The sequence below is a fragment of the Pararge aegeria genome, chromosome 9 (assembly GCF_905163445.1).
Source record: "Pararge aegeria chromosome 9, ilParAegt1.1, whole genome shotgun sequence".
Lineage (NCBI taxonomy): Eukaryota > Metazoa > Arthropoda > Insecta > Lepidoptera > Nymphalidae > Pararge > Pararge aegeria.
Window position 1 is genome coordinate 17180724 of NC_053188.1, and position 144179 is coordinate 17324902.

General features: G+C 36.9%; 1 protein-coding gene across 2 annotated transcripts; it reads right to left on the reverse strand.

The window, feature by feature from the left end:
• Nucleotides 1-431: 431 nt before the first annotated feature.
• Nucleotides 432-108272, reverse strand: LOC120626395 (centaurin-gamma-1A). 2 transcript variants are annotated; one of them, XM_039893915.1, is made up of 15 exons: nt 108026-108272; nt 60297-60443; nt 59009-59094; nt 23670-23811; nt 22468-22602; nt 20506-20633; nt 12521-13048; nt 11039-11204; nt 10071-10274; nt 9071-9234; nt 7002-7113; nt 6280-6397; nt 4463-4582; nt 3045-3267; nt 432-1070 (listed from the first exon to the last, which is right to left on the reverse strand). In XM_039893915.1, exons 1-15 carry the CDS (start codon nt 108180-108182, stop codon nt 672-674), a joined length of 2829 nt encoding a protein of 942 aa, XP_039749849.1. In that variant the 5' UTR covers nt 108183-108272; the 3' UTR covers nt 432-671. The 2 variants fall into 2 exon arrangements, with proteins under 2 accessions (XP_039749849.1, XP_039749850.1); XM_039893916.1 differs by lacking the exons at nt 22468-22602; nt 23670-23811; nt 59009-59094; nt 60297-60443; nt 108026-108272 and adding an exon at nt 21697-21994.
• Nucleotides 108273-144179: the final 35907 nt, after the last annotated feature.

Sequence of the window (144179 nt, forward strand, 5' to 3'; positions counted from 1 at the left end):
AAAATTATATGTATTATTTTATGATGTTGGTAACTATGTATGTGTGATGAAACGTTTATAACACCAGTTGATTAACGTTATAGAAAACGTTTATAAATTGTTCAGTTATTTATATTACAAAATTAATTAATTATATATCTTTTGTTCTGATGATTTGTTAGAAACGAATGACTTTTTTTTTCTAATTTATATTTTAGGTTGCTTGAGTTTCTGAGAATTTGTAAACATTTAAAGTGAAATAATTTTGTGCGTTTATTTCATGTAAATACAAGCTAAAATAAGCTGGAATTGGTTTAACTTCATCAAATATGCAATTGCCGTTTTAGACAAAATATAAGCCCCGTACCCACGATAAAAACAGCAAAAATTTATTAAATTTACTCCTTCGATATTGCTTCTTATTTTTAAACTCAATTTTTAGCTATCGCCGTTTAAAAAAAAAAAAATGCAAAACATTTAAACATTTACTCTCCGAAAGACACTACTTTTTGTGGAGGCCTCAAAACAATCTGTTTGGTAATTACCGACAGAGTCTTTATGGACTGACATTGATTTAAACATAGTGATGAGACAAAATACAAATATACAATACACCAGATACTAACAAATCACCAGAAAATTCATAATTATTAATTAAAATAAAAGTTGTACGTTATCGTACGCTTAATATATTACACAATGCTCCCGCATTTGCCATTTGTCAAAGAGAGATTGGGTGCAAAAGATGGCCGACCCAAAGTTTGGTTGTAATCGAAACCATTGTTCATATATTGGTTATTTTGTAACCCGATGAGGATTTCCACCAGCGCGTTGGATGCGCTCTGAGCGTTCAGCAATTCGAAAATTATGCAATTGCATTCCGGGTCCGGGTTCTTGGCGCTCTTTGTGCTTGAACTCGAGCTGGTTGAGTTTGTTCCCGAGCTGGTGGGGGGGTTCGGGTGGAGGGGGCACGTTATTTGAAGGTTTTTGGGGTACTGGGTGGGGATGCCCGAGAGGTGGTTGGCGGCCGCTCGCGCGTAGAACACGCACGTGTGACCGTCCGCGTCTGGGAAGTTAGGGTTGCCGTTGTGCTGTGGACAAAAGTGGTATATTTATAATTTCGCGATATTTCAAATAGACCAAACGGATCATCATCCGTGCTATTTTTAGGAGGAGATGAGGGTCAAAATCTAATCCAAAGGAGTCGCTTACAAACATACAGGTGAAAATAATATAAAGCGCGTAATTAATGAAAAGATTGTCAGCACGATAAGAAAAGTTGGAAAAAATAGACTTTACGAGTATCGTGATCTATAGTGAGAGTTTGCATAAATGATGCAAAGTCTCAGGGTTCAAATACCTCAATGGGTGTCCCACAAGGCTCGATTTTGGGTCCTTTTCTATTTTTAGTGTATATAAATGATCTACCGTACCATGTCAGTGGAACATGCGACATTGTATTGTTTGCAGATGATACATCTCTAATTTTTAAGACTGATAGGAGAAAAGATAACTCTGACGAAGTAAACCGTGTTATGTCGCATGTGTCGCACTGGTTTACAGTTAACAACTTACTTTTAAATGCAAAAAAAACAAAGTGTGTCGAATTTATCTTACCAAATGTAAAGAAAATTGATAAAAATATAATGATTAATGGTGAATCACTAAGAATAGAGACTTCCACAGTTTTTCTGGGCGTGACCTTGGATAATAAGCTACAGTGGGGTGCCCATATAGATTCACTAGCGGGTAAACTAAGCTCGGCTGCCTACGCAGTCAGAAAAATTAGACAGATTACTGACGTTGAAATAGCTAGGCTAGTTTATTTTGCGTACTTTCATAGTGTTATGTCCTATGGAATCTTGTTATGGGGTAAAGCAGCTGATATCGAAACTATATTTATATTGCAGAAAAGAGCTGTACGGTCAATATATAAACTTAAATCACGCGAATCCCTCCGTGAGAAGTTTAAAGAAATAGGCTTACTTACTGTAGCTTCACAATATATTTATAACAATATAGTATTTGTAAGACAACATATTAGTATTTATAAACAAAAAGTGGACATAAACAGTCGACTTACAAGAAATGGTCATAAATTAGTGTCATCTGCATATCGTCTGCGTAAGGTACAGGGATCATTTGTGGGATTGAGTATACGCTTTTATAATATGATTCCTAAGGTGATTTTGGACCTGCCAATGCACAAGTTTAAAGAATTTGTTAAAACACACTTATTACAGCGAGGTTACTATACAATTGATGATTTTTTTAATGACAAGGTTGCTTGGAAGCTTCCGGCTCCGCTATCAGCTCTCACAAGATAGAAAAATGAATGTTAAAATGCAAAATGTAAATTGTTGATGTTGGAAAAGAGCAACTGCTGAGTTTCTTGCCGGCTTCTTCTCGGTAGAATCTGCCTTCTGAACCGGTGGTAGAATCACTACAAACAGACAGACTTGACGTTTCAAAAGTGCTTATATTAGGCCTACTTGAAATAAATGAATTTTGAATTTTGAATTTTAAAAACAAAAAATAACTTGTCTTATTGTGTAAACAATCTTTTCAATCAAAAAAAAAAAATATTTCTACTAATATTATAAATATGAATGTAAGTTTGTTTGTTACGCTTTCACGCGAAAACTACTGAACCAATCCTCATGAAACTTTGTACACATATTCTTGGAAGTGTTAGAAGTAAAACAGGATACTTTTTATCCCGACATTAAGCTCGGTTCCCTTGGGAGAGGGGATGATGGGAGTGTTTGACGATTTTACACCATAACTCCGACAAATTATAACCGATTAAAATAATTATTTTTGTACCAAAGAGGTTATATATGTTTAATTTTGCCCAAACTTTGTGTAGATCTGATGAATGTGGTTGGAGATAGAGGACAGAACTCCTCAGCGGACAGCAGCAAACCCCTCATTTAAGGCTTAGCGATACTGAAAACTTAATTTTTTTTTAGATCTACAACTAAATTGAATGCCACATCAAAAAACAAAATCAAACGCGGACGAAGTCGCGGGCAACAGCTAGTATTATATATACCCATACTGACCCATATCAGCAGCTGTGCGGCCGCCAAATGCCCCGCTGCAGCTGCAGCCCGCAACGCCAGTGCGCGCTCCACGGGTGCGGGCGCGCGCGGTGCGGGCGCGGCCAGCGAGCGCGCCAGCACGCCCACGGCGCCCCGCGCGCCCGCCGCCCGCAACGCCTCCCCGCCCGTGATGGTGGGCTCGCTCGACAAGAACGCCCGTCGCTCGTATTTCAGGCGGATCCACCTGGAACACAAATAGCCAAAATACATGATTTAAATATATAAAAGAGCAAACCACGGACTCACTCACTCACTAACTCACTCAATCACTGACTAATCGCGAAATCACAGAAATTATACTAATAGAAGCCTGCCAACTTGGAATTTGAAATGAAGGTCTTTTCTAGGGTCAACTAAGTAACGGTTTAGAAAAATGACCCCCCTAAGGGGTTTAATACAGGGGTTGGAGTTATTATGAAAGTCCTGTTTTTGAAGAAATATGTTATGTTATATGTTATATACGTGGAAATATGTTATGTATGTTATCCAATTTAAATAATACAAAAACATATAAAATTATTGTGGAAAATTTATGGGTGGTAAAATAGTGGATGAAAGTTTTTGCTGAGTTTTTTTATTATTTATTCTACAAACTTGAAGTTTGCGAAAAAAAGGTTTTTCTTTATCCAAATCTACACAGTGGTTTGAAATTTGTATAAAAACCCTATGCTTTTGAAGTGAGACACCAAAATTTGCATTAAATAATAGTTAATATTATGATTATTAATATTGATTCAAAGTGATTGAATATTGATTCTCTCAATAAATTCAATGTTTATATAAAACGTAAGCTTATAGAAAGATCCTATTATAATATTAAGGATTACATGTATGATAAAAAAAGCTTAGGTATGAATTGCTCTAACTTCATAGCTCAACATTAACTAGAATGTGAGATGGTGATAACAAAAAAAAACCCTACCTTTTTAGACCAGGACGCGTTTGGAATCCTCCTAGCTTTAGTTTTAAGTTATTTATTTTAAGTTTTAAGTTATCACCATCACTAACATTAGTAACATGTTTAATGTATGAACGCTTCATAAGTGCCTGTAATAAGGTCTACATGGATAAAACATTTTTGAATTTTAATTTGAATCTGATTATTAATTATCGGCCTGCAAATGGGCCACTAGCGTGGTCCGTCAATTTTAACTATACAGGGTTAAATAAAAAGTGCCAAAAAGTTGTTAGTTTAAATCATAGCAACTACAAAGCCGAGAGCATTTATTGGTATTCTTTATTTCATCCTGTATAAGAAAAAAACCTGTCTAACAAACATAATAGAAACACATATAATAAAAGTAAGGACTTCATTTACACTAAACACTCTCAACTTTACATTCACGACCTCGAAATATTATCTTGGGAGTTAAGCTTACCTCTCCTTCTCTTCCCTGGTGGAAGTGGCGATCGGTTTGATGTGTCCCCGCAAGTCGGCCTCCCATATCGAGTTGCCGAGAGCGTTGCCCATCGTCACCATAACGCTCACGTGACCCAATCTGGAATCATGTGGAATCTCTATACGTCTGTATATAACATAACGCCTGAAAAAAGTAGCCATCCTTCGTGGGGATTGTTATACGCTTGAATAACATGACGCCGAAGGTAATGTTTTATCTGACTTACTATTTTAATAACAAAAGGTTCCTAAGCGATGGATGAATATTTTAAGAAGACTGCTTGGAAGCAGGCGGCCACTCTCATCTCTTACAAGATAGAGGAATTCTAAAGACTGTAGGATAGAACTAGGCGGAATTCCATGATATATTATGAAATGAAAGCTTAATTTGCTATACTCCGCGAAAAGTAGGAGAATGATTCTGTATGGTGTAATTTATAATTTCTTCAATCTTAATACAACAACAAGATCTTCGACAATGTACCCTCTACGCAGATTTCATTCCGAAACCGGAGCATCCTTGGGAGGTGTTGACTTCACAAAGAATAATTGTTAAAGACCTTAACAATTTCAAATTAAGCTTAATTTTCATAATTCTAAAGACTGTTAAACTGTAAAATTATATTGAAAAAGAACAATCTGCTGAGTTTCTTGCTGGCTTTTTCTCGGTAGAATATGCCTTCCGAACCGGTGGTAGAGTCACTACAAACAGACTGACTTCACGTTTTCAAAGTGCTTATAAACAAGGACTACGGGAAAATAATAAATATTGAAATCTAATATCATTGATTCCCAACGTTGTCACAAAGACTCCCAGGCATCCACGAGAGATTAGAGGGTGACTACATTGGCCATAATAGAATATCGGCGTTCATAAGTTGTTAGTGGCGATCCACCAAAATTCATTTGGGTATCAACCCAAATGAAAAAAATGTTTGTTTGGCTTAACCTTACCCGCGTTTTTTTAACATTTCGTTTTTCCGTTGACAAATCGTCGTAAAGAGACTTTAATAAAAGCATTTTGAAGCTATAAAATTGTAGTGTTCAGTTTTTCGGCATTTTTTGGAGTTTTTTATCATCGCGGTTTTGACAGTGTACCTACTGTGTGATACAGGATATTTATGTTTTACTTAACGATACAGAAATTAACGGTTACAAAAGATTAGTCCCCGGAAAAGATAATTATGGGACCCTACAATAGCTCTCAGCTATTAACTTGCGATCAACGATTCAAAATTATCCTGTATACATTATACAATCAGACCCCGCAAATTGTCCATCAATCCGCACTGGGCCAGCGTGGTGGACGGCCTTAACCCCTTTTTATGACGGCCGATTGGCGCAGTGGGCAGCGACCCTGCTTTCTGAGCCAAGACCGTGGGTACGATTCCGACAACTGGACAATGTTTGTGTGATGAACATGAATGTTTTTCAGTGTCTGGATGTTTATCTATGTATAATAAGTATTTATGTATATTATTCATATTATAATTATTCATCAGTCATCTAGTTAGTACCCATAACACAAGCCATGCTTACTTTGGGGCTAGATAGCGATGTGTGTATTGTCGTAGTATATTTATTTATTATTTTATTAATCTATTTATTGTGAGCGGAGACCAATACCCTGTAGTGGGCCGGTAATGGGTTGATATGATGATGACATACAATCTACCTATTTTATCACACTTGCTCGTAACGTGGATCTTAATGCATCGCTTTAAAGCTCATAATCTTAAATAATAAACACGAGCTTAGCCGAAAGACTGAGAATAGCTTAAAGATTAATATACTCACGGCCACTCATCCAAGTCCAGAGACCGCACCCTGGATATATGCGAGCCGAGGTTCCTATGTATCCCGGAGCATTCGATGCATATCAACACGCCCAGATTCAAACTCGCCCAGTCTGGGTCTGGAATAAAAATTACATTTGTATAAAATGACATCGTCCACCACCGCCATTTTCATTTCTGTCCCTTGTAAAGGACGTGGTTGTCGGTGACATTACACACGAGTTTTAACAACTGCGTCTCAGGTTTATGGACACAGGGCGGCATGTCGCAGGACGTATTTTTCCATGCCCTCCGGAATGTTAACATCACGTGGGCTTGGTGCTTTATCATTCAATTATTCAGTTTTAAACTATCATTTATTTGAAAACCAAAAAACCACGATCAAAAACTTATAAAAAAAACGTGTGTGCTTATGTAAATGCGTCAGAAGTTATACTTCTTTTGCGTAACAGGAAAAAATCTTTTCAAAAAAGATGAAAAACGAACGAAAGAGATGGTGGTAACAAAAATGGGCTTCTTCTTAGACCAGGACGCGTTTGGAACCCTCGTAGCTTTAGTTTTAAGTTTACGAATATGGTTATCGCCATCATCTCACTACCGTGTAATTCTCATGTAATGTACGCATCAAAAGTGCCACCTATGGGCCTATACTTGAATAAAGATATTTTTGACTTTGACTTTGACTTTAATAGCAATGGGTTCAAGATGATGATGATATCTCACCCTGCGCCCCGCAGTCGCAGCACTTGTCGTTGCCCTTGACGCGTCGTATGTAGTAAGTGGCGCGCACGTCGCCCGTAGAGTTAGCGCCCGTTGGCGCCGGCTGCCGGGACGTCTGCTAACAACCAATTTGTTCATTAACCCACTCTAACTGCCCAAACTAGAACATGTAAGTAAGTGAGTAATAAACTTCATTCAGCTTCCACACATCAGTAAACTAATGAAAACTAATTACTAATCACCTTAAACCTAATTAATTATTTATTTATTTATACTCTTTATTTGTACACCACTCAGAAAAACGAGAAAAAAAAAACAACAAACACACGAAGAATGAAGCAGGATACAAAAGGCGGCCTTATCGCTAAGTAGCGATCTCTGCCAGGCAACCTTATCAGGATTAGGAAAACTAAAAAGAAAAACTGTGGGCTGTGGGTGGGCTACACTTTTTAGTGCATACATACAAATATCTACATACTTATATATAAACCAGACTACACAAATACAACAATACTATTGATAAATATAAAAAATAAATATACTAATACATATTTTAACATACTATAAATACTTAAATATGAGTTCGTGTAGATAATATGCACTATATTACAAACTAAATGCCTTATCGAAAGGTGTGCCAAATTAAATTTGGGTCCTGCGTTTATGAATCCAAGGCCGTAAATTCTCACAACTGGAAAACTTCGGTGTGATGAACATTAATGTTTTCAGCGTCCGGGTGTTTACCTATACAACGTGTAAGGAAATTACGAAATAATACTGAAGGATGGATAAGTATATTTCATAAGGAATCACCCTGTAAAAATGGTGATTTACCAAAGAAGCATATTTATTTGTCTATAAAAACGAATTGAAAACATTCTATGTGTTTACTTATGACAACCCTACTGAAGATAAAAGACCGACACGCGCATAGTACCCACGCTACGCGACGCTGACCTAATAAAGTGACAGGAGTCAACTGATGTGGTATTAGTGGTATCTTATTTCCTTCAGTAAAAACTATGGCAGTGGTTTACTAGCCTATGAAGTATTATTTCGGTTTTCATTTACACGTTGTATATTATAAGTATTTATTTATACAAGTAATCCAGCAGTGGTCCAAATTCGACCATAATTAATTGAATTAAGTAATAAATTTGAACATAATTAAATAAGGCTCCATGGTCAAAGTCTATTCTTCTATTATCACAGATTATGCCAAGGACACTGACACTGAAACTGCCTTATTTTTCACAATAAAGCTGATATACAATTTTTCTTAGTTTAGCTTTAGAAGCCTGTAGTAAAATAATTCTTTAAGATTTCATGGATGTCCCATCCTATTGAATAAGAAAACCTTTTACTATATTGTTTCTTCTTCTTGCAGTGCCGACTACTATCGGAGGTTGGCAACAATTAAGGCTATCTGGACTTTGGACGCAGCTGCACGGAACAAAGATTGGGTACTTTTACCGAAGCATTGGCGTAAATTTTTTAGCCACGATGTTCTTCGTCGGCCGGGTGGTCTAATTAATGAGCTGAAGGAGTTCATATTTATTTATTGTTCATAATACGACCAAAAAAAAAGAAAAAAAATATAGTTTTTTTTTTTTTTTTTTTTATAGACGAGCGTTTGACTGCAATGCACCTGATGATAAGCGATGATGCAGCCTAAGGTGGAGCGCGCTTGCCTAGAAGATGCCTATTCACTCTTGATTTGTAGGCGCTGGGGAAAATTGAAGCTGGATGGGCATTCCAGATCCTAGAGGTGCGGATCAGAAACGAAAACGAAAAGAAAGGATTGTTTAACATTTCTTAAGCATAGATCAACCAACGGGTACGTACCACGATAATATTTTGAATTTGTCCACGACATGATGTGATATCCCGTCGTGACCACGATCCATGCAACTGGGTGGAAATATCGACAAATTCAAAATATTATCGTGGTATGTACCCGTTGATCTATGCTCAAGAACTGTTGATTAACCACGATAATCTTAGTTTAAAATCTTTAAGGATTGTTTAAACTTAAGATTCACTTGGAAATTAACATTGTTATCATTACTCACCCGGCCCTGCAGTGAAGCCAGTATCTGCGCCTCGACGGCGGCCACCCACGCGTCCCGCTCGGCGGCACACGCGGCCGGCGTGCCCCCCGCGCCGACCTCCCACCGCCACCGCTTACCGTCCAGGCTGACTATCGTGAACTCGGAGGATGTAGCGCTTTCCGCATCTGACCGGGAACATTTTTGACGTAAATTTTTGACGTAAATTTGTGACGTAAATTTTTGACGTAAATTTGTGACGTAAATTTTTGACGTAAATTTGTGACGTAAATTTTTGACGTAAATTTTTGCCTTATTTTGATTATGGAACCTGCTAGTAGCTAGACTCGCTCTCTTTTTGTGCATGTCCACTACCGGAGGTTGGCCGTCAGCTCAGCGAACTTCTCGCGACACAATGTTTCCACTCGTACGATATTGGTTCCATTCACGGATGTTGCGCAACTAAGACTTCTTTCTCATTCAAACACGTCGTTTGCCCTCTACGTTGCCCATCATTATGAGCAGTTGGTATAGCTCATGTCTGGCTGTTTGTTATCTCGGAAATAATGTACATTTCTCGTGAAATATATATTTATATATATATATATATATATATATATATATATAAATACTTTTAAGGTAGGTAGTGTGGTAACCAGCCACGGTCAAAGCCTCCCACCAGACCAGACCAGAGAAAATTTAGAAATTATAAATATTACATATATTTTTTTTTATATATAAATCTTATGTAATAAACACAATACTAATAACAAACTAACATTAATATTAACAAAAAATATAAGCCGCTTAACGGTTCAGTTATGGGCATGGTACCCAAAATGCTAACCCAAAAATAATAATAATAAAAATAGATGTGTCTTCGTTTTTAACAGATCGAGAGGATCGTCATTCTTTCTTGTATAGAAACATCCACGCCAAAATAGCTACGCGAACGAAAAAAACTAGTACATTATAGTCGCGGGAAAAAACTAGTATATTATATTACGGAATGGGATAAATATACCTTCATCCCCATCTTTCTTGACACCGCTACTCTTCATCCTCCGATGCCGTTTCTTCTCATGCAGCGTGTCTTTATCCGTGCCGTTCGTAGAACAGATTTCCACTTCCGAAGCCAATGACTGCCGACTTGACGCCGGCTCCTTCATCGTATCAAACGCCGATAGCAGGGCTTTGTCGGTCACTCGTGTTGGCTTTTCTTTGTAACCTAGAAGAGAACGAAAAGGAATCGTTTCTTTATTACATATATATAATAATAAAGGATTTTTTTCTTCATCACATATATCTTTTCTTTATGTATACAGGATGGCCGGTCAATTGACGTCACAAAAAAAAATTATGTCCGGTATGTTGTGGTATATCACCCCCATGTATAGTTTTGGAATTATGATATTTTATTCGATTTTTTGAGGAATTTCCACATGACCATCTTAAAAAAATTCTAAAAAAAAAGCTAAATACTTTTTAGTTTTTTTTTTTTGCAACATTTTTTATGACGTCAACTGACCAGCCAGCCTGTATATTAGAACTTGTTCTATTTCTAAGAAACAATGAGAATTTATTTGAAATTACTGCAACCGTGTGAACCGACGCGGGTGGGCGGGTATGTCACCATAGCATTCAACAAAAAATACAAAAGTGCCGTTTGACAACAAATAATGCAAGATTTACGCATGTCGCAAGCCTGTCGTGAGATACGTTATCACCCAGCCGGTCTCCAGAGTGAGAAGGATTTAGACCACATTCCACCTCGCTCGCCTAGTTTGGATTGGTAGACTTTACACGACCTTGAGAACGGTATGGAGAACTCTCTGGACGCACGCCTTCACCTTTAAAGCAAGTGTTATTTAAATCGCTTAAATTTAAAAAAACACATAACTGCGTGCGCCGTGTATCGATCCCGGTCCCCCGAAAGTGAAACCGAAGACTTACCCACTGGGCTACCACAGCTTCTTTAACCAACCTACTAACCTAAAGATAAGCCTCCGATGCTGTCGTGTATATCCATATTAGTGTATCCGTTGTACCCGGGCACGGTTGTGATGATGGACTTTGAGCCTCGCGGCTTCTGTCCCGGCACCTTCACCGTTACGTACTGCAACGATATCTCTTTGCCGTTCACGTCTTCCATATAATCCTGCAATGAAAACACGAAAAAACTAAAAATGAGCAGTAAATACCAACTAAGCTATAATTAAAATGTAGACGACTTATATCCGTATTAACTAACGACGAACAAGACATTTTTTTAGTAAGTAACGCCTTAATCTAAGTATATTACTAGGCTTCCATCAACCGCAGTGAAACGCGCCTTTATCATTAGGCATTCGAATAAGGCGATTCCTAGGATTATTGAAAACGGGCATAAATCTCTAATTTTGAATACCCTACTGTGATATGTTTACATTTAGCGTTTGGCACATTTTATTCATATTTGTCGGCCGATTAGCGCAGTGGTTAGCGACCCTGCTTTCCGAGTCGAACGCTGTGGGTCCGATTCCCACAACTGGAAATTATTTGTGTGCTGAACATGAATGTTTTCCAGTGTCTGGCTCTTTATTTGTATACTATAAGTATTTGTGTATATTATTCATAAAATATACATCAGTTTTAACACAAGCTACGCTTACTTTGGGGCTAGATGGCGATGTGTGTATTGACGTAGTATATTTATTTATTTGTGATATTGATCAAGGCGTGTTTTTAACATTTTGTTAAGACTGAATTTCAGATTGCAAATGTAGCTCTATCTACGTATCTTCATTCGTTTATTTTTTCGGGAACCGGATACGGAAAGACGTGACTATACGAAGTAGCAAGTGATTCGATTGGAAACTAATTTTATTATAGGAACTTTTTTAACGATAAACTAATAATTGATTAACATAATGAGACGTTTTAGATTTTATTTTGTTACATAAGATTATTTTATTTTAATCATTACAGTCAGTTTTAATCAAAAAAGTTAATAAAAAAATACAGGTTTAATTTATGAAAATCACTTTAAAAAACTTATTTTTATATACGCCAATTCATAATGCTAAAAAGATGCGCGGTTGTTTGCTCAGTTTGATACTGGAGCAGACTGAAATTAGCGCTGAGCATAGTTACCAATGCACAGCAAAAGAAGTTTGCGGCCATTTGCCATAATATAGTTAATAATAAATTGGTAATAATTTAGTCCAAGTTCTTGTATTAACAATGGAGTATGGCAATATTACTATTATCAAAACTAAATTATTGAAATTAATTTAAATATTCAGCATCCTGTGGCTGAAATCATCGAATTTGTTTTGGTATGTGCTAAGAGAACCTCGCTGGAACATAAAACCGTCCAACAATTTCTATTAGTGTCGTTTATTCAATAATTTCGTGCTGAAAATTGTTGGCGTTTTACTTCGTTGCGTCGAAAACAGCAAATGGGTTTTGAGTAAAGACAAAAGTTGAACTCACATGTAAACTAGGATGATAAGTCAACCTGCCGTCATCGCACAGCGTGACGTACTTCTTCTTCCACTCTTTATTCAACGCTTTACTGCTCTTCTTATAAAGATAGCCCTGCTTTAATGGAATAGCCCTTCCTGAGCCTAACTCTCCATTCTTAAGCCTATCATCTCCTTTCTTCGAGGGCGTGAATAGGTTTGATCTTCTTCTCGACTTCCTAGAGGTTGTGGGGGTGGATGAGGGTGTGGGGAGATCCTTGACGTCCTTCGAAGATTGTAGGTTGTCCATACAATGTGGGGCGGTGAACTTGACGTTGTTGTTCTCCGTTGCTATGGAGACCAGGCCGGACGAGGAGCCGTGGCTGCACAGGGAGTTCCCCCATCGTGAAGACGTGTCGGAGCCGTTGGTGCTGTGTATCTCTACGACGTGTGTGGAGGATATGCCGCTGCTGTTTGAGGAGGCGTCGAACGACGACGCCCCCCGGTGGAGGTGGTGCGATGAAGCTGACAACGTGTGGTGGCCGCGTGGGAGGGTGTCCTTAAAGTAATAAAAATATATATATATATGTATTTAAAAATTGAGTAATATTAAAAGCTGGGTGATAGGTAGGGTGGCCATAACTTCTAGAACCGTTACGGGACTTTTTCTCCTCAAACAAAACCCGACATGCGGCTTTTCAGCTACATCACATATACATAGCATGCATGTGTAAGTGATTTCAACCGTATCAACTTTTGATAAAATAAAAAAATTTAAATTATTGAATCATTTTTTTTTTCAATTTATTTATCGTCATTATTTATCGTCGTTATATAGTAATACGGGACAGGATGATCAAATATTTATTTAATTACAATTCTATGTTTATGTGGTGTACAATAAAAGTGTATTCATTCATTCATTCCATTACAATGTCATAGATAAAGTAATTATTATATTTTCAAGAGAATGTCAATCTAATGTACACATTTGAAATGGAACCCTGTGAGGGAGCTGTAACCAGATTGAGGGACAAACTTATTATTGTAATTATTAAATATTCTCATTTAGAAAGACGTTTATTTTATAATAAGCTTTCTCCAGCAAGTAATGTTTTAAATACGGCGACAGTCCCGTATATACGGGACGTATGGCAACTCTAGTGATAGGTAATTATTGGTTAATTCCTCTTTGCCCTAGCAGTCAGTATGGCGAGTTTTTCGATTCCCAAGGAGAGTTCATCATCATCAACATCTTAACCATTATAACCGATTACCTGCCCTCTAAAACGCGCGGGTCACTTCTCAGAATACGAAAGGTTAAACGATACTCCACCACCCTCTGGCCTTTTGCGGATTATACACGTGAAACTTAATTGCTCGAAACGCACGTAACTCCAAAAAGTTAAAGGTGCAACGAGTAGTTAAGTAATTATTCTCGTTACCAGTTACTCAGTCACCACTTAACATGTCATAATAATCCAAACAAAACATATATTTATTTATTTACAAAACTTAAGTTATCATTTACACATACGTATGAATCTAAAAGATTCGCAAGTACAAGTGTTTTGTATTGATGGACTAACTTTTATAAATAAAAAAATAAAAAATATTCTAAAAGCACACCAACCGTCATCGGAGCAGCAAGCAAATTCAAAACTCTTAAATTTTTCTCTCTTTAGAGAGACGTGATGTTAAAGGGTAATTCATTTTATTTTTAATTTGATTGTATGATGTACAAACTAGATAATCATTTATTATTAATGTTTTGATGTTCCTAATACTATCGCAAGGTCAGGTTTATCAAGCCAACTTAGATAAGAATTAAGCTGTGATACAATTTGATAAGAGTGGAATAAGTTAATCTATATCTTAATCTCAAACAGTGCTTGCAATCAGAGAAACCTAACTTTTTTATTAGTAGAAAACGGCATTGGTTGTTTCATACCGCGGTAACAAAAACAATTAAAGTACATTCATTAAAAACCGCGTTAATATACACTATTACAGAAGGGCCAGAAAAAGTAATTTTCTGAGAGACTAAACAGCCGAATTCTTTAAAAACTGGTTTTAGGACAGCTATGTTACTTTAGCTTATGCAATAATTTACTGATAAACTTATAAAGGACATGTTTACCAAAAATGAGTTATATACATAAGTATTTTTTTTAAAACAAATATCATAACTAAAGATTTGAATGTCTCTAACTTGGAAAAATATATGACAAATATTAGATTAGATTATTTTATGGTGCTTCCCATTTGGAGGTTGATCTCTGAAAATAAAAGCAACACATTATTGCAGAGCCCTTTCGTTCCATTTCCTGTGTCATTACAATGTTAAAAACTCCCGTCAAAATCGTTCCAATAATCTAGATAACACACTTAAACACACACAAGCACACTGCCACGCACACTCACACATAAACAAGTACTACATCTTACTCCAAATGCAAATTCTAACCATCCCATCTAATATCAAACATTTTCTAAACAACAATTCTTTTTGCCCACTGACCCAACCGCTTGGTCATATCAAAACATATTTATTTGCTAAACCACCACTGTGTTATAGATAACCAAAACAAATCAGATTGCTGTCATGATATAAATTTTATAGTTGAGACATATAGACAGCTTTCAGATAACTGAATAGAGTTTTATTTTTATATTTAGAAGTGACACACATATAAGCTGTTATCAAGTTATCAGATGTGAATCATTCCATTTTGATTTTAAACCTTTAACTGGTAATAAATAATCTGTTTTACAATTAATTCATTAGTGTGATACCATAACAATAAAAATATATAAAAGACCTAATATTCTTCTTAGTCATTACATATCTTGACAGACTGGTTGTGTTCGTCTGGATGTTGTGGCTCACTTTACTATCCGTCGCCACTGTTCCCTAACCTAATATTAAAGCCAATAAAACAATCTATCATTCGTAGCCTATTCTGGACTCTTGAGTTGTAAAACATATTTTCATTATCATCATTTGAAAACAATTTCCATATTTCCTTATCTGAGACAAATTTTAATGCCACACCCATTTGTAAAATTTTATATAATATTAATATCAATACTAAATAAAAAATCTTTCCTCTTCAAAGGAAAGAAAGATTTTTTGTTTGTATGTTTTTTTTGTACGAGACCTATTTTAACCATTTCTTCACCAAATAAAAGCTTAGTTATCACAAAGTAACGTAATTTATAATTTATTAAAAAAAAGGGGAGATCTTTGATAAAATTGCAATAAAGTAAAAAAAAAGTAGCAAAATTTTGTCTATACAAATTTCATTATTTCACGTGCTCTGAGAAAAATATAGTAATAAGATTTAATTATCATAATGGGAAATAGAGGGAATGTTAACAAACCTGAGCTGATTAAACTTATTGATTCTTTAAATACATTAAATGTAAATAGTATTGTATTATACACATTTCCTTATTTTCATAACTTGCCACACCAAGAAAATACTATTAGGTATAATTTTTATGACTTTGTACAATTTATGTACATATAATAAGAAATTTCATGTTATAGACTTTAGCAAATGTGCTAATCCTACTTATAATTTGTACCGAGATAGATATTACCTATCACACTATTTTAAACAACAGATAGCTGTTTTGCTATCGTATTTTTTTACCATAACAGCCAAGAACTTGGCTAAACCAGCTGCTTTTATTGAGCAGTGTAATAGTTTTGACATGAAAACCTTGGAAATTATTCCAAGTCATTTTAGTTTAAACTAGTTAAGGAGACAACAGAGGCTTTCTCTTGCTTAGAAAAGCAGACAACTGAGTCTCCCTCAGGCATATATGAAAAAAATTATAGTAAGGGGTCGCACAATGTACTATTAAACCAAAAATATAATAAAAAATCTAATTCTAATTATATCAACTTGGTTCACCAAAATATTCAATGTATTAGAGGAAAAGACTTAGAGATTGAATTATTTTTAAATGATTTTAACATTAGCATTTTATGTATAACTGAGCACTGGTTGAAAACCCATGAATATTTGTTTAATTTTGGTAACCACCAGGTTGGTAGTTCGTTCACCAGGGTTACAGCGATTCATGGAGGCTCTTTAATTTTATTAAATAAAAATTTAAAATTTAAAAACAGAAACGATATTGTTAGCCTTTCTGTTGAACGGACAATAGAGCTAGCCTCGGTTGAACTAGAGCAATTTATAATTGTTACTGTTTATAGGCCACCCTTGTCAAACTTTGAACTTTTTGAAAAGGTAATGGATGAAGTGTTATTTAAAATATCAAAGTGTAATAAAAAGTTAATAATATGCGGAGATTTTAATGTAAACATTTTAGAAAATAACTCTTTAAGTATCAAGTTATTGAATTTATTTAAAACTTACAATCTATCAAATATGTTCATGGAGCCCACAAGAATAACTGCTACTAGCGCCACCTGTTTGGATAACATCTTTACAAATATAATTCCTATAAGCAAAAATATTATTAGTAAATTAGACTCTGATCATTGTGGTCAAATTATTCAATTTGAAAATGTGAAGAAAAATGTTTCTAAACGTAAAATAACATTTGTTCCTGTAACATCCAACCGCATAGAGAAAATGAGATATAGCCTAGTAAATGACCTCCCATTCCTACCCTCAGGGGCGACTCCAAATGCAATGTACAGCTCCTTTTTCAATACCTTTAATAGACTATTTCATTCTATATTTACTAGTAAGTCGGTTGTGATTACTGATACATTAAATTTTAGTGAGTGGGCGACAGTTGAACTTCATAAAAATAGCCAAAAGCTGTACGAATTGTATGCTGAACGTCAATTTAACACTGGTGATAAGTTTGGGGATTATGTTAAATTGTTTTCCAAGAATTTTAAACGCGCTTGCCACTTAGAAAAGACGCGATACATCAAAAATAAAATTAAAAATAGCAGCAATGCAATCAAAACTACTTGGAACATAATTAATGAGGAGACGGGAAGAGTAACACCACGAAATATTAATTTTAAACTTAATGTAGATAATAAAGCCTTAACAACAGATTTCGAGGTGGCTACTGCTTTTGAAACCTTCTTTACCAACATTCCCGTCTCCACAACAGAATCATTAAACTCTTCACCAGATATGGCTCTCTCTCTATTAAAGGAAAATGTGCCTGAGTGTAACCATTCTTTTAAATTCACGCATGTTAGTGGCTCTGACGTTATTAAAGCCTTTAAATTATTAATTAATAAAAAAACAAATGATCTGTGGGGCATTTCCGTAAACGTTGTCAAATCATTAATTGATATTGTTGCACCCGATTTAGCCTTAATATTTAATAATTGTATAGATTGTGGTGTGTTTCCTGACTTAATGAAACTTAGTAAAATAGTTCCATTGTTTAAATCGGGTAGTACTTCTGACCCCACTAACTTTAGACCAGTATCCGTACTACCCACTTTCAGTAAAATCTTTGAAAAACTCATTTTAAATCAATTACTTTACCATTTTCATAAGTATAATTTACTTCATATTAAGCAATTTGGTTTCACACGGGGTCGCTCAACAATCGACACAGGTGTTGAGCTAATACAAAACATATTTGAAGCCTGGGAGGAGTCACGTGATGCACTTGGTGTGTTCTGTGACTTATCTAAGGCGTTTGATTGTGTTCAACACGAAACGTTAGTTAGGAAACTACACCACTATGGAATTCAGGGTGTAGCTCTAGACTTAATGAGTAACTATCTACGCGATAGAATTCAGAAAGTCGACGTGAATGGAAAACGGTCTAATGGATCAGTTATGAAAATAGGTGTCCCACAGGGGTCTATATTAGGACCATTTCTGTTCCTTATTTACATTAATGACCTTCCTTACCTTGCCAAGGATAAACACGGGATAGTTCTGTTTGCCGATGATACATCACTGACTTTTAAAATAAATCGACGTGAACTAGCTTTTGACGACGTAAACAACTCTCTCGCTAAAGTGGTACAGTGGTTTGAAGCTAATAATTTGGTTCTTAACGGAAAAAAAACCAAGTGTATAAAATTCACTTTACCTAATGTTAAACACGTGAAAACCACTGTACTACTTAATAATGAGGAACTGAAACTGGAGGATACGACAGTTTTTCTAGGAATAACGTTAGATTCTAAACTTCAATGGGGCCCTCATGTAAATAATTTATCGAACAGGCTTAGTTCTGCTGCCTATGCGGTAAAGAAGATACGCCATATGACCGACGTAGAAACTGCTAGACTGGTATATTTTAGTTACTTTCACAGCATTATGTCATATGGAATTTTACTTTGGGGTAATGCTGCTGATATTAGCACTATTTTCGTGCTGCAGAAGAGGGCTGTTCGTTCTATCTACAAAATGGGTCCGAGAGAGTCATTGAGAGATAAATTTAAAGATTTTAAAATAATGACAGTGTATAGTCAGTACATATTTGAAAATTTAATGTACGTCCATAAAAACATTTCTAAATTTAAGAAAAAATGTGACTGCAATAATTTAAACATTAGAAGTAAGAATAAACTTACAGTGCAATATACTAGGTTACATAAAATTCATAATTCGTTTAAAGGAAATTGCATACAATTCTACAATAAACTACCAATTGACATCTTGGAGATGTCTCTTAAAAAGTTCAAAGTTTGTATTAAACGTAAGCTTATAGAAAAGTCCTATTATAGTATAAAGGACTACGTAAACGATAAAAAAGCTTGGGTGTAAATTATTGCTCTAACCAGGTTGCTCTTCTAATAATTTAAAATTACATTGTGAGATGGCGATAACAAAAAAAAAAAAAAAAACACCCGGCTAAGTTTGTTGTGGGCTTCTTCTTAGACCGGGACGCGTTTGGAACCCTCGTAGCTTTAGTTTTAAGTTTACGAATGTGGTTATCGCCATCATCTCACTACCGTGTAATTCTTATGTACGCATCAAAAGTGCCACCTGTGGGCCTACTTGAATAAAGATATTTTTGACTTTGACTTTGACTTTATAGGTGACAGAAAGATTATGTACTACATAATTAAAGTACTCATTATTACCTACAAAAAAGTACACGAGGACATAGTGTAATATATTTATAAGTCAATCAATCTATTTTTATATTTTAATTATTTAATTAGTATGAAATATAAAAAGAGTACTGTATTTTTCTTAGCTGGGCAGTATTAGTGTCCCACTTATGACCAAAGATGTCCTCTCTTGCCAGAAAGGGGAAATAGAGCTTACAACACCTGCTCAAGTTTGCTGTGGTCTATTTCTTAAATATGACGCCTTTAGTGACCAAATAGCTTTAATATTAAGTTTAATAATGTAATAATCACTATCAACTCACTGTGTGTGTACCTTCTGAAGGCTGATTTAAATACTTTATTACAATTTTGACATACTAGCTGTTATAATGGTTTTCTTACAAATTTATAATATAAATAAGGAATTTTGGCATTGTCTATACCTAAGTTATTTTAAAAGCTAAACACTTTTTAATAGAAATAGCACATTGTGTAAAAATTCCAAGTCTAAAGGCATCAAATTTTTTTTTTTAGGACAGTGAATATAAGATGCTTTGTTTTATATTATATACTTGATAGAGGAAAAGAGGCTTATACAATTAAAAGCCGAAAAGCCTTTTGCATTTACAAGTTTAAAAGAGTCTATGTACAGCAACCACCTGCCGAAAAGAATGCCATTTATTAACAGTAATCCTTGTTGGTACTTCCCACTTAAAATTACCAGTTTAAAATTTCAACTGCCCTTTTAGGTCATTCTATTTAATTTTTTCCTAAACCAACCAACCAAGCATTGAGGTGAACAAAACAAAAAAAAAAATTGTCAAAATGTTTTTAAGTGTTTTTGACACGCACACACAGCAATAGCTGATTGTTATACGTAAAGAATATTGAAGTCTAAAACAGCTGATTTCCGTAAGGCAATCATTTAAAAACAATAACCTAAGCCTCACTGAAGCGTAAAATGACACTGCACTTAAATTGAAATAGCTTACCTTATATAGGAATGTGGAATGATTGTGGCTTGGAGAATTAGCTAGGGGCTGAGGAGTCACTGGCCTTGAGCCTCCTGATAGGCACTGGGATGATGTTGATAGTCTTGTACCAACAATCTTCTGGCATGCTGTAAAAATACCACACTCTTGTAGAACATTGTAGCCTTATTAAAGTTTTACTGCTGGTCACAGTGTCTTAACTGAGAGATGGTAACAACAAAATGAACTTTCTAAGTTTTTTTGTGGGCTCTTTTTAAACCAAGGTGTGTTTAGAACACTTTGGGCTGCACTTGTAAGTAAACAAATACCTACATATAGTCATCACTGTCACCTCACAATAATGTAAACTTATATGTATAAACGCTTCTTAATGTGCCTTTGATAGACCTAAGTACTTGAATTAATTCATTTAAAATTCTAGACTCAAAACTTCATGTCTTGAATTGAGAATTTGAAAGGAGCTTAGAAACATCATTATCATTGTCTTTATTCATGATCTTGACCCTGTGGCCAAAGGTTCTTTGCAACTTGTTTGATGTTATCTGTAGGTAAACCAAATTAGGGGTTAGACAATGCTGAGTTTTCCGATGCACGGTTGCCATGCCAGCACCATAGAATGGAACTCCAGTATCCTATGGTCTTATTTTCAGAGGTTTGTTTTGTCCATCATTATAGTCATAATATTGAAATACGGATCGACTGAATTAGATAGCGAAATAAGACTCTTGTGCGAATATTATAATTGTTAGCTAGGTATTTCATGTTTGATCTTGTGATTAGTGTTATATGGTTTGTAGTCACATTCACATATCTACAGTGTTTTGTTATTGAATTGATACTATTTATTGTAATAAATAAGTGTGAAGTACACTTAATAAATTAAAACCGTCATAAAATTGAGTTTTCATGCAATCAATTACCCCTGGGTTTAATAATTATTTCTTTCAGCATACGGATGATGGGTTGACGCATGCTCTCCGAGACTGGAATAAACCCATCCGATTTAAGCACTTGGATTAATATTTCTTATCCAGCGCAATCTATCTAAACTAAACTAGAGCATACCCGACATTCAGAAACCAATAACAAAACGCTAAACTATCCTAAAGTAAGCTATTTCTATTCAAAGCACAAAAACAATGCTATCCTAAACGGTAAATAAAGTTCGGTAATGAATAGTGATCAACGCACATTCAAATTTCGACGATTTTCGACGGTCGCGTTCTTCTGCTCTTTGTATATTGTAGCACGAACTCCGACGCCTGAGACTCGATATCGGCGACATGTTCGACTTGAATATGAGCGTTTTGTCCATTGCGCCATTCAGAAAGACGAAATATTCACGCGTTAAATGTGAAAAATCACACTCAATCAAACACTTTTCACTTCACCGGCATACGAGGAATGTCAAAAAAAAATGTAAACAATGCGGAACGAATGACCGATTGAACGACAAACGCTTGGCGCACATGACAACGACCGTTCGGCATAGCGCCGGTGTTACCACTGCACGAGGCGAACTCCCCAGTCCCCCACGCGTAGAAATATCAACCACCTATCCATTCCGATCGGATAGCATCACGCATTGGCTGGAGCGTCACGCGAAACGAACACAAGCCGTACGGCTACGGTGTAAAATGTTGTTATGTAATGGAATACGATTATAATCATAGAGTTGAATGAATTAATTGGGCGTAAATTGATTCGTTGGCCGATCCAAACTTAATTATTTATTTTCATAACAACTTTCAATTTTTTTTTATGTTAAACTTATATTTATAAATTTAAAAATTACGCAAAGTTTAAACGCAACTGATGTTCATTAAATGTAAAATATATTAACTATAATCGCATTAATTTGTTTATAATATTAATAACATCTGCTGACATGTGTTTTAATTCTAAGTTCTTTGTTCTATCAAAGTCGTTTTTGGCCTATTTTAATAGACATTAAATACATACCATCTTGAAACACCCGTTCGACGTTTAAGCCGTATGTTGCACACGTCTCGTAGTAAGAACACCTTCGTAGTTCATTCGACAATTTACGAGCGCGGTTGTCGTCCACAAGGCGCGGACTGCTTTCACTTATGGCATCTGGAAGAGCAACCAATCATTAAATAGGAAACACCTTATTAGAAACATCGAGCGGAATTAAATTATGGAAATTGTTTGTATAATGATTCTCTTATAAAAACCATAATATTATTTATAGTTTGATACAGACAGGTGTTTAAAGAAATCAATAAAGAACTTTCACTTTTAGGTCAAAGTCAGTTGAAACGATATTATATAATCAGTAAAGAGCAATTAATATTCTAACATAAATACCACTTTAAAACAAAATAAAAATCTCACCTGACGGAAACGAAGAATTATGGAATTGTTTCATACCTTAAAATTAGGCTAGATCAGTAGGTACACAAATTAACTAGATTTTGTCTTACTAACATCCGAAACGTGAAAACTAAGATATTGTGACTCGTTAGACGCTCGATAAAAGTCAAAGAACAAAGGCCCAGCAATTTGGTAATCTCATAGATCACCTCATTTATTCGATAGCAAGTAGCTCGTAAAATTATTGGTCTTCAATGGAATTTTGACCGAAGGAAGTAAAAAGGAAAGAATCTTAAGAAAAGTGTACATCACTATATTTGATTAAATAACTTGGCCCAATATCTTTTGACTAAATTTTACATTCTATTTTCAAGAGAATACAATGCTTATTCTACGTACATATTTTTTTTTATAAATTAAAAAGTCGTTGAAATACGTAAGTAATTACATTTTATAGAATACTTACAGAAATAATATTTAAAAAAAAAAGCAAGATCGCTTCATTCAATTTATTTAACAACATACTCAACGAGACCAACAACAACAACAACAACAATACAATAACAAGCACAAACTTGGGAGATCGATAACTATAACATTAAGTTCTTCTTAGAAATAAGTTCTATGAACCTTCAGTCATATCGTCGGACCAGCATCCTAACACCATATTGACATTAGATGGAATTACGTACGAAAAGGTAAATTTTGTTATTTGGATGACAAGAAGTATTTAAAAATTGGATTAAACCGGAAAGACAAACATAAAAACAAATTATGGTAAATGAATTGCATGCAAAACTAATATTTTATCTTGTAATATAAATTACCTTGTGTGCCGACTAATATAATTGGAATTTCAGCTGAATTGCGGTAGTGGGACATCTTATTGAAGTAATTTGAAACGGTGTTGTAGCTGATGTCGTTCTCTAGGCTGAACACGAAGATTACGGCATCCACCCACGCAGTAAACTGTAAATATGAAAAGAAACCTTAGTATTTTTTACAGAACCAAATTACTTTGAAGTTCTCATCACATCAATGCATACAATTTGAAACGTTAATAATGATTGCTAGGATTGAGATTACAGCTTAAAGGTGGTGGAAGAAGATATAACTTCTATAGCTGCAAGGTGCCATTTACCTATGCTGCCTGTGAAAGAACTTGCTTATAACTCGTTAAAATATTTTCATATTTCTAAAATTTGTCTTATTTTCACATTCATACCATACTGTTACCTTACCATAATGTTCGGGAAGTCGGGATACTTATATTATTATTTATTAAAAAGAGAGAATATAATTGAATATGAGTAAATATTGAACAAATCAATAAAACAGAACTCTCTATTATTATTTATCAACTTGTGTTCATCTGATTAATTATTTAACAAAATCTTCAGGGGAAAAAACCAAATGTGGCAAAAAAATCAGTTTCTAAGCATTTGAACCACTCAAAGTATTTAGACTTAAATGTTGCTTCGGCTCTGATCATAATCAAAAATCAATACTTGAATTTTATATTCTAAAAAAAAGAAAATCGTAAAAGTTAAAGAATTATGAACAAACCGACGAACATAATGTCCGGTGGATTCGTCAATATACAAAAAAATGGGTGCCTACTTTGCAAAATTACTCGTATATCTAAAAAATCGCACCCTACGTAAAACCCCATGATAATTACTAAGGGTAATATTATGTCGTGTTAAGGGCTATGGAATGAAAGGGGTTTATGGCACAACTATGCCACAACACTGTGGGTTGCGACATGACAAAAGTCATCTAGGAAAATATAACTACATCACGTACACAAAAATAAAAAAACATGACTGCCAAACACTATGAATTTACACATTGGAAATGGCGCCATACAACCGACGTATTATTATTTTTAATTTATAGTGTAATTCAAGCTGATGATAGGATTCCAAAGATACTCATGTGATTAGATGTACACATGTGACATCGAAATCTATTCATGCATTAAACAGTTACGGTGGAACAGAGAAATCCACATAGATACATTACTTTTTGGTAGTAAATAAGTATTTCGAAAATAAGTTTATACATTTGATATCAGCTTATACATTTGATAGCTTTTTTGGTTTGCACTGACAAAAAATAACTAAAATCTTTTAAACTTCGATTTTTTCCACATCAGTTGATATCGGCCGTTGTAACGTTGATACAAATCGGTTATTAGATGGGTGATCGAACTTTACAATTGTGTCGTGTAAAAAGTTGTAGCGGTCATTTGGCTCGGAACGTGTAATAATATATTTTTTAAGAAGTAAAGTAAACTTATGTATATAGTCTATGTATACAGCTTTGATCAACTAATAAGAGGAAGGAACAATCGTCTTGCGTAAACAAAAGCTAACACGAAGTGCATGAATAACTCAGCTTCCACTTCAATGGAGATATGTGCGTGGGAGGGTGTCACCCCTTTCCTCTTGAAAAGCATTTGGCAGTACAAGTAGGAACCGGATTGCGTGATGCTGACGAGTCAGGCCGTAAAAGTCTTTTTCCGATCCCTTTCATAAACGAGACGAATAGACAAACAAATATTCCATTTGGGAGTCCTAACGTTCAAACTAGACTCGAAGGGATTGTATATAATTACAAAAACGTACACTAAAATTGCCGTTAGCTCGTTAGCTTCGACCATTAAACACAATAAAAAATATCCTCTAAATTTTCATTAGTTCACTTTATAAAGTAGTTAATTATAATTATAATAATTATTGTTAGACATGTTCATATTTATTAACCAGGCAGAATGGTCCTAATGTAACACTAATAAAGTCAGATGTATTTTTAATAAAATATATGAAGTCAGTTAAACTTGCATGAAATTACTAGTATATGTTACTTGAACACTGGATCTGTATAGCATTTCTTTAGAATGATAAATAAAATGCAAATGCAATGACGGTTTTAAATATCTAACCGTAATCCAAAGTAATATTATTTCGTAACTAAGCCTAATATAATATTAAAACTATCTCACCAATCCATAACTGCACTATCTCTTCACCAATAACACAATGTCATCAGGAGCTTCCCCGTAAGTTAAACAAAATCCTTTAACTATTTCCTGATATCCAAATATGTCTTAATAGAAAAACAATCGTGTTGTGAACAGGGCAGAACACTGAAGTCGACTGGGCGGGCGGGCGGTTCGGAGCCTTGTTGCGAAGCCTTCGTATATTTCTATCCCGCTTTCTCACGATAAAAGCCCTTTCCAGAGAGAAATACCAGATAAATGCATCTCTCCTGAAGCTTGCAATATGCCTAAGCCACACATACATGTAGTAAAGTCGGATGAGGGTAATGGATGGGTTGTCGATTATATTAGACATTAGACAAAATAATTAAAGTGTTGTTGATCAATAAAAAACAACATTAAGTTGTCCTAGATAACTATCTCATCGCAAATATTCTCATGCTCTACTGATACTAAAATATTAATCTCTGATCTGATACGTATGGACGGAGATAGTACCAGGGAAGATAAAAATAAATGTTATCACTGAAACTGCGTAGAAAACACCAACTATGTAGTCAGAAAAAAAGCAAACAAACTGCTATGCATATTCAAATGAAAACAGAATATAATAAAATACAAAAGTTAAAGAAATCTCATAATCCACATAAAATAGTAGGAGTAGCGAAACGCTCGGAAACTGGAAAGTAATTGAATGTCGCTGCAAACGAATCTGTAAAGGTAGCGTGCGTGCACTTTATCGGTAAAGCAGAAGAATAATTTAATATATCGTTCCACTGACTTGACTTGTAAAGACTAAATATTTTTTATTAACTGTTTAACATAAACCATACAAGATTAATAGTAAAAATAGCAGGTGTGGTGTCATGTAACATCGAGCAAGCAAATAATTAAACATAATCAAGCTTACTTATCAAAAAATCTTTATCTCAGTATACAGTACTATTTCGTTTTGCTATGAGATTTCTGCCTGCGGACTTCGCTGCCATTGCAACAAGGATATCTAACAACGAAGTCATACTTCTGCTCGTCTATCGCATTTTGAGACTTTGCTCACAGAACAGATATGTACGCATATTTGAAGTTGGGTACTCATCCCGAACAAGCATTACGAAGTTTCGCTTTTCGGCTGGTTTTTGAATATTTACATAAAGATGCATTAAGTGTATATATGACCTCATGAAAATATTGATGAATGCTACGCTTTACATTAGCTAAACTACAGTCTTGCAGTGCGGAAAAAGATGTTGGTATTTAGAACAAATTTCATTCATTCGCCCGTTCCGCTGATAGTGCACAATTTACGAATATATTATTATCATTTTAGGACAATGGACTAGAAATAGCGTTTTGTTTGTCCGTCGATAACGCACCCTGAAATAATTTTTATCAGTGTAGGTATAAATAAGACTATAACATAAGTATAGAAACATTTTTTATTTACAAAAAGTCTCCAAATCCCAGAGAATACTGTAAGCAGTAGATTTCTTCTTTCCGACCACTTTTAAATAATTTAAATGAGCAGATAGGATTACACCGTTGGACTGGCATCGTCGGTATACTAACGATGATAGGTACCTTATATCGCATTATCAGGGGTGGCTGACCTATAACTGAGGTGCCGTGATGGAACTGAGTGCATTTAAAATTAAAATAACAAAAGCATTTTTTATAACTTAAGAATAGATGATACACGTTTTCTACTATGACTATCAAACAACCTTGTTGGCTTGAAGGTCGCAAATACAAATAAAATTTTCTCTCATGAATTATTCAAATCTTACATCAAGCAGTTGACAAGTTTAGTCTTTTTGATTACAGTTATAATTAATAATAATTATCGTTGAATTATCTTAGGATATAAACTCTGTAGATGTTTAAAAGAGGAAACAGTTTTAAACAATATGGGTTCATGCATATCGTAAGAGTTAAGATCTTTTGTTATCTTGTTACAAGTAATCGGGAACAGGTTTCCAAGCCCCCGTAAAACCAGGGTGATATGCTAACAAAAGGTCTTTACAATACAGTAAGTACCTATGCAGACGCGTTGACTTTGTTTTTTACAAGAGCATGAATAGAGGCAAAAATAATGCGGGCTGGTAACTCGATACAGGGATACTCCTTAGTCCTGAGGCTCTCACCTACATGACGTTTACTGAACGTGATACTTTAGCTAGGTATTACTTTGTGGTTTGGTTGCTTCCTTTACCACATTATGTACTAGTTTGTAGGAAACAAGCGATTTTGGTCACCATTATTTCATCGCTACCTTTTAACAAAAGTGTTCTTGTTTTTATAAATTTCTAGAGTTACATGTTTAACGATTGGTGTCTTTTGATTGCAGTCACTAAGATTACTTATTTAATGTCAACGATTTAAGAAATTATTTACAGAGTTTAAGGTATACGAAGCATTAGTTAACAAAGAACTACTTAGCTTAAATGATGCCGTAGGTACATTTTATCGCTACAGTTTAACGAAGGTTTTCCTGTTTTTTTTTAAATGTCTAATGTTACAGGTTGAAATATTTGTGTCTATTGATTGCAGCCACTAAGTTTACTTAGTTACAGTTAACGATCTATTACATTGTTTACAAAGTATTCGTATCATAAGTTAACAAAGAATTACTTAGCTTAAGTATTGGTACCTACCTACCTGCCTACCATTCTTCTATTCAATTTTGCAAATATCAAGCTTAAGTTGGATAAATTACATTTCTAAAAGGTTATTTCACTTAGGTACATTATGTTGGTTTATTTTAAAGAGATAAATGCCGTATCTTGTAGGTATTAAACAAATTCATTTTAGTTATTTCAGTTATTTTCATAATGCTTTACAAATTAAGATTGAAAAGGTCGTCTGCAGTATAAATAAGGTTAACGACATGATTTCTCGACATGATCTTCGTAGGATTCTATAAGAAAATAATCAGTGCAAAAATATGAATCATAGCACATTTCTCCGCACTGGCCCAGCGTGGCTAAGGCTTAACTATTATCATTCTGAGAAGATACCCGTGCCCTGTAGTGGGCTGGTAAAAGGTTGTCAATGATGATGACATATCTCGCTGTAAGAAGTTGATAAATACAATTTATTAAACGTACATTGTCGGTCTTTCCGTCCAGGCTTATTATCGTCTCCACTACACTAATTTTAATGTCTGAGAAGGTATAGGGATGATTTCGAGTTTTATCTAAATCACTCTTTTTTTGTTTTTGTGTACTTAATGCGCGCAAATAAAGTAAACAGACAACTATTACAGCTATTTAACAGTAGATTATTATATATGATTTTATAAAGTACACAATTCTAAAATAAAAACTAAATAAAAATTATAGAAAAAAGAATACAGCAACAAAGTTGATAAATACCATTTATTAAACGTACATTGTCGGTCTTTCCGTCCAGGCTTATTATCGTCTCCACTACACTAATTTTAATGTCTGAGAAGGTATAGGGATGATTTCGAGTTTTATCTAAAACACTCTTTTTTTGTTTTTGTGTACTTAATGCGCGCAAATAAAGTAAACAGACAAATATTACAGCTATTTAACAGTAGATTATTATATATGATTTTATAAAGTACACAATTCTAAAATAAAAACTAAATAAAAATTATAGAAAAAAGAATACAGCAACAAAGTGAACATTTTAGAATTAATCCTTTAATTGTACCTTACTATAGATACTTAAGTAAAGTAACTGAGATGAAAGACTAAACATTAAAACCTATTGATACAGGCTCGTTAACCTTATGGTAATACACAGAAACGTGACGAGAAATTCACGGTAATTTATTATGGTAATATTGAAAACAAACTCCAGACATACAAATAATCAGCAATATAGCACAATAGAAGATGCTCGTTGAAAACGAATTAAATCCTACTTACCCGTCGTCCCAATTTTATTAATTCAATTATGGTAACTAGTATTGTACATTTTTTATACCAAGAAAATAGATTCCTACTTGTCATGTAGGTACTCACTGTTGAATTAATAATATATCTCATATTTACCTATTATAAACATGGTTTATTGATTTTAATTGAATGAAATAACATCCAAGCCAGTTTTGCAATTTGATAATATCCAGGAATAATGATATATAAACACTTTCATGCAACGTTGTGTTAAAATAACAGTCAATCTCATCTCTTACTTTATAAGTATTGCGAATACTAACGTACAGAATCCGATTTTATATAAATAATGCAGATAGGAACTCCTCAAAGTGTTATACATACACTTTGAGGAGTTCCTTTATCTATCTCCAAAGATCATCCTCAAATTTAGTTGAGTCTCTTTTATGTAAGTCGGTAAATAAAGACGGCGCTCTACAAAGAGATTTATATGAATATAATTGTTTACGTTTCTAAAACAATCATGTTTTTAGTAGCAATCTAAAACAAACAAATCTACGTAAGAGCGCCTCAAAACAACATTCTTCATGCAACGGTAGCCAAGCACGTGTCGAAAATTACACTCAATTAGAAATTAAGTTGCCAACGACGGCAATGAGTGAATAAATTTCGAGTGTAAAATTACATCCTGGCCGTAACAAGCGTCGCGGGGACAGTAGTAAACAAAACGAAGCACGAATTACTGCCTAATTAAAGAGCCCTATTGTAATTTGGTTGCTTCTCAGCAAATTGCTTTGCTTTGAAAACTAAGCTTGTTGTTTATGTCTCTTCTGGTTTAGACCAAATATGCCGCGAAATACCACCTTATTGGTACTTACTCGATTATATTCGACATTAATGCCAATTTCATTGTACACAGATCTCTAAACAAAACTAAATTGGCAGTAGTCCCATCCCAACCCTTTCGTCGTTTTCTTTGTGGAATAGGATAGCACCAGTTTTGGACTTGTCAATTTAGTTTTGTTTATAGATCTGTCTACAACAGGATTGGTTTATTGCGTCTTCCTTCGAATAATAGTGATTATTATGAAACAATAGTTTTCTGACATACACACGTTACATTTACATGAGCAAAACTAGTATAATTTGCATCAAACGATGTATTATTAGTACATATTTAATATAGTTATTTGTCAAAATCGCTATTCGCGGAATCTCTATTTAAAAATCTGGTACCATAGATAACATTTGTAGCTATAGATCGATAGTTCTAGATAATAGGCAGGGTATTATACTAGGTAGGAAACTATGAGCTGTAGGCCGCCGCGGCTGAAATCGAAACAAACAATGCATTCAGAAAGGAAATAGCAGCGAATATAAGAAACAATAGTCAGTGAAGAATGGCGTTTTATCTATGTTCTGTAAATATTAAATATTAATTAAGTTTATAATTGAAAGATTTAGATTCAGGTTCATAATGCCGTAATAGCACTTTTTGTTTATAATCGCTCATAGGACGCAAATTTGTATGCCTTCGCAGTCTCAGGTTGAACGCTTCGACTGGGCCTTCGCTAGACGCGTAGAGTAATCTATACTTACAATACTGAAAAATAAGTCAGTGCAAGAAAACAAATCTATAAAATAGAAACAAAAGAGCAATAACTTTTGATTTTATTTATCTGTTATCTTCTGAAAGTATAATAGAGATAGCATTAACGACAGGTTATAAAAAGTCAAATACTTATAAACATACATAATGGCACTGTAAGAAGGATTGTTTTAGTTATATTGTGTAGTCGTAAAAACACCATACTCCTGGTTTGTACTCTGTATTCTTTAAAACGGCTGCTTAGCCTCATAAATAAATCATGCTGCTGTGTTGCTTTGTTACGAACATTTACATGTAAAACCGCTGTTAACGTTTTCCACGCCAAGTGAATTGATTTGACATGATACCTTTTTGTTGAAAACAAGAGACCATGGAACGATTCATGAAGTAGGATTTTATTCATATTTAAATGGCTATATTTAATTTGTATTGGTTAAGCATGATAGCCTGGAAAAAAAATATAGGCAACACCGAAGGCAAAGAAAGACCTAGAGGCCGGTCCCCAAAAATATTGGCTGGCCAGTTGAAAAAGTCAAACTCGTGCCGTTTCTGTCAAATCGCCAAAATGGCCAACACAAGCCGATGAAGACAGTTTAATCACTCGAAGTTGAGATCTAACCAGGCCACGATCTTCAGTGATGAAGGAACGGCCAGATAGAGAGAGGTTAGGCATGCCTCATCCTTAAAAACACAACCAGCATCGTCTCTTTGCACGTAGGAATAGGGCAGTAAGCAATTATTATAATCTCAGTTTGGTTGTACGGACTTATCTTGTTGCAGACATCAATCTTGAGCCATGCCCCAGATCACCTAAGGATGACGTAATGAAATAGGGTCTTCCCTATTTCCAAATTTCGTTAAGTCCAACCGAGCCTCTAAAAGTATTCGTGCGCTTGCCTCAACGTCTGTAACCCTTTAAAACCTACTCAGGTTCGCTGCTTTATATAAAAAATGTAAGAGCTGGCTCATGAGCAAGAGCTCTTACAATTTTATAAAAATTCACGAGTATACGAGTCACGAATTTATTTACTTATAAAGCAATACAGGCAAAACACATGAAAACTTTTACCTTAGTGGTGCATTCGTAAAACATTTCATACAGCGTCTTGTCCCCAAAACAAATGGGGCTTCGGGAAACACAAAATGGAAAAGCCCATTTTATCGAGTTACAACTTTATAACCGTGCGCCCTAACGACTAGCGAGGGTGGGGAGTGAATGTGATAAGCAAATAAACTGCTAACTTGTTAACAATGTTAACATTACTAACTTTAATGTTAACAGAAATTATCAATACGTAACATTTATGTGTCTATATAATATAAGTTATACGAATTATACGTAGAAACTTCAAGCCAGCCAGCACACATTAAGGTTTCGTATTCGCCAAATGGAAAACAATGTAAGGAATTCGAGGAACGCTACTAACATTCAGTAAATCTAATTGTAGTAAGTATTAAAAATAATTACTTTTCTACTTGTTATTTTTAAATAGCGTAAATTATTTTTACTGGCAGCACTCAATTTGCTATGGCAAAAATTCATTGCTAACGTTCTGTGTGTTAGCCGCAGCGCGCTTTCGGATGACGGTACCTTAAAGGTTTACTCTTTAAAAAAAAGTCCAACTTTAATACACATTATAAAAAATATTAAAAGTCGGAATTACTTTACGCATGTATGAACAGAAAAATACATTTCTGCTGTCATTAAAATGTATTTTAATTATAACATTTTTAATATTTTTAATATTTTGTACTGACCACACCAAAATAAGCATAACCTAAATTCAAACATTCGGTTATTATTCCGTGCTTACGTCACTCAGATGTCATCAGGCGGATAACAGAGCATTTAGTAGTGTTTGCTATCTCGAACGAATAAAATTTGAAATTCAAACCACGATTGCCACGCCTGAGGCAAACTCGAGCGTTCCATGACATATTCGAAATTCAAATGGTATTTGACCTTCACCCAACAAGCTAACTACGCCGAACTTCGGTTATTGACGGAATTGAATCGTAGATAGGTTGCACCTTGTAACTTTAAGCTACCCGACGTAGCAAAAGTACCTGCCTCCAATTTTCATATATACCTAGTTATTTATATATGTATATATATATTTTATATGTCGTTTGAATGAGAAATAGGAGAAATAGGACCTGACCTTTTTTGGAATTTTGTAGTTTCAGCTTCTCGCACTTATGCCTACTTTGTAAATTGTATCCATGGGCATAGCGCCTCGATGGTTTAGTGGTTAGCATGTTCAACTAGAGATCACTAAGTCCTGAGTTCAAATCCCTGGTTGGGCCAATAATTATAAAAGGTAAGTATTGTGTATTTTATGGGAAAGAAGTTTGAGTACAAACCCGGAATCAGGAAATTGGCATTGGCATCTAACCCAGATCCTCGGAAAGCACGTTAAGCCGTAGCGTCGGTCCCGATTATTATCACTTACATGTCATAATAGTCGTTTAAGCCCACGCACCCGCATTGGAGCAGCGTGGTGGGTCTATGCTCTAAAACCGTTGCCCCAATGAGACTAGACCTGTGCCCAGCAGTGGGACTTTAATAGGCTGCGGATCATGATGCATAATAAATGTTAAGAAATAGAGGAAGATGGATTGGTGTTGGATTTTTTTTTAACCATACGGTAAATATACTTGAACCGTATTTTATAATCAATTAAATAAATATCATATATTTTTGATTAATTATTTAAATATAATAATTATTAAAAATATATATGAAATTTTCAAGACTTTTAGGCTTGAAAATTTAGATTAGACAGAAACATTTTTTTTAAAAACCCCTCTTCTAGCCATTTCTTATCGTGACAGCCCTGTTCAGCCTAATTCTTGAAGAAGATTATAGGCTGTACCTACACACCTTAGTAATTGAGCAACGCACCGTTTATCTATATCTATACTTAATAAAACTGTAACTGGAAGATTTCTGTAAATTACATATATTTAGTAAAAGGTCGCCCCTATAACCGACAAAATAACGGAAAGCAGACTACGGTGGTACGGGCACGTTATGCGGCGCGGTGACGATCACGCCGTGCGAAAAGCCTTGGCACTCCCTGAACATAAAAGAAAAAGAGGACGCCCTGCTTCCACGTGGTGGACGACGGTGGCCAAGGATATTAAAAACGCAAATCTAATTGACGTGACAACCCAAGACAGAGAGTCCTGGCGCAGAAAGACGAGGAGAGCCGATCCCAAATGATGGGATAAGGCTAGGGCAAAGAAGAAGAGACATATATTTAGTAAATTTTGACCGACGGATTTAAATAAAATTAGTGGTAGCTTATATCCCGCATCAACATAAAGGATACTTTTTATCCTGATAAACAATAAGTTTCCTCCGGGAAATGGGATGAAATTTTTTATCAATTTACTTTATATCTCCGTTAAATTTGCACCGATTTTAACAATTCTTTTTTTATTTGACAGTGTGTACTACCAAGCATGTATTGTCTAATTTTTATGAAGATCTGATGAATATTGTCGGAGAACAAGGACATAATTCTTCACTTCTTCTTTTGGATTGATAGTAACAATTATGGCTATATACGATATCACGCTACGACCAATGGCTACTATGATTAATGAGAAATGTTGCAAAAACTGCAAAAAATATCCTTTTTGAGAGATTCTGATGCGTGCGATGCGTGAACGGTAAACGTTACGCCAAACGACGGAAGTATCGTATAGAATATCGGAATTGTCGGAATTGTTGTTTCTTTAAAGTTCTATAAAACAGTCCGCGACAACATACGACTATTTTTTTTAAGTAGATTCATTCGAGGACGAAGTCGCACGGGTCCGCTAGTATAATTATATGAATTTAATTTATATATTTTTATAGACATTTTAATGTCATTTTTAATTTCGTAAAGTTGCTCCTGGTAAATAAGTTCTTTGACTTTGTTTCTTCCACAAAACCTCATACCTATATATATAGCTTTAAAATTACGAATATCGCCATCATTGCTGTGAAACCTATGTAAGGGTTATAAACGTAACAAAGGTGTCTTTTAAGCTTATTTTAACCAAGAAAGTTAGATTTGATTTTATAAGTTCGTTCTTTTCATGCAGATTATAGCGAAGTTATATTGTTTCTTTCATCTAATATAAAAATAAACATACTAGGTATGTTCTGTGTACGCGAGGTTGCACACTGTAGTTTTGTGTTATATTAAATTTGCCGCAGCTCGGACGTCTACATCAAAAAGCAACGCGGCCCTTCGTATCCCACAGTGCAAGCTCACTTGGTCTAAAATATTGACCTCTATTATTACCACAGGGCGTTTTGTTTTTGTCTCGTATTGACGCTGTAAGTATGAAGACTGTAATACGAGCGTCCAAGTTACTAAATTTAGAATGCTATTATTAGTTTCAGGGATACTCGTATTTCTCATTTGGCCCTTTAAATGGGAACCAAAATTATTTGTGTAGGATCCGCTAGGTAGCCAGTACAAAATTTTATAAACTCAAAGAAGTAGGTTTGAATTTTAAATGCTACAAAAAACATATAACAGAATACATTTAAAACATTTCATACATAGCAATTTACGTTCATCTGATCTATCAAATGTCAATAGAATTACTTCCCACTTTATTTACTTCAACTTTATTTACTGTATTATACAAAAGATTTTTTATTACAAATTAAATTAAGTATGCGTATGGTTCCGTTCACCATTCCATATTATTAAAACATCAAACGACGTATTAAAAGTCCATTTATTGCTTAACTTTGGTTGTTTATTGACTTATTTGTTTTCTGTTTTGCTGTTTGATCAGTGGCACAAGGGTTAAAGTTTTCCCTGTCGCTAGTCGTTCAAAAAGGTCGTCTAGTGCGGTGTTTACTCTGAGGCGTGCAGCTCGATGTGTAGAGCGAGTTGAAAATTAGCTTTTTCTATTTTTGTTAGTGTAATTTTTTTAAAACCATTTCGTTTTATGTATCCACGGCGGACTGGAATGGCGCATTGTTCGCTGGTCGCTGCACCTGCATTATATGTAAGTTCTGCATCGAAAACATAAAAATTGCCAACGCAGACAGAAAAAAGCGCTACTGTCGAAAATGGATCGTTAAGATAAAATAATGCAAACCGTTTTATCCACACTAATACTTTAAAGCTGTTAGTTGTATCAGCTGTTTAGCCTCGCGAGAGAAAAGGCGAAGTATCAAAAACTGACGGCCAACCTTCGCTATTTGGAGAGGCACCTAAAGAAGAAGAACATTATAAAAGCGAAAACTGTGTTTGTTTGCTTTTACTTTACGCACTATCTAGGCAACCCATAAACTTAATTTTTGAAAAATAAATTTAGTTGAAAGGACGGAGGCTTTTGATCCCAGGAAAACAAACTGGTACCACAGGGTTTTTGTTAAAAACTGTAATAAACATATTATTCATGATAATAATTGGTTACTAACTGTGACCCGTGTGCTTCGTCCATGTTTATTACAGTTTTTAACAAAAACCCTTATTATTAAAACAATTATTACTATTAATAATAATAATAATAATAAATAAATAATAAAAGCCTTTATTAACAATCTTATAAATTACATTTCAACTTATTTCTACTTAGTACCTATTTCCAAATTAACAACTGTTTTGATACAAAATTGCGTTTTAATATAGACACCGGTTATTTGATTGTCTTGCTTTCCAGCTTTCCTCTTCCAAATTGTTCCTTCCACTTTTTAATAGGCGATCATTGTATTTTATTATGAAATTGAACCGTTAAATCAAGTACATATTAAAGTTAGATAGCGTTGTTCTGTTACATGTTTTTTTATTAAACTACAAATATTCTTATATTTTCACTTAAGAGAGAATAACTGAAAGATTGATTGATGCCTGACTACAGGGCACGGGTATCCTCATAGAATGAGAAGGATTTAGGCCGTAGTCAATCACGCTGCCCAAGTCCGAGTTGGGAAACTTCACACGTATTAATTGGCGGTCCAAGCAGATGGCCCACCTGATGGTAAGTGGAAAACCATCGACCATGAACAGAGCAACACTTCACAGGGCATGTCACATGCCGCCCCGTGTCCATCAATTTGAGGCGTAGATGTTAAATAAATAAATAAATAAATAAATATACTAGGACAATACACACATCGCCACCTAGCCCCAAAGTAAGCGTAGCTTGTGTTATGGGTGAGGACTAAGATGACTGATGAATATTTTTTTATGAATAATATTACATTAATACTTATAATATACAGATAAACACCTAGCCACTGAAAAACTTTTATGTTCGTCACACAAACATTTTCCAGTTGTGGGAATATAACCCACCGCCTTGGACTCAGAAAGCAGGATCGCTACAAACTGCGCCAGTCGGCCGTCAAACTTCATGTTAAAACTTCATGTGCCTGTAATTACAAAGCCAACCGCGATCTTCAGACCGGAACACAGCATTGCAACAATGCTGCTTAGCGGCAGAAATAAGCATCTGTCACAAAAAGCTCTAAAACTGTAAATAGTTGGAAAATCTCATTCATTACAATAAAATTGAGATTATTTGTAAATAATAATTAAACTACATCTAATTATACCGTGAAAAGTAATAGGCTTCTATTCCTCATAATACCTATAAATAAAAACCAACTCGATAAGCGAAGTATTTTGCTCGTTATTGTGACCACAAGATTCGGGATCCGCACATACAGACACACGGACGTCCAAGACAGAACTTTTTTTTAAACAATTTTTTAATTAGTTTAAATTATAAAAAGAGATTTAAAAATATCATGACTGTTAAAAATTGTTGTTTTTTCTCAAAATTTGTCTATTTATATTCACTTATAAAAGCAATAAAGAATAAAGAATAAAAATTGACCTTTTAATTTGGAGAATCACTCGGTGTGCGTAAACTGACAGTAATACCCACCTCAACGCTTCGCTTATGAGGCGTGCAAAACGGAGAACCCTAAGGTTTCCACGCGATGTTTTGATTCACCGTTCACTGTTATTTAATTGTGTAGGATGCACTTAATGGGTCGAACTCAGTCCCCAGCGAAAGGCAGCCTGAAGTTCTAACCACTAGACTATCACCGCTGTCTAACCTTATAACACTTTTAAATATTTTATTCATAATCATCATCATCACATCCACACATTACCGGCCCACTAAAGGGCACGGGTCTCCCGCAATTAAAGGGGTTATAGGGGGTTAGGCTGCCAGTCCACCGGAGCGGAGCGAGGCTGCGGAGCCGAGAAACGGAGGAATATTAACCAATAGGATTGCACAAAATCTCCGCTCCTCTTAAGTAACCAGGGACTTGCCAGCTAGTTTAAAAATTTATATAAAACCGGTAAGCGAAGCGGGGAAACAGGGCGGAGAATCACGTGCGGGGAAGCGCAGCGAGGAAATCTTCGCTTGCTGCCTAGCTCCGCATATTGAAAAGCAAGGCGTAGTACTTTCTCACTTCGCTCCGCAGCCTCGCTCGGCTCCGGTGGACAGACGCAGTACGCAACTCCTCTCCGCATTAGTCCATTTCTCAGCTCCGCTGCCTTGCTCCGCTCCGGTGGACTGACAGCCTTAAGACCGTACTCTACCACGCTGGTCCAGTGCGGATTAGTGGACTTCACACACCTACGAGAACATTATGGAGAACTCTCAGGCTTGCAGGTTTCCTCACGATGTTTTCCTTCACCGTTGAAGCAAGTGGTATTTTAATTGCTAAAAGCGCACATAACTTAGAAAAGTTAGAGGTGCGTTCTGGGAATCCAACCCGCCCCCTCGAAAGTGAAGCCGAAGCCGAAGTGTACTGGGCTATCACCGCTTTTTTAATATTTTATTACGGAGCATAAAATAAAAGAATATTCTATCCAATAGAGTTTTAATACGCGAGTAGAAGCTAGTTTAAATGTAAACGAACTGAAAACAAAAGCACAGCGACATAAAAATTCAAATACGAAAAAAGGGCGCATGGAAAATATGTTATCAAATATGGAATTTCTTTGAAAAAAAAAAAGGAAAACAGCGACCCCGTGGTTCAGAAAATGGTAATTCTTTCTTATCTTTTATTAAAAGTCACCTTTATGTAAATATGAAAGCTGTTCAGCGCCGTCCAAAGTTAATTGTATTACATTCATACAAAAGCGAACTTGGCACGTTTTCATCATACACATTCTTATGTTTAGAATTAACTTTTGTCCGATGGATTGTAATGTAATTGAATGAGGAGTGTTTAGGCGGTAGTCCACCACGCTGCTCCAGTGCGGATTAATGGACTTCACATGCCTTTGAGACAGTGACGTGCACTCCATACATGCGCAAAAGCTCTGGCTACCCTAAAACTGTTGTATTACTCATAAATTCGAAGGATTTGTCCAATTTATGGCATCTTTCTTCTTTATGCATACCCTGGTCAATAAACCTGTGCACGCCACTGCTTTGAGATCACAATGTTTTCCTTCAACGTATAAGCAATTGATATTTATCTTCTTAAAGCGCACATAACCCCGAAAGTATAAGTATATATTCCAGGGTTCGAACTTGGTCACTACTTCGTAGAAGGCATTCTGTTTAGAAATAGGTAGTATTACTGTTTAGATATAGGTAGGAATTTCATCTGCAAAGTTTTTCAATGAACCAAAATGTATGTGATACAAACAAGGCGTGGAACGTCCATCTGTGTTTCCTGCAAAATACAGCTTCAATATCTTCAAAGCGAAAGTATTTGCAGAATATTGTAAGTTACATTCTAGGCCAGCGCTCAGCTGAAATTTCGCCATATCTCCGCCTCGCCTCGCACGATACTTCTTCTCCATAGAGGCAGATTTAAACGGTAAGAGTTGGGTCGTTTGGCATAATTTTGTTCTATCTGTTGTACCAACTTGGCTCCCTCCAGATCGTTAAATTTGTCCGAGTGTTGTGCATTCAAATTCAAAAATGTTTTATTCTTGTAGACCTTCACAGGCACTTATGAAGCGTTCATATTGTATAACATGTTTCTACTAATGTTAGGTGTAACGAATGTAGTTATCATCATCAGATGATAACTACATTCGTTATTTTTGATATTGCACGAACAACCTTCTTCCGCAGTAAAAAATTAACTACACACCTTTTTCAACCTTTAAGATAATATTCTTGGAATTTTGTATGTGAAACTGAAACCTTTTATTACATATCAAATTCGATCTTACTTTTTTTCCATTTTTTTATTCTTACCAATTCATGTTTATCATATAACATACTTACACTCTTGTAATAAGGCTAAATGGAACGTAAGCATATTCAATAAAAGCTACCTAAAAGAGGTACCGATATAGTGAAACATCTTAAGAGTATACCAATACTTACATACCCTGTAAATACTCTTCTTTTGCTACGTCGTAGGTAGTAGTCGTGTAAAAAACACTTTTTGTAAACTCGCATCTTTGTTTCGTAGATTCCATGAAAAACTAGACGCACCTAAATACCTACATTTGCGCTATTTATATTTATTTTTAGTTTTTGTTAATTCTTGTTTTCTCTATTTTCTGCAATAAAGACTTCATTTATCTATCTATTGACATTGATATTCTAATCCACGACTTATAAACTATGCACAAAGAGCATTTTAAACTAGGAACAAAGGAAGCGTACTTTCCCCTTTCATCGATCAACTTTTAGAGACAGCAATACAAACAAAACATTTCGCTTTTGGCGCCAACCAGTCGCCATGCGTGACCTGTGAAGGGTCGACTAATTGAACTGCTTAAATGAACCTTATTTCAAAACGCGGAAGTCTTAAAATCGAATGTCCTTACATAGGAGACATAGATCAATAAGTTAATAAGACAGAGGTGGCAATTGAATTTGCCTTGATTGCGTTGTGTACACAAAATAAATTGAAACACATTTCTTCTTTGTGTGTGGTATAGCGTTTGCCTCTTCATAATATTATAAGGGAGTTAAAAGAGTTTTCATTCATTTTCCTAAGTACTGTACATTATGAAACTTGGTAGGTAGTTACCATCTCGATGCAATCTTTTTAAATGATGATTTTCCGTAATATATAATATAACGAACTGTATTAAAATTATTATCTTGATTTATCATCAATATTATATCAACCGATGCCCAGTGCTGGGCTCAAGTCATTTGTGAGTCTGCGTTCAGTGGCTCCCAGCGAGTTGCGACCCGCTTGATGTAGTCTGCCCATCAAATTCGGGTCAACCTTGCTTTTCGCTTACGTTAAATAAAGACTCCTCGATTGCATGCGATACACGCTTACTAGGTGCAAGATTTCGCGCAAGAACAACCGAATGTATAAATTTTTCATGACAGGTATAGTCAGACATTTCGATTTCGAAGGTACAAAGTTTTAATTAGACTGGAATAACGATAAATACCGAGCTACAAAAATCGTATACATTGGCCTGGTGAATCAGCGTCTCTATCATTAAAGTATGAGTAGAAATGATATTACGTATTCGTACGTACATGAAATCGACCACAAATGATAGGTAATTATTGACATCGTACAATTACTGAGTTGTGGTAATGCCTCGCGAGCCGCTTTATCGGCTTCTATCTGATATATCATTCATTAGTGGATATGTAAAAGCCTTTAACGTATCACGACAGCGTATCGATCGGCGTAAAATAATGTTATAATAATAATATGTAGTTACTTACCTACGTGATTACATCAATTCGGCGATTCATAGAGTTAAATATATTTTACATAGGACAATTTTATTTGTATAAACCTGAGTTGGAGTAGGACTTTCAGGTCGAATGTTAAGTTGAGTACGGTCAAAAAATTCTAAGTACCACGTCGAAGTTACAAAAGTGGTACTGCCCATCCCCGAGCCAAGAAAAGCACGTTGTGCTTCATTACGATTTTATCATACTAGGGGATATTCTCCTTCTTTATGGGGTTGTTAAAAACTATTTTAACTAGCCAATCCATATTTGAGCAGTGTAGGCAGGCAAGCTTAGCTCCGTACAACGGGTTCCCCGGGCATCTAACAAAGCCAACAAGACGGATATGCCGTAGGGGTTTTAGTTTGGGTATATCCCCTTTAGAGGCGGGAATCCCACGTAACCTCCGTCCTGCCCAAGGGTCGGAGGTACCAATAAAGCTTTTACAACACGCCAAAAAAAAAGGTAAGCTTAGCTCTGCGAGAGAACGTCTGTGCCCTTCGGTGAGTCACAATAGTAGTAGCAATATGATGATGAAAATTACTTATAAACATTATTAATCTGCCACTTCTACATTCCATTTGATCTATGCCATATTCCCTACAATATAATATTACAGAAAGCAATGTTTTAACGAATTAAATATTCTTTGTGAAGTTAAACTAAAGTAGGGAGGGTAAAGAAACTTAGTTGTATTACAGGGAACTCTACAAATTAGCTGTCGGCGTCTGGAGGGCGTAGGGCGTAGTTCGGCGGAGTGCTGACTTGCCGTGAGCATCGCTTTGAAGCCAAATTATAGCCAAGGGTTTATAAATTTACAAGATGTGTTTTCCTTTTCACTATATTCCTTTACAGCATATGTCTATCTTTTTTAGTTGACTTTTACGCCTACGAAGTCGCAAGGGACTTCGAGCACTCACCTACAATCACAATATTGCTTTTTTTTTTATTTGACTCAATGTCATGCAACCGTTCGCCTGCAACCTCATGTGATGAATAAAATTCCTAAAGCAATTTAATAGATAAAAGAAGTGGGAAAGGGGGTAAGGGGGAGGGGAGGATTGGCTATGGTCACGGCATCGAAAGCTCCATCCCGTGGCGCTACTTCTATGGATAGAGAAGTAAACAAAACTGCAATATTGACAGCGGTCATTGTCGTTTTAAAAGAAGCTCATGAAAACTCTTGTAATCAGGACATATTACGAGAAGAAACAACATTGAATAAATAAGAAAATCATATTGCGAAGGCGATAGTCCCAATATCAGTCTCATATAGAGATGAAGTCACCTATAAGAGAACTTCGAATCTGGTACTACATATAACAAATAAGACCTCAAAATAGACGCCGAAAAGATGGACCAATTGAAAAGAAGAAAAGATATAAGTATTAAAAAAGTTAACATCTTGGAAAAAGACTAAAACTGCAGAAGCGAATCGAAGATTATTAAAGGAGTTTCTCTTAGGTCTCTCTAGGTTATTTGATTTTTTTTTTATTTTATTATCCTAATTGTTAGGTTAAAGTTCCCATTGTAGTGCATTGCGCATGCGTGTGTGCGTGTGCGTGCGCCTGCATGTGTGTGTGTGTTTGTGTGTGTGTGTTTGTGTAGAATACTTATTTATTTTTCGCGTCTCCCTTAATATGAGGTCTTGACTAGTAGAATAATTAACACTATATCGAATATCGAGGATTTTTTAATTTTTAATTTATTACATAGGGTGACTTCCGCGCAATAGTCCGGACTTTAAGCCTTTAAGCGGCACAGCGGAAACTCTCCGTCTATTGAAACCCGCCATTTCCTTCTTCCCACAAATAGGAAACGGTATTGACACTGAAAATTATCGGGAAAAATGTGGAAGAGGTAGTACGCCGATGGAAGTAGGCCACAATTACCGGCCGCAAAGAACATAATGGGGTCAGGATGCGCCGCTGAAATAACCTGAGTCTGGCGCGGCAAACTTCTGCTCCATTTGGTAATAGTTTCACAGAAATTGATTCCTCTATCCTATGATAGCCTAATACTTTGGTCACAGATTACGTCATCTAACTTAGACAAGGTTCTCTTTTTTTTAAATAGATCTGCATCATATACTATAAAACTATATACTAACTTTGATATATCAAAAGCCATCGTGCTTAAGATTTTGGGAGCTAGGTTTAAATAGTAGTTTAAATTTATAGCATATCAACTGATATCTATTGCGACGGTCAAATTAGTTGGAATTGGTCTGAGTCACTACATAAACGGACAGCTCCAAAAACAAATGTTATTAGAGAGTAGATGATCTAAGAAAATAATTATATGTTTGAATGTTTGGTTTTTATTATTTTTGAATTTTTGGTTGTTGTTATTATTATTGTTTTTTTAAATTCTTAATTTTATATAGCTTATTTTGTTGTTACTTGATGTTTGTTTTTTGTTGTTAAATTCTTTAAATAGCCCAGCGGAGACGAATTGGGCATTGTAATGTCTTTACTGGGTGCGTTGCTAAATAAATATATAAAATAAATAAATGAATGAGTCTGACCATGCAAAGGATATATCATGGTGTTTTTCCACAATACGGATTTTTATTATGCATTCAATTGTTATAATAGAGCCCTGTAAAATCAGTAGAACGTCAAATCAGAGTCAAAGAAGAAAATCAAGAATTTAAAATGTCAATTTATCGTTACTTAATTCCTATAATATTCATGGATCAGATCAGTGTCCAGTGGAAATAACAACAATTTTGAACCATAAGTTGGCGGGTTTTCCGCCAGCAAAAACAAGCTCAGGGAAGGTTAACATCAGGTAGGCGATCGAGCGTAAAAAGTATGCTAAAAACAAGACATCCAGCCCGTCTTAAAGATTAAAGAAGATGTATTATGGAACCACAAAACATGAGATGAGAGCAAAGAGATGAAAAGGATGGCATGTTTCTTTTAGTAATTATAGCACCTCTAATCAAGCGTAGGTATGCGCTAGAAATAATTGCAACTGTGTTAAGCAAGGACATCTCAGTATATCCTCTGGTCTATGGTAGCCTGGTACACGCCTAGCATAAATAGGAGACAAAAATTATACAAGAGAAAAAAGTTAACGTGTGCAACTACTAAACCTGCGTGCTCCGTCCGCGTTAATTATGATTTTTTACAAATTCCGTTAATTTTCTTGGGATAAAAAGTTAGCCTATGTTACTCTCTGTAGTTTCAACTATCTCTATGAAATCTTTGAAAGTCAGGTTGAATGGTTGCTTATTTAGGGGGTGAAGGAAGGACACACAATCAAAAAACACACTTTTTCATTTATAATATTAAGTAAGGATTATTTCAACCTATGCGCCAACTTGGAAAGTTGATAAGCTGTAAGAGAATATAAAATGTTGTCCTTTCGCGAGGACATTAATGTTTCCTACCCAAAGCTTGCTGATAGATAAGGTTCAACGATCTATATGCACTGGATGCTTGTTAAGGCTAGAACGTTTAATATACCACCACAGGTTTGAAGGACGGTATTGACACTAAAAATAAGCGGGGAAAGTGTAAAGAGCTAGGAATTCGCCGATGGAAGTTGGACGCAATTACCGGTCGCAAAAGGACGTAATGGGGTCAGGATGTGACGGCGAAATCACCTGCGGCTTGTAAGCTTGTAGGCCTGTGGTTTGGATAAATTTGGTGACATTTTTCCCAAATATAAATCGGCCGTGCTGGAATAGACAGTTGCGCTCAGCTGCAGTTATGTTGTATTTCATCTGAATATAGTGCTAGTTACGACCTAGATGCTAGAGGTTATATTTTCTATTGTATTTTTTCGTGCGCGTTTGTTTGTTGTTGGGGTTAAAAGTTTCCTATGCCCGTGTCTTGGATACAAGCTCTGTACTGCAAAATTTCGCTAAGATCGGCTTAGCTGCCGTGGCTGTCCAAAGGCTACATTTACTTGACAGTTTCTCAGGTGCTTTTCAGGGACAAAGCTGTCCTATTTCCATCTCCAGCAGTGGCGTGCATAGAGGGTATGCACAGGGTATGCAGATGATATAAAATGGAGAAAATCTGGAGTTATAAAAAACTTAAGGATAGGCGTTATAAGAGTTATAAAAAGCCCATCCTTAAGTATTTATAACTCGTACTGGAGATTTTCTTCATTTTATATCATCTGCATACCCTGTGCATACCCCCTATGCACGCCACTGATCTCCAGGGTGCAATGCCACTGATTTTGATTAAATTTGGCAAGTATGTATTGCCAAATTTAATCAAAATCAGTGCAGTTGTCGACCGATTATAAGTAACAAACAAACAGACGAAAAGATGCACTGTCGCATCCATAATTATAATAAGGATTTTTATTCAGACAAGAGATATCTACAATATATAATGAATTAAATGGTATAATTATATATATTTAAATATTATAAAAATTAAGCCTTATTTACTAGACTCCGCGAAAAGCAGGATCCCACATTATTGTTGATGGCGTTCGCATCGGTGTCGAGTCAAAGATGAAATACTTGGGACTCGTCCTCGACAGCCGATGGGACTTTAGGCAGCATTTTAGTAGGTTGGTTCCTAAATTGATGGGGGCTGCGGGTGCGCTTGCTCGTCTGTTGCCCAATCTTGGTGGTCCAAATGACTCATGTCGAAAGCTCTACATGGGAGTCGTGCGCTCAATGGCTCTATATGGAGCACCAGTGTGGGCTGATACCCTGAAGGCCAGCAACGTCGCAATAGTGCGTAGACCGCAGAGAGCGATGGCCGTCAGGGTAATAAGAGGATATCGCACGATTTCTTTTGAGGTGGCGAGCCTCCTAGCCGGATCTGCACCTTGGGATCTCGAAGCTAAAACCCTCGCCTCAATACATCAGTGGAAAATGGAGGCGCGAAGAAGGGGCGAGGAACCGATGCTGCGGGTATACACGCAGCGTCGTTTCGAGCTCCGTCAGATCCTAATGGCGGAATGGAAGGGACGCCTGGAAAATCCCAGCGCAGGGCATGCCACTATAGCGGCGATAAGGCCCGTTATGGAGGATTGGCTAGGGCGCCACTATGGTGCCCTATCATTTCGGCTGACGCAGATACTAACCGGACACGGTTGCTTTGGTAAGTATTTGTGTCGCATAGGTCGGGAGCAATCGCCCGGTTGCCACCATTGTGATGACTGCTTTGAGGACACGGCGCAGCACACCTTAGAGGTGTGTCCAGCTTGGGCAGGGCAGCGCCGTGCCCTCGAAAATACGGCAGCTGGTGACCTTTCGCTTCCAAATATAGTTCAAACTATATTACGGAGCGAGTCAGCGTGGAATACTGCTGCCTCTTTTTGCGAGGAGGTGATGTCCGCAAAGGAGGCGGCGGAGCGAGACAGAGAAAGAACATCAACACTCCCCTCTCGCAGGAGACGAACCGGGCGCCGGAGAGCAACCAATGACCTCCGGCCTCCATGAGTTGTAGGCGCGCGGGTGGCGAATTAAAGGGGAAGTTTGCCACCCAAATAATGACAGGCCTAAGAAGGTGGCGTGCCGTGTAGTGTACGCCTCTCTGGAGGATTTGGCAGCGATCAGGCCAGTGATGATAGGACCCGCCACGCACTGGGGGGTCAAAACCTTGGCGAGAGTGCGGTGAATACGCAAGTGAACCCCGTGCTCTCACTTATAGGGCTATCGAGGGACACACAGAGTTTTTAGTGGGTGCAAGTCCCACATAACTACTCCGTTTCCCCAATGGAGTGGTATGCGTCAGGCATTTTCTCTGTATAAAAAAAAAAAAAAAAAAAAAGGACCATCTGTATGGCACCAAACAGTGTACACACTGCGCACGTTTCGGAGCCGAAGCATCCTCAGGAGATTACTTTATAATGAATAATTGTCAAGTGACTCGTGTCCTGTAGTGGGCCGGTAATGCGTGGATGGTGATGAGGACTAACTTTATGGACGACCAAATATCATAATTGACAAGACGTAGATTTACGTAACTGCTGCGAGCTGCGTATCAAAAAAAAACAACAGAAAGAGAAAAAACTTGTTTGTTAGTATAAAAGCCAAACTTGAGGACAGTGAAATGCGGACGAAGTGATACTAAAAAACCGGACAATTGAGAGTCGGATTCGCGTACGATGTGTTCCGTACCAATATCTAAAAAGACGGCCAGAAATTTTCGCTGTTGTATAATCCCTTTTAATAATAATTTTAGTTTCATTTAATTATTTATTTTGAAGTGAATAGTATAACTTTCAAAGAATATTTCAAGCGTCTTCCTAATGCAGTTATCATTACCGAGCAAAATTAGCAAATGAATCACGTTTGTGGTGTGGGAGCACCCTTAAACCAATTTTTTTATTCTATTTTTTATATCTGCATGCAATAGAAAAACATCATCTACGAAAGTTTCAACTGTCTAACGGTTCATGAGATACAGCCAGGTGACCGATGGACAGACCGATTCATCGACACAAATAGACAGACAGGAGTCTTAGTAATAGGGACCCGTTTTACCCTTTGGGTGCGGAACCCTAAAAAAGCTGGAAAAATATGAAAAGAGTGCAGTTAGCGACGTAAATAGGGCGTAATTATCCGCGTACACCACTGTAGACTAAACATCGGGCTACAGTACACAATGCAGACAGGACAGCCTCTGGGAGACGCGGGGCTAGTGTTACCAGGCGTCCGGATAAAGCCGGACACAGTTAGGCCTTTTTCATTGCGTGTCCGGCCGAAATAAACGGTGTCCGGCTTGTGCGGCTCTTGTTAGGTTTTAAACATTACGCAAACGAGCAAGCGCCGAGCGTGAATAATCTAATAAGCTTGATTTTACAATCCATATTTTAGTCGTACCTATTAATTAAATGAGACACAACATCCTCAATTCTGTAAGGTGTCCGGTCTTTTTTTCTTTTTATTTATTTGGTTCACCTTTACATTTAACAAAAAAAAAATTGAACTAGCTTATATAGTCATCATAATTATATGGACCCATTACCGGCCCTATACTGGGCACGGGTGTCCTCACACAATGAGAAGCGGTAAAGGCAGTGTCTACCACGCTGGCCCAGTGCGTATTAGTGGACTTCACAAACCTTTGAGAACGTTCTTAAGAACTCTCAGGCATGCAGGTTTCCTCACGATGTTTTCCTTCACCGTTGAAGCAAGTGTTATTTGGATTGCTTAAAAAACGCACGTAGCTTATAAAAGTTAGAGGTGCGCTGGGATTCGAACTCGGTCCCCCAAAAGTGGAATCAAAGTTTTACCGACTGGGCTATCACCGCATAAACAGTATGAAGACTCAATGTTCAGCTACTTATAACTAAACACCGCATGTCAATAAATAGTGTTAAAGCTTACAACTACACAAACAAGATAAAAGTATATCCGCCAGGCCAGACGATCAAAACCGGTTGTTACCCAAATGTCCGGCCAATCTGGCTGGTCTGTCCGGCTTTTAAGTGTTGCGACCTGGCTACTCTACCCGGGTACATATCTCACAATACATTAATTTCAGTGTTGCAAAAACACTTGTGTTGTAAAACCTACCGTTTTGACGACCTTCCTCGCGCAGTTGTGAGCTCTGTGGTCTTATGAGTGGGAGGTTCAGGGTTCAAGGTTCGGGTTGCGCGGGAGAGATATTGGCATTTATAATTTCAGAATTTGCACTGTTTGATCTGGTGGGAGGCTTCCGCCGTGGTTAATTACCATCCAAATCGACCGTTAAGCCGCCACCGCTTCCTTATATAAAGGACTGTTTTCCCTCAATATTTATATATTTTAAAATACGGGAGTGCACAAGTCTGTCCGCAAACACAAGCTATTCCCTCACTCTGATAGTCCGATGGGACAGCAGATCCCATACGGCCGAAAAGAGAAGAACGTCAGCTTAACGTACCCTCCGAGGCACGGGAGCTTTCTGGGCTAGTACCAAGTTTTTTTTTACAAACACCCAGTAATATTTTTGGCCGAACCTAGGATATCTTAAAATGCTATTAAAAAATGCTATCTATGCTTTTTAAAAATTATATGTTTCCTACAGTACAGCTTATCTGGGCTGCTTTCAGTAAGAAGCCTGTACATTTTGCGCACAGTTCTAAAAACGCACAAAACCCTGCCACACTCAATTGACAGTCTTCGTAAACGTCGTAAAGACATTGTAGCCAAAACACATCCTGCCAGGACTAAATTTGCCCGTAATCAATTCCAACGGCAATCTCATTATTTGTATAATTTGATTAATAAGAAACTCAATATAAATCCCTTAAACGTACATGCCTGCAGAAAAATTCTTGTTGAGTACCTCTCATCTCTGCGGATTATATAATCACTTGAAGCACATCTATTATTCGTATTATACACATTCACACTCTCACTCATTACACACACACAAGGTTCCAAACTTGCAATCTTGTTAAAACTGTAAAAATTTGGAAGAAAAAAAAAAATAAATAAAAATAAACTATTATATCGCGATCTGCGGTCGAACATGCCAAACACTAGACCGACGATGTAATTAGGTAAGTATTTTATTTATTTTTAAATAACTTAATTGCATACAAGACGACAAAAATTTTAGGACAAAATAATAAGTAGTTAGTTATTTTTATGACGTTCATTACTAGACCCTTATTTCATTAAACACTTGTGTTTTTTTTTATACAAATTATTTTCATTTCTTTCTTTGTATGTAGGTGTAACACCGTAGTGTTTTCATAGGTTCAGGTGAATATCGTCATACTGGTGTGCCTTCATAATTTATATTTAGCGCACTATATCGGGGTAACCTTTGGGTCTGACCCATGTTATATTGTGACGTCATTAGACAGGAGAACATCGAACGGCATAATTGTGAAAAGAGGTCGCGGTCAGTTCTTTACAAGAATCTCTTTTAATTAGAATCGCTTTCTTATCAGACGGTTTATGTCCACCAATACGCACTGGGCCAGCGCGGTGGGCTACGGCCTAAAACCTCCTCATTCTGAGAGGCGACCCGTGCTCTGTAAGAGGACGTTAATGGGTTGATAAATATAACGATAAGGATAACTCCTCCAGGACTCGTTGGCTTAGGATGGACTACGAATCGCGAGGTCCTATGTTCGTTTCAGTACAAGGCCGGTGTTAGGAATTTGGCATTGTCCACCCTCTTAGAGCCTGGTAGAGCATTTTAGAGAAACCCTACGTCACGGGGCGAGAAGGTTCTGTAGGAGTAATAGAATTAAGAACATACAGAAACCGTGTTAAAAAAGGTAACTTAGTTTCTGACACGACGATAAAACTGTAATTTGCTTATTATTTTATATATACAAGGAGAAATGTTTCATATGGGCGAACATAATCCCTATCCCTACTAATATTATAAAAGTCAATGAAAGTTTTTTTGTTACTCTTTCACGCAAAAATTACTCAACCGATCCTCATGAAACTTTGTACACATATTATTGGAAGTGTTAGAAGTAATATAGGATACTTTTTATCCCGACATTAAGCTCGGTTCCTTTGGGAGAGGGGTGTTGTGATGAAAGTGTTTGACGATTTACACCATTACTCCGACAAATTATAACCGATTAAAATAATTATTTTTGTACTACAGAAGTTATAATATGTGTTTAATTTTGCCGAAACTGTGGTAAGAGATAAAGGACAGAACTACTCAGCGGACAGCAGCAAACCTCTTATTTAGGGCTTAGCGATACTGAATACATTATTATTTTACAACTAAATTTAATGCCACATCAAAAAACAAAATCAAACACAGACGAAGTCGCGGGCAACAGCTAGTAGTATATATTCCTAGGTAGTATAGTAGTTGTATATATTCCTTCCGTTCCCACAAAGGATTTCGCTTAAGCAGAAACCAAAATTCCGCGAAATCCTAGCAAAATGAACCTGTGATTTGCTTGTTTTATCTATCTAAGGAGAAATGGTTTGTATGGGCGAATATTATATATTATATATCCCTTACCTTCCCACAGAGGTATTCATAGACGTGAGCCTATCTTCCCACAAAGGATTTCGCTTAAGCAAATACCAAAATTCCGCGAAATCTTAGCAAAATGCGAGTTAAATAGGTACGAGTCAGTAAGTATATCTAACAAGACGCGACTTTGTCCGCTAGGAGTAGGCTAGTAGATACTCTAATATATTTAATTTTACTCTTTACAAGTTGGACGTAGACTGCAAACTTATAGAACAAAACGGTTCAGCCACATTGTACCTAAAATTATTTTTTTATAATATCAATTGACACGATTGAATCGGTGATAGCTCAGTGGGTAGGAGCTCGACTTCACTTTCGAGAGGCCGAGTTCAAATACCCGCACGCACCTCCAACTTTTCTTAGTTATGTGCGTTTAAAGTAGGTATTAATTGCTTCAAGGGTGAAGGAAAACATCGTGAGAAACCTGCATGTCTGAGAGCTATATATAATGTTCTCAAAAGTGTTAGGAGTACACCAATCCGCACTGGGCTAGCGTGGTCAATAGCGTGCACTTCACATACGCACAAAAGCACTACCTACCCAAACATTTATATATAACTCGTATAAGAGGAGGATTTTTTATTTTTTGCCGTTTATGCCATTTTCCTGCTGTATGCATACCCACTGAGCGTGGCGGACTACGGCCTTCACCCTTTCTCTTCGAGGGGGGGGATCCGTGCCCTGTAGTGGGCCGGTAATGGGTTGATATGATGATGATGATGAATGAATGACAGTCAAAGCAGAGCCCACCTGATTGTACTAGTAAGTGGGAAAGCATCGCTTCGCAAGGCATGTCAGGTAACGTCACGTCCTGCAACGTGCCGCTCTCTACCCAGCAACCAGGCTTAGGTGTTGAGCCCCGTGTGTCTGTAGTTACAGCAGCACCCACACCTCTCAGACCGGAACACAGCTTTGCAACAATGCTGCTTAGCGGCAGAAATAAGCACGGCTACTACTAAAATTCGTTCAGCGGCTTTGTCAATAGACCCTACCGACAAAGAAATGCTACCAAGCGGCCACGACGGACCGACGAAATAGAAAACATACTGTGTATCAAATGCCTATCAAAATAGTCGCAACTTTGTTTTCTTTTTTTCCACTACAAGTTAGCCCTTCACTGCAATCTCACCTGGTGGTAAGTCATGATGCAGTCTAAGATGGTAGCGGGCCAACCTGTTAGGAAGTTTGGTAGTTACACCCCCAATCAGTGGCGTACATAGAGGGTATGCACAGAGTATGCAGATGATATAAAATGAAGAAAATCTCGACCCTTAGGTATTTATACGAGTTATAAATACCTAAGGGTAGGCTTTTTACAACTCTTACAATGTCTATCCTTAAGTTTTTTATAGCTCGTACTGGATATTTTCTTCATTTTATATCATTTGCATACCCTGTGCATAACCTCTATGCACAGGGTATGCAAATGATACTGTCCCTAATCGGTTTCTACGCGACATCGCACCAGAACCCTGAATCGCTTATCGGCACGTCTTTGTCTCGAATCGAACCAAGGATCTCCTACATAAATTCACAGCGCTCACCGTTGCGCCAGGGAGGTCAACAAAAACTGTAACTAAATTGAGCGCAAAACAACATTACTTGTTGCATAGAAACTGTGTAACAAAATCCAGAATGACCGACATACATAGACGGACAAACGGCACAGTCTTAGTTGTACCCCCTAATAAGTTGACACCCCTTTCATAGGAAATCTAAAAAACAGCGCCGCAGTACGAGTTGGACTCGTTTAATGGTTCCGTACCATGTTTCTTAGTATTTGTTGTTAGAGCGAAAACAGAAATAGGTACATCATCTGTGAAAATTTTGGCCTGGTGACAGACGGACGGACAAACAGACGGACGGATAGCGGAGTCGGATATTTATAATAAGGCCATGTTTTACCCTCACCTTACTCCCAGAACTAAATCCAATACCTTTAAATTTTTGGTCCGGCCAGCGAATGAAACATGTTAAGGAGGTGCTCACGTCACAGTCGGGTTAATCTAGAATTAGTTATTCCACATTCAACCCGTATATTGTATCATTCGGCACGCGAGTCGCAAATGGGATAGAATGCGGTGACCCATTTACGATGAGCTAACACGGACATCCTATTTCATAGTCATATTCGTCAATTTGCGTACACCTACGATGTAGGGCAGTCAAGGGTACATTATATAACTTTCGTCGCGTGACTAAACTTGTACCTTTAAGTATACTATTTAGTTATAAAATGTAAACAAACATTATTAGAAGTGATATAAGCTGTGAAGTGGGTACTTGTACTTTAGAAGTGGTGTTTATTTGTATTAAGTTCAATAACCCTAGATGCAAGCAAGATTATTATAAATAATAGTTTAAAAAAACTAAAAAACCGAACTAAAAAATTGAAAATAAATATTAATAAATTTAAATTAAGAATAGTGTTAGAAATTTCAATAAATATAAATTAATAATAGTGTGAATAAAAAAAAAAAAATATTGTAAAAAAAGCGTGCCGTAATGCCTTGTTAGTTAATTTTCTGTGGAATTAGTATTTTACGCCACGCTTTTTTTAAGTTAGGTACGCGAACGCCAACTGTTGGTAACGCCATAGGTTTTTTACATTTGGGTCTAGATGGCGCTGTAGTAATTGTAATTAATCGTTCGAAAAAACTAAAAAACCTTATTTTTTATATTGAAAATTGGAATAATCTTCTCAGATTAGTGTATTGTCATCGGTCCTCGATATGTCTACAAAGTTTGAAAGAAATCTGACCGTTTAAACACAAGCTACTTTTAAGAACTACGTAATTAATAGTTCATTCAACCTCATTCAGCAGCTCTCTCCTTAACATCAACATGCTACCTGATTGCTCGTTAGACAAAAATTAAAAAAAAAAACGAACAATCGAAAATCGAACCTTGCGATCCGTATTCAAACATGCTACCCACTCGACCAACGTGAACGCGGATATGCACTCTGCTTAAGAAACTCGCCTTTAACATCATAAACTAATAGTTAGCGCCCGACATTAGTTGGGCATGCCGTAGTTTCAAAGTTCATTTAACCTCCAATGTTCAGACTTCAGTAGCTTCCATCAACATAAAACCCTCGGGTACATACTAGAGGAGTGAACGTAAAGTTAGTGGAGATATTATTTGCCATTCCGACAGTTCTTGCGATTGTTATTTTACGACTGGGAGACAATCCGCAAAACGTTTATTGAAGTGAAGCTGCGATAGTCCAAGAGCTAATGCTAAAACTTCGAACTCAAACTCCCTTTTCCAAAAGGCTTACGAAAGTGCTGAGTGCTGCTACATCAGCTCGAAAGACGTTTAACTAATAATGAAAGAAAAAGGATATGTTACTATTAACGTAGTTCTGACGATGAATGGGCACCCTAAGTCTATTAACGTCCCACTGGCACAGATCTCGTTTCTCATAGCAACATAAATACCCAACACGCTGCTCCAATGTGGGTTGGTAGGCTTACACCTTTAAGCGATTCAGTACAATTTTCTCGATGGAAAAAATGTAATACTTATCTCAAACAGAAATTTTAAGTACGTATTTCGATTTCGACGACGCATACTAAAATAGAATCATTCATAAACTAGCCAGTGTAACTAAGGAGATATAATGTAAGAATTCTAGTTCAAAAAAGTTTAGATTTTTAGGAGTTATCCTAGAATATAATATAAACTGACATGATATGAACATTACTTAAAATTGCCTATCAACGGACATGAACATTCCATCCGTTTTGAGGCAGTAGTATAAAAAAAGATACACTTCCTTCACCTTCAGGTCTTAACGCTTGTCAGCAGCCATATGTATTTTATTAAATACATATATATATACATTTCATAAGATTCCATAACTTATAAAATTAATTGGCCGCAGTGGCGTGCATAGAGTTTTTGACCAGGGTATGCATAAAGTAGGAAGATGGCATAAAATTTAAAAATCCTTCCCCTTCATGAGTTACACAAAAATTTTAGGGTATGCAGTGCTTTTGTGCATGTATGGAGTGCACGCCACTGATTGGCCGTTAGGTACATCACATCGCCATCGTGTAATCTTTAAATCAAAAATATATATTTTAATAACAGGTTTAGGGCGCGCTGCCTATAGCAGTTTGTTTTTTTTTTTCTAGTAAAAGGACAAAAAAGGCGGCCTTATCTATATAGATAAGGCTGCCTTTTGTATTCTACTCCAGTTTTTGTGTTTCTCTTTTCGTCCTTTATTTTCCTAACTGTGTAGTGGTGTACAAAAAAACAATTAATTCACCGTCTCTTGGTCTACAATCGGTCGTTCGTAAATACTTACGATGAAGGGAAATTTCCTTCAAGGGAAAACAACAAACAATTTCTTGTCGGAGCAAGTCACTTTGAAGTTTAAATAAGTAAGGCGAGGAAATTGTATTCTTTGGAAGTCTTCTTTTATGCATGTTACTATGAAAAATAAAGCGTAGGTCTACACATCTGCCAGTGGCGTGCACTTCATACATGCACAAAAGCACTGCATACCCTAAAATTGATAAATATCTCGTATAGCGGGAGGGTTTTTGCCGTTTTATGCCATTTTCCTGCCGTATGCATACCCTGGTAAGAAACCAAGTGCACGCCCCTGACATCTGCCTACATTGTGAAGTAAAGTTTTTCGTTACTTATGGCTTCCAGACTTCAAAATACTTGGTATACAAGGCTACGTGGAATTCTTTTTGTTATAACTCCTTATATGGTGATTATTACATATACACCAATATAATTTGGGAGGCACGCATTTGTTTGTATAAATATTATAATAACTACTTTACATTTTAAAAACTGTATGTACCTACATTCTTGTGAATAAATTATTATATTATATTATAGATTAATCCCACACCTATTCTATTATTGTAAAGTCAACATCTTCTGAGGATGGTTTAGTGTCGGAGCGAAACGTTCATAGAGAGTACATTGCGGAATATCTGTTTAGTTTGGTGTATAAAGATGAAAGAAATTATAGATTGTTCGGTAAATATTTGCATGTTTTCGTGGATTATGTAAAATTAAGCTTAATGTGCATTGCACATCAGAAACTGCGCAAAATAACGCCTGCTCCTATCCAATAGCACATTCAACGTAATGTTCATTCTTACCTACCTAACTATTTTCTATTTAAATAAATAAAGTTTTTAAAAGTTTTTTTAATATATTACATAGTTATTTTTTTTTAATTTTATAGCGGCCAAAGGAGCAAGTGGGTCACCTAATGTTAAGTGATCACCATCTGCAGTACCAGAGGAGCCACCGATGCGTTGCCGGCTTTTGTTTATCCACCCCTTGTATAACCCTAGATTGTATTTTTGAGGAAACACATCAGACGGGAGATTGTTCCAAAATTTGCAAGTGCGCGGTAGAAATGATCTCGTATTTCGAACAGTAGAAGAATACCAGGCATCCAGATGATGAGGGTGGAATTTATTTCTACGGCGTGAGGTGCGGCCAGAGAACAGGCAAGGAGGTATCGACGCAAACAACTCTTCAGAAAATTCTCCATTATAGAGTCGATAGAACACACAAAGGGAGATAACATCTCTTCGGTGCCCAGGGACTCCAAACTGCAAATCAAACGCAGACGAAGTCGCGGGCAACAACTAGTATATGAATATTGTTTAGCTCTATAAATGTAGGGCCTTCTATAACGTCAGTGCTGAGTTTTAATGGCCATTTCTCATTATTTACTCAGCGGATCGTAAGCCACAACCCTGACATTTTATGATTCTATTTTACAATCTAGCATCTGCGAGCCTTTGGGTTAGCCTTTTATGGTTTGCACTTTTATACTTACTCGTAAAGAGAAATCATTATTAAACTCTTTATTAGTATACCGCAACATTAACATATACAAAATATAATAAAAACAGAAACATATAGAAAGAAGTAGAATAGAAAAGGCGGCCTTATCGCTTGATAGCGATCTCTGCCAGGTAAACTTGTCATTTTGTTGCATTTTACTTTTGTCGTGAGAGATGTTAAGAATTTTTAAGATGTCATCTTTTGTTGATTTGCTTTAAGTATGCCTAATTCGAGTCGAGTCTGACTGTGGGTAGTGACTCTACCACTTGTTCGGAAGGTATTCTACCAATTAAAAGTTGTCCGCTAGAAACTTGCAATATAGGGCTAAATAAAATATACCAGAAACCTTACGGCCTTGTAGTTCTTATCATAAAAACAAACAACTTTTGTTCTATGACTTTTCAAAATTCCGCATTAATTTATTTCATACAAAAACAAAAAAAACATGTTATTTCTGTAATGCACAAATAACGCACCAAAGAGTAAGTATCACGATTCGAAATACATAAGAATTCGTTACGCGATCGAGCTCATGGCTAAGAACTCGGACGGATCGCAAACTTAACGTGCATAGGTACCTACTTCGACGTTGGATTAACACCTGGCTAACTATCCCGGGAAAAACAACGGTTCCCGCAGGCCATGTAAAAAAACCAAAATAACAGCGACGAATTCGCGGGCAACACCTAGTTTTCTCCATATCCCTACTAATGTCGATGTAAATTTGTTTTTTACGCTTTCACGCAAAAACTACGTAACCGATCCTCATGAAACTTTGTACACATATTCTTGGAGGTGTTAGAAGTAATATAGGATATTTTTTATCCCGACGTTCCTTTGGGAGAGGATATGAGTGTTTCACGATTTTACACCATAACTCCGACAAATTATAACCGATTTAAATAATTATTTTGTAAATAAATGTACCATTGAGGTTATAATATGTGTTTAACTTTGCCCAAACTGTGGTTGGAGATAGAGGACAGAACTCCTCGGCGGACAGCAGCAAACCCCTCATTTAAGGCTTAGCGATACTGAATACTTTAATTTTTTTTAGATCTACAACAAAATTTAATGCCACATCAAAAAACAAAATCAAAAGCAGACGAAGTCGCGGGCAATAGCTAGTATAAAAATACTTTGAGGCAGTGTACAGTAGTTATACTTACTAATTCTAGCTAAAGCTTAGTTTTTCGTAAGCTCGCTTGTTTGTAAAGAGAGGTTAATTTTATCATATTTTGAGGCAATCAATTAGTTCACTGACCTGCAACTCGGGCGGGCCCCCCTCGTCCCGTATGAGGAGCAGGTAACTGTGGCCGTCGATTATCACCTCCTTCTTGAATCTGCCGCCTGAAACCGAAATAATATTTTTCTTCCATCTAATATTACCGGCCATGGTATTATACTTTCAAATTATGAATTAAGCCGCATTTATAATAAAAAATTAAAATATGTACGGAAGGTGAGCAGTGGCGTGCACTTCATACATGCACAAAAGCACTGCCTACCCCAAAATGTATGTATAACTAGTATAAGAGGAGGATTTCTGTCGTTTTATGCAACTCTCTGCTGTATGCAAACCCTGGTAAGTACCCTGCCACTGAAGGTGAGTTTACGTCTATGAGTAAGGTACCCGCGCGGTATTCCTTAATATACCCATACGTAAAAGTTACAACCCAAAAGTAAAAGCGGGTGAAACCGCGGAGAACAGCTACTCGCAGTAACATTAGTTTTCTATAAGCGTATCGACGTTTCATGAAAATCTAATTAGTACCCGTCCAGGATTCGCTCCCGCAACTAAAACGATTAACCGCCAGGCTAGGTTTCAATCGGTAGGTTGTCATACTTTACCCGTTATGTAAATGCAAATAAAATGAGAGACCCAAAAAGTTAAAAATATAATGACATAAATACTTTTTGAAAATTAAGCTTAATTTGTTACACTCCGGGAAAAGCAGGAGTATCTTAATTTATAATTTCTTCAATCCTTATACTCCACACCAAACAGATCTTCGGCAATGTACCCTCTACGCAAGTTTCGCTCCGAATCCTGGGCATCCTCAGGAGATGACTTTATAATGAATAATTGTTAAGTTGCCTGCTTTTCGCGAAGTATAGCAAATTAAGCTTAATTTTCAAAATATATCATGGATTTCCGCAAAGTAACACCCGCTTCTATACAAGACATCAAAATAATTTAAAAACTATGATACTAGTAGACCATTGTTCAACCATTGCTTATTAATATTCAACAGAGTATCAATTTTAATATTATTATTATTATAAAGTATTGATATTATCAAAAGATAACTAGTTAGTTGAAAGTTCATTAACCTGAAAAGTTTTCCTGAAAACTTACAACTAACACCATCTACGATGTTTCACGAAAACTTATAGCGCCATCTACAATTAATACAGTACATTACGTTACATACTTACATAATAACTAAACTAGATGGCGTTTAGAGCTTTCGAATGTCTTTTCTACTCAATCCTAGATGGCGCTATTTAAAAGCCAAGGATTTTCAGACACTGAATAATTTTTTACGAACCTTCTGGACTTTCTTCCTGCATGTACGCCCCTGTTAGATATCTGTGCACCAAAGCTGACTTGCCACTGTCCGGGGAGCCCAGAACACCCACTCGCAACTCCGTAACCCCGCGTGATGCCGTCCATTCTTGGCTGTTGACGAACGAATCTGAAAAGATGAGACAATATCGTTTAGTTTTAATTAAAAATTAATAGGCACGGCTGGTTTCGTGATGGTGATCTTGTTATGTCATCTAACGTTTTATTTAATCATTCATTTATTAGCTACTGAAAAGCTACTGAATCAGTTGACAATATCCTGCTATGTACTCAGTAATTACGAGTTCCTACATCTTTTACTGTATCATATTCTCATTTTACGCATTAGTATTCAAATAATATAAATAAATATACCAAGAACATTGAAGAAGGGTTAACTAATTCAGTAACCTGCTAAGTGCATAATTGTGCTATTGACTACCTAATAAAACTAACACGTATTAATTTTGGTGGCACACCAACATTGATCCAAATTCCCGCAGTAAATTAATTTTTATTACCTACAAGTTCGGTACAACAAATAAATCACGGGGTCCAAAAGACCCCTAACGCCGTGGGGCCACGAATTATAAATTCATACACGAAAATAACCCGCCCATTAGTGTTGGCGATGGGAGTTTTACGACGTCGTAAATGTGTGAAATGAGTGTATGATTGTACACGTGAGACGGGGTCTGAAGTACCCGGTTGTTATGTTGCCATTTTGATGGGACGGGTTATTATTGTAGCGAAGCACTTTAAGTCACTCACAAAAACTGAAACGAGCGAGCAAAAGAAAGTGGTAACTCGTTAGTTGTTGAATAGTAATAATAAGACAATATGGGTAAAACTCATACTTAGCAATGCAAAATGATGCTTGTACATGGTGCGCAGTACGCATAATATACAATATATTGTATATAAATGGATTCCAACAGTTACAAGTGAGGCACTTAAGTACAGATAATAATGAGAAAGTAATATTTAATAACAAAAATGGCAATGGATTATTTTGGAAGCGGTCGGGAAACTATTGGAAAAACTTAAAAAAAACAGTAGGTATCTTATTACATCATCGCCCAATTCCGTCTGATCAATAGTCCCAGATGAGGGGACATCGGGTCTCGTCGGACAGGATGGGGCTCTTGCCGTTTAACATCAATTTACACGACCCGGGTAGGACAGCAGCTTGCCGTAGCCCATAGCGAGGCAAATGAGGTCGGGGGAATATTTTCTCCCGGGACGAGCTTTACATGCGCTGTACGAGGGAGGCGCCGGTGCGTTCTTAGGAGATCCCGGAGCCTCCCAATTATGTGCCGAGGATGGCCACCGAGGGGGTTTTAGTGGGTAAAAATCCCACATAACCCGATCTTCCCTGATGTCGGGTATCTTCGAAGATTTCCCCCCGATAACAAAAATAAAATAGGTATCTTATTACAAGGAGCTTATTTTTTGACAAACAAAGGTGTGGTCTATTAGCTGTTGCTCACGTTTTTGGCCGCGTCTAGTAAACTTTTAAAAAATCCCGTATGATCTGTGTGTTTTGACAGCCGGTTGGCGCAGTGGGCAGCGACCCTGCATTCTAAGTCTAAGCCCGTGGGTTCGATTCCCACAACTGGAGAATGTTTGTGTGATGAACATGAATGTTTATCAGTGTCTGGGTGTTTATCTGTATATTGTAATTATCTATGTGTATTTTATTTATAAACAAATATTAATCAGATGCCTTAGTACCCATAACACAAGCTACGCTTACTTTGGGGCTAGATGGCGTTGTGTGTATTGTCGTGGTATATTTATTTATTTATATGTAATGTTACTCTCCGTACTTCCAACTAACTCTATGCTAAAAATCAAGTTCATTGGGTGCTAAGTGCGTTAAGAAAGAACAAACATAGAACGTGTAAATGAAAATCTAAATAATACTTCACAGGCTTTAGAGGTACATCATGTACTGTCTCTGAGTCTTATCTGTGAAACCGAAACGCGAATAGTTTTTGAGTAAACCATTGCCCTAGTTTTTACTGAAAGAACTCAGATAAAGCCCTAACATCACATGCAAATATAAAATTATGAGATTTCTGTCTCTTTATAAGTAAGCACTTGAAATGTTTTGAATTCGTTTGTATGAAAAATAGATATGCTTCTTTAGATTTAATATTTTTACAGGGTGATTCCTTATGAAATATACTAAAGCATCCTTCAATATTATTTCATAATTCTGTTACACGCTGAAAATTATCTCTGCAAATAGTAAAAAAAAAGTCGTCATAGGCGAAAGGTTTCGGAATCAATTAGTTTTCAAACGGAACTGAATCCATTGACTCTCGGCGTCACGTTGCACAAAAAACTGTATTAAGCAACGCTCAAAGGTCTTGTGACTTGTCGCAAGGTTTTTTCGATTAACTCGAGCTGTGTGGAATTCACAACAATCGCTAGTTAAGTTTCGCTATTGTCCGGCGAACGCGTTCGCTGATTCGTCTCGCTGAAGCCAAGCGCTCTAACGCGATCATTCACACACTCATGACGTGGTCATGGAACACGAGGATTTTAAGAATCACCTCCCTAGGGCGCTCTACGTGCTGGTAACGTTTAAAGGGGACAAAAAGATGTATGGGGAGTCGGCTTGCTTGGCTTCAGCGAGAGCGAGAGCTTCCATACCCATATTTGTACAGAACGCGTTCGAGATTTTAGCACACGCACGCGATTTGTTTCTGTCTCGATAAACTGTTAATTTACTGTGTTCGCTCTTCTATGACCCACCGCGTTAAATCGCCCACCTGTCCATATGCTTTAATCGTAGCTTGATTTCATTGAATTTTAAAGCCTTCGTAGAAAGATGTACTATCAAATTCAATAAGCATTGTTCAAAGTCGACTGATACTTTCTGAGATTGATTGGCGTGTTGAAATGTACAGAAAACAGGCTCTTCTGCTTAATTAGTAGGTATCACTGTTGCCCGCAAATTAAACGTTTTTTTAAATCCTGCGATGACCGTTATTTCGCGGGATAAAAAGTGTCCTATGCCCATATCCAGGATGCACGTTAAATATGTGCTTGGTGCTGGATTGAGACAAATATAGGTTACAAACAGACAAACTTTCGTATGTATAAAACAGTGGATAGGTAGTTAGATGGATAGATTACTAGATCATAACCTCCCGCTAGTTTCGTGGCATCGTGTCTCTTATGAAGTGAGACAAATCGCACGGAGATTCTAACTCTAAATTGCGTAATGCTCGACACGCGTTACCGCTTTTTACTGCACAGTAGAAAGTAGAAACTTCACCAGCCTACTTCCTTGCCTGGTAACGGGCTAACCTGTTAGGGGTAAAGCAGTTATATTAAACTACAAATCGGTTTCAACGCGTAGGGTGGTAACTTGCCACGGCCGAAGCCTCCCACTATATAACTTATCAGTAGCCCATAACACGTACCTACGTTTAATTGCTCAAAACGCACATAGCTTTGAGAAGTTAGAGTTGCATGCCGGGCATTGAACCCGGGCCCCCGAAAGTAAGTCGAGCTCCTACCCAGTGGGCTATCACGGCTTCGACTAGATATATCCGAATGAATTAAGAACATACATGTATGTAGTCTTAGTATATTTATATTTATTTAATATACAGCACCCTCATTCAGCCTTTATTGAATGCAGTGATTAATGTCAAAAAAACAGTGACAATTCCCCGCGCACGTCTTACTTCACAGCCGCGTAATGTCGGTAGCTCACAAACCTTTCTAATTTTCCCCACTTTACGGTACAGTCTTAGAACATTAGAGGTAAATAATTACTGTCAACTGCTGAACAGAGTGTAGTCGTCTTACTAGACAATACCGTTCAGTTTAAATAAATAAATATACTTTTTACGACAATACACACATCGTCTCGTCATCATCGTCATCGTCACTAAGATGACTGTTGATATTTTTTTTATGAATAATATACAGAAATATTTCTAAAATGCAGATAAACACCCAGACACTGAAAAACATTCATAGTCATCACACAAACATTCTCCAGTAGTGGGAATCGAACCCACGGCCTTGGACTCAGGAAGCAGGGTCGCTGCCCACTGCGCCAACCGGCCGTCAAATGGAATATTACCACTTTTATCAGCGCTATTAAAATGAAATTAACGCAAATGCTTTCGTATCGCGCTCAATGAACGGATAGAAGTCATTACGCGAACGAGTTCTATCTAGATTATTATAATTACGATGTTCTTCGCGTCATTTGATGGTAGTAATAGTCACGGTACCTATAGCAGTTTCTTAGTATCTGGTTTCTACAACAAGTTAGCCCTTGACTGCAATCTCACCTGGTGGTAAGCGATGATGCAGTCTAAAGGTGGGGTCCCACGGCCCGTTTTATCACAGGCCAGGCCGGACCGTGCAACGCATGTGGATGCCTGTGCGGCTGATTACGTTTCACGCCGTGCCGTTCCCAAGGTGTGTGTCAGCCTGTACCGGCCTGTCGTTACTGCCAGTCTTTTTTCTTTTTTAACTCCGTGATACCTATAGTTCCTTCTATTAAATTAGTTTCTATCCGTAACCACGCATCATGGACATCGTTCTTGTTTTTATGCTGTGGAGACGAGCTATTCCAAAGCGCTGGTTCGTTTTCGTAGAGAGTTAAAAACTCGAATATTAAATCGTTCGTCCAGTCCATCATGTGCGTGTACGCGCACGCGCCGCCGCAGGTAAAATGAATGAGTTAGAACCGACGCAGATGCGCCCGCACGGGCCACGGCAGGAACCGGCGCGCCGCGCCGCTCCGCGCCGCGCCTTTGAACTTACCGACTCCCGACGGATCGGACGGGCGACTACAGGCTTCATAGGGCGCGACGGTTCCCATGGCCTGTCGGTCTGGCCTGGTGCGATCTGGCCTGTCATAACACGGGCCGTAAATCCCACCTTAAGATGGTACCGGCTGTTAGGGAGTAGGTACGGTACTTATACCCCTAATCGGTTTCCACGCGACATCGCACCGGAACACTAAATCGCTTAGCGGCATGTCCTTGTCGATAGGGTGAAATAGTCCGTCCTGCCCAAGAGTCGGAGGTAGCAATGAAGCTTTTCCACCACGCCAAAAAAAAAGGGTGGTTACTAGCCAAGGCCAAAGCCTTCCACCAAACCCACACACACACACGCATACATTTATATAAGATTTGCCCACAGAAATCCTTTATTTTGCCGAGATGTACCTATGGCAGTTGCAGGATTTAAACTATTTTTATGCAAAAATTGATAGATTATTTAAGCGGTCAAGCCAAGTAACAAATGCAATTGTTTTAAAACCCACATTGCTTCTTAAATAGTTTAAAATGACAATTTGAGATGGTGAGAACTAAAAAAAAACAATCGGCTAAGATTATTGTAAGAAATATTTGACTTTGACTTGACTGCCCAAAATGTAACATAATGTTTTCAGGTTGCGTGTATGTATGCGAGCATAGAAATAAAATTTTTAAATTGGCTACGCTGAAAAACATTAGATTTCATCTCTTTCTTAAATCATCTCATCAATCGTCATAAGTTTCATAGAATTATTTTAAGCAAACGTTAATAAGCCTTGAGTACGTACTAACTATGTTAAGTTAAGATTAATTTACTGTGGAAAATCTATAACTCAGATCGAAGCCACGAAATAAGAGGGAGCATAAGGTCTAGAGATTTTTTTACTCCACTATAAATTTCCATAAAGATTGGTTTGACGGTTCAGCCGAACAAAGATAACAAAAAGGCATTGTAATTGCATTTGTAATATTATTAGCTGAATCCCACGATCTTCGTCCGTGTTTATTACGGTTTTTTACAAATCCCTTGGAAACTATTCGTTTTCCTGCAATAAAAAGTAGCCTATGTACTGTACTGGAGTACTCCGTTAAAAGTAGGAGAATCTGTATGGTTTAATTAAGTAAGTTAACTTACTAGGAAACTAAATGTAAACTTAGGAGATGTTGACTTAACAATTATTCATTGTAAAGTCGACATTTCCGAATGATGCTCCAGTTTTGAAGCGAAACGTGCGTAGGTAGCGTACATTGCCAAAGATCTATTTGGTGTGGAGTATAAGGACTGAGAATTACACCATACAAATTCTCCTGCTTTTCATAAGGTTATGTCACTCTCCGTCCTTTCAACTAACTCTAAGCCAGAAATCAAGGTATAAACTTTCACATAGCTTCGCCAATAATTGCTTTGCCGGGGTGATATATAAATTATTTATTTAATTTACTGCTATGAGCGGATAGGCATGAACTTTCCCGCCTGTTAAGTAGCCCCAATATTAGTGAGGCGCAAAATTACTCATTAGTGCATTCGCGCAGCATTTCGAGTGAAGCGAAACACGTCTCTGCACTATACTCATATAATTAGGCGCCATGTCGGAATGCGCATCGTTTTATAAATATGGACGTCCCTAATCTTATTTATACAGGGTGATTCGGCGAATGTATTTCTTCGATGCAGTAGTAATTATGAGTAGAATCATCACAAGCTTGATATAATGAAATTTGGAATCGGAAAAACAGGTACTTACCTATGTATACGTGTTATTGATTATATCGACATCGGTATGTCTTGTGTTTTTTCTCGGAATGGCAACACTGATACTAACTAAAATGGCATGATGTTTTTGCGAAGTCGCAATTTGTTGCCGTGGCTCCTTTTTTATAATGTGCGCGATACTCCGGTATCTATTTCATGTGTTTGAGTAGTTTGCTATTTGTTCTTGTTTGTTTTAGCATACGTTACTGCAAGCACGTGATTTTTGCGCATAAACGAGTATCTTTCAGAAGCAAGCATAAAAACTGATCAGAATTTATAGTTGAGTATAGATATCAATATTTGGAGACAAGAGACGGGAGATGGAGAAAAAACCATTCACGTAAACATTCTAAAAAAAACAAAATTTAAAACTCATTTATTTCAAGTAGGCCTACTTTAAAAGCAACTTTGAAACGTCAAGTATGTCTGTTTGTAGTGGCTCTAACGCCGGTTCGGAAAGCAGATTCTACCGAGAAGAAACTCAGTAGTTGCTCTTTTCAACTTGAACATTTACAATCATTTTTCTATCATGTGGGAGATGAGAGCGAAGCTGGCGGCTTCCGATCTACCTTGTCATGTATTTCTTAATACATCAAATGTATAGTAACCTCAGTATAGAAAATCTCCTTTCATTGGAACGCGGTCAAAAAGAACGAGAAATATTATTACGCCAACCTTGTAGCGAGAAAAGTCGACCTTGCCGAGACCTAACCTAATTCTATTCGTGATTTCAATGCCGCAATCTCAGAGCGCGTAATCGATTTTATGCTCATTGTTCTCTACGATTGGCGAATTATGAAAATTACAACCGACATAATTCAGTTACAACTATTCTGTGCCACAGAATAAAAATTAACAATACTAGTAGTAAGTCACACGCATGCATAAAATTTCTAGGCTATCAAGTCAGTAAAGCAAGATTAAAATAATATATTCGGATTTCAGAATACCTACTGAAAATCGTTAGTTTCGGAATGTACTCTTAAGGAGACCGGTTAAGTAATATGTTTTGTTTTCTTGCACTGTTTCATTTTCACTAAGAAATCTATTTTCTTAATGAAAAATGTTTATACCTGAGTTACGTTTAGGGGTCTCGTAGCAAATGAAAATTACAGAAATATTTAATGCTAAAAGTTTATATGTACATAAATATTCCGACGTGTATTTGGCAAAATATGCGAGATGGGCCCTTTTAGAAATTGCATATTCATATTACATAGGTAGCTTGTTTAATGTTTATGAACCACTTAAAAATTCATATCTGGGCTCTGAGTGTGTGTGTGTACGTGCGCAAAATAAATACATAAGCGATATTTAATACTAATTTAATATCACTTACACATTTATTTTCATACAAAAGGATATCCCCTTCAGACAAACGGCAAACATTATTCGCAAAGATTGTAATCGTATACTAAAAGCGTTCCCTTTTAGCGGAGTGCACAGCACAGTGTAACACTATCCGGTGTGACCACTAGGCGCCTCTGAGATCCTGTTATGTACCTAACCTTATAATATAATCAATTACTGGTTTACTTACTAGTTTAACTGCATTCGAAAGTGATAATACATTTCACTACTCAAGTTTCTATAAAGTTATTGATCTTGATAATGTACCTACTATTTCTCAGAGAGATATTCAAAAGAACATCCTTGCTACACTAATTGATTTTAAAGCATTAATATGGTAAGCTTGACCTTGCTGCAAAAAGGTCAATCTGTTTAGGCTGCATCATCACTTGTCATACATAAAAAAAGATCCAGTCGTGAAGACAAGTAGTCGTACAGACGATCTCGAGTCTTGGAGTTTTGTCTATTTTTTGTGCGTGGGCGCACAAAATTTGAAATTTAGTGTGACAGCCAAATAATTATTGAATGAAGACGAAACGATTTCTTAAGAGACAAATAACGCCATTCGTAGACATAAATCTGACACAACCTTTATGTTTGATCACAGCCGCGCGACGTCAATGGTTACCGAAAATAGAGCAGAATACATCTGCCTCCCATTTTGAAGGAAATAGTCCACTTTAAGACCGGACAATAGACATAAATATTGCACACAATAATGCTCTCTTTGTCAACGTGAATACAGTTTGGTTCTCATTGTTTAATTTTGTTATATTGTTACTTTGTAGTGACCTTTATGAATCTCAAACTTCAAAGCGAAGTGTTGCGTTTTGTAGAGGTCAAATATTTTTTATGGAATAGGAACTTGAATTATGTAAATTGAAAACACTTCTGTGACTTATAATAAATTAGAAATCCAAAGAAAAGGTCTTTGTCTATCTGCTTTAAAATAAACGTTTTTATCCGGTTAATGCGATGTTATTATTGTATAAATAATAATTCACCGACGAGGTAACTTTTCTAAACTAGACGTGTCGGGACGTTGTTTTCTTTTAGTACTAACCATTGAAATCACAGTACCTTTATGTTTATGTACAATAATAATTTCCAGCCAATAATCACTACGGAAGATAATTCTAACGCACAATTAATTACAAATCGAACACACATCTAATTAATTGTCCTTTGTGAATTCAACATCTCTGAAGGAAGCTCGGGATGTCGTAGTGAATTTGTAAAATGAGCACGCTTTATGAAGATAATTGTTGTGCGGCATATAAAGAAGTTAAAAAATGTATCAAAAATTTAATTTTGCACGTTGATACACGACAAATGAAGCTTGAACTTCATTGTACCTATATAATCATATATCTAAAATTTTAGCGTCCTCTTGTCATATAACCGTAGAAAAATATTTTAAAAATCTTTCCAGAAGGGAATCGATATGCGAACGATATTCGAAGTACGAATTCATAAACGAATTGCAAATTACGAAGACACAGTTAGACGAAGCGGTCAAACTATTCCTTAGTTTGAGTCAGCTTAAACTCAGCTTTTATCAATAGAAATTAAACCGAATACTGATAGGGTTAAGACTGTCCTTCTGTTACAAATAGAAAAGAAATATAAACATATCGAAAAGGATCTGACAAAGCCATTACTGAGCCTGAACAATGTCAAGGGTCCTCGCAAATGTGAAGGTAAGAAAAAGGGATTTGTAAGATGGGGTATTAAGCGATATCGTTATGCAAACCTGGCACCCAAGAACTCGCTTTTGTAAGCGTAAGCGGCCCGTTGAATAATGTGCAGGAACCACTATTAGGATTTTAAAATGATTATAATCGGTTCATATTGAAAAGAAGAAGAAGAACAAAGTTAAAGAAGAAAGAAGTTACGTTGTTAAATCGTCAAAAACTTTTATCCTTTTCCAAGGAAACTAAAATACTCAAAACAAATTAAAACGAACTAACAAAAAAAACATGTTTTTTTCAGATTTCTCAAGAGATAGCAGAAAAGGTTTGTTCTTTGTTGACAAAGATAGCTGTATATAATGCGTAGGTACTCTTCGATCTGAAGTTTTTGGATTAGATAGATAATTGAATATTTACTTCAAACGTTTAGTGGTGGTATCTGTATCTCACATTTAATCAGAAATTTTACGCGGACGACGCTGCGGGTTGCCGCTTGTCTGAATATAAAAGCGTCGTTCGACCTCCGAAGCCTCATAACACCGGATTAGGGTGCGGGTCGGAAGGAGGATAATGGGACCGTTTCACGCCAGCCGACGTCCTTCCGGGCATAAAGGGTAAGGAGGTGGAAAATATTTTTGTTACTTTCATTCGCTTTTATTGCCTTACTTATACAATTAGGCTGTGTGTGTGAAACAAAACTGCCGTGCTAATTACCAAAAAAAAATGCTTAATATGGAAAAGCTTAAAGCTTTGAAGACTGAAGTCTGAAGCTCAGTTTAAGCAATTTATCAAGAAGTAACCTTTTTTATTAGCACTTCAGAAATGGAGAGTGACTGAGTCATCATCCACCATATCACCATATTAACCTATTACAGACCCACTACAGGGCACGGGTCTCCTCCCACAATGAGGAGGGGTTAAGGCCGTAGTCCACCACGCTGGCCCAGTGCGCATTGGTGGACTCTACCTTTGAGAACATAATGGAGAACTCTCAGGTATGCAGGTTAACTCACGATGTTTTCCTTTACCATTGAAGCAAGTTATATTCAATTGGTTAAAACGCACGCACTAAAAGTTAGAGGTGCGTGCTGGGATTCGAACTCGGTCCCCCGGAAGTGAAGTCGAAGTTCTACCCACTGGGCTATCACCGCTTAGTCATCATCATCTTCTTTTAGTGTTCCACCGCTTCGCATAAGCCAGAAGGTTAGGAACACATAGAACTTCGGGGATAGAAGAGAGACACACCATGCTGCGAAGATGAATATTTTAGGTATTAATTTTTATTATACCATAATATTTACTGTCATGAGATATTTTTATAAGCAAACTTTGTTATCTTTATCATGAACATAATATTATCTACGCATAACATCACTAATTACCTACTGAGGAATTATTACTGTTGGTTTATATTAATTACTTATGCGCAGTGCAAAGAGTGTTCAACCAGAATCGACATTCAAAGCTGATATCAATAATGGAAAATTATTCACCATTACGACTTTAACAAACTTCAGGGTAGGCACACTTTAACACAGTTTAGCTGACCGATATCGGTCACGCCGGCCATAATAGAGAGAAAATGTAGAGATTTTGCACTTACGCGGGAGATATTTTAGTGCGCAAACATAACTGCACTCTCCTATTCCCTCACTCTGTAAGTTCGATGGAACGGCAGCTCCGACACGCATGGAATGAGATCAGCCGCAGGACCGAATGCTTAACGTGCTCTTCGAAGCACGGGGATGTATCACCGCCAATTTCCAAACCCCGTGCCGTTACTAAGATGACTTACTCCACATTACAGAACTAGATGGCGCTACAAATATCTTGATAAAAACCCAATACTATTTGGCCCGTCCCGAAAATCGAACCAAGGACCTCGAGATATGCTGTCGAACATGCTCACCCAGTGGCGTGCACTTCATACATGCACAAAAGTACTGCCTACCCAAATTATTTTATATCACTGTTATTGGAGGGAAATTTCTCCATTGAATTTTTCCATGTACGTGCTTTATGCTGACCCTGGTCGAAGACCCTGTGCACGCCACTGTGCTCACCACTAGCCCAACGAGGCAGGCAGTACTTTAATGCCTGCATATACCTGAACATGCCTGGCTACCTTTAAGTTTAATACGACAGTACAAATTATTTTAAAAGTACCCAGTATTAAAGCAAAATCTTTATTTAACTTCTGGAGGTCTGGAGTTCAGTGGCATGCACTGACTACCATAAAGTTGCACATTCGATTGATTTTTGATTGGATATCACCAGTGGCGTGCATGCAGGGTATGCACAAGGTATGCACTAAGCGGGAATATAATGTAAAATGAAAATATCTCCACTACGAGTTATAAAAACCTGAAGGATAGACATTGTAAGAGTTATAAAAAGCCTACCTAAGCATCGTATTTATGACTCGTACTGGAGATTTTCTGCACTTTATATCATCTGCATACCCTGTGCATACCCTCTATGCACGCTACTGCATATCATATGCTATTAGAATAATGGCGTTATCTACCCTCGTACACGATCTTCAGCAATGAAGGAGCGACGAGACCCTCGTGCTAGAATAAGTACCTAATGGTTAATACTTACGAACTGAAGAACCCTACCAACAGGAGGGTCGCCTATAATCACCCCAAAGTAAGTTGCTTAAAGTAGTACACATGTTCTGCCCGTCCTCCGCTGTATTCCTTTAGTCACCTCGTACGACAACCGCGAGCCGGGGTGGTCACAACTGTATTCTGATCTCCCGTAATCACCCTTTATAATGTATTCGTAAGTAATCTGTGGTAGGTATATACCTACTGTGTACGTGACTAGCGGGATTCGTTCTCGACTTGGCGCAACTAGAACGTTTCAATTATGTGACAATTATGTCAGAAACATGTATTTAGGTACGCTTAGAAGATTATTGTATCCTAGTAACCTGTAAATGTAGATTACACAAATAGTAAACTGGGTACTCAATCGTATGTATACCTACTATTTATATAACTCAATAGTATACTATACCTATTATTAATATCACTCAATAGTATGTTAAACTAATAATAATACTCAATAGTATATTGTAATGAGTATCACTAAATCAATTACAATAATAAAGGGTGTTTTAAAATCAGATTATTTTAATTTATAAACGATTCAATAAAGTATTTAAATCTTTGAGAATAGTATGGAGAACTCTCAGGCTTGCAGGTTAACTCACGATGTTTTCCTTCACCGTTGAAGAGATGATATTTAATTGGTTAAAACGCACATTACTTAGAAAATTTAGAGGTGCGTGCTGGGATTCGAACTCAGCCTCCCGATAGTAAATTCGAAGTCCTACCAATTTGGCTATCACCGCTTCCCACTGTGCTATAACCGCTTCCACAGCACCATTAAAATAATTATATGCACTAACTAAGAGGCACTTTTTTCGATATCAAAATTTATTTAATTCAAGTAGGCCCTCTTTATAAGCACTTTTGAAGCTGACGCTTCAGTCAGTCAGTCTGTATTGACTTTACCACCGGTTCGGAAGGCAAATCACGTACCTATATTTATATGTAGGTTTTCTATAAAAATAAATAAATAGAGACATTAGAGAACTGCAAACCTAGAAGATTAGCTAGTGCTTTTAAGAAATGGCTAAAGTAATTAAGTTACAAGGTATGTAAGCAGAAGTGTTTGCTACTCGGTAATGTTGCATACTTTGAATTAGAGCCATCCACTTTGTAATCCCAGTGACTTAATTACTTGTAATAAGTTCGTCTTAAGTTACGACAAAGTTAAACACGGGTTTTCCCTCCATAGTGGCGTGAAAATTAGTTTTGACATTAGATGAGGTTAAAGTAACTTTAGCCTGTAAAACATTTCAAATAGTTATGAAAATTAAGCTTAATTTGCTATACTCCGCGAACAGCAGCAGAATCAGTATGGTGTAATTTATACTTCAATCCGTATAGTCCACACCAAACAGATCCTCGGCAATGTACCCTCTACGCACGTTTCGCTCCGAAACCGGAGCATCCTCAGGAGATGTTGACTTTACAATGATAATTGTTAAGCAATGTAGTATAGCAAATTAAGCTTAATTTTCATAATATATTATGGATTTCCGCAAAGTAAAGCCTGCTTCTATCCAATATTTTAAACAGGTCGTTATATTTTTAATGAAGGTTTTTTATTATTTGTCATTTTATTTTAATATAGCTTATAGTTATTTTGTTATCTGTAACTCGCTGTGTCCTGCGACTTCGTCCGCTTGCAACCAAAGTATGGACACAACGACAAGGGGTTAAAGCCGTAGTCCACTACGCTGGCCCAGCGCGGATTGGTGGAGTAAAATGGATAAGTTTTGAAAATTGTTAAACTGAAATAGGTTAATCTTCAATAACCGTCAAGTCAGTTAATTAATGCGCAAACCTATTGGGGATAAAAAAAAAGGATCGCAGAAGTTGCAGTACAGCTTTCAGAGGACAGAAGATTGCATTAGCATATTAATTGTCCTTTAATAAAGCGCGGCAATGGACGCTTTTAATTTCACGGCCGACGGCGTATTATTCAATACGCCAGTTTTTATCTAAACCCTTTCCGAACGTTCTGGAAAATGTACGGGTAAATATTTCGCGTGAAATTGCTTCGCGAATCGCAATCTCAACGATAAATAGTTTCTGAACTGTGAAATCTGGAAATAGTCTATAGAGTAGACGCGGGCATAGTACCTACTCACTGAAATGTATTTTTAACTTATGTACAGGATGTTTTAAAATCACTGTTACTTTGTATTCGTATATATGAAGCCGACGTTATAGATTTTTCTATGTTTTATTTAGCTTGCCTTGTTGATAAACAACTTGTAAACTTGCTTTGGTGTTTATAAGTTTGGGCCAAATTTTGAAATTGATATCACGCCAACTTCCCGATCCCGATGATGATTTTTTTTGGTTTATTTGTTGAAAGTTAAATATAAATTATTCTCGAACATTAGCTTAAAAGTAGTAAAATGTTTTCGTGATAAGAGTATTTAATTAAGTTTTTTAGTTTATACTTATTATAAATATTATATAATTTATTGTATTTATATCGATTAGATATATGATAATAAATGAGGTACTTATATATACATATATTTTTATCTTTAACATTAGTATGTCTGTTTCTATTATGTTTCTTTATAATAGGATAAGTTTTGTTTTTGTCACACCCACACTAGTTTTTTTCTCGGACTTACCAAGGTTGGTTACCAATAAAACAAGTGCAAACCGTCGTTTCCTAAGGGTCGTACTGCGATTAGCTGTCCCCATTTCATTGAGGTAAGAAAGCAATGTCCAGAAGTGGAATTTTCACTTATAATACCACAAGAGCTTCAAAATTATCGGGTATTTCCCGATAGGTTCGTTGCAAACAAATGAAGGATTCTTTGTTTGTTTTACTTTATTTGTTTGCAGGGAACCTTGAGGGAAATGCCAGATAATTTTGAAGCTCGTGTGGTATTCGGGGGATTATTTTTCCGTCCCAAATGTCGGCCAATAGAATTGCACCATGAGACGAAATGTACAGTTAACAAATAAGAATTTCATAATGAATAAATATAGCAAAATATATATAGCAACTACCAGAGAAAATTTTCAAAAAATTATCAGTATAATACCATGTAGGTTGTACCACGTGACGTCGAATGGTGCAATTCTATTGGTCGATATTTGGGTCGGAAAAATAATCTCGTATATTACACTAGGTCAGTGCGTATCTTATATCTTTAAACGAGCAATTCTTATATATATTTGGAATCTCGGAATCGGCTCCAAACGATTCTCATGAAATTTAGTATACAGGCAGGGGGTTTTGGGGGCGATAAATCGATCGGCCTAGGATTCATTTTTAGAAAATGTCGTTTTATTCGTGTTTTTTCGATAAATATAATTGGAATCACGGAGTCGGCGCAAACGATTTTCATGAAATTTAGTATACAGGGTGTTTCGGGGGCGATAAATCGATCTAGCTAGGATTCATTTATATAAAATAAAAATGAATTAGCCACAAATAAAGATGGCAATTGCACTTATTTAATAGGGTAGATGAATGAGTATAATGATGAAACATAATATACAGTTACAGGAAATTAAAAAAAAAAGCATATTTTGTGAAGGTCATATTAAAGGTGTGTGACAGCGTTATTAATGTTAATTCCAGTTATTTATGGAAGCAAATAAATAATGAAGGTAATTAAATCATAAATGGGCGGACGAGTCACGACGCGGGCGGGCCCGTGTTGAGTTATGGCTGAGAGTGGGCAAACAGACAATACGGTTCTAACGTTATTAGAATGTATGGTGATATATTGTCAGTGTTTGACTTGTATGCTTATATTGTTGTTTCATGGGAATACCGCGCTAAGTACAATATTACTTTCTCCTACTTATATAGGCCGGGTGAAGCGGTGATAGCCAAGTGATTAGAATCTCGGCCTCCCATTCAGGGGGCCTGAGTTCGAAACCTGGCACGCACCACTTTTCCACTTGTGCATTTGTTGATAAAGCTGTGGAAGAAGATAAGAAGATAATTTTTTTTTATTCTTTCCCCGGAGATATAATTGTCTCCTGCCCATTTTAGCCGTGCAGGTGAGATTGCAGTCCAGGATTAACTTGTAGTGGAATAAAAAACTTATATTAGTATTTTATGTGTTTAATCTTGATAAGTATTAGTGTGTAATTGTTCGTAAGTATGTATATAATAATAATACACCCCACCAATCGGTTTCCCTTGGTTTTCCTAATCCTAAGGTTGCCTGGAAGAGATCTCTACTAAGCGATAAGGCCGCCCTTTGTATCCTACTTTTTAAGTTTATTTTTGTTGTGTCCATTGTTTTTTTTTACAATTTGTGGTGTACAAATAAAGTGTATAAATAAATAAATATATGATGGATAACTATTTAAAAAAAGGATTTTCGACGACTTCCCTGGCGCAACGGTACGCAGGTGAATTTAATTGCGAGGTCTCGGGTTCGATTCCTGGCAGGGGAAATTTTGGAATATATAATGTTTGATTTTTCTCTGGTCTGGTCTGGTGGCAGTTATTTAGTGTTCCAGTGCGATGTCGCGTAGAAACCGATTAGGGTTACTACCATAATCCCTAACAGGTAAGCCCGCTACCACCTTAGAATGCATCATCATTTACCACCAGGTGTGATTGCAGTCAAGAGCTAACTTGTTGTGTGATTAAAAAAAAAGGAGAAACCCATATACTTTTTAAATTATAGGTCAAAGTTATAACTGACGTAAACTTAATTTTCTAAATGCGAAAATGTGTGTAACTAACTTCGCAACCAATCACTTTGATTTTTGGATAGACTTGGCTTAAACGACATAGAGTAACATTGGCTACTTTTTTACGGTAAAATTCTATTAGTACAAAAAATAATTGCGAAAAAACCACTCATGTATATAAACGCCGCGTGTTTGAGAAACATTTTAATCCCATAAACCCGCGGCTATCTTATCGCTGTATTCTACAAATAAACTGAGACTTTATAGACTCTATAAACACAAAAAAAGCAATCTCGCAAACCACTTCAAGAGCATCTCAAGAGCAATAATTTAATTAAAACGAACAATGCACTGTCAGATAATATAAGATGTATCTTACATCTGCCCTGATTTACCTGTAGTCTGCAGTGTAGTCTGTACATCTGCCATCTCGGAGTGGCTTTTGTGCGACGATCCCTTTGCCTTGCGAAAAGACGCAATCTTTGTGTGCCGACTGGTTGCCCTAATCTCGATTAGTGAGGGACGCGAAAATACTAAGTAATCGATAAAATGCTAGGTTTTTTTTAAAGGAAACTTCTTTAGGCGCGACTAGAGAGCAACACAGATTTTTTTCTGATGGAAGTAACGATTACGTCAGATGTCTGTGTAGTTTCCGCTATTTAAAAATAATAATTTGGATTGGTCGTAGGTACCTATATGTCATATACTCCACGCTTCTTGACTTATACGCCAGCTATTGGCAAATAACGTTCAATTAGGATTATTTATTTACAATAATTATTTTCAAACGGATCAATTGTGAATAGCAAAGTGAATAAAAATTTAAGTTAAATAAAAAAAAAATATATTGCAGTTTTTTGAAAATCTCTAAATTTACTTGTTAAATTTAATTCTGACGATTGGGACAGTCTATAATATTCAATGGCAAGGTTATATGGACATGTGATGATCTAACCTTCAATTTTCTACTCTCAATTATTCTATTTAACAAAAGAAAATATTTATAAAATGTGAAAGTGATATTAATAAATTTTAAATACAATATAAAATGAAATTGTGAATATTAAATGAAATGACGAAGTCCCAGGAACATTTTACTCTTTCATCAATAAATAATAATAAAAGTGTTACTTCAATCGCGCGTAAAGATTACACGCACACACTTTTTTATAGTTAAAATTTTAATTTCTACCATTATCATTATTTGAACGGGTGGGCATCCACTGCTGAACAAATTATACCTTTCTTTCATTGCCGAAGAACACGGTATTTCTCTTACTATTGTTTTGTTTAGCTCTGTCACTTGATATCGTGTGTTCGACTAGACCTGCTATAGATAGAGGACAACCAGTAGAAATAGAACTCGGAACTTTAGCTAAGCCAATAAGGTCGCCTAGAATCATGGTGGAATTCTAAAGTTTGTCTGACATCTTAAAAATAATAAATTGGAAAACTAAAACTATTAACATATATTTTGCGGTGTAAGGACCGGGCGGATGGCACGTGTAAATTTTCTCTAATAAGCGATCTTACAACTTTGTAGGCTACAAGTATTAAAGTTGGGACCATTCGAAAAGTGTAAAGTGCCATAGAGTTTTATCGTTTTCAATATATATATATATATATATATCAATAGGTAGACTTCCTTAACAACATCTGGCGGCCACCAGAAGACGTGCTATTCTTTTTGGGATTTGTATTTTTTTTTAATTAATTATTTGTCTGTGTTCCGATATAATCTATAAGCAAATATTGTAAATATACTATCGTAGCTCACATAATTAATATTAATAGTCAGCGAGGTTATCGAACTTTCATTGTTTCCTGTTCGATAGATAAGAGGATAGCCTACGAATTTATCTTATCTTAATCCCAGATTTATAATTATAAAATATTCGTGAACATAGTGAAACTTGTCGGTCCTTTGTTTGAGCACCTAGTGACCTATTTTCACCTAGTTGACCTAACAAAGGAACCCCTCGTGTTGTTACGAATCATAAAAAATTATGTTTAATTCGATCGATCGTAAAGATTCTTGTCGTTTTTATTCTTTTTATTATTGGGTAGTAAAAGCCTCCACAGCTCCGGAGTTGGAGTGAAATGTGCGCAGGGAATCACAACTCAAATCTTTTACAAGAAAGCGTTAAGTCAGAGTGCGCTGAAGGTACGCACTGCTCTCATTTCGTGCATCCGTTGTGTTTTTATGTTACGTTGTGGAGGGTAGACGATGCACATAAGCAAGGTGAGCACTATGCAGTAGAAGCTACCATGCATACATGACATTGCTGTTTGGTGACTTTATTTTTTTTCATAAAATATAAGCAAATTACTTCCTTCATCATCATCATCGTCATAGCAACCTATTACCGGCCCACCGCAAGTCATAGGCCTCCTCCCACAATGAGAAGGGGTTAAGGCCGTAGTCCACCATACACCAGTGCGGATTGGCGGACTCAACGCACCTTTGAGAACATTATTAAGAACTCTCAGGCATGCACGTGTCCTCATGATGTTTCCCTTCACCGTTGAAACAAGTGATATTTTAATTGCTTGAATCGCACATAGCCTAGAAAAGTTAGAGCTGTGGGCGGGGATTCGAATTCGGCCTCCCGAAAGTGAAGTCGAAGTCCTACCCACCCCGCATCTACTTTACAAAAAAGAAAGCTTACTTTATTAAAGAGTTATCGCGTTGTTCATTACCTAAGTCAACAAAATGTATGATTTATAAAAAAATATTTAATAATCCCTTTTTGGAATGAGTTATATCGATAAAAGATTAGTGCGTAAATACAACACTAAATCTCTCTCTTTAAAAAACCCCGCCCCCTTTTGCAAGTTTGCTCTTAATTACATGTTTTCCGATACGTGAATTTTTCGGTCTGACGGATCATTATTAAGTCATTTATCGTCGGTTACCAAGGTGACGCCCACATTTTTTTTTCCTTCTAAGGGAACGGGGTGTATTTCGCACGCTCTCCTAATGATATGTTTTGATGTTTTCTTATTATTTATTGTTTTGTTGGATAAAGAATGATTTCGGAGCAGCCTGTATCCGTCTCATATTGAAAGTAAGCTTTTGTGTTTATAATTTTTAAATCGTTTGTATGTCCTTTATTGGTTTTTAATTTTGACGGATGACGACGCCTGTGAACGTTTTGATAAACGTTACGGAACGGGGTCCGGAGTCTTCTTAACTTATTCAAATGATTGAGATAAAAATAATATAACATACGAAATTTTGGCACATAAAATCGTTCATAAACGAAACTAAAATGTTTATTTGACGACCACTTGACTGCGATCTCATCGGATGTTAAGCAATCTAGCATAAAACTTCACCTAATAATTGTTCTCAGGGTAAAACAGACTTCGAGTTCACATATTACTAGTAATATAAGAAAATTGTCCTTTATCAAACTATTGCACTTATTGTCTGCGATTCACTAATGTAATTTGCAAAGTCGCACTACGCAACTCTACTTCTATACTATTGTAATACATATTTATAATACGTTTTGAGATTCTTTAAAAAAAACTCTTGCTCTATAAAGATAGATGAATATAAAGTCATAAAACATATTATTTAAAACAAAAGGTAAATGAAATTTAAAGCTACGTATTCACTAGTACACAAATGTTATACATACAAGTTGTTAACGGTTGTGAAACAATTAGTGTATCAGAGGCCAGGGCAATATAATATCAATTAGTTCAATATTTCGTATATAATATATATATATAAAATACGAAATATTGAACTAATTGATATTATATTGCTCTGCTATATATATATATATATATATATATATATATATATATATATATATAAAATAATAAGTCCACTCAATAAACTAAATATAAAAATAATAATTTTATAATGAAATACGTAAACTTTTATTATTATAAGTTAACAATAATTAGTATTACATAAAGAAACAATTAGTAATTTATTTTTTGTTATTACAGTATTTGCCACCTTAAAATATTGCATATAAGAATAATATTCATATAGCAGTCTCATATCATACATAGTTATTGACAATAAATATGATTTTAAAAGTATATGCGAAAGTAAACCTCGCGAAATAAAGCCAGTAAAACTCAAAACATTTACATCAGCTAAGACCAGTGTGAAATATGAAATATTTGCTAAACTTGAGATAAATTGGAGTAAATTACTTTATAAAACTTTGGGGCTATTGGGTGTGAACATTTGCTCTCACCAGGTTGCTTCTTAAATATTTTCAAATGACAATGTGACATGGTGATAACAAAAAGAACACCCGGCTAAGTTTGTTGTGGGCTTCTTATTAGACCAGGGCGCGTTTGGAACCCTCGTAGCTTTAGTTTTAAGTTTACGAATGTAGTTATAGCCATTACTACTATGCTATGTTCACATTTTGTATATAATCAACGCATCAAAAGTGCCATCTATGTGCCTATTTGAATAAAGAAGTATTTGACTTTGACTTCGATATTGGTATTAACGTAATATATTTTTAAATTAAATGTCCACAAATCCGAACTGGGCCAGCGTGGTGGACCTAAACCCTTCTCATTGTGGGAGGAGACCCGTGCCCTGTAGTGGGCCGGTGATGGGTTGATATGATGATGATGATGATGATGATAAAATTAAAAAAAAATGTTCCAATTAATACCCTGCGCAATACTACGTTCGTTGAAATAGAGTTAAAGGGGCAGAAATGCAAAGTGCATTCAGTAATCCCATCGCATTCGGCGAAGTACTTAAACCGCAGTAAATTGCAACGTTGAATGCCTAGAGACACGTGCGGTTTAATGTAACATATCCATGCCTGGCTTAGTTAACATCACACTGAATATGAGAATTTCTGGAGAATAGAGTTCGGAGAAAGCTGCTTCGGACCGCCTCCAATAGAGACATTCTCTGCTTCTAGCCAAAGCCAGGCTGTAGAGCTTTGCTGATGATAACGATACTGGTATATTGGATAGAAGCAGGCGTTACTTAACGGAAATCCATGATATATTATGAAAATTAAGCTTAATTTGCTATACTCCTCGAAAAGCAGGATAATCTGTATGGTGTAATTTGGAGCGGAACGTGCGTAGAGGGTACATTGCCGAAGATCTGTTTGGTGTGGAGTTATAGGTACTCCACACCAAACAGATTCGGCAATGTACCTATATTGTACCTATGTTAGGAATACCTAGGAATCAAGAAATTATAAATTGAACCATACAGATTCTCCTGCTTTTCGCGGAGTATAGCAAATTAAGCTTAATTTTCATAATATATGATGCTGGTATACATATCTCGTCTCTGATAAAACAGGGTTATTAGACTTTTGACGACCATCCTGATGCAATTGTTAGCTGTATGGTCTTATAAGTGGGTGATCCCAGGTTCGGCAAGTGTAATATGGGAATTGAAAAAAAATGAGTTTTCCCATGTCTGGTATGATGGAAAGCGTCAGCCGTGGATAGTTAGTTACCACCCTAACGAAAAAGAAGTGCCGGCGATTTTGCGTTACAATACGATGCCGCGTAGAAAGGTGTACCTATGGTTTTTTTTTGACGGCCGATTGGCGCAGTGAGCAGCGACCCTGCTTTCTGAGTCCAAGGCCATGGGTTCGATTCCCACAACTGGAAAATGTTTGCCTGATGGACATAAATGTTTTTCAGTGTCTGGGTGTTTATATGTATATTATAAGTATTTTATGTATATTACCTATGCATACAAGTATTCACCAGTCATATTAGTACCCATAACACAAGCTACGCTTACTTTGGGGCTAGATGGCGATGTGTGTACTGTCGTAGTATATTTATTTATTATTTTTATGGGTTAAATATTATAACTGCCTTACTCCTAACATGCATCCTACCATCTTAGTCTGCATCATCCCCTTCCAACAGGTGAGATTGCAGTCCACGCTTAACTTGTAGTGGAATAAAAAAACCAAAAGCGCTTCTGCATTTCTAGTGATAATCGCTCCAATATATGAACCTATTTTGATGTCATATAGAAGGCTTAATAGCTTTCGTAGTTATCGAAGGTCCAACACTTCTTAATCGTTGAAACGTGACTCCTAAGTAAAATATATAAATTAAAGAAACAAAATTCCAATGGATCCTTGCGTAGAATCAAACCTGGGATCTGTGGAATAGTAACAGAGAGCACCGCTACGCCAGAGAGGTGGTAACTCGTTAACTTTGAATGTCTAGACACGCAATAAAATGTCACATTCCTAGTTAAAGACGGCGTATTGTTAAACATCTGTCGGTTAACCGTCGCTAACCGACGTTGAACTTCATAGGTTATAAGGTAGCGATTGAAGGATATTATTACTTATTAGCTTTGTTATCACAGAATTAAGAAGACACAGAAACCGTGTACACGACTGATATTGAAGCATCATTAACCGCTCCACTTTAGAAGTGTTTCTCGAACAGGCGGTCAGTTCATTCCATTAAGCAGTAGACAGTAATTATTTCACCTCTAATGTTCTAAATGTTTACCATAAAATGGGAAAAATGGGAAAAGTTTGTGGGCTAGCAACATTCCACGGGTGTGAAGTGATAATATAATATGTGCGCGGGGCTTTGGCCACGTTGCACTGCATGCAATAATGGCTGAATGAGGGTTATCTCAATACTAATTGGTTAGCAGGTTCGGCTACAGATCACGAAGACCTGAGTTCTTTGGTTATCTTAAAAGTTGTCAGTACCACACCTGTGTTAGGAATTAGCGTTGTCGACCCCCATTCCCTCAGTCTTCACCTGATGACAACATAGCTATACCAGAGTATGTGATTTGATTATGTAAGCCTAACTTGCCGCGTGTTCAAGCCCACCATGCTGCACCAATGTGCAGCATGGTGGGCTTGAATACTATATGTCTCTCATCAGTTAAATATATCACATATTTATGCCGCTAAGCAACATTGTTCCAATGCTGTGTGATATTTATATTAAAAGTATTTATGTATATTATTCATTAAAATATTCAACAGTCATCTCAGTACCCATAACACAAGCTACACTTACTTTGGGGCTAGATGGCGATATGTGTATTGTCGTAGTATATTAATTATTTATTTTGTATTACTGTGTTCCGGTCTGAAGGAGTGGTTGCCGGTGTAATTAAAGGCATTTGAGGCTTAACACCTACGGCTCAAATTGCAGGACGTGCTCCTTGCATTCCCCGCGAAGTGTCGCTAATAAAGTACCATAGAAAAAAAAGTTAAGACCGGTGCCAGGACAATAAAAGGCTGATGATGATGTACATAAGAACTCATTTCACTACAACTTGACTGCAATTGCACCTGTTAGGAGTATGACAGGTAAATTAAGCGCGTACCTACTTTGAATCGGTTTTAACGCATCACCAGTAGAGTCAGTAGAGTGGTAACTATTGAACGGCCCAAATAAAAGACAAACAAAATATATACTACGACAATACAAACATCGCCACCTAGCCCCAAAAGTAAGCGTAGCTTGTGTTATGGGTACTAAGATAACTGATTAAATTTTTTTTATGAATAATATACATAAATACTTATAATACACAGATAAACACCCAGACACAGTCTATCAGACTGCTTCGGCCGTGGCTAGTTACCACCCAACCGGTATCGGTTTAATATAACTGCTATACCTCTAACAGGTTAGCCCGTTACCTTCTTAGACTGCAACATCGCTTACCAGCAGTTGAGATTTCAGTCAAGGGCTAACTTGTAGTGGAATAAAAAAGAGACACTGAAAAACATCATACAAACATTTTTCCAGTTGTGGGAATCGAACCCACAGCCTTGGACTCATGCCTGCCCAATGCGCCAATCGGCTGTCATAATAATGATGTTTAATGATGATGACGATGGTAAAAAAAGGCAAAGATGAAACCCACCACAGAGCACCAACCCATTGGAAGGCCGCAGCACGTGCGCGATCGTGCGATTTTACGATTTCACGCGCGAACGAGTCCGGCGCGGCGATTCTCAAACATTCTACAAACGGCGATTTCCGTTTCCGCTCGCGCGGGGCCACGTGTGCATGCGCGGGCGCACGTCGCCTGCCTCCGTGAGATCCCATTGTTGTGAATATTTACACGGTGGATGACGCAAACTTTATTCTTAAGTTCATAGTAGAATTTACCCAAAGTATTACTAGCTGTCCTCCGCGACTTGGTACGACAACGTAAATCTTCTGATAAGTTTCCCACAGAAAGAGATTCTTACGCAGAGATTCCTACACAGTTTTTTTTTTTAGTGGGAGTATAAAGCTCCTCCGAGGATGCTTATTTTTGCCGCCAAATAACTTAGCTGTGTTACGATCCGATAGAAGTGGTTGCCGGTGTAATCGAATCGAATTTTGTCCTATAGAATTGGGCTATCAAATCCAGAAGACGTTTTTTAAATAGGACTGTTACTTATGTAGGTAGGTAGGTACTTCCTGGGCCTTACAAATAAACGAAGAATAACATCGGAATAGATGAACGAAGCTCTGAATTTTGAAAGGTGAAAAAGTTTTAGTGTTATGAAACACTGCCAATTTTTTTTTTCAATAGTTACATTAGACGGCCCGAGCAGTTGGCCCACCTGATGTTAAGTGGAAAACCTTCATCTATAAACAGAGCGTCACTTCGCATGCAAGGAACGCGTCCTGCAAATTGCCGCTCTGTGACCATCAACCTGAGGCGTGGGTGTTCAGCCTTATGTGTCTGTATTTAAGTATTTCGAAGTTTCGCCACATTATTGTGTGTAACGCCTCTCGAGTTTAGGGCATTTCCATACAAATTTTCATCCTAGTAGGTATGAAAGTATAGAGAAAGAGTAAATAATCAAGTTGTGGTTTAAAGCCTTGATGAAAACGGTGAGATATTGTTGCTGTTGAGTAAATAATATTGGTTTTTTCATCGTCAGTGACAACGTCAATATCGAGGAAAATTTCTCGACTGGCAAGCAACGTTGCAACGAAATGCTATTACTGGACGAAAAAATAAAAACCTATCGCGGAAGAGTCGCTCCACCGCACCGGTCCGCCTACCGTTCCAATTTCAAAATTCAGAGGCTGGAAAATGTAGCGTGATTTTTAAAAATGGAACGCTCGCTGGCCAACTGAAAGATATAGAAGCAGAGGTCGCCTCCGTCGACGAGACGCGACCCAGTTCGTCTTTTTTTAAGAGATTCCAATCTTGATTTTTTTTGAAAATGGAAAGGTTAGTTACTTTGTAGCGACATATAGACATATCGTGTGTAATGGGGGCATGGGGTAACTAAAAGAATTATTGTACCACAGAAAACCTTCGTAAACGTGAGCAGTGTATACATCATCTTAAGCCCATGTGAATGTCGCGTAATGGCCAAGCAAAATATATTGACAAAGGTGTAGAGTTTGTCAAGTTAGTTAGGCCTTATAGAGTTAGGAGATTGGCTCTACATGAGATCTGATAACCTTGTGACAGTGCGATTCATATGGTCTCGTCTTGGCACATTTTACAAGAAGATGTTTTCCATGGGATTTTTTGAAGAGGTATAGCAGGTCACGCGTTTACTGTACAAAAGCTAAAGATACTATACTCGAAGAAAAAATCTATAATAAATTAAGGAAATTTGGAAAATCCAAAAGTGCACGACTCATAATGCTCATTTAATTATCAAATATTGAAAAAAAAATATTTCTTGCTTTCTTTCTTTCTATATACAGTCTTGCAGTTTGTTCGTTTTTTATTAATTGCAATTAAACTACACTGAATTAATTAAACATTCGCATTTAGTGACCTACAATCGTCGATTAGAATTTAAAAAAAAAAAATTAACTCAAATAATGGATTTTTTCACAAGTTAGAGTGTTTTCGGGTTTCACACATGACGGACAGAAATTTTTTTTGACCTATTTTGGTGTTTTTTTCCAATTCTATTGCAGTATATCAATTTTTTAAAAGTATGGAATTAATCTCCATTAAATTATCTCGACAATATCGGCTCGGCTATAAATCAACGGGTGCGTTTTACTTCCACCCTTATTGCAGGCATAAATAACACATAAATAATTACATATCGCCGCATGCAATGCAAATAAATGTTATCTTATGTAATAATATTGCATGTATTGCGATGCGACCGACAGTTTAAAAAGAAATAAAGCGCGGAACGGATGCTGCGAAACGTAGGAGAGGATGTTAGGGCTGTCACTTGACAACTTATCTCAATTCGAAACTCAATATTCCATTCAAATGCATTCAATGTTGATTATTTATTCTTGATATCAGAAATTTATATTTTTTCCGGCAAGAAGTAAGCATAGAATTAAGCTTATTAACATTTTAATATTATCATAGAATTTATAGTCAAGTTTACCAAGTTTACTTAACCAATTTGACTAACTACCGTTTGCTGTTTATAGGAGTTTTAACTGCAGCGTCTATTATATCAATTATATCGTTTAGCTTCAACTCACTTAAAATTTGGTAACGAAAACAGATTTTAAAACATACAAAGTTTTGAATTTGATGAATATTTTTTGAGTATGTACACCAACATGATTTCCGAATCGGGCATATAATTGGTAAGAAGTATTGGGTATTTCACTCGCGCAATCATTCAAACCAGGAACTGAGCACGATTTCTGGCACGCACATCTAACTTTTCGTACGTTTTTTATTTGAGCAATTAAAAGATCACTAGCTTTAATGGTAAAGGAACAAGGTCATGAGGAAATCTGTATGCCTGAGAGTCGTCGAGAGTAAAACAGTGTGTGAAATCTAACAACGCAAACGCACTAAGCGCACTAAGCGGTTACGGCCTAAACCCTCCTCTTTCTAAGAGGAGACCGATGCCCTGTAGTGGGCCGGTAATTGGTTATAATGATAAAACATTCAAAACACCAGCCTTTGAGTACGATTTCGATTTCCGGATGGACACTAGCCGATAACCACCTGAGGGGTTGCTACGGCGTCACCGGGGGAGTGGGGCGATCGCGAAAGCTCGCCAAGAGATGAGCCCCAGGGCTCGACGCCATCGGGGGGAGAGTGAGAGACGTCGAACCGAAATTGCCTCCTGCGAGGGCTCGGACCTCGGCTCGGTTCGACTTTAATCTGAGTGTCCTTTGAGTACAAAACTGAAGTTTTTTTTATAGTGATAGTTCAAGGGTCAAGCAGATGGGTATGCAAGGATTTAGTCCGGCAACATGCCGTCCTGTATCCATAAATCTGAGGCATAGGTTATAAGCCTCTGCCTGTAATTAGTACTGGCAAACACGCCCTTTAGGCTGCCAGTCCACCGGAGCGGAGCGAGTTCCTATTGGTTAATATTTTTCCGTTTCTCGGCTCCGCTGCCTCGCTCGGCTCCGGTGGACAGGCAGCCTTAGACCGGAACACAGCATTGCAGCAAATTCTGCTTTGCATCAAAAACTTCCCCGGACGAGCTCTGCCACAAAAAGATAAAAGCCCTACTGAGTAGACAGCCCTAAATGTATAGTTACGTCGACAAATCAAGCGCAATAACGACCTCGACGAACATGGTAACGATGCTTCATGCTCCGCATGGGATGAGACTGCACTCACGTAGGGATGGGCTGCACGATATACTCGTAGTTCCGAGCTTCTTAAGTCTGACTTACTAAACTGTATTGGATAGAAGCAGGCGTTACTTTGCGAAAATCCATGATATATTACTAAGCGATAAGGCCGCCCTTTGTATCCTACTTTTTAAGTTTATTTTTGTTGTGTCCATTGTTTTTCCTATTTGTAGTGTAGTGTACAAATAAAGTGTATAAATAAATATTATGAAAATTAAACTTAATTTGCTCTACTCCGCGAAAAGCAGGAGAATCTGTGAGGAGTAAGTTTGTGGTGGATTGAAGAAATTACAAATTACACCACACAGATTCTCCCGCTTTTCCCGTAGTATAGCAAACTTAGCTTAATTTTCATAATGTAGATAAGTAAACAAGTATTTGTTTCTCCTCCCATTTGTCTATCTTAGATCAGTCTCGGAACTGTAATCAGATGAGAGGTATTTATTTGTATGTAAACAATATGGAGGACTATAAAATGTGTTATAATTTAGTAACATTTGGTGAATTCAAATCGCTTGGAATTTTAATTTTTAGTCAGTATTACCATTTTAGTAGTTTGTACGATACCTTAATGATCACATTTTACCTACCACCCTAAAAGTTATACCCATATTTTGCCTTCATTTAGTCCAGCCATGGACTTTTATAGCCTATTTATGATTGATGATTGATTTAGTCTACCAATCTTCACTAGGCCAGCGTGGTGGATTACGGCCTCATTGTGGGCGGATACCTGCCTTGTGGGCCGGTAACGGGTTTATATTACATTGATGCTATATTTCTTAGTAGACATCGATATCGATAATAGCACACACAAATCCAACACTACGTGCATGTTCGTACGTATATTCTCATTTTTCTCCAAAGCCTCAGTAATCGGTGTTCAGCATTCAACATGGCAAACACTGGCTCGCTCTTTTAATGTCAATTTACGTACGTTTGTTCGCTAAACCGTACACGATTACTGTCTAGGCCGCAGAGTAAAGAATTCCTATTAGACTCTAGACTATAAGCCATCGTATGCCCAACGGGCTTACATTGCGGCGAGTTCCCCAGTACTGATTGCCAGTAAGCTCTTCTATTCGTCCTAATTTGTTCATGTACATTACGGTTTTGAGTATTAAATACTAAGAAATATAAATGCGAAAGTTCGTCTGTTTGCATATATAGGCACGCATGCAGCTTGCATCCTGGAGATTAATATAGGATAATACACATTCCGGAAAAGCTGCTGGTATGTCACCTGCGGTATTAAAAAAATATAGCATTTGTTACCCTTGTTAGGATGCTAATTAATTCTACGGAATTTCTCATAGAAATAGTTTGCATCCTAGAGACGGCCATGGGATACATTTATCTCGGGGAAATAAAGCTTAAAATAAACGAGCACGAAGACGCGGGCAAAAACTAGTGTTAAAATTTTACTAATAAAACCTGCTATTAAGAAAGAATAATAAGAAAGCTGAAGTAATATGCCGATATGTTGGGATACAGGTTACTAATTGCCTCCGTTCAACATCAAAAGCCACCGCCAAATTGGCTCAGAGCTAGTTCACCCACTTGCCAAAACCATCCATCAGATTACTGAACGCTGTACGGTCCAGTGAAGCTCTAATCTGAGCCAATGTCACACAGAATGCGAACGCTGAGTCAATGGATGTTTAGTAGGGTGACCAGAACAACTGAAACTTAAAAACGTCTTAAGATTTATGACTAAACTACTCGTATATCCCACGATTATATCCCCTGACAGGGGATAACATTAGTTAATTATATCCACCTGCTAAAGCACGGGAACACGGAATATGAGAAGTTTATGATTACACAAATATTATTTTGATATTATTTCCACATGTGCGCCAGTGCTCTGAGAGTTGATACAGTAGTGGGAGAAGATAAACTTTTATCCTTTGCCCGAGGAGATAATTGTCTCTTGCCTATGCCGTGCTGGTGTAGAGTTGACAGCTGAGGTCTTAGGGAAAGCCAGTAGTAGCGAAGCCCCAGTGTCGATTCCTGTCTATCGTTTCTGAATTTTCTCTTGTCTGGACTGTCGGGAGGATTTGACTGTGGCTTGTTCATCGACAAAGACGTGCTCCTAAGTAATTTAGAATAAAATTTATTATATATTAGTATATAAATACGGTAAGTGGGTAAGGCTTCGGTTGTCCTCTCTCGGAGACCTACTTCAAGCTCCGGCACGCGCCGTGGTTTTCTACGACCAGAGAAGAATGCGGTCACACTACAGTCGAGCTGAGACCGGCCTTGGTCTACCTTCTGTTTCTGTGGACTTAGCAAAATATACCATGATCTTAAAAAATTGCCCGGACTTTTTATTTACTTCTTTTAAGTTGAATAGTCAATAAAAATCACGACTCACTGACAACCTCCTCCGTAGAAATCGGTTTCAAAGATGGCCACCACAGTAGGTAATCGGTGATATTCGAACGGCGAATGAATCGATACGAGCGATTACATCATATCCATTATCTACTCAGTCTCATAGTGAGTGAGTTGCGCCGATTTAAATCACTACATTTAATGTCTTTTGTTATTGCTTGTTAAGGTCAAACCTACCTATTGTGGTTTGAGCAATGTCTTTGAATTTTAGACTACCATGTATAAAAGTGCGCAATTAGATGGCGATTAGACAGATAATTTGTAATAACACTAAACATTGGCTTTGGCAATGAGGAAATGTTCATATTTCATCATTATTATCTCATTACTGGCCCACTACAGGGTAAGCATCTACACATATATACAACGGGTACCTACCCCGAGCGTCTAACAAAGCCAGAAGAGGGACATGTCGTGGTGGTTTTAAGTTTGGGTATACCCCCTTTAGAGGAGTCCCACAAAACCTCCGTCCTGCCCAAGGGTCGAAAGTAGCAATAAAGCTTTTCTACCACGCCAATAGGCCGTAGTCCACCACGCTAGCCTACAGAGGACTAATAAACGTCACATACCTATGAGAATATTAAGAAGAACTCTGTATATCGTTTTTAAGAATTTAAAATATCGCTTACTTTAACGGTGACGGAAATCATTGCGAGGATACCTGCATGCCTGAGAGATCTCCATAATGTTCTTAAAGGCGTGTGGAGACCACCAATCCGCACTGGGACAGCGTGGTGGACTACGGCCTTCTCGTTGTGGGAGGAGACCCGTGCGCTGTAGTGGGCCGGTAATGGGTTTTCATGGTTGCTAAAAAGTTTGAGCTCTCAAGGTCCATTGTACGAAGAACTAGTAGTTATTTTAAATATAAATTCCTTTTCTTTAGCAAAAAAAAAAATATAAACCCAATTACAGGAAAGAAACCATTACTAAGAGAGGGAAAACCAAATTTATTCCCCATTACAGATGCCATGTCACTCCCAATCGACCTCAGAACGTTTCCCATGAGCGCGATGGGATAGAACACCGCCATATATCTCCGGAACCTTTTCAATAGCCTAACCTACCTCCTGCCCCCAATAAACAACGCCATGAAACGTCTTGGGACGTTAAGATGTTAAGGCACAAGACGTAGCGATTGGATAATTAAATAAATTTAAGTCGTACTCACAGAATAGGAAATTTGTTTTTTTTATCTTCATACTAGATTACATAATATTGCTATATGCCACTGCCTATTTTAAAGATTTTATAGCCACGTTATGAAGAAGGATCTTCTATTCAAAAATGATGATAATATTTGTTTATGAAAAATAGAGGTCGTGTTTTCGTCACTACTTTATTTTAGGATAGAATATTATCTACATTGCTTCCGCTTGCCAAATTTTATAGGTCTTACTTAAAAAACTAACCTGCGTTAACCTGAAATACCCGTTCTAGTTCGATCTAAGACAGTATCGTCACTTTCTACCCGCAAAAATCTTCCAGTAACTATACACAGTATAAAACAAAAAGAGCAATTTCATCCCTATTACATACTCCATGTCACTCCGCATCAACCTCAGAAAGATCCTGACCCAAGAAAGACACGGTAACGTCATTTATCTCACGGACCTTTTCTATGACATAACCTGCCCGCTACACCCAATAAACAATGTATTGAAATGTAATGGGACGTCTACTCCAAGGCATGAGAGGTAACGGTTCTTCCCACATAATATATTACTTAGGAAAATAAGCTAAATATGTAAGTAAAAATTCCGTAAGTTAATTAATTGTTCTCATACTAGAGGTATTAAAAGACAGCGGTGTCACAAATGATTAAGCAACTTTCCCGGTATAAGGTGCCAAACAAGTGCCAAACAACTTCTGGCGCGGAGGGCAGCGATCCTGCTTTCTGAGTCCTAGGCCGTGGGTTCACAACACACAGACACATCGCCATCTATCCACAAAGTAAGCGTACCTTGTGTTATGGGTACTAAGATAGCTGTTGAATATGTTTATGAATATAATACACATAAATACATATTATATACATATAAACACCAAGACACTGAAAAACATTCATGTTCATCACACAAACATTTTCCAGTTGTGGGAATCGAACCCACGGCTTTGGACTCAGAAAGCAGGGTCGCTGCCCGTTGCGCTAATCGGCAATGGATTCAAGAGGTATGCCAGTTTATTGATAGCATAAGCCTAATCGGTTTTGATGCGTCATCAGTCATCGTACCATATTATACATATACGTAGTTAAATAACTTGGCGTGTTTTTTAAGTAATACTTGAAGGACCAGGCGGATAGGCAACCTCATGCTAAATGGAACACTATTACCTGTGAACAAAACTTCACCTGCAAAACTTTCCGCCATTTGTCAATAAACCTGAGGTGTGGTTGTAGGCTCATGTGCCTGTAATTACGCCGGCAACCAAGCCCTTCGGACCGAAACCCAGTCGCAAAGCTGCATTGTTAAAAAACAAAAGATTTAATGGCAGTAGTATTTTCCCGGATAAGCTCTTTCGCAAAAGGCTCGACTACTACTAAAAGCCGGTCTCGCAAGAGTAGTACTAGTCGCAACTCCAAGCTAAAGCCCACGTAAATCAAAGTCACAAAGTCTCTTGGTACATTCACTAGGTAGTGTGAAGAAGATGGCGGCCATTTGCCTCTCGCAAGCTTCACTTGGGAGGCGGGTAGCTATTGGGCTAGCTACCCGGCACTACACAAGCCTCTCTACGGTCTGAGGGGGGGTTCAAGCTGTCCTCCTCGCTAGTGCGGGAGCCCCAACAATCGGTTGAGGTGATTGGTAGACGTCCAGGAGGTATACAACAGGTTCTGAGGTTCCCACATAACGTGGTGGTTTTTAGTTTGGGTATACCCCCCTTTTGAGGGGGGAGTCCCACATAACCTTCTTTCTACCCAAGGGTCCAAAAAAAAAAGGTACTGTCACAATATTATAACAGAAATCCTTTTCTAATCTTTAATATGGAAGTTTTCTTTTATCCTATAAATTGCTTAGAGTTTGAGCCGTCTTGGGACGTGGTCGTTATTTCACAAGTGCTAGCGATACTTAGCCATAATACGAGAGCACTTATACGAGTTTCGCTCGCAAAGCTTGTTAGGCAATGTGCAAAAAATATTTATTTAGTGTTGGAATCATAAAAAACGCCATATTATATTAAGTCATATTTATTTACACTACTGAAAAGTGTTTCATAGAATAATTATTGTTTCTGTAGTCTCTTAATATTTTAAATCGCTTTTTAAGCAAGTACTGTATGAAAATTATGAAAAATCATTATTGCTAACAAAAATAAATCCTCATTACTGCAGAAATAGGAGTAAATTCCAATTTTTTTACTACTTTTAAATCGGGATTTACTACTACCTATTTCTGCAGTTATAATGAGGATTTATTTTTGTTAGCAATTCGGTAACTGGATGTGGGACAGACTTAAGATGGTGGATTAACCCTTTACCTTTTATTCGGAGAGCTCCTAAAGCCGTCAGTTTTACCAATACTCAATAAAAATTGATAACTCATAGCCGGAGTAGCTATTTTATCCAAGCCCACCAACTCCATTATTGAAACATCGTGATAAATCTAATTCTACAGACATTTGCCTATTTAAAAGTGGAAAATGAATAAGTCAAATGGTGGTGATTATTTAATTAAATATTTTTCCTGACGAAAGTCTATCACTTAATCCACACTTCGCAAAGCCGATATTAAATGAATTTATTATGACGGGCGGACCGCGCGAAAGTTTAGCCATTTTCGATAGAGGAGTTTTATGTAACAGGCGTGTTCGGAACCGATTCACGCGCCGAGCGATCCTTTATCACGGCAAGCAGGTAACAGCGGAAAATGGTTCTACTCGTTGTCTAACAACAGGTTACATGAACCTGTCCTCTTGTCTCATAACAAGTAGGTACTTATAACTTTGCTAACCAAACTGTATTTGACACACGATGATGGTGATGACGTATGTACTATAGATTCCGTAGATTGGTTTTCGGAACGGACCACAATTGTTACTAACATTGACATCATTGGATTTTTCTGACAGTACATTTTTAGTAGACAGTAAATTGACATTTAACATGGGCAGCATCGAAGATCAATGCATAAGGTTATAGAATATGTTAAAACACATTTATTACAGCGAGTTTACTATACAATTGATGAATTTCTTAATGACAAGGTTGCTTGGAAGCATCCGGCTCCGCTTTCATCCCTCACAAAATAGAAAAATGAATGTTAAAATGTAAATTGTTGATGTTGGAAAAGAGCAACTGCTGAGTTTCTTGCCGGCTTCTTCTCGGTAGAATCTGCCTTCCGAACCGGTGGTTGAATCACTACACACAGACCGACGACGTTTCAAAAGTGTTTATATTAGGCCTACTTAAAAACATGAATTTTGAATTTTGGAGCCTGAGTAGCGCAAGAGGATTAAGGGCACCCAAGAAGAAGACAGTATTACCCCGCGTTGAATACAATAATTTTCCCATCTTGTTCATCATCTTTCATCTGAATAATTTATATGATTTAAGTTTTGCAGGAAATTTTCGACAACTCATACTTTATGGTTCGCATTTCACGGGCTCTGGATTGCCCTACAATTCTTCTTCGAGATTTCAAATTTATAACAAACAGTATTAGTCGGATGCGGGATGTTTCTAAGTCCAAATCATCGATATAAGGGATAATTGATTTCTACATAACTTCACAGCCCCGCTGAGCCTTATGAAGTAAATGAGGAGTACGAATGTGATGTTACATACATCGTCATCTTCATCATCATATCAACCCATTACCGGCCCATCGTAGAGCGCGGGTCTCCTCCCACAATGAGAAGGGTGTAGGCCGTAGTTCACCACGCTACCCAGTGCGGACTGTTCGACTCCACATACCTTTGAGAACATTATGTAGCACTCTCGGGCATGCAGGCTTCCTCACGATGTTTTCCTTTCACCGTTGGAGCAAGTAAGATGTAATTGCTCGAAACGCACATAACTTAGCAAAGTAAGAGGTTCGTGCTGAGATTCGAACCCGGTCCCCCGAAAGCGAAGCCGAAGTCCTGACAACTGGGCTAGCGACGCCTTGCTAGATATAGATAACCAGATATAACTATTGGTCTTAAAACAAGTCGTAATAAGGTTTGCTAGTGGTATGACAAACGAACTACGTGTTTGATCTTCAGATAGATAAGAATGTATTCACCCAAGGTCATACTAAGGGTGTCATCATCATCATCTCAACCAATTGACGTCCACTGCTGGACATAGGTCTTTTGTAGGGAGTTCCACAATGCACGGTCCTGGGCCGCTTGCCTCCAACGGCTCCCAGCTACTCGCCTGATGTCATCTGTCCACCTCGTTTGGGGCCGACCAACGCTGCGTTTACCGGTGCGGGGTCGCCATTCCAGCACCTTAAGACCCCAACGTCCATCGGTTCTCCGAGCTATGTGCCCCGCCCATTGCCACTTCAGCTTCGCAACTCTAAGGGTGTAAGTACACCTATTCAATATGTATGTCAGAACTGTGCGATTGGCCTGAGGCCAATTGTTGGAATTGAACCTATTCACTGCATATTAGGTCATCCCAGCGAGCGTAATGCTACATAAAATACATAGTAACTAGGTACTAAGTAATTGATATGTAGTTTGATTTGAATTTAATTCTCAGAACGTACCAGGCATCGGTGTCCAACCTAAATTATTATTACTAATTTAGTTTAATCATTTAGTTGTGAATTAAAATCTATAAATTATAACATTTGAAGTAAAGCTTCTTAAATAAACTAATTAAAATCCCTGTCACATTACACTTCACACTTTATCTATACTAATCAGCTCACTAAGCGATGTTAAAGAAGTTTTTTGGTTTAATTAGACGACGCATCTCACAACTGATCGTCCGGTTTGTTTTAGATATACATAATATGGTTATCAAATGAAACGGCTTGACTTTTTCATTCATCAGTACAAAAATATAATATTTGGCATACAAAGTGCCAAGTAATAGCACTTTATAGAGATGGAAATGCAAGATCATTCTCACAAGGGACTGCAATATATAGATTAATGCGGGATTTTTTGGAAATCCTCCAAGTGATCAGTCCTGCCTGCAGTGGGCGCAAAGCCAGGTAGATCAGAGCTTTTGTAAGTGAATATTTCATTATTATTAGTTCGTTAATAACCTTATATTATAATGTGGTAATGGTTTTTGGGGGTAATCTCTAGTTCAGTAGAGAACTAATACTAAACATTATTTTACTATTAGAATGGATTTGATTTGTCTAAAATAACCTCAATGCTACCACCATACCTACAAAAAAAAATCTTGAGCAATAATTTAACACGGCAGAAGTGTAACTTCTTAAAACTAACCTACGAGATATTGAGATGGATCAGTAGGGCTAACATGCGCGCCAAAGGGAGTTATGTCTACCACTTATTCTCGTCATTGTCTATAGAAAAAATACGAGTAATGAATAGAGATAATAATCTCGTGGTGCGCTTGCTAGGCCTACATGAGCATTAGAATAAATGCATATGAATTTATTTAATATCTTTATATAGAACCATAGAAACTAAAAAAAGGTAACAAAATGGGTCTTATTATATTCTCTCCTACACATTTATGTGTTTATTTTCTTATCTAAAATATTTCTTCTTCGAAAACCTTCCTAGCGCAGCGCTGAGCGCTGTAGATATTTAAGCGGGAGGTTCCAGGTTTTTCCCCGTCAGGGGAAATTTGGGAATTCTTTGGCCTGGTCTGGTAGGAGGCTTCTGTCGTGGCTCGTTACCACCCTACCGACAAAGTTGTACCGTAAAGCGAATTAGCGTTCCGGTACGATGTTGCGTAGAAACCGATAAAGGGTATAGGTTCATTAAACCTGCCATACTCTCCTAACAAGATAGCGCGTTACCATCTTAGACTGCATCATCACTTATCAGCAGGTAGCCCTTGACTAAGTACTAGACTAAGACAAGCAGTGGCGAGCACTGCATACCCAAATTATTTTATATAACTAGTACTGGAGGGGAATTTTTCCATGTTTTATGCATACCCTGGTCGAAAACCCTGTGCACGCCACTGAAGCAAAGTGATAGTGACATGAAGTGGAGTTAAAAAAAACTGTCTCATTTTATCCCATACATTTATGTGTTTCTTTCTTTATCGTGACGCATTTTCGTTTCATCGAGTTTAAATCACAACGATCATATAGAAGTTTTGCTTCAAAAAAAAAGTCCACTGGCGTTATGATACGATTCCACTCAAGCAATAACAAAGCGCACTTAAAATTTCGATCACACAATTATTATAATGCATTCGTTGAGGCCAATAAAAACATAGGTACGTAATAAACAAGTTAGAACAGATGTTTCATGTACTGCGTACTCGCTGTAATTGAAATAACTGGCGAGATTGTTTTAACAGACCGTCTGTACAGTGTAAATAGCAATTTCAATAGCTGTTATTCAATTTTCTATGCAAGTTTTCATCTGAAATTATCTAGCCAAACATTTTTCATAATGGACCTGACGCCTACATGCTTCGATATAAGAAAACACAAAAATTCGTCCGATTGCTACATTCTTTGTTTCTACGATAAGGTACCTAAGTTTCCAAAACAAAAATTTAAACCTACTTATTTATTACTGTGTAGAGCCTAAAGAACAAAATGTAAAAAATTTTTTTTACTTATAACTTCTAAACAAAGGGGGTATTTTTTATCGATAAAAAAAACCATGCGAAGTGACGTGTTGTTTCGTAGTATTTTCTATGTACCTATATAATTTATGTAATGCCTGTATTAGGCCTGTAATTTGTTTATTTATTTTATTTAGTTATAATTATAAGCCATCTATTTCCCATCTAGGCACAAAGAAAATATACATAAATAATATTTAGCTACCGAAAATTTTGAGCAACATGTAGATGTAGATTTCTATCTACATAGGTACATTAAGCCCGCCTTTTGTAAACCATTTTTTTGTGTGCAATAAAAAGTATATAATATATATATAAAGATACGATAAAAGGGTATGAATTTCTGTAACTTAATAGCAAAAATATTAATTGACTGTGAGTTAGTGATAAGTTTGTATAGACCAGGGCGCGTTTTGAATCCTCGTGGCTTTAGGCTTAAGATAACGAGCATAGTTTCCACCATAACCTCACAATTAGGTTAATATATATTGTGTATTAACGCTTTACAAGTGTCTCTGATGAATAAAGAATTTAAGAATTTGTATTTTGAATTTGCTATTATTTCATCTACTCGACTAGTAGATGTATGTGTACATAAATCAACCTATAGAAAATCTCGAGGAAACGGCAGTATGAATCAGAGTTACGGGAAAATTGTAGCGAAAGTAGTAGTAACGATCGGGTTTCCATATGCATCGCAACGTTGCATTTTAAATAGATGAACTTAGGTAATACCAACAAATTATTTCAGGGACGTAATATTAACTTAACTATTGTTGTTTGTTTACTTAGGCCTAGCTTCGATTGCCGGCCAGTTCAGGCTTAGAATTGTTTCGTTGCAATTTTCTGTTGCGAATTCTCAGTAACAGCCTAATATTAGGAATTCAGCTTCCATATAATTTTTTAAGATCAAAACAGACATACATAACATACTTCGAGTAGTAATAAATTTTAGACAGCCGGTTGGCGCAGCGGGCAGCGACCCTGCTTACAGAGTCCAAGACGGTGGGTTCGACATTTGTGTGAACATGAATGTTTTTCAGTCCCCGGGTGTTTAGCTGTATATTATATGTGTATATGTGAATTATATTCATTAAAATATTCATCAGTTATCTTAGTACCCATAACACAAGCTACGCCTTCTTTGGGGCAATTTGGCGATGTGTGTAGTGTATATAGGTATATTTAAAGAAAATTAATATCAATATATTAGAAAAAAATACTCTTTTGAAATAAGAACATACAAAGACAAAACTGCCCATTTCTCCATTACACGATTTTTACAATAAAACATTACTTTTCATTGCACCTTTAATAATTCTTCAATGGATTGAAATCGATTCGATTCATTATTCAGATTTTGTTAAAAAAAAAATAGAATGTTCCATGACAATATAATGAATATGGTTATCGTTATCAATAACCTTAATTCAAGATTTGCTCGCTTAAAATCGAGAAGTACTTATCGAGTCAAAGATCTGAGTTAAATGGATCTTATACGTATTGCATTGAATCTCAAATTTGCCTACAATTATGAAGCTCGGCTCGAAGCAGAACGTTTTTAAAACAAAAATCAGAAGTACAGGGTTTGCAACTCTAAAATATTAGCATTAGGTTCATTTTTCTTTGAAGATCCAGAGTTTGATATGCGAAAGTGACTCCTCGATTGCGACGGTGCAAATCTTGTACTAAGGCTACAGTTATCACGAATAACGAGTTATACGTAATCGATTTACTCACACGATAGGTAACATTCACGTTTTTAACGCCATCCTGCTCTACCATACTTAAAATTTAAAAAATCCCACGTCGTAAACCAGCAGCAGCATCCTGGCAGTCAATGACCTATACCAAAATGTATCTCATTTTTTCCTTCCTAGCACTATCTCACCTTCTCATGCTCTGAAGCCAGTACAATCTTTCTTGGGCTATCAGGTCCTCTAATAGCAGTTTGGTCATGTTCTCATCATCATCTAACACGAAGCCTGTGTTATGTTTTTGACGTTTACCTGTTTTTAGTAGTAGCAAAGCTTTTTGTGTTAGAGCTCGTCCAAGGAAGTATACTACCGCGCTGTGTAATTAAGTAAGTAAGTAGTATACCGTGCTGATTTTTGCCACCAAGCTTCCGTTCGGTCGGAAGGGTGTGGTTACCGGTGTACCTACAGACTCATGAGGGTCTACACCTCCGCCTCGCGTTGATGGAGACAGGGCGGCATTTTGTAGAACGTGTTCCTTGCATGCTCTGCGAAGTGTTACTCTGTTAATCTGGTTAAAGGCAACGGTTTTCGACTTACCATCAGATAGGTCAATTGCTTGATCCGCCAATTGTTACTACAAAAGGGGACCTAAGGGTATGTCACATAAAACAGTCATTGTCATATAATACTCATTAAAACAGATTCCGCTATATAAAAAATGCTAGATAGCTGTCCGCCTGTAGTTGTTTACATTACAAGAAACAACTTTTGTTCTATGCCTTTTTTTAACTTGATCGTTTGTGAAATATTAAATATTCAGTATTTTATAAAGATTCTCTACTTGTTACTACTCTGTAATGTTAAATCGGCAAAAGCGCGCGAAACGCGACTCTATCGTGCGGTTACTGACCTGACTGCGCGACGTTGTCCAAACACATGTATCTGGTTTCACAGAGTAATGTCACTTTACAGAAATAAGATGGTTTATAATTTTTTTTTGTAAAGAATAAATTAATACTGAATTTTAATAAGTTCGTACAACAAAAGTGGTTAGTTTTAATGTTAACAACGATAGGCTGAAAGCTCTGTGGTATTTTTATTTAACCCTGTAAAATACAAAATGATGATAATCTTAAGCGATTGGTAGTTTCTTGTATGAAATTGCTTCTATGATAATATTTCCAGGGATTTAAATAACACCCCCGCGGGTACAAGTAGCAACCTTTCAAACGTGAATTTGTTTCTAATTATACAGCGCACCTGGTGAACTGGGGCGCGTGCTTTACGCTAGGGGCAAGCATTTAACTCGACTATGGAAATGAGCAATAACGATTTTAGTGGTCAAAACTCATATGAGTTTATATGTTACACCTTTTAAATTGAACTTTAAAACTTCTTTGTATTTTTGGGTTAAATATATATAAATCTTTACATTGTTACCTGTCACATAATCACCCTTTATCAAGGGCGTTAAGCAGGGTTAGTCGCGGGCGATGGTGTGAGCTATGCTCGGAGTATCTCTTGATAATCAAATCAGAAATGAGAATTTTTGTAGAAGAAGCAGAATAATTAACGTAGCGTAAATATAGCAATTTTATTTAATTGCGAAAAAAACCTTTACGCCTTCTACACCTGCATCAATCACCAATCCGCACAGGGCCAGCGTGGTGGTGGCTACGGTTTTAACTCCTTCTCATTGTGGGAGGAGACCCGTGCTCTGTAGTGGACTGGTAATGGGTTGATATGATGATGAAACATAGCAAGGATTATATATACGACTAGCTGTTGCCCGCGACTTCGTCTGCGTTTGATTTTGTTTTTAAATTATTCAGTATCGCTAAGCCTTAAATGAGTATAGTAGTATATATATGTATAACATGTGACTGTCAATTAATTAAAGAAAAATAATTTGCAATAAAATAAAATTGCGACTATAATTAAAGATCTAAGCTATCCTATCTCTTAAGTTGGAGCAGACTGCTCACGGTGTGCCAATTTAATTTAAAATCGGTTAAGTAGTTTAGGAGTCCATCGCGGACAAACATCGTGACAGGAGATTTATATATATTAAGATTACCCCGAACCGAACAGCACCGAATTTGATTACCCCACCAAATCGGTGGTCGGTCGGTCGGCTGAATCCTGTTATTTGAAAGACAGTTAAAAATTGGACACGTATAAAATAAATGTTAGTTTACCCTAAAAGACAATTAACCTTCGTTAGTGAAAGCTTTTAGAATATTAAAAGATTTTAATCTACCAGTGGGATTCACGGCAATTAGTGTAGGCGGTAATGGGTACAGTGCTAAAAGCAGCCAAGTTAACGTCACGTAATGTGAGACTTCATCATAAACATGAGAAATGGTCTACAGCTCAGAGCAGTACTATCGCCATTCTTATGTCAGCCGCCTAGCAGTATTAAAAAAATTAAACTTTATTTCCTCCGCACAAAGCATAAGAATCCGTATGGCGTAATTTATAATTTCTCCAATGCTGTTTAATTTTCTTAATACTGCTAGGCGGCTGACATAAGAATGGCGATAGTACTGCTCTGAGCTGTAGACCATTTCTCATGTTGATGATGAAGTCTCACATTACGTGACGTTAACTTGGCTGCTTTTAGCACTGTACCACTCCACACCTAACAGACCTTCGGCAATGTACCCCCTACGCACGTTTCGCTCCGAAACCGGAGCATCCTCAGGGAGTGTTGACTTCAATAAATTGAGTAATTGAATAATTTTTGCGTAGAAGCATAGCTGCGTTCCCGTCTGAAAAGCTTGTTTTTCATTTTTTTAAATAAATAAATATACTACAACAATACACACACCGCCATCTAGCCTCAAAGTAAGCGTAGCTTGTGTTATGGGTACTTAGACGACTGATGAATATTTTTATGAATAATATACATAAATACTTAGAATATACTTACATGTATACACCCAGACACTGAAAAACATTCATGCTCATCACACAAACATTTTCCAGTTGTGGGAATCGAACCCACGGCCTTGGGCTCAAAAAGCAGGGTTGCTGCAAACTGCGCCAATCGGACGTCAAATTTCTTTGCAATGGCACATGGAGTTAAACACCTACGATTCTGCTTGATGGACACAGGGAGCCTTTGAGGACGTGTTCCTAGCATGCCCTGCGAAGTGTTGCTATGTTTATAGACGATGGTTTTCCATCATGCCGGATATCTGCTTATTGTGTCAGTCTTTACTAATATTAAAAATGTGGATTTGTGTTTGTTTATTTGTTTGTCCTTGCGACTTACCCCCTAACTAAGCAACCAATCAACTTGGACGGAGAGTAACATAGATTGATAGTTTGTTACAAAAAATCCTGGAATTGAATACTTTTTATCCCAGGAAAACAAATGGTTCTCACAAAATTTGGAAAAAACCATAATAAAAGAGGACGATATATCGCGGTATGTGATGCGGTATTCAACTATATTTAAGAAATTTAGTGAGTAATGTAATTTTTTATAATATTGCGTTGGTAAACCAAATAAATAAATAATACTCATTTAATTAGACCCACCACGCCGCTACAGCGTAGGTTGGTCAGCTAACATAGCGCAATGCAACTTTAAAATAATTATCACGTGGTAGATAATTCATATTGTTTTGTCTGTGTCAGGTAGACTTTTAGACTTACAACAAATAACTTAGCTTAGATAAAAAAATAATTGAACTAGGTCTCTAACACAGACCGTTGTTCCTGTGGGAATGAAGTCAACTACACAGGCGAATACAATATGAGTGACGACAGACGAACATATAAACAAAACATGTGCACGCCATAAAATACGCCTTTAATTAATGCCGGTACGTAAATAATTTACGCACTTACTTCAAAGCTATGTAAGAGGAAATATAAATAAAACTTATATATTAAGAGGTAAGTCAGAAATTACTAGCACTAGAAAAAAATTGTATTCTTAATTTTCAGCAATGAATCAAAAGTTCTCATCTATAAATTGGTGGCAAACATTTTCAACTATGAATTAAATAAGCGGCCGATGGGCGCAGTTTGCAGCGACTCTGCTTTCTGAGTCGATGGCCGTGGATTCGATTCCCACAACTGGAAAATGTTTGTGTGATGCGCATTAATGTTTTTCAGTGTCTGGGTGTTTATATGTATATTCTAAGTATATATGTATATTATTTATGAAAATATTCATTCGTCATCTTAGTACTCATAACACAAGGTACGCTTACATTGTGGCTAGATGGCGATGCGTGTATTGTCGTAGTATATTTATTTATTTATTTATTTATTTTATTAAATGTTCTTATATATTTGAGGTAGAAATTTTCAACTATGAATCAAAAGATCTGATCTATAAATTTGAGGTAAACATTTTCAACTATGAATTAAAAGTGTTAATCTATAAATGCGAAGTAAACAATCCAAAACTGTCTGCGAACGGAGCTGTGATTGAAGTATTTGTGAAAGCACATGTTATTTTTCTAATAATGCAAACCAACCAATTGAGGTATCAGACAATAATATGGCATTCTATATACCTAATATTTTAAGAGAAGAGAACAACCAGCCAATTTCAAAAGAAAAACAACATCACCGCATTCCCGGTAGCAAGAAAAAGATCCAAGTTTTAAGTGCACTGCCATCCGTCCGGTTTTCCTCAGATTTGTCCCAGTTCGAAACTCTATATTTGGCCGGATACGTTAAAGCTGTTGAGATGATACTCTAGATACTTAAGATAAAATTTATTTTGTACAATACTAAAATACTTCACTTATACTTCACACTTCACTACACATATCCAAATTAAGTAACAAAAGATGTAGAGTGGTTTCAAAAATTAGTTCATAATATTTTAATGTCTACAAAAGTTGAATTTGTACGTAACCTTGTTTTTCTAAAAAAATATAATTGTTTATATAAGACATGCGTACGTAGCGTACCTTAGCATAATTCGTCAGTAAAAAAAGAAAACTATCACTCATTACGTTGGAACTTCTTTAAATATTATCTACGCCAATTAACTTCTTTTTAAATTCACAGGTTATTTCAGTACACTAATAAGTCGAAAAAATATATCTATAGACCTAAAACCTAATATGATAAAATAATTGTATAAAATAGCTAGACTACGACCGTTAACACAAAGTAGGTATGAGCTACTTTCTAAAAAGAAAAAATGCGTCAAGGTTTCCAAATAAGCTTTGAAACAACATTTCAAAATTGGTTAAGAAACTAGAAAACACGCTCTGAAAAAAGAACTGTCAAATATACAGAGTACAGACCTATATCAATGAATGTAAAATGTATAGAATTGAAAGAATTAAACGTAGCCATATTGGACAGATTGTTCTGCAAGTGAAGCCTGCGAATTCTTAATTATTTTTATTGAAAAATTTATAAGTTGCCTCATTTTATCTTACATATATCTATTAATATTGTCTCCATTTCTTTTTACCGAAGCCAGTACTGTATATACGGGTACTTTAAACTTTCGTATTGCCAAATCTACCCGGGATCCTCAAATCCGCCCTAGTTCTGAACTCTACGCTCAGGCAGATCTGTGAAGGCTTTGCAACTGCGGTCTGTTAACAAACTTAAATCATTCAAAAGTTTTACCAAAAGCGCTTCAACTGATCGTTATGTATCCTGGATTTGTCGAAAATTTTGAAATTTTGAAGTTTTGTGAGAATTGAAAAAAAAACTGTCAAGAATAAGAGATACTTAATGACATAAGAACTTATTACTGATTTAAATTCGAGATAAGTTCGTGAATAAATAGGTAACAGACCAAGATATTTCCAGCAAGCTTTAACTTGTAGAAGTTTATACATAAATCTCTCTTAACTGTAGTCTTCATTTGAACAATTTATTGGTCATGTCATGACCAGGGGAACATAAAGTAAAACTTTTTATCTGTTAAACTTTTTATCTCATTATTACATAGGTTATTGATAGAGAGTGGGTTACTTTCAGCTTGAAGAATCGGGTTAGGTTAGGTTAGTCCTAAGCAAATATTACGAGTAAGTGACATAACACCTTGCTTGATCGCCTCTTTAGGTAAAAAGCTGATTGACGTGGAAATAAATTTAAAACAGTCATGTTCCGTAACATCGCGCAAAATTGATAACTTAGCAAAAAAAAGAGGGCTTTTAATTTAATTAAAGTGAAATGAAGTATAATTTTGCTTCGACGGTGAAGGAAAACGTCGTGAGGAGACCTGGATACCTGAGAGTTCTGTATAATGTTCTCAAAGGTATGCGGAGTCTACCAATCGCACTTGGCCAGCGTGGTGGACTACGGCCTTAACCCCTTCTCATTGTGGGAGGAAACCCGTGCTCTGTAGTGAGCCGTTAATGGATCGATAGTATTTAATCATATTTGATGATTATAACTAAAAAGTGATGTCGGAGCATCAAATATAATGATCTTAAAAATATAAGTGACATTATCACAATCAAATATATTTATAATCGGTTTTGTGTGTGTAGGTAACTCCTAACACAGTATTTATGAAACACGTATGTTTTATATAACCTTGAGCTTCAGCAATGTTAATTTTATGATTCAGTGGTTAGGTACATATTTACGTAGTGGCAAGAAGTTAAGATATTATTGTTATTTTATGAAGGTGTGGATGTTTAGATTAAATAACATTTTATTTTATAACTAGCGCAAAAATTACGTGCATAGACTAAACATATAATGTAAATTCATAGTATTTATGTATTTATTTCTTTATACTCTTTATTTGTACACCACTCAGAAAAACGAGAAAAAAAAAACGCATGAAGAATGAAGCAGGATACAAAAGGCGGCCTTATCGCTAAGTAGCGATCTTCGCCACGAAACCTTAGGATTAGAAAAACTAAAAAGAAAAACGAATATGTTATAGTATGGTTGGTCTATGCACATAAGAAAGGTAGGTTAACTAATTTTGGTACGAAAACACAAAAAAAAAACCATACAAAACACTTAAGGTTAACTGTTTTACTTTATTGACTGTATACGAGCCGGATTTCAGAGAATTTATATTTTTGGCTTTTTATTGCAGACGCTATTTTAAACGTATGCGACCTACTAAAATAATAAGATTATTCTTCAAGAAATCGCAATTGTTCCTATTGTTAAAGTTAATTAATGGTCATAGGTATTTAACAGTAAAATCATCGATCAGTAATGAGTAAAATAGATATACACATTTGGGATAATTTAAATCTCTAAATCTCTTAAGGCAGAGTTGTATACTCGCACATCTAAAATAACATCAAAAAAATAAATTCAGAAAAAAAAGTTACCTAATAATCTTCTACAATAAAAAAATAAGGGCACCGGCGCATAACAAGATACAAAAAAACAAAGATATCTATAATAAAAATAAAATTTAGTTGACTTCAATATGAGCGACTAACAGAAACACAAAAGATTATCCGATAAAAATAATCATTTCAACAAATTCCAAAACAAAAATAAGTGAATCATACTCTACCACTCACCGGACTTCCTTTTTTCGTTCACTAGAACTAATGATTTAGTCCTCTTAACTCTCAAAGACCTCCTCCTTATGGACCGCATCAAAGCCTCTGGCATTCGGGAAAACCTCGGAGAGTCCACTCTCTTCTCCGGCATAAAGAAATTCTTTACCGCCAACATTTTTGAATAACCTTTCACCAATTGTACTTAGGTAAACATTTTCATCTCAAAAAAAATAATTTACTTCATCGAGTATTTAAATGTTTGCACAAAGTACAACCATATAACCCAATTGATAGATGAAATATTACAGTAAAATTTACAACACTTATTCGATTAACTATGTACTAGTCACTTCCTAATTTTTTGTGCGCGCACTTTACAATAGTATGCAATCAATCCAACTTCCATTTTCAACAATCGTCTTGTTCCATCACCACTACAAAGTTGTTTTCTAATTTCTTGTATGTATATAAGGTGCGCCTTTACAATAGTAAGCAAATAACAATTAATCGATTCAATTTTCTATGCGAATAAATTAGCTCTTTCCCTGAACAAAACGGAACCGATTTCACAATTCCTGCATCACTTTTAAATAGCTCATTGAATCCACAACATCCGCTATTATCTATTGTTTTGATATTAATATATATCGTTACAATCACATCACGTTTCGGTACACGCAAATTCACTTATCCCGCTACCATATTCGGAGAACACGCTCACGTCCTGGTTAAAGTTCGATATTCATTTTCGAGGGCGACACGTCTTTCCTCCGCGAGGGCCAAACGCGAACTGTCTTATTACGTGTACCGATGGCAAACACGGGCAACGCTAGCGAAGATTATCTCTTATCACAAGGTATTTTTATACTAAAAATATATAATATTTAAAGGTCACATCGATAAATATCTACGAATCTTAATTAAGAGTGAAACTAGTTCAAAACCGCTTAGCGCGTGACAGAGAACCAACCGGTTTTAAATTGTAATAAGAAGATTATTTTTTGACATGCAAGTGACCTATGATATTAAAAGAACTATCAGACAGAAAGGGGGTTGATTATATATTCACAATTGTCGTAAATTTGATTGAATTGAACTCAGAAAAGAATGTAGTTAATTAGAGAATGGCCTTCACCCAAGTATTTTATGAATTTGCAGCCATAATTTAAACGATAACATTGTTAATCGAACAATGCCAATTAGCAAACTGTCAGGGCCACGGCTGGGCCTTACCTGTCTCATAGTAGAAAGGGTTATTGATTTTGATCCAATGACGGTTACAGATAACGAACTCAGTTCAAGTTAGTTGGATTCAGATAACGAAACTCTCTGTCTCTGAAGCGAATTATGTAAGGAGGAAGTAATAAGATGGCATTTATTATTTTGACTAAATTCAAAATTGAAACGGTGATAGCCCAGTAGATAGGAGCTCGACTTAACTTTCGGGGAGGCCGGGTTCGAATCCCAGCACGAACCTCCAACTTTCCTAAGTTATATGCGTTTTAAGTAATTAAAATATCACTTTCTTCAACGGTGGAGGAAAACATCGTGAGGAAACCTGCATGCCTGAGAGTTCTACAAAGTTAGTAGTGACTCTATTACAACTTAGCTAAAGTTACGAGATTATTATTATTATTATTATATAATAGACTAAGCAGCTTTCGCTGATGCGTCTATATCATTTATTGCGCTCTGTCTTTTTGATGTTTATCCAGTCTATTCTTAAACTGATTCAGTGATTCTGCAGTCACTACATCTTCAGACAAGGCATTCCACATTTGTATAACTCTATTGCTGATAAAGTGCTTGGAAGGATTAGACGATGCCTGCTGATATTCAAGTTTGAGACCATAGCTCCTTAATCTGGGGTTACTCTTTTTTGAAAATAATTCCTCAAAATTCGGTATGTTGTAATACTTATTTAATATTTTATAAGTTTCAATGAGATCGCCTCTTTCTCACCTACTTTTGAGGCGAGAAAGAGGCGAGGCTAGATGTTAGATGTAAAAACGTATAAGCAGCGATGCCTAGTCAAACAATTTTCGCATCATCGAGATTTGTTGGGCAGCTAGCAACCACGAGCCGTGTCCAGTCTTCCTAATAAGTTTTCGCGTTGAACATTAATTCCACCGAGTGAAACATTTTGGTAGCCCATATCTGCACGTGATAGCTCTTCGTTAGATGGTAATTGAAACCTGCGATAAATAATATACTAAGCATGCTTCGAATCATCTGAGTGTTCGTGTCTGTGCCATTAGTAAATCAGGCATTACGTCAGAATAAAGCGTGCCTTATTTCAACTGGCAGCACCTGACATATTTTCATGTCAGAGCGAGTAAATATATGCTTAGCGTCCAAAAAGCAATCGAAATATCGTAATATCTTTATTATATTAATCATCACCACCATCTATTTTTGTCCACCCCTATCTATTTTTATATTATATTCATCATCATCACCATCTATTTTTGTCCACCCCTATCTATTTTTGTGTTATATTCATCATCATCACCATCTATGTATACATTTTGGTACTTATGTATATTACACAGCTCTTGGCACTATCCCGTTCTCTGTAAGTCTTGTCTACAAAGGTTGCATGTAAGAGATTGCTTGCAGCAATAAGGACGCCTTTACATGTCTACATTGTTTACTGTACTTCCTTACTGCTTCTATTTCTGTCTGTTACACGTGCATTAAAGTGTTTCTTCTTCTTCATCATGCTAGGCAGTAATTGTTGTTTGGTTTCGAAGTTGTGAAATTTCTAACACCTGTTACCAAAATATTTTTTCTCATAAACGTTTACTTTTAATCGTTAGGTAGGTAGTCAGCATTCAAATGTAGCGGTAAACCACTTGAACATGTTATGTAATACTAATAACCTAATGTTTGCTGACCACTTTGGTTCGTTGACTTAAACCTCGTTAGGCTGTGCAAACTTGTTACACGTTTTTGTACACGAAATGTTCAAATGTGATTTTTTCATATGCTATCGGAATTACGTGTTTAACTATAGAAGTACCTTAAATATTTCGTAGGATTGACAATAAATCACATACGTGTTCTGGAGTAGTGATTAGCGTTGTGGTCTTATAAGTAAGAGGTCTCAGATTCGAACCCCGGTTTTGTACAGACAGTCGCAGGTTAGAAGTTCGTTTTGGTTGGGTTAAGAGATATTTTTTTTTTTATTAAATAACTAGCTTTTTGCCATGTAGCGGCCTGGCACATGTTCAGTTCGATTCTTAGAAAAGTTTCAAATCCCTATTTTGTCCCCGGAGTGGATGAATTTTCAAAAATCCATTCTTAATGCACGCCTATATTATAATACTTTTTTGACTTTGACTTTGAATTGCCGTTTGCTAAATTTCAGCCTGTTGATAGATCATCCAGGCAGTCATATTTTTCTTGTAAATTGTATGGTGATTTGACTTCATTTTGTCCTATTAACTTATTTAATATGCTTCCGTAACTCTGAAAACATGCAACTCAGTAACGACTTAATGACCTTGTTACTTAGCTATCAGATTTCCATGACGTGACGCTTATGTTTCATTGTTTAGACAACCTAATTACAATCTAGACATACTAATCGAAAAACGAGGTTAGTAAATGCCTAAACACTATCATAAATTCTTACTTGTGAATAAACAATAAATAAATATACTACGACAATACATTAATCGCCATGTAGCCCCAAAGTAATCTTAGCTATATGGGTACTAAATTGACTGATGAATATTTTTATGAATAATATACATAAATACTTATAATATACAGATAAATACCGAGACACTGCAAAACATTCATATTTATCGCAAAAACATGTTCTAGTTGTGGGAATCACGGCCATGGACTCAGAAAGCAGGGTCGCTGCTCACTGCGCCAGTCGGCCGTCGTCTTTTAACTTCATCATACGGTCATATAAGGAGCCTTTTCCTTCTGGGCCTCAACATCCATATCATATCATTGATATTAAGATATGGATGTTGATGATCTGCTTAACGGACAATATACGCAAAGTGCAAAAATTAAATGAGTTAAAATATTTCAGACTTCAAAAAAAGTAAATAAAAAAAAACAATAAGTCGATGCACAGAATTACGAAACTAAGAAATCATGGATCGTGATTCGTGAAATCGTCAAAGTGATTGTTTAATATATTGGACGTCTTAACAATTATTCATTTAAAGTCAACATCTCCCGAGTATGCTCCTCCTCCTGGAGTAATGCTGGAAGATGCATATGCCAGAGAGAAATTATGCCTAGTTGAAGTATTATAAATTACAGGTTATTACAAGAAGTGTCTTTTTGTATAAATCCTTCGTTCTTGTCAGCTAAGACACTCTTTCACGATCTAACAACAAAAAATTTTAAACAATTTAAAAAGAAAACATGTCGATAGCTATTACAATGATTTGCGTTTGACCCTTTACGTAATAGTGTAAAAACTACAAGCGCACTTTTTGACAATCAATACTATTGCATCTCACGGCTTACGTAATTTACTATTAGGTAATTTCGTTTAGTGACAGATAAGAGTCTAATTATTTTATTACATTTGGTTTGATAACAGCCGCTAACTATGGGTCTCATAAGAAGGCTCAGGGTCACTAAGCGGGCGATGGAGGGAACGATGCTATCAATTTAGGAAACAAGAGATCCGTGGAAGAACCACAGTTACCGACATAGCTCAAAGAGACGCGAAGCTAAAGTGCGAGGAACGTAGCTCCTAGAATCTATGATGTTAATAAAACGCCGAATTAATGTAATACCTAAAGTGAAAATTTTGAACGGTATAAGGTAGGTAATAAGGTCAAACGTGTGCTACACCAGAATATGTCTTCTTAATTATTCCTCGCCACGTCCTACTTCAGCGCTCTCAGGTATTTTAAGCAGAACAAACTGCATTCACGTGTATTTGGGTCAGACGGTCTCTCGAGGATCCTAGCTCACACTGTCATCTTATTGCTACTTTAATATTCCATCTTCTTCGTCACAATCAAGTGTAACGTGTCTTGTAAAGGTGTCATTAGGTCGTTTTAGAACCTACGAGTGCTTGGCAGCCATTTTAGGGTTAACCTTTGTATGTGGAGTTGTTTTACTTCAGACGGCAGACAACGCTCTAGCCTTATCTACAGGCGTGAGAAGGAAAATGACAGCATTAGTTAACCTGTCATATGTAGATTTTGGACTAGATGGATTTGATATACTAATATCGGGCGTTAGACATGCGTTAGATCATAGAAAGAGAAACGCTGTAACGTCACTGTAATAAAAAAGTAGACTCTTAGTACCAGTAGAATTCGTAGTAGACCTTTTGTGACAGAGCTCGTCCGGGGAAGTACTACCGTCATATCTGCCGCTAAGCAGCATTGTTGCAATACTGTGTTCCGGTCTGAAGGGCGTGGTTGCCGATGTAATTACAGGCTCACGAGGCTAAACACCTTTGCCTCAAATTGATGGACACAGGACTTGCTCCTTGCATGCTCTGTAAAGTGTTGCTGTGTACAGGCCATCGCTTTCCACTAAAATCAAGTGAGCTATCTGGTCGGTCCGTCAATTACTACTATAAAAAAAACACTGCGTGAAAACTTATATAAAAATCCGTAAAATAAACAGTCTTATCATGTGTGGAAACAATGACCAAATGATATAAATGTAATAATAAACGGGGGGTTAAACTTACTGGCGGACACGTAAATTTTATCTCTTGTCAAGGGATATAATCGGATAATATAATTTTTATTTTCTGCTAGTCGAGTTCTACTAACCCCCTTGACCCAGTAGCGTGCATCGAGGGTATGCACAGGTTATGCAGCCTACATAAAATGATAAAAATCTCCAGAAAGAGTTATATAAAACTTAAGGGTTGGTATTGTAAGAGTTATAAAAGCATACCCTTAAGTTTTTATAACTCGTACTGAAGATTTTTCGAGCAGTGGCGTGCATACCCTCTATACACGCCACTGCTTGACATACAAGTAGTATTTTTATTTTTCATTTTGACAATATGGCGTCTGTTTGTGGCACTCGTGAATTTTCTTTACAGTTATGTATTCAGTGCCACTTGCAAGGTTAAGACGATTCGATTTACGTAAGAATCATCAAATCCGTCTACGCGTTTGGCTTCTAGAACGCCACATAGAAAGAATAATAAATAGACCGATAAAAACATTAACCTCCATTACTTGGCGCTGCACGCAGAAAATTTCGGGATGATAAAAGGACGAACAGACATACACACAAACAAACTGTTAAAAAGTTTACCTAGGTTATATCTAACCTGAAGGTGCTGAAGTAATCGGTCATATTACAAGAAGAATATCGTGGAATAAAATGAAAAGACCCCAGTTGTTTCTTTATAGCCAATTTGCCACGTCCCATTTCAACTTGCCGCGATATTAAAAACAGTAAAGACATTCATGCGCTTCCGGGTCAGTCCTCTAGAGGATCTATGATGTTTTTAACCGTCTTACAAAAAAGGAATATGTTCTCAATTCAATTGTATTTTTTTTATTTTTGTTAGCTCAGAACTCTGTCATTTGACGGCCGACTGGCGCAGTAGGCAGCGATCCTGCTTTCTGAGTCCAAGGCCAAGGTTCGATTCCCACAACTGAAAAATGTTTGTGTGATGAACATAAATATTTTTCAGTGTCTGGGTGTTTATCTGTATATTATAAGTATTTATGTATATTATTCATAAAAATATTCATCAGTATTTTGTGTACAAGCACATATCATTTTCATCAAATATTTCGCATGGGTTTAGGGTCATCAAAAAAAGCGAATTTATACTTTTTTCATATGTCTATTGTCAGTTTACGGGTTCCCAAAACATCCGCACTGCTAAATTGGTGTCGTTACATCATTCATGAATTGGAGAAACGTTTTTTTTCTCTAGGCAGCACTGAAATCATTAGACATCTGATTTAACCGTTTCCTACTATGAGTCTCATAAGAAGGCTCTGGTTCGATGGAGAGAGTTTCGCTTGTAGTACGTAATCAAACATTTCATCAGAAATGAGGAACAAGTAGCAGAGTTACCGAAGTAGCCAATGAGTCGCGAAGCAGAAGTGACTGTGGGCGAAGCATATAGCTCGGAAAACCGATGGACGTTGGTCTAGGTCCCAAGGAGCTGAAATGAAGACTTCGTCGCACCGGTAAACGCAGCGTTGGTAGCGTGAGGTGGAGTAATGATAACATAGCGAGTCGCAGGGAGCCGCTGAACCCAAAAATACTGTGGTATTTGGAATTCCCTATACAAGACCTACGTACGGCAGTGGTTGACATGATGATCACACACACACACACGCACAGAGTATGCAGATGAAATAAAGTGAGGAAAATCGCCAGTACGAGTTTTAAAAACCTAAGGATAGGCATTTTAAGAGTTATGAAAAGCCTACCCTTAAGTATTTATTACTCGTTTTGGATATTTTCTTCATTTTATATCATCTGCATACCCTGTGCATACCCTCTATGCACGCAACTGATGATGATGATGACGATGATGAGGTCCCACCCTCCACTAACGCAGATACCCAATAATTAACCCAACCGGATATCAAACCTAGAACCGCTAACTTATAAGCCCACAGCACATAGAGCTAAGACCTGCGTAACTAGCTCTCGGCGTGAAACTATTTAATGTATTGGGTAAGTAGGAACTTATATAGATGCTAACTAGTTCACGTACTCCCAAGCGATTTATGTTGCATTGCCGCGCTCCCGCGAATCGTGCAGACGGCTATCGTGCCATCACCCGCACGATATTGCGGTTACAACCCAAAACCGGCCAATATATTCAGAACCGCGAGTATCAGTCTTATATGTACTACTGTATAAAGCTGAAGAGTTTGTTAGTCTGTTTACTTGTACGCGATAATCTCAGGAACTACTAGCCCGATCCGAAAATTTGCTTTACTAATGCGAAAATGTACTTATTTGTTTGTTTGTTTGTCCCGCTCTCACTAAGCAACCAATTAACTTGATTTTTGGCCTAATAGTTGTAAGGTCGGAGAGTGACACTGTATTATTTTTATTCGAGGAAAACTAACGGTTTCAACTGGTTTTGATTACCCGTAAAAAACCAGACGCGGGCAAAACAGATATGTTTCTGTTGTATTTCTATAGTAGTATAGTATAGAAGTACTATAGAAATCGAAGTTAAAGTTTAATTAATGGAATAAAAATAGCCCAGCAGTGGGATTTACTTGATCTGATCATGATCGCGATGCATTACCACCTCTGAATGCAAACTGCATTAGCTGCGAATATAAATAAAAAATAAATAAATTAATATAGGTACTACGACAATACACACATCGCCATCTAGCCCCAAAGTAAGCGTTGCTTGTGTTATGGGTACTAAAATGACTTTTGAAGAGTTTTAATAATAATAAACATAAATACTTATGATATACAAATAAACACCCAGACCCTGAAAAACATTCATGATCATCACACAAACATCTTCCAGTTGTAGGAATCGAACCCACGGCCTTGGACACAGAAAGCAGGGTCGCTGCCAACTGCGCCAGTCGGCCGTCGCCTTATAATCTAAATACTAAGCATCATATCCATCCACTACGGGACTCGGGTCTCTTCCCACAGTGAGAAAGGATTAAAGCCGTAGTCCACCACGCTTGCCCAGGGCGGATTGGTGGACTCCACATAAAACTTACTACTTTGACAACATTATGGCGAACTCTCCGGTTTCGTTGAAGCAAGTGATTTTTAATTGCATGCTCATAACTTAAAAAAGTTACAGGTGTGCTGGGATTCAAACACGGCCGCCCCGGAAGTGAAGTGAAGTCCAATCCACTGGGCTATCACCGCTTCTAAATACTAATGGCAGTCAAGAAATGCAAACAAAAGAAGCTAAATATTCATTAGCCAACTCTTGTGATGCTTTCAAAAGCGAGTGCTGCAGCGAGCGAGCCGCATAGAATATTAAAACTGCGATATAATATCAGAGCGTACACTGTGAACCCTCTGGAGCCTTCCTGACCTATATCATAATAATAAGCGGTTCGCCCGGAATTTTTGACGGCGATTTGGCGCAGTGGGCAGCGACCCTGCTTTCTGAGTCCAAGGCCGTGGGTTCGATCCCACAACTGTCAAACACACAAATTCAGTGTCTGGGTGTTTGTATGTACATTATAAAGGCGATGCCTGTATTATCGTAGGATATTTATTATATTCATTTATATTTATGGACCTCGCGCGAAGTGCTATAAGGGAAAAACTTTTACTTACCAAGCGTTACTCCATTAACAAGCGGTATAAGCCTAGAGGTTAGGAAATTGGCTTCACTTTCGGGGTTGCACAGTTCGAACCCTGCACATGCACCTCTATTTTTTCGGAGTTATGAGCGTTTTTTATTCCTTGGCCAAAGTGGTGGATTCTGGCCTAAACGCACATCATTGTGAGAGGAAAACCTAGCCCTGTCTGTGTCTTTAACACCGGTTCCGAAGGCAAATTCCTGCAAAAAAAAGCTGGCAACAAAATCAGCTGTATAGTATTCCCAAAGGCGGGAGAAGTCCACCAATCCGCACTTGTGCAGCGTGGTGGACTTTACTTCCCTAAAACCCTCCTCATGCCGAGTGCAGTAGTGGGTCAGTAATGGGTTACGCCACGAATCGTATTTTAAGTGTCCACGAGGAAGTTTACTTTACGAGGAAAACACTTATCATTTGAATAAGTATATTTATTTACTAAGTGACATAATTATTCATTGTTTAACGACAGGAGATAACTTCGAAAGACATAAAAGTTAGCCTTCAAGAAAATATCGCGACAAAATACCTCTAAAGACCCTCAGTTGTAATTAAAGTTTATTAAAAGTAGAAATTGTTTTGTACTTTGTTTAAAATGTGCTTTGTGAGTCGGATTTCAAAGCCTTTGGCAGTCTATAAAATTTTTAAGAAAAAATTTGACCTCTATTCGCTTGTACGGTTACGGTATAAAGAAAAATGTAGGTAAAGAACGTACTTATTAATATTCTTCTTTATACCTGCGGAATGTATTTAAAAAATCATTTCTCCTGAAATAAATGCTGTTAAATTGAATTCAAATATATTATGTGAAATTTCAATTAAATAATTTAACATAATGTCATCAATTTTAGTTTAAAAGCAAATATATTTGCAAAAATATTTAAAAAATAAAAAAGTGGGTTAGCTCCTACGCACGACTGGAGTTTACTGCTTAAGTACGATTGTCGAAACATACACAAAAAGAGTTTATTTAGCTGAATAAAGGTTAATACCATATGAAAGGGTAAATTGAAAATCCTTTGCAATTTATTCACACACGTTGGAAGTGTAACTTCTTAAAAGTAGTCTACGGGAGATTGAGGTGGATGTAGAGTATCAGAATTATTAGGATAAATGTATATTATTTAGTTTCCATGGTAACAAGAATAGGAAAAAAAATGTATAATGTTTTTTATCTCACTCTGTCCCATATATTTATGTGTTTATTTCTTTACCTAGATAATATTCGGTTTCCTTGGTAACTTAAGTAGGAAAAATAAGTTAATCAAACGAGAGCGACGTTGCATGCGCATCACAGTTGCCGGGCGTGCAACGTCGCAAAGCGAAAACGTAACGAGGTCATCAGTAGATTTTACTCCTCACATTTTTCTCATACCGGGCGCCTTATATATGAAAATCGATTCTTAAGGAGTAAACTCCAAAAAAAAATTTAGTTTTTGTAAGTAACGCTAACGCCCGTTTTCACTAAACCTAGCATCGCCTTAATTGAATGCTTAATGATTCCGGCGATGTCTATAGAAAATCGTTTTACCAAACGTTTCTTAGGTGATAATAAATGAACATACTACGACAATGCACATATCGCCATTTAAGCCCCAAAATAAACGTATCTTGTGTTATGGGTACTAAGATAGTTGAAGAATATTTTTATGAATAAAATACACATAAATACTTATAATATAAAGATAAACACCCAGACACTGAGAAACACAAATATTCACATGTTTATCATGCAAACATTTTCCAATTGTGGGAATCGAACTCACGGTCTAGGACTCAGAAAGCTATTATATTGGTGAACGGTTGATATATGCCTAGGAAACTCTTTAGATTAGGCGTTACTCATTTAATTAAATACCTTGGTCGTCGTAGTGAAAACGGGCATGAGTCGTCGGTTATGACTCGTAATATAAATTCACAATTGGCGCTTACAGGTCAAATTCAACATTGCCCCAATAAGAATCGAGCGGGCCCTACGATTATGGGGCTAATTATTTATCCAGATTTCGAGAATGTCGTCCTGTCCATGTCTGGATAGGGTATCGGACCGGTTGTATCCCTTCGACTCGTTGATTTGTTGCCGGAGATAGCCTTCCTACTCACTTCACTTGCATTGTGAGATAAAGAATCTATTTGTTCCTTATTGCATGTCTCTCCACCGAATAACTGGCAACTACTATAGCTCAGTACGAAACTGTTAACGATGATCGAACTTCCCCAGGCCATACATTAAACGAATGCAGAGATAGTCTGTCAAGCTTATTTAGAAGACTTAGAATAACAAAAATCGCAATTTGATGACCTTTTTGCGCAGGGATAAGCGCTGAATCTTATAAAGGGAAAGTACCCGGAGGGGCAATTTGCAAACTTCTGATTTTGCATTCGGAGGTTTGTTACTGTTAATCGCTTGATTATACGCTTTTCGCCGATTAAGTGTATGGGTGAACTGTGATAGGAAACAGGTTCTATTTTTAAATTTTATTTTGTTTTTGTTTCTATTTTTAAATTTTATTTGAAAGTAATGAAATATTGTTTAATAACACAGATTAAAAAAAAGAGTATACACTGTCAATGTTGAAGAATGTTTCTAGTACGAATGTACCTTGTACACGTAGCATGTTTGATGCCATTACATTTCACGTCAATAAAAACTGCACTTACTCCGGTAAATAACGTCTTCATGCCGCTATAAACCTACTTCTCAAAAAAAATAAACTCGACCTAAACTCGACGTCGAACCTGTTCGGTTGAATAAACAAGTTTCATTTTATTAGGCTGTCTCATTCTATTACGTTGTAAACTTACATTGTAATAGTCATAAAAGTTTTACAATAATACCCAACCCTGCACCATAGACTTGTGTCACAGGGTAGATGATGCAATTACACTTAATTTGTCCGTTTTGACGTTCCAATGGGCATTGGATAGAAGCAGGCGTTCATTTGCGGAATTCCATGATATGAAATTCCATTATGAAAATAAAGCTTAATTTGCTATACTCCGCGCAAAGAATCTGTATGTTGTCATTTATCTTTACACTCCTCACCAAACAGATCTTCGGCAATGTACCCTCTACGCACGATTCGCTCCGAAACCGGAGCATCCTCAGGAGATGTTGACTTTACAATGAATTACAAGTTTCATTTTCATAGTTCCTATGGGCTCCGAAACTGTTCTGAGTATAGACGAACCAAAAAGAACTGACTCCACTTGAAGTACGGGAGAGTACGCTTACCGAATGGATTTCACTTGCTTTCTCTTAAGAGACCTGACGTAAAGTAAAAAAAAAACCTATAATCTCCTTCAAGAACTGGTCTATCAAACGAAACAAAGACTAGAAATTCCAGATATTAGCGTTTACAACAAACAAAAAGCTCTTTAAGCTCTATTTTTAATTCATTAACTTGGTTATTAGTACAAACTCGCTTCTCCTCCACGACGCGCAATAACGGTTGTATTACGAAATCTGCTTCATTTGTATGAAGGGAGTGCTCATCATCGGCCGAGTTTAAATTTCTACAGCGATTATTCTGTCTACCTTCGACCCTGTCCTTTAGTCTATAGACGAAATGTAAAATAAAAAGTGTAGGTCCGAGGAAACAACCTTGTGGGACGCCGTGTGGGTAGAATGCAACTGTTCTATAGCTCAAGATTTATACTGACATGTTTGAATGACCACGATAACCATATTATAAATAGTTATTCCTAGAGCGGATATTCCGATCATGAATTTAAAAAGATTTTACAAGAAATCATTAATGTAATCTAATGCAAATAAGTTAGTATTTTGAAGATATCTAATCTAATGCAGTCTAAAATGGAAAAGGAACCCTTACTTGGAATGATTACCAAAACCTAATTGATTTCCACGTAACATCGCACCGAAACTTTTTAATTGCCGGCATGGCTATGATAGTCGAATAAAGTTGACAATAAATAATAATTTTCCCTTATAAGGCTAAATAACACAAGCGATATAAGTCCTCAACATACAAATACTATACCGAAATACTTTTTCTTGACTCAGTGATTTTATGGCTATCCTATCTATCAACAAGACAATATTAAATATCTGTATCGAATGTACAATAATTTATTTTCTAAAATTGTTCTTAAGTTCACGCTCGGGCGGAGTGTGGGCGGCGAGGTAGATGTAGAACCTTGATTGTAATACTCAAATGCCTTAGTTAGGTAGTTCGTTAAAGAGATCATCTCAATACTAAGCTAGCTGTATTTCGAAGAACAAGACAGAATTAAGCAAGCAAGAATGTTTCCGAGTAATTAATATAAATAAAATTTGCACCGATGCATAGTGTTTTCTTAAATAAAATTTAGAGAATCGTACTAAAAACGGAATTCCTTTTCATTTTTAAATGGGCAGCAGCTATGTGCTGTCGTCTGCCTAGCTCGGGTCGTTATGGGCTAACTCCTGAAGAGGCCTTAAGTGCGCCAGTGGATTGTTAAAAACTATTAATGAAAGGGTTCGAAGCTAAAGCCATCAACGAAAACTCATGCGAGTCTAGCCATTAATTAATAAAATAATGAATTTTACTCACGATAGCTTCAACGAAAAAATTATTAAATCTATGTTTCATTCTAGTCTTTACTAATAAAATCGTACTTAATATTAGTATAGCCCGCACCATTAAAAAATAGATTTATAAAAGATGACGTGCCATGTTACTCGCACTCGTATATTGTGTGAAAGAGTAAGCACGACATCAGCCGCTCCTTACATTTCTGTTCTTTAATCACGCGGGTTTTATAGTACTGCATACTCACCGTCGATAAAGATGAAAACCGGATATAAACTCTAAGGTACTTACATAATTACAATAGCTAAAGTTCCCGATGAAGACGTAACCAAAATTATACCTGAAACAAACAAAAAACAATCTTTTATACATTACGTTAACAATAATAACGATCATTAAAGCGTCATCGAGCTACTTGCAAGATCGTAAAGCTCGGGAAATTAAACTGGAAGGAACAGCAAGAGCATTTAAAACTTCGTCAAATGTGAATAAGCGTGGTGTAATAGCTTAATAGCTGTGCACAAAGACCCAACTTTATCGCTTTTGGTTCGACACCAATGAAAGATTTTACGACATGGGTAGGAGACATTAGTCGATTATAAAATTTAAAGTGACGTTAGTGGCGTTGTGATCACAATTTATAGGTTTGGTTTATAGCATGTTGCGTGCAAAAACTCATAATCGTTTAGAAAATCGGTAAGGGCATTATAAAAAACTTTAATTGATTTTTTGCTCAAACTTAATTTTATTTAATTACACTATTTATTATACGCCATTGGTTCGATGACTTTTTGCCATCTTGAAGATAGTGACATGATCCCGTTGCTGTGGAAATTTTGGGGACGTCTGATCAAAAGTGTAAAGATTTAATACTCCACAAGGCACTCCATTATTCACTAACTCTATTTGCATTTTATAACATTTATATTCATATTCCCTGCATGTTACCTATGGCTACTTTTAAATTCTTTACTAAACAATACGATAACATTCTGTTTTTTTACATCATGTTCCAGTTAGTTCACCTTGGCGTTAAGGCTGCGACCTATTACCCTGGATACATGTTTTTTGTAATCGTAAAAACTTACGGTTTATTTTTGAGGAAGTTAATATGGGAATAGTATTTGAGGAAATCAGATCATACTGTGTTATTTTAGTTGGTTTCAACATGATACTTTAAAAAACAGATTCCCACTACTTACGCATATAGCGACACAAAGAAAACGAAACAATTCTGGACACACACGAAATTTCTGTGTTTATTTTTTACTTCCTGATCGTACTGTTCCCCATTATATTATATTTTCATCTGCATTTACGTAAAGTATACCTCGAACAGGAAAGATTTGTTTGTTTATATGTAATTGATAAACTTTGTTTGTTTGTCTGAACCGATCACCATCAAGAGCTTCTTTTATTCAGAATTAATATAGTCTATACTATATTTCAATAATAATATAGTTTGATCCTTAAATAATAATGGTATTTATAAACCAAGACAGAAGAATAAACGTTCTTTATCTTTTTATAGAAATACTATTTTGCACAAAAATCCTGGTATTTAGTAAATTATCCGAAAATTCCGCAAATCGTGTTATTCAATCGTTATTTTAAGACATAAAATATTAATCCTTACAAAAAAGTGTAGGATCAAGTTTTATATCATGTTGGCAAGGTATCCTTGTATTCAGTATAACATCACGTTAAGGATTATAGTTAACACGGATGAAGCCGCGTGAAAAATCAAGTAAATTGTATTTAAAAACACAAATGGTAAATATTTCACTGAATTTTTTGACGTCAGTGCACAAGAATACTCACTGATTAAATATAGATCAAATTTCGCGTGGGTTTAGCTTGTGCCCAATAAAATCTTCCTGTTTGTATCATATACATCAACGTTTATAGAAATTGATGATACACTGTACTAGTTTCCATGAATTAGTCGATTCACACGCTTTAGAAATGTGACGGAAAACAGGAATTTTCCTAAATTCTTCTTCTTTTATTAAAATCAATACCTTCATCGATTGAAAAAACCTTAAAAGACATTCTCATGACGATAGCGTTCTAACATAGCTTAAGGTTTGGAATTGCCACCAAAACAAAATATTGTGTACATGGTAAATACTTGTTAGTGTGTGAGTGTCTATGGTAAATACTTGTCAGCCAACAAATTATCGTCTTGTATGAGATTTGTAGATTTTTAAAGCGGTGAGACTAGTGGGCTGACTTGGGCTAGCGGCTAAAACTGATGCCTACCTCCCGGCGCGGCATGCACCTCAAAGTTTTCAGAGTTACGTGCGTATTGAGCCATATATTTTTCTTCCTTTTCTTTACTATTTTCATTTTGCTCATTGATTTGCGCCTTCATCTCACTACCGTGTAATTCTCATGTAATGTACGCATCAAAAGTGCTACCTATGGGCCTACTTGAATAAAGATATTTTTGACTTGACTTATTATTGACTTTTGTCTTTCCGAAAGGAGACTCTTGCCCTATGGCAATGATAAAGATAAAAGCAGAGTTTACAATGATAAAGATGATCAGGAACTTGAAGTTGATTCAATTGGGACCTTGTACTAGGGATGTGAGGTTTAGTATATTTATAGTTTATATGCTGAAGGATTGGAACAAGCTAAAATTTAAATAATCGGTCGAACTCTGACCACTAAGCCATCTCCTGTACACCCATTTATGCGAAAGCGACCTAATTTCTCAAGTAACTCATCTGCAAAAATAGAAATACAATATAGAATGAAAACTCACAAATCTTGTAAAAATTATGGCAATAGAGACACAAAGGAATTGCCCTACCCTATCTCAACACGGTAGCGTCATAAATATACAGACTATAATACTTGACACAATTGTCGGGGCCCGATTTCTTTACGACCCAAAACCGACATTATGTACTGCCTACCTTTCTTATCCCATCTTCTCTGTATTAGTCACGAGTGAACGATTATGATGCACCGGTTCCCATTCATTCCGATTCTTTATAATTACTGCAAATCAATCGGTTGGCATGCCATTGATAGTCACATACCACGTAGCTAACATTGTTAAATACCATGCTACTAGATCACAGTTTTCCGCTATTTTTACAGAATGGCCGGAAAACAAAAACATAAAAATTAACAGTTAAAAAAAACAAAAAACACGCTTGGTATACAAACCACTAATTTCTACCTTTAAGTTTAGTTTTTTTTATAACATACGTTATTTTTTAGTTTTTCTTAAACCGTTATTTTTATAAGAGCCAAATTAATCGGTAACCCATTCCCCATCATTGATAATATTAAAGAAATCGGCTAAAGATAATAGATTGGTAATTAAAATTAACATCATTCCTGCTTTATCGACTATAGATAAAAATTGAGGCTTAGCACCTACGGCTCAGGTTGTTGGACACACGGCGACATGTTGCAAAACGTGTACCTTACATGCCCTGTGAAGTGTTTTTGGTTTTTTTAGGCGATGGTTTTCCAGTTACCATCAGATGTGCCACATGCTTGGTTCGTAATAACTATATCAAAACACAAACCTCATAACGTTCAACATAAGTCTAACAGTCTTGCCAGCGTATTAGACAACGGCCTTAACTAAACCCTTCTCATTCCGAGATATGAGTCCCGTGCAGTGGCGTACATAGAGGGTATGCACAGGGTATGCAGATAATACAAAATGAAGAAAATCTCCAGTAAGAGTTATAAAAAGCCTACCCCTAAGTAATTATAACTCGTACTGGAGACTTTCTTCATTTTATATCATCTGCATACCCTTTGCATACCCTCTATTTTTTTTTTTTTCTTTTTATGTTTACAGTGAAGCGCTTAAGCGATGATGCAGCCTAAGGTGGAGCGCGCTTGCCTAGAAGATGTCTATTCACTCTTGATTTGAAGGTACTCATGTTGTAAGAACTGGGGAAAATGGAAGCTGGAAGAGCATTCCAGATCCTAGCGGTGCGAATCAGAAACGAAGATGCGAAGCGCTCTCTATGCACGCCACTGGTCCCGTGCCATGTGGTGTGCCAGTAACGGATTGGTGATAATCGCGCATCTAACTAAGAGTCATCTTTTCTTTCGCTTTATTTATTTACAACACTATACACATTCTTATAAGTGAACGAATTTTATAGATGCGATTATATGCGGCTAATTAAGCAATTTACAAATTAGGTAGTTAATAACGTCATCATTTTGTTTTTATGGATGCCTAAGCTAATTACTATATTTCAGAGTCTTGGAAACTTTTAAGGTATTACTATTAAAGTATTGTCAAGTTTTTACTCACTCAAAGTATTGACAACACATCGGCGCAGTGGGCAGTGACCCTGCTTTCAGAGTCCAAGGCTGTGGGTTCGTTTGCCACTAATGGAATATGTTTGTGTGATGAATGTTTTTCCGTATATTATGAGTATTAATGTATATTATTCATAAATATTCATAAGTTATATTATTACCTATAAGACAAGCTACACTTACTTTCGGGCTAGATGGCGATGTGTGTATTGTCGTAATATATTTATTTATTTATTATGCATGTTTACGTAAACCTCTTTGGCAGTGGTGAGCGTTTTGGTCTCGTAAGTGGAGGTCCCAGGATCGATCCCCGGCAGGGACTATATGGGAATTTAATATTTTAGATTTTTCTCTGGCTTGGGAGCTCGGGGATAGCTCGGCCTCGACGTTCAGCCCAATGATTTAGCGTTCCGCTACGATGCAGCTTAGGAACCTATAGTCAGGTGGGATTTCAGTTTTGAGCTAACTTGTAGAGGATTTAAATAAAAGCAGATAATATTATTTTAAAGATTTGCAACAGTCAAAAACGAGTAAACATCCGTCACTTGCGTACCCGTCCTTAAATTAGTCACGGGCAATTGATAAAAGTCGTACAGCCGTACTAAATTACAGTTTATTTACGAGAGCAGGAATCACTCGGGCGTTATATTATCGCCTGTTATCGATTCCTAAATTGAATATCGTTTTTTCTTCTACTTATTTTGGGGCAGTAGCCTATGTTACCTTCCGTCCTTACAACTACTTCTATACCAAAAACGAGATTAGTGGTGTAGTTAGGGCGCGTAGTAAGGGCAAACAAACACACTTTCGCATTTATTATATAAGTATGCTCTGCTTATTTCTTTCTGGTACGCACCGCAAAGGCCTGGAATGCCCTTCCATCTTCCTTTCTCCCCGATACCTGGTTTTCAACTCAATAGTGAATAAAGAATGATCTTAAGCTGCATCATCACTTACCATCAGGTGTGATTGCATACAAGTACTAGTCTATTTATTAAAATAAAAAAAGAATTTGTATCTCAGGAAAACGGTAACAAGTAACGTATACAACACACACAACTTTTAGCGCCAAGAGTATATAATACTAGTATCCATTTCATCGCGGTTAAATAATAATATATTATATCGTAGGTATATCACGAGCGCACTCCAGCCTCTCAGCGCACAAAGCTGATATTACAGCAAAGTAGATAAATGCAGGAGCCATTTCCTTCGTCAGAGTAGCAATTATTGCTGCAGCGAACTTTCCCTCGTGTTCTGTTCCCTCGGAGGCTCAGCTTAGCAATCATACAGCAAGGCGATGATTGTGCGAGTCCCTGCGCTAAACCGCGAGTACGGGTACAGTACAGAAAAACTCGTTATTGGTAATGGAGCTACCATGGAATCGGAACACACAAAGTTGTAATGGAAAAAAACTTATCAAATTTACCGCCATCGTCATCTCATCCAAAGGAGTTTATATTTCTATAGTAGTTTCCACAAAGCAGGGCTTGTGCCTCTTAAATCCAGTGGCTACAGAATCCCTGTTCGAAGAATTGGTTTCAGGAACTAAGAGATCGAAAACAACTTGACGATTTTTCCGTATCGTCGCCTTGTGACAATAGATGAAAAGAGCATTTTTGATAAGACATTTGAGATAGTATGGACATTCAGACGCATGGTGGCGATTAGCTCGAGCGTGTACTATGACGGGAAAAGTTGCCGGCAGAAGAGGAGTCAAAAGTAGAAAACAGCATTATCAGAGAGTGGACTGGCATCGCAAAGGCAGTTAAATTATTTCGACCGCGAAAAATAGACAGGAGTATTCGAAGATGTCTGCCTTCGCGGGGCAGAGAGACACCGCAAGAAGTAGAAGGCATGTTGTTACTCATCTGTATTATTACCATCCTGTGGTAATGAGTACTTTGTGTAAAGTAGTATGAATGGTTGCAACGAGGCACGAGCCACTGGCGCGCAAAATGAAATTGTAGAGATGGCACGATACTATCTCGACTTGATGTAAACTTTTAAAAGGATCACAAATTTATTTCCACTAATATTACTAAAGCTTTTATACGCTTTGCAAGATTCGGATCTTTCCAAAAAACAAAATACCCGAAAAAAAATTGAAACGAGCGAGCAAGACAATGGCATTTCAACGTTAAAACCAAAGTTAAAAAAGTGAAACTCAAAACCCAACACTTCCAAAAGAGTCTTTCGATTTGAACCAAAACACTTAATAAAAGACTAAAATACGACCTATCGACAATATTTTAGTCTTTTATACACTATTTCCACTGACTAAATTCGGAGAAAATACACTGTGACAGATTTACCTCTAAGTTGGTAGATAAGTGTACGTGTGAACTTTTTTATTTATTTATTTTATTGTTTTATACATTTTATTTGTACACCACAAATAGAAAAGGATTCAAAAGGCGCCCTAATCGCTTAGTAGCGATCTCTTGACAGATTTACCTCTAAGTTGGTAGATAAGTGTACGTGTGAACTTTTTTATTTATTTATTTTATTGTTTTATACATTTTATTTGTACACCACAAATAGAAAAGGATTCAAAAGGCGCCCTAATCGCTTAGTAGCGATCTCTTCCGGGCAACCTTAGGATTAGGAAAACCAAGAGAAACCGATTGTCGGGGTGCACATATCCAGATTACTATGGAATAATAAACTAATACATAGTATAACACATTTCGAATACAAGTATATTGATCCTTACAACTTAAACGATGTCTAAGTAAAATTGCAGCCAAATACAGACAAACAAACACAAAAAAAAAGAGGGAGCCTTGTTTGAATACAGAAACCTAAAATGGGGATACGTAGTATGGTAATTTACCCTGTAGCAACTAAAAACGGCATTTAAAACAATTACACCAGAACGTGGGGGTTTGGAGAACCGGGAATTACTTAGCCGAAACGCTCAGACATCTGGCTCCATAATCCATAATTTTAATACTTTGTTGGTAGCTCTTACGTCTGTATTCTTAAGGGTTATGTTGCAAGTAAACAATAATTTTTGCTGCACTTTTTAGGGTTCAGTGGGACTAGTAGGAGATTTTCTACTTGCGTTTACTTATTCGATCGCGTCAAAGTTAACAACGATTGTTATTGTATCGTAGGAGCGCCACCTAGGTACAATGCTGGGAAAAAGTATTATCAATGGATGACGCCTTTTACGCTATATTATAAATGCGAAAGTGTTGTTTGTCCTTATAATACTCTAACTAAGCAACCAATCGTCTTGATTTCTTTGGCATAGGATTAGTTAAAAGGAGGTCTTTGCTGTCAAACGTCACTTTTGGATTTTTTTCGTATGCAAAAGAGATATTTGACAGCAAATATCGGGAGATTCACGCCTGAAACAAGTCTGGTGTGACTTGCGAGATAGGTAAGCACCCAGCTAGACGGGAGAGTAACATAGGCTTCTTTGAATCCCAGAAGAACAAACCCACAACATAAAAAAAAACAGTATAACCGGACAAAGAACACGGGCAAAAGCTAGCTAGCTAGGGTAATCAAATAAACAAACAAACGGGTACAATTTCACTTTGATAATGTTAGTTTTTTTTATAGTACGTTGTTCTTTATACGTGGGGCACATAAACACAATCAATATAACTACAGTCGAATCAAAACGCAGTATTGTAACGCAGATAGTAAGTGAAAAAACCATCGCGTATAGCCTCATGTACCTGTGACTACACCAGCAACGCCTTGACTGCAACGCCGTGTCGCTTGGCGACAACAAGGCTGCTTCGATATAAATAAGCATGGCGTTAGTACTTCCCCGGAAGAGCTCCGTCACAAAAAAGTATTCTTAAAAAATTAATAAATATACTAAGACTTCGCACACATCGCCATCTAGCCCCAAAGTGGCGATGTATATTTAGTTTATTTTAATGTATGGATTCGCTCTTACTTTTATTCCTTAATCAGCACGTTACGTATACGGACCTACATTAAATGTGTTCAGATATGCGCTTTTCCACTAATATTTTACAGGTGACATAACGCGTAACGCACTGGGGCGAAGAAACCGTCACGCGATGGCGGAGTGGCTTGACCACGTAGCAAATTGTGCGACCAATGTAAAATTAACTTTATGATCGATCGGTAGGAGCAATTAGAAATCGTTTTGAGTTACTGCTTTTTTTTTTAAAATAACAATTACAATGGAAAAGAAATGAAAAAAGAAAGCAGGCGTACCTGATAATTTTATAAACATCAAGGAATCTGTTGATAGTGATAGTAGCATTGATTTTGATTCTGACAAAGCCAACAAGAGGGATATGGTGGTTTTTAGTTTGGGTATACTCTTTTAGAGAGGGGGAGTCCCTCATAACCTCCGTCCTGCCCAAGGGTCAAAGCTTTTTCACCACGCAAAAAAAAAGGAAGGCAGTGCTTTTTGTATGTATGAAGTGCAAGCCACATGTCTTAAGTATACACGTATAAGTATCGGTTGGATTGTATTGGTACATACTAACACCGGAAACGAAAGTTGCCATATCGATCCAATCGAATATACATATACATACTCGTAACGACTATCCACTCGAGCTCATAATAGAGTCATTACACACACACTTGGAGGGCCCCTCCTGAATTGTAAAGAAACTAGATTGCCTCCCTCGGCACGTGGCACAGCTCTCCGATTGAGCGCTGATTGGGAAAAATTCAATTCTGAATTTTGGATTCGGAGGTAACTAGTCCAGTGTTGCATTCGTATTGAATCGAAGCTTCGAACAGCTTTTGACGCGGGTTAACAAAGTAAATATCAAAACTAGACCAATCTAAGCCACTTTTGATGCTGCAGCTGTTATAAGGCTTATATTAGCTTGAAGGTTCTGAATGTTGTCGAGCAAAAATAATATACATGTGTGTATATTTTTCACACCCAACGCTCGTACGCAATAAAGCATTTTATTACATAGCCTGGTATTGGAAGGTCAAATGCGTCAATACATCCTATATGCTTAGCGGCTAAGTTATGTTTTACTGGATGCAGCCCCTATGGGCTTTAATGTAACATATACAATTAAGAACATCGCTTACGGCGTCTTTGAAAAAAAATCTGTTCATTCTGATATTGCGATCTCGCTCTAACGTATGATGGCGTCCCTGTCACTCACCATAGAAAATAGATCCCTCCAGAACTTGATTTTATTGCCTCGCGAGATGTGTAGAGTATTCAACTCAGGGCTTAAGCTGCCTTTGTTTCGGACGCCCCTAAAACTCTTGCTGCACTCAGGATTCTAGACGCAACACCCTCACTACACTCGGAAGTTACTCTAAAATCTCTCGTTTCCTTGGGATTTTTCCCGGCGCCCATAACGTAAGACATTGCTTTACTCCCTTGTTGAACAGCAGATTGACAACAAGGGGGTGTGTTTTATAGTAATAATTAGGACCTAGCATACGCCCCTCCTGAGCGAAAGGGGGAAATCATCGCTTTTCTACAAAGCAACAAATCGCAGAGCATGCAAGGAACACGTCGTAAGTGCCGCTCAGTGTCCACCTGAGGCGTAGGTGTTAAGCCACACGTGTAATCACATCAACCCCGCAGTTCAAACCGAAACGCACCAATGCTGCTTGGCGACAGAAATAAATAGCGGTAATAAAAGCAATAAGAAATAAGCAAACGATAGACAGACTGGCTGAGTGGGTTCCAAGAAATGAAACGAGGAAAAGAGGGTGACCAAGAACGAGGTGGCGAGATATTTTCCATCAGAGGTGTGGACCGGATTGGATGCGAAAGGCTCGCGACAGAAAACTTTGGCGAGACTTGGGGGAGGCCTACGCCGTAGAGGCAACTTAAACGTAAATGTATTTTTAGTAAGTGTAAAGCTATTTGTAGTAAAAATATGTAAAATATAATTGTAATACGTTATAGAAATAAAGGCTTCTTTTTTTTATTTATTTATATTTAAGGTGCTTTTTTATATTCCTCGCGCCTAAAGATAGTACAGACAGACACACACTCACGTCTCATCTTCAAAACTCGACGTGCAAGTTCAAAACGGCGCATAGAATACGCAAACAGTGTTAGATATGGAAATATTTACTTAACTAAGCTAGTTTAAATTATCTCCGCGCGCGAGGGTTGGAAAAATCAATGGGCTCTAGAAAAATAAGCGGGGTGTGAAGGAAACGCAGCACACGTGGCTGCCCCCACAGCTAACGCGGAGGGGTTTATATAAACATATAAATATACAGCTGGATGCTTCGTGTGATGAACTGTATGGAATAAGCCGACGACCAACGAAGAAGTGCGAGGTAGTAATGATTATGATGTTTTAAATTTAATAGTTTTTCTTTGCACTGTGGAAAAGCTGTATGGACAGAGTTTATTTGGGACTGGGTTACCCAAACTGAAAATCACCACGGCATGCCCTTCTTTTCGTTGGCTTTAGTAGACTTCCGGGGAACCCGTATACCATGTAATGCCTACCATACCCTTTACCAATTAATACTCGTACATTAACATGGTGGAAGGCTTTTGCCGTAGCTAGTTACCACCCTACCGACAAAGACATGCCGCTAAGCGATTTAGTGTCCAGATGCGATGTCACGTAGACACCGATTAGGGGAATGGCTAACCTATCACTAACAGGTGAACCCGCTACCATTTTAGACTGCATCATCACTAGCCAGTGGGCAGCGACTCTGCTTTCTGAGTCCAAGGCCGTGTGTCTGGACACTGGACAATGTTTGTGTGATGAACATGAATGTTTTTCAGTGTGTGCGTGTTTATCTATATGTTATAAGTATTTATGTAGGTATATCTATATATATAAAAGAGAAAGTGTGTGGGTATGTTCCGTATAGGCTCCGAAACGGCTGAAACGATTTCAATGAAACTTTCAGGGAATCTCCGGATTGACTTGACGAATAAACCTGTAATGTTTTGTGACGATCGGAGCACTCCTATTTTTGAACTGTCAAACTGTCAAATACAGCTTTTATTTACTATGATGATATTCTATTGTTGGTTGTACATGGGTGTAGATAATGATCTTCACCCGCTCGAGAAGAGAATAGAAGAGAATGAATACGGAGAAAAATAAATGATTTAATATATTGTGAGACTTAAATTAAAAATTTAATGATGTAAGTTTATTGTTTAAATAAAATAAAGCAAAATCTAGCCCGGCGAAGCGGGCTGGGTACGCTTTTTATTCAAAAAATTATTCATCAGTTAACTTAGTACCCATAACACAAGCTACGTTTAGTTTGGGGCTACATGGCGATGTGTGTATTGCCGTAGTATATTTAATTATTTATTTACTGACTGGAGAAATGAGGCCAAGTCAGCACAGCTCAACTGATTATAGTGGACTTTAGGGTAATTGCATCTAATACCGAGGTACACGGTACACACGTCAGATATTAACTTTCCCTTTGCACCCGGTCGTTTACCCAATAGGTAGGTACCAGTATATAACTTATTTACAAGCACCTGTAGTAAAAAGATTTGATCACAAGGTTCTTACAGAAAAACAATCCTAGACTAACTTTACTCTATGATAGTCTATATCATACTTAGCATGCATTGAAAAAACATCCTACCCTCGATCAGCCATTATTGCATGAAGTGCATTCGTGTCCAAAAACAGTGAAAACGCCCCGCGCACGTCACACACCACCACCACCACATCATGGTGGGCTAGCTTGCTTGGTCCATCGATTATTATTTATTTATTTATTTTTCTTTAATTGGAAAACCAACAGTTGTAGATTCTAAATAGTAAACCAATTGGTTGATTTAAAACTAATAACAGGTTTCCACAGATAAGTCTTATATAAACTAGGGTACCTGATAGAACCCCGCAAAAACGCAGCAAACTATAACTAAGTATTAAATTTACCTAGCATGCAACAGTTTATTTACTAAGTTGCGACGTACACTGTTCATATTACCATAAAATAAGTAAATTTTGGGGTCATTGTAAACAGAATTAAGAAGGCGAGAGACACGGATTACAAAGTAATAAATATAGCTACATATTTAAAAAAAAACCTGTAAATCTTTGACCTGAATACGTACCTTGGATTTTCATTGGGGCATGCAAAATAAAACATTATAGGTATACATTTAAAATAGACCATTGGCAGTCCGAATTAAGTGTAGAGTAGGGTGTGTTGTCTACAAACCTTACCCTGATCTTATGACGCACGTACACACTCCAGCCTCTGCCCGCCGCACCGGCGGACCAGCCACGTGTGTAAAGCGGATTATTCACACGCCGAATATTTCAACACCAGATATATAAAAAAGCTCACGCTCATTTCCATACTAATATTACTAACCTAACCTAATAATTTGACGTCCGATTGTAGCATTTTCCAGCAACCATGATTCCGAATCCAAGGCCGTGGGTTCAATTCCTATAACTGGAAAATGATTGTGTGATGAGCATGAATGTTTTTCAGTGTCTGGGTGTTTATTTATTCTAAGTATTTATGTATATGATTCATAAAAATATTTATCAGTAATCTTAGTACCCATAACACAAGCTACGCTTAATTTGGGGCTAGTTGGCGATGTGTGCATTGTCGTAGTATATTTGTTTATTTATTTAAAACTTATAATATAAATACGAAATACCTTTTATTTGTGGGCCCTTCCTTCACTCCCTGACTATGCAACCAATCAAAATGATTTCGGCATAAAGTTAACTGAAAGGACGGAGAGTAATATAAAGTCCTATTTATTCCAGGAAAACAAACGTTTCCTACGGGATTTGGAGATTAAGAGGTTTGCGGATGAATAACGCAGTAGACAGCTAGTTAGTAATATTGCAAAAAGGAAAGATTAGTTTGTTTGTAAACGTTGAACTCCAAAACTATTGATCAGATTTCAGTAACTCTATCGGCTTTCAAGGTTACTTTATCGACTTCATACAGTGACTATTAGCTTACAGCGAGTAAGGGAGCTATAAGCTTACACGGAGCTCGAGTATCAATAACCAGTGGCGTGCATAGAGGGCAGATGGGCACAGGGTGTGCAGATGGTATAAAGTGAAGAAAATCTCCAGTAATATTACTTAAGGGTAGGCTTTTTATAACTCTTACAAAGCCTATCCTTAAGTATTGTATGACTCGTACTGGAGATTTTCTTCATTTTATATCATCTGCATACCCTGTGCATAGTACATAGGTACCCTCTATGCACGCCACTGACAATAACAATACATAAATCTGCTTTTTGGACCTCCATAGTGCTGTAAATAGGCGTCTTCTGTCCATAGAAAACACATTAATTGGTCGATAAAGATAACGACATTTCACAGATGCCCCACACTGGCACAACAGCATGGAATATGAAAACCCTGCGTTTTCATATTCCAAAGTCTTGTGGTTGAACCTAGACTCCCTGTGATTGCTTTTATATGTGTAATTTTGTCTGTGTAGCGGGGTTCTATTTTTTATAATCTCTTTTAGTGAATGAGTCACTTAAGTGACCATGTAGCTCATGTGGGTCTACAATTGCTACCTTACAAACTAGCTTATTCTACGTCTACCTATATTAATCTTAAAACTATTATATAAATATTTCGCAGCCTCGGAATAGGGGTTCTACAAACTTATGTTAAAATCGGCAAACATTTTATTCTGAACCTCGCTACGGACACATTCCATCAGAATGTGATAAACATCTTCCCTCACACCACAGTCTGGACCATTGGGAGGAGTCTTTGTGAGCATAAACGCAAATCTGTTTAGCGGAATGTGAATGTGAACCAAAGTCAATCGGTAAGTTTATATGATCAAACTCACAAATAACAAGATCCGTAAAAGCAAAGGTGAAATGGGAATGGGCGGGGCACATAGCTCGGAATCTCGGATCCAATATAGAAGCGGTATTACTCAAAAAATCTAGTGCAAACAAAATTAATGACCTTCCGCACGTCACCATTATCGATCGAAGTTTACACCATTAAGTACTTTTACTACATTCACGTCGCGTCGCGTCGATTTCAATGTTTGCTATGAGTTGCAAAATTTTGATAAATGACCATAGTACTGTTACTTTAGCAAATAGAGCAAAAGCGATGAGTAAATTCAGTTATTGGTACCCCTAGTTATCTATTTTAAGGGAACTTTTAATGGCGGCCTATTTGTGACTATTTTCTCTGAATCTAAGATATGTAATGGATAACGTTTGTTGCCGAGCAATTTTGGAGTTGAGAGATGATGATATTTATCCCTCCTTATATTGGAGAGCACGCTGAATGTTAAGACGTCGGGCCTTATTATTTGAGTCGGGCCTTATGTTCGGGTAAAAAGATTCGTTGGCTATATAACCGAACTTCATCAATCATGCATCAATCCGGTGATATTATATCCGGTATAAATAGTGTATATATCACTACCCTATGTATAATTTTTCAATAATTATATTTTAGGGCATCCTTTTAGTGCAACCTTTGAGCATTTCGGCAATGAAACCTACAGATTTTATAAGTGCCTTACTCGTTATCACAAGATAGCTCAGAAGAAGCTTGTATAACAAATAACCTTTGTTATAAATTCATCCTATCCCTTTAAGCAAACTTTACATGTCATAAGCCTCACCAACAATAATCTAATAGTCGATTCGATATGCGTCACTGTACAACCGCAACGCTTAACTAGCACGAATATAGAGGGGTCCAATTAAAAGGTATTTAAAAGGTAATCCAAAAAAAAGTTGAACCCTTTCTTTGCTAAACCATGCATGCCATTTTAATGACTACGTCAAATAACTAAAGGTCATAATAGCCTATGCAAAACAAACATTAAAATCATACAGAGTGCTTGTTTACGTTTCGGTAGTAAAAATGTATCAATATGGTATTACCCGATTTTAAATCGTATGCTATATTGTAACAAGGGCTAAAATATCACATCTACAAATAAAAAAAAAATACCTTTCTTAGACCACAGACAATTAAATTTTCGAAACATGTACCGGGCAGCCTAATTTAAATCGCAACACATTCAGCATAAGGTATATAATCGTAATAAATTATGCAAACATCTAAGTTAGAAGTACATCGTGTATGATTAAAAATTCACTTCATAGAATAAGGCTAATTGAAATTGACGGGTTCAATTGTGCTCCGACACTCGAGGGCGAAGATTATACAAAAAAAACATACGAGTCGTGTGAACAGCAGAAAAAAAACTCCGCACAGATTATAATAATGAACTATAAATGAGGTTTTGTTGTAACCTGTTTACAATATTCAAATTTTAAAATGTAAGTACTTGTTTCAATCACGTTTAATATATCAAAAACTTAATTTGTCCTTTGTCTTTAGCACCGGTTCGGAAGAAAGTTCATTACATTTATTCTAATAGTTCTGATATACTACATCCACCTCAATCTCTCGTAGGCTACTTTTCAGAAGTTACACTTCCATCGTGTGTCAATAAATTGCACATGATTTTTAATTTACTCTTTCATATGGTATTAATCTTTATTCAGTTAAATAAACTCTTTTTGCGTATGTTTAGACAATCGTACTTAAGGAGTAAACTCCAGTCGTGCGTCGGAGCTGACACACACTTTTTTTTTATTTTATGACAGAGCTCGTCCGGGGAATGACTACCGCCATTTTTATTTTTGGCATCAAGCAGCATTGTTGGAATACTGAGGCTGAAGGGCGTGGTTGTCTGTGTAATTACATACGAATGAGGCTAAACACCTACGGCTCAGGTTGATGGACACAGGGCGGGATGTTTCAGAGCGTGTTCGTTGCATGCCCACGCCCTTAGGAGTGTAGCTCTGTTTATTGGCGAAGGTTTTCAGGAGGACAATCTGCTTGATCAGTCAATTAAAACTATAAAGAAAATGACGCTTGGCAGATGTGAAATCGAAATTGTTTTCTATAAGTTATATGAACAGACAGAACAGAACAGAACAGAGAACAGACAGGAATCAGCATAATGAAAAGATAAAAAAATTAAAAAAAAACCTCTCCTTTTTGTAAGTTGGTTAATAATGACTGTTTATTACGAAATTATTATTATTTTTTATTATTAAATAAGAAATAAAAAAATTCAATCGTATAGCGTGGCAAAGCGTCGCCACAGGCTGTATCGCCACGCCAACAATCATGTTTACCCTACGCCTATAGATGTTTCACATCAAAATTGAGCTGAGATCACGTCATTATCTCATTAAAACCGAAAGTGAGCATCGAAACGGAATAATGCCGTCTGTGAATATAATATTGTCAACAACAATAAACACAAAAAGGTAATTACATAATACACCTATTCAGTGACATTACATAAACAGAGGTTCATTGTATGACCCTAGAAAGTTATGGGAAAGGAAACTTCAATTAAATTAACCAATTATATCTAATTTGGCTGTCGAAAAATTAAGAGATTGCGCAATCCAACACTTGAGTGTTGATACACGTGATAAATGATTGAAACATAAGGGAGAACTCTTTCTTTCTTCCTCATGGAGCCACAAGCCAGCAACACAGATCTTCGGACCTTTTAATAGTCATCATCATCATCGGGTACCATCTTCTTTAAATTGAACTTAGGCGGTCAACAATCAAAAAGCATTCTAGTGACTGGGTCCGGCCGATCCCTTTATATCGTCCAACCATTTGCACTTGTGATGTCCTGTAGACTTCCCAAAAACTTTTTACCTTCTTTATGAAGTGGGTAAATAACCAATTTTTTGATAACCATAAATTCATATTTGCCAGATATTTTATTAAATTGATTAGGATTTTACAAATACCCTAATAATTATTAATGAGTTAATAGATTGTTTTCAATGAACAATTAAAATTGTATTTGATTAATAACCAATGTTCTCGACATTGAGGTGGTGGGTATTTTGATATAATTTATACGACTTCATTATCGATAGTACAGTCCTATATGGACTCGAGCGATGCAAAGATACCTTCCGGTGTCTTAGTCGTTATCAATAGGGAAGGATAACTTGTCTCCTGTTTTAATAAGAATCATATAATACACTAGCTGTTGCCCGCGACTTCGTCTGCGTTTGATTTTGTTTTTAAAGCATTCAGTATCGCTAAGCCTTAAATTAGTATAGTAGTATTATATATATATAACATGTGACTGTCAATTAATTATAGAAAAATAATTTGCAATAAAATAAAATTGCAACTATAATTAAAAATCTAAGTTGGAACAGACTGCTCACGATGTGCCAATATAATTTAAAATCGGTTAGTTTAGGAGTCCATCGCGGACAAACATCGTGACAAGAGATTTATATATATTAAGATTATAATACATACATTACATTTGACGGCCGATTGGCGCAGTTTGCAACGACCCTGCTATCTGAGTAGACTACTACAGTAGACCTCTCTTAAAGAAAACTATATAATAGATAAGAATCATATAATGTAAAAATAAATGTATTACGACAACGCACACATCGCCACCCAGCCCCAAAGTAAGCGTAGCTTGTGTTATGGGTACTAAGATGACTGATGAATATTTTTATAAACAATATACATAAATACTTAGAATATACATATAAACACCCAGACACTGAAAAACATTCATGCTCATCACACAAACTTTTTCCAGTTGTGGGAATCGAAACCACGGCTGTGGACTCAGAAAGCAGGGTCGCTGCAAACTGCGCCAATCGGCCATATATAACTAATACACAAATTTTTGGGTTTTGTAATCCGTACATTCAAATAATCATAAGAGATTAGTAAAAAGCTGTTATCGCAGACGGATACTTCAGTTTTATTTGTTTGTAAAAAAAGATAATTCAAACTCAATTTAGATAAAATTCACCACGAAGCGCGACCCAAATCCGCGGTGCAAAAATAAAAATGTCAAAATCAATTTAGTTACTTTTGGGAGCAGACCGTTCGACCCTCGGCTGCATTTTTTATGCGGTTCTTGTTGAGGGATCGAAGATGAAGACTCAAGTTGCTATTGGGTGAATTTCGCAAAGGGTGACACCCAGAAGGAGGGTTGAGACAAAGTAGGGCGCCTTCTGCAAATCTTTTTTGTCACATTTCAAAAGACACACCAACAATAAACAAACTGAACACTAAAAAACAAAAACAAAACTAGGCTCGTTTTGGTGAACGGTTTTCTCATTACAAAAATCTTGATCATATATTTTTAAGTGAATTTGCATTATCTCTGAAAGCGCGGGTAGGCTTCATTTGAATTAACAAATAGATGAGATTATGGTCAAGCGTGAGTCTATATCAAATTTAAAGAAAAGGTAACCCGAAAGGCGGAAATTTTACTTTTATTGCCGATTTCTTTCCCGATAGGCATTTTCTAAAATTTGTAACTCTAACTCTCTGTTTTTAATCTATTTTTATTTCATTACATATAAGCCTTTAACTTTAACCTCTCCTGGTCTTTAGATATGATTCAATATTGCTAGCAGGCTAACCTGTAAGGCATATGGACGTTATATTAAATCCACACCACATAAATCGTTTTATATGCGACATCGTACCGAAACCCTTAATCGCTTGGCAGTACGTTTTTGTCGGACTAGCCACGGCCGAAGCCCCCAGAGAAAATCGAACCCGGTTCCTCTCAATTATAAAACAACAACTCTCACCACTGCGCCGGAAAGGTAAATCTCATCAACCGCAGCTTATAAATGTCCCACTGCTGGATACAGGCCTCCTCTATTAAGACAAAAAGGTTTTAGAGCATAGACCCACCACGCTAGTCCATTGCGGGTTGGTGGGGTAAAAAGGTACATCTTATAATTGCAAAATGGTAAACAAATTTTGTAGTCTAAGCTTTAAGCCTACTCCGAGTGTGGCTTCCAGCATTAACACAAAAATTAGCTGATCACGAGAATATAGCGAGATAAAATAATTATAACAAATTACCGAATGAAATCTTCGATAATGACTCTCAATAAGTTTAAAGTTTATATAAAACGTAAGCTCACAGAAAAATCCTATTATAGTGTTAAGGATTACTTAAACGATAAAAAAGCTTGGGTATGCATTGCTCTTACTTTATAGATTAATATTAATTTACTGTGAGATGTTGATAGCAAAAAAAAAAATCCTAGCGAAGTTAGTTTTAGGCTCATCTTAGAAGTTGGCGAACATATATGTATGAACGCTTCATAAGTGCCTGTTATAGGCCTACATGAATGAAATTTTGAATTTGAATATCGAAACGTGTCCTTGCAAGAACGTCTATAACGAAAAGAGCATCCCACAAGTCAAAGTTCCGCAAAACATTCTCCATCAGCGTTAACAAAATTTATTGCCGGCGTAACTATCCTGGGCGTAAATCATATAATTTAACGGCATTTGCAATTTCGCGGCGGTGCGGCTCCGCGATCAGTAAGTAGACACAAAATTTACTAGCTCGCAATAGAGGAGTCGTTTCCGAAAATGAAAATACTAGAACATCGGAGTGAAATGGACCTTAAATGCAATATACTAAAGCACACATTTGCTTACAATTCTTTAGGTCCGACGTTCGACAGAACGTTTGTAAAACTAATATCAGAAGTACAGGGTTTGCGACTCTGAGATGAATAATATAAGGTCAATAATACTTTGACGATGCAAAGTTTGATATGCGAACACGACTCCTCGATAGCGAGGAAGCAAATCTTGCACTAAGGCTACTCTAGAATGGATCGAACCGATCAGTCACGGCTGATTGAAAATATATTGGGACGGAAGAAAAAACCGGCGAAGTGCGAGTCGAACTCGTGCACGTAAGTATCCGTACCATTGTCCATTACTACCATATTGTTTTTTAAATTCATAAAACACCCGCCGTAGAAGTGTACATTATTCTACAAGTCAAGCCCTTATATTTCATACCCATATTGTGGGAGTTGTGAAAAAAAATTAATTCATGATTTTGCGGCCATCTTGGTTTTGAAATTTGTCATCATCATCATATCAACCCATTACTTGTCTACTACAGGGCACGGGACAACGGAAATACATCATCTGAAAAAGTTTTGACTCTCTGTCTGTTTTTACTATCAGGGTTCATGAAATACAGCTTGGTGACAGACGGGAGGACAGACGTAACCAGCGGAGTCTTAGTAATAGGGTCCCGTTTTACCATTTGGGTACGGAACCCTAAATGGAACACGTGACGTGTTCAATACAATTACACGCCTCAATAATGAGACGCGTTTAATTTAATACTGGATCTATCATCAAAAAGGGACCTTCATTATCAACCTATTACCAGCCCACTACAAGGCTTGGGAAATATCGCTACAAGTTAGCTCTGGAACTCAATCTCATCTGATGGTAAGTGATGATGCAGTCTAAGATGGCAGCGGGCTAACCTGTTAGGGGTAGCATGTATACACGTACACGGCATCGTACCGGAATGTTAAATCGCTTAGCGGCACGTCGCTATCGCTAACGTGGTAACTAGCCTCGGCCGAAGCCATCCCGACCAAAAACTTCATACGTGAAAAAAATTGACGCGGGCAAACCCGCGGGCATCCGCTAGTCAACACATAATAGCTACAAATCAATTATCGCGTCGGGAGAGATAACCGTAAATCTCTTCAATTGAACTGTAACAATCATACGGTGCGATATATTCGGCGATGCCAAAACATTCTTATAAATTATATCTATAAATGATTCAAATGCGTGGGTGTAACTTTTATTTGGGTTTTCTTGTAAAGAACATAAACTATTCCGCATGTTTTCAAAATAGATACTGAAATAACTATGCCAGGGGTGGCAAAACTTTTTACTGCGTGCCAGTGCTCGTCCGAGGAAGAAGATAGATAGATAGATTCTTTATTGCACACAATTAAGGGATAAAGATATGTATTGAAAATAAAAAATGCGCAAAGGCGGTCTTATCGCTTTAAGCGATCTCCTCCAGACAACGCTTAATGAAAGAAAAAAATTATTATGGAAACGGGATAGTGCAATTTTTAAAAATATGTCGTAACATAAACTACATCAACTATATATATAACAATAATACATAAATAGCTAATACAAATACAAATAATATAGAAATAAATACATACAATATAGATACAAATACATACAGAGCAAATATATAAGTTTAAGACTCCGTAGATAAATAATATTCTTTTAAACGACTTCTGAAGTTGCTTAATGATTTAGACTGTCTAATGTCTGTTGTCCTACCGCCATGCTTATTTTTGCACTACCAACACTATTATCCGGACGTAAGGGCGCGGTTCGCGGCTCTTCTCGCTAGAACCTGCTTTCCGAACCGATGGTAGTGTCACTACAAAGATTTATACAGGACGGTTTAAAAGTGCTTATAAAGTAGGCCTACTTGAACTAAATGAATTTTAATTTTTTTTTATTTCATGCTATCAAATACTATATGTAGTGATTTATAGTGAAAGTTGTTAAAAGCTATTTATAGATAAGTTTGTAAAAAAATAAAGCAGTATAGAAAAAATATGAATGATTTTTGCAAGTACAAAATGTATTGCAAAAAAAAAACACATAAGTACATAGACTTATACAATCACAATAGGCGAGCAGTCAGTATGCAGATTTTTATAAAGTGATACTAACGCTCATAAATAAAGTAATAAAAACATGGCGTATTTATTACTCCACAATACACAACGAACATATTCAATTTCATAAACAAAAGCATTAAGAAACTGGGGTCATTTAAATGATTAGTATAGATTTTATAAGTAAACATCTCACTTTCAGAAGCTTTTTATAGAACGCCCCTTCGAAACTTCCAAGTGTATCACGTAAGAAATTTTGACGTGCGAACAATAACCATACTGAATTTCGACACAATCTGCAAAGGACGTGGTAGCAAACAAAGGAGTACCAACTAGTAAAGCTACTTGCACACTCGCGAACAAACGCACGTAGACGCTACCATAAACATACAAACACTGACTGATTGACAGTAACACGGGATCAATGGGGACTTTCATTATTTCATTAGAGTGGTGTCTCCGTGCCTGTAAATTTTCAGCTTGTTGTGAATTAATGCTTTTTTGGGTTAATTTGACCGGGGTCTAGTGGGACGGGAATCAATACAATTTTATTTTCTTCCTAACTA

Coding starts and splice junctions, on each gene's coding strand:
- LOC120626395 (XM_039893915.1), bottom strand. CDS start 108,182: ATGTTGGCGGTAAAGAATTTCTTTATGCCGGAGAAGAGAGTGGACTCT. Junction 20,634..22,467: donor CGAACGGGTGTTTCAAGATG/GTATGTATTTAA, acceptor GTATTTTTACAG/CATGCCAGAAGATTGTTGGT. Junction 4,583..6,279: donor CTGGACTTGGATGAGTGGCC/GTGAGTATATTA, acceptor ACATGATTCCAG/ATTGGGTCACGTGAGCGTTA.